General features: G+C 39.2%; 1 protein-coding gene and 1 long non-coding RNA gene across 6 annotated transcripts, besides 5 other annotated features; one reads left to right on the top strand and one right to left on the bottom strand.

Annotated features, from left to right (window-relative positions):
• Positions 8,745 to 9,246: an enhancer, noted in NCBI's record as "H3K27ac hESC enhancer chr10:120044911-120045412 (GRCh37/hg19 assembly coordinates)". NCBI's record gives its function as "activates a minimal SCP1, AML or CMV promoter by ChIP-STARR-seq in primed H9 embryonic stem cells {active_cell/tissue: H9 hESC(primed)}" and the evidence as "EXISTENCE:reporter gene assay evidence [ECO:0000049][PMID:30033119]".
• Positions 9,247 to 9,746: an enhancer, noted in NCBI's record as "H3K27ac hESC enhancer chr10:120045413-120045912 (GRCh37/hg19 assembly coordinates)". NCBI's record gives its function as "activates a minimal SCP1, AML or CMV promoter by ChIP-STARR-seq in primed H9 embryonic stem cells {active_cell/tissue: H9 hESC(primed)}" and the evidence as "EXISTENCE:reporter gene assay evidence [ECO:0000049][PMID:30033119]".
• FAM204A (family with sequence similarity 204 member A) lies at positions 21,271 to 65,670 on the bottom strand. Of its 5 annotated transcripts, none has more exons than XM_005270024.2 (10): positions 65,616 to 65,670; positions 65,073 to 65,273; positions 60,576 to 60,754; positions 59,528 to 59,769; positions 58,900 to 58,987; positions 58,742 to 58,772; positions 58,460 to 58,559; positions 49,500 to 49,589; positions 34,553 to 34,659; positions 21,271 to 34,254 (listed from the first exon to the last, which is right to left on the bottom strand). In XM_005270024.2, exons 3-10 carry the CDS (start codon positions 60,586 to 60,588, stop codon positions 34,203 to 34,205), a joined length of 723 nt encoding a protein of 240 aa, XP_005270081.1. In that variant the 5' UTR covers positions 60,589 to 60,754; positions 65,073 to 65,273; positions 65,616 to 65,670; the 3' UTR covers positions 21,271 to 34,202. The 5 variants fall into 5 exon arrangements, with proteins under 5 accessions (XP_005270081.1, XP_047281575.1, NP_071346.1 ...); XM_047425619.1 differs by having other exon boundaries at positions 60,572 to 60,754; NM_022063.3 differs by lacking the exon at positions 60,576 to 60,754.
• Positions 37,873 to 39,530: an enhancer, noted in NCBI's record as "VISTA enhancer hs672". NCBI's record gives its function as "enhancer in: midbrain (mesencephalon)[4/5] | forebrain[4/5]" and the evidence as "EXISTENCE:transgenic organism evidence [ECO:0001131][PMID:17130149]".
• Positions 65,475 to 65,974: an enhancer, noted in NCBI's record as "H3K27ac hESC enhancer chr10:120101641-120102140 (GRCh37/hg19 assembly coordinates)". NCBI's record gives its function as "activates a minimal SCP1, AML or CMV promoter by ChIP-STARR-seq in naive H9 embryonic stem cells {active_cell/tissue: H9 hESC(naive)}" and the evidence as "EXISTENCE:reporter gene assay evidence [ECO:0000049][PMID:30033119]".
• Positions 65,611 to 65,830: an enhancer, noted in NCBI's record as "active region_4102". NCBI's record gives its function as "activates an Ori minimal core promoter by ATAC-STARR-seq in GM12878 lymphoblastoid cells {active_cell/tissue: GM12878}" and the evidence as "EXISTENCE:reporter gene assay evidence [ECO:0000049][PMID:35858748]".
• On the top strand, positions 80,454 to 82,549 carry LINC00867 (long intergenic non-protein coding RNA 867). Its single transcript, NR_108045.1, has 3 exons — positions 80,454 to 80,504; positions 80,873 to 81,194; positions 82,343 to 82,549. It is a non-coding gene; the product is annotated as a long intergenic non-protein coding RNA 867 (long non-coding RNA).
• The last annotated feature ends 61,630 nt before the right edge of the window (positions 82,550 to 144,179 follow it).

Raw genomic sequence — 144,179 nt, forward strand, 5'->3', positions numbered from 1 at the left:
GGACTTCAAGTGTGTGTGTGTGTGTGTGTGTGTGTGTGTATGTGTGTATGAATTTACAACTGGTCTACCCCAGCCCAGCTCTCCATCTGCCTGCACTCCCTGGAGCAGACAGCAGATAACCATTTAATAGATTGGCTTGAAAAGTTTATTTAAAGGGAAAATGTAATTGCATTCTATTCCAGGGAGGTGTGAAGATGTTCCAGCGGCCTGGTCATGGCATATGCACACTGTCAGAAGTCATCCTGAGGATGTTACTGCACATTGATGGGAGCCAGGGAGCCAGCTGTCATTAGAGGGATGTACAACAAGCGTCATTATGTAGATCATAATCTTACTGGACTCTTACATGTGCTATTCACAGTTGCAAACAAGACCTTGGCTCTCTTCTATCCTTGATATTTCCTTTCCCACCCCCACAAAACAATTGCAAACCAAGCCATGGTGGCAGAGTTTAATATGGCCAAAAGGCAGGATATACAGGGCTTACAAGTGTGGCTTCCAAAGTCAGTCTACCTAAGTTTCAGTCCTGGGTTTTCTATATACTAAGTAAATAATGTTAGGAAACTTACTTAAACTCTTGGTACCTCAGTTTCCTCATATATAAAATGAGGATAGTAATACCTACCTCACAGGGTTGTTGGAAAGATTGAATAAATTAACACATGTAAGCACTTTCAACAGGCACATAGCAAATACAGGATATGTGTTAGCAACTATTGTTTACTCAAAAAATTCTTACACTAGGCAAGTATCTCATACCCTAAGTTTACTAGGCCATTCTTGCATTGCTATAAAGAAAAACCTGAGACTGAGTAATTTATAAAGAAAAGAGGTTTATTGGGGCTCACATTCTGCAGTCTGTACGGGAAGCGTGGTGCTAACATCTGCTTGGCTTCTGGGGAGGCCTCAGGAAGCTTACAATCATGGTGAAAGGTGAAGGGGGAGCAGGCACATCACATGATGGAAGCAGAGCAAGAGAAAGAGAGAGGAGGTGCCACACACTTTTAAATGACTAGATCTCATAAGAACTCACTATCACAAAGACAGCACCAAGCTATGAGGGATTCACCCCCATGATCCAGATACCTCCCACCAGGCCCCATGTCCAGCACTGGGGATTACAATTCAACAAGAGTTTTAACCAGGGACAAATATCCAAACTGTATCACTTAGTAGCCAGCCTCCAATATGGCCCCCAGTGTTTCTCATCTCCTGTCATTCCTGCGCTTGCATAGTTCCTTCCACACTGAATAGGGCTACTATGCAACCAATAGCACATTGAGGAAATGATGGGGTGTGACTTCTGAGGGTAGGTTGCAAAGTCACTGCAGCTTCCACCTTGTGCTCTCTGGGATCACTTACTTTGGTTCACTTGCCAGCTGCCATGCTGTGAGGAGACTCAAGCAGCACTGTGGAGTGGCCCATGTAGGGAGGAACCGAAACTGCCTACAAATAACCAGAGTTAATTTACTATCCATGTGGCTAAGCCACCTTGAAAGTGGATCCTCCAGCCCCAGTCAAGCCTTCAGATGGCTGCAGCCCCAGTCAACATTTTGATTGCAACCTGATGACAGACCCTGAGCCAGAACCATCAAGGTAATAGCAATAGATACATTGGGCTTTGCACATTTAGAGGTGGAGGAGCAGGGCCAGAATCAGCAGGGGTGGCTTTATAAACCAGACACTCATGTGTTCACTGCCACCCACAGGTATGCAGAGAGATGCCCAAGTGTGCATCCCAGTGGGGTTCTGAGGTGTCCCAGTGGGCTGTGGGAGACAGAAAGAAATTCAAGGAAAATCCACGCCAGAGGCTTTCTGTAGTTTTGCACCTCACCCTTCCCATACCTTTTCTCCTCATCTCCCCAGGCATCCACTGTGAACAGACCTTAGGAGGGTCAAGCAGGGAAGATGTATATAAGCACCAAAGGCCAGCACTGTGTCCTAGCGGGCATGGCCTCTTCCAGACTTAGATGAGTTCTTAGGGGGACCAAAAAAGAGAGATCTGCTGAGGTTGCAAAGGCATCTGCTGGGCAATAGCATAATCAGGGATGAGGGTGGAGGGATGGGATTGATCATGAGAAAGGCCTGATCACATTCTCCAAAAGTGGCACTTTTTCAACAATTGTTCAAAGGCTGTATGTTTACTTACTAGTGGTTAGAACAATGCAGGAGGATATGAAAAAAGTGACTCATTAATGTGGAATTGAAACATCAGCAGCCAGACCAGGAGACACATTAAGAAGGTAAGCAAATGCTGGCTGCTTTTCTTGTGCCTCCCTCCTTGCCCCTGCTCCTGATTTTGGAACATGGCTCTTTCTGCAGCTGAGAGCCCCTGGCACATTCTCCTGCTGAATCCTACTGCTATTTTGCAGGCACTCTGAAAGCTTCATCTAAACAGCCATGTGAGAAACCAGCCATGATGAGGACTCCCCAAGGCCACCCAGGGAAACTTCATTCAGAGAAAACAGGAGACATTCCAAGTGTTGGACTGGAACAATAAACCTCTCAATGTCAAAGAAGCCCTGCTTCCCTTTGTACTCTCCATAGGCTTGGGAAAGCCCTCTCTCCCTCCCCAGGGAGGGTTAGTGCGACAGATTGTTAGATAGGTGATGACTGATAGCACCAAGAGAGGAATCATTGCCTTGTACCTGTGGCCAGGTGCTTTTGTCTCTGGCTCACCAGATCTCAACAACGACACTCAGGATAGAGCAAAGACCAAAGCTGTGCTGCATCCCCATCTCCACTCTATGTTTTCTCTCTGCTAGTGATAGGAGCATCCTGTTTCTGGGTGCCATTTTAGTACTAAAAGGGGGCTTTCAGTGTGTTTCTGCTGGGTGCCCAGTCTCTCTTATCATGGCAGACCAGAGGAGGAATTTCACTAGGTACAGGCCTTCCTTCAAAAAGGTCACAACATCCCAGGAACTCACCCACCATAGTAGAACACAGCAGGTACTACTTGACCGACTTGAGCAGGGGGAACAAGGTGCTTTAGGGGTAAAGGGACAGGAGGTATTGATTCTGCTTGGAGATAAGAGAGAAAGGGAAGTGTTTTCAAAACGTAACCTGGATCATACTGTGAACACTGTTGTTTTATCTTACATTTAATTTCTTAATTTTGTAAGCCCATATTCTCTTAAATTTTATTGAAAGTATCAAGCAGAAGCTATCCAAAAACTTTTGTTTCCTTAGATAAACGTTTTTCAAAATATTGATTTTTTTTCTGCATTTCAGTTATGTTCTTCTCTTAAGCTACAGGCCCATCTTTTCTTCTTTTTACTCAATCAATTGCCCATATTCTCTCTCTCTCTCTCTCTCTCTGCTTCACTTCCTTCCCCTCTTCTTCTCTTTTTTTCTCCCTTCCACCTCCTTATTCTCCTTTATCCGTGAATAAAGAAGCACTCTATCCATGTCTAGTGTTTGCCTAGACCATTGGTAAATCCATGCCAATCCATGCATTGGTAATCCATTGGTAGACTTTCCCTGGCCCCTTCATGTAATAGATATCTTGCTTTGTGATAAACCATTTTTTCCAGAGCTTGTGGGAGGTTGGTATCGGTTAGCTTTGCTGTGTAACAAATCACCCAGATCTCAGTGGCTTAAGATATCAATGACTTATTGTTGCTCATATCTTTGGTCTACTGGGATTTGGCTGATGTAGGCTGGGCTCAGCTGAGGGCTCTGCATCAGGTATCTTGGCAGCTGTTTCCCACTGCAGCTCTGATGGTTGGTCAAGGCAACCCTACATCATACAGGTTTCAGCCTTCATTGACCAGTGCACTGACCTTGTCATGTTTTTCATATCATAGTGATTATAGAGGTACTAAATAACAAGTGAAAACATGCGTCTAGGCTCAGAGTAGCTTACTGTCACTTCTACCCATTTATCATTATCCAAAACAAGTCACATGGCCAAGCCCAAATTCAAGAAGCATGAAACTCCATTCTGCCATTCTGCCCATGGAGATACTGGGAGAGCTATAGAACCACTAGGAGAGGATGTATACAGGATAGGATAAGAAATTAAGGACAATAATGCAATCACCCACAGTGGTTCCAAGATAAATAAGAGATCTAGTGACTTGGAGTCTGCCTTCAATGGGTCAAGAGAAAAGATTGAGAAGGGATTCTCCGAGAGAAGGAAGGGTACAAGACCAGGGTGAAATGCAGTTCAGCCTAGCATTGCTTGTTTTTCTCCTTGCTCCAGGCTTCACCGATCTTCCCAGGAACTGCTCAGAGCCTGCTCCTCTCAGACTTTCCTGGGGTAAGCCCAGTTCCAATCTACTGATTCTTGCTTTCTTCTGGAGTCTTGCAAAGAAAACCCCATACAGAATGGATGACTTCCGAGCTAGCCTAATAAGCCAAGTAGACCCCTCAGTTTGCATGTGGATCAGCTCTTACACAACTGAGTGCATTTGTCAACTGTGACTCTCTGGAAGTGTCCATTTTAATTGCAAGTACCTGCTCACCAACCGGTACTCATAAACAATTCCCTAATGGGTCCATCAAGTCAATGAGCACAAATTTTTGTACAGAATAAAAAATAGTCTCCTCAAGGGACAGAGCCCAGCCTCCATTCTGGATTCCAAGGACTTGGTCTCCAGTACCCATTGTCTCAGAAAATGCCACTCACTGTTTGCTTGGGACCCAAAGACTTTCTTTAAAGAAAACCACATTTAATGCAAACAGTGTATTCTACCTGCTTAGGAAGTCATGGAGGTATTGTGATTAAAGGAAAAGTAGAGATTATCTAGTCAAAAGGTTGGCAAACCTTTCTGTAAAGGGCAAAAGAGTAAAAATTGTAGGCTTTGCGGGCCATACAATCTCTGTTGCAGTGACTCAACTCTTGCCGTTATAGCGTAAAAACAGCTCTAGACAATATGTAAACAAATGAGCATGGCTGTGCTCAATACAACTTTGTTTACAAAAATAACTGGCAGGTCAAATTTGATCCACTGGCAGGGCTATAATTGACTAAACTCTGCTCTGATCTAACCTCCCATTTTACAGATTTGGCAACTGAGAACACTGAGGCATCTTGTCCTGCCATTACTGAACCTGGCACACACATGCACCGTGGCAATGGTCTTTTGGTACTGACTGTGCTTCTTTGCAGGGCTCTACCAGGCTGCGAGGCCCCAGGATGAGTGTGCTGAGGGGTCTGTGCCTAGGCCTTGATGGTTGTGAAACAAAATATCACCCTTACTTGTTTATATTCAAGGCTTCCTACAAGACAGATCTTCTTGACCTTGGAGACCTTGAATCATCCATCTTGTAACCCCAGTGACTTCCCAGCTCTGCCTCTGGTGCATAGCAAGGGCCAGTCAAAATGAATAAATGAGGCCCAGAGAGCAGGAGTGACTTGACCAAGGTGCCACCGTCTGATTAGCAGCAGCACAGGGACCAGAATCCAGGACATGACGTTACAGGGTAATCTGTGCTCATGCAGGGTAATCTGCTATTGGTTAGATATAAGATTGGATAAGGGGTTGAATAATTGCAAAAATATCAGTTAATTCATCAACAAATACCTACCAAAAGCACCTGCAGGTTGGGAGGCCCTAAGCCAAATGCTGCAGGCAGGGAAGGGCTAACCTGCAAGGAGGCTGCAGTACCGGAGGAGACACATGCAAATAGCTCTAAGCCTAGTGCTCATTTCTAGCTATAGAATAGACTCTGGAAGACTATGATTAACTTTTATTTTTCTACTTCTCTCTGCCTCGTGCTCCACCATATGTACACAGTAAGTCCTCGCTTCACATTGTCAATAGGTTGTTGGAAACTGCAACTTTAAGGAAAACTATATAGAGTAGATCTTCAAATAACATTGTTTCTTGTTTTTATTGTAATGTTGGTGAGAAAAAAATGGTTTTGTTATATGTTGTTTCACTTGAAGTTTTCATTTTCAAGAATCTATTGATGATGTTAAATGAGTATTTACTGTAATTACACACACACACTGTACCCACCACACACACTGCACCCACCACACACACACTGCACACACACACCACACACACTGCACACACTGCACACACACACCACACACACTGAACACACACACCACACACCACACACACCACACACACCACACACCACACACACTGAACACACACACCACACACCACACACACCACACACACCACACACCACACACACCACACACCAAACACACACCACACACTACACACCACACACACTACACACACCATGCACACACACACCGTACACCACACACACAACCACCCCCCCCACACACCACATATCACACACACCACACACCACACACACTGTATACCACACACCACACCACACATACACCACACACCATACACACTGTACACCACACATACACACACACACCACATACACCACACACCACACCACACACACAGCAGACACACTGTACACCACACACACCCCAAACACACCACACACACACACCACACACCGCGCACACCACACCACACCACACACACACACGCACACACACACACGGAGCAAGATTGTCATTGAAGAGTCTAGCATCCAGTTCAGGGTTCTTGACCTAGAGTTTTGGGAATAACTCCCCAAACTCCAAGGCTTTCTGGTCTTCCTTAAATTGTATATAAGTTTTTGTGCATTTTATTTTTAAAGAGAGACTATACATTTTTTTTTCAGATTCTTAAAGGAATCCCTGATTCCCAAATGCTTGACCATATGCAGTGGGTGACTTGGGACCCACGTCCTTGATCCGTGGTACCAGAACAGCTAGGGACTGTTTTAACCCCAATGTGACAGGCAACAAAACTCACATAAATCATACAAGGGGGGCGACAGGAGGAAAACCCTTTCTTTGACAGTAATTTCTGACCACCAATCAAAGTTTGCTTGTCTTACATCAAATCTTGGGTATTCAAACTCGAATTTGCAGACCTCTAGTCGGCTTCAGTCATCAGGGTTGAAAATTTCTGCAATATGGTGGAGAAAGCATGACCTTGGAATCTGAAGAGTCTGCGGTCTGATCCTAGCACCCCAGCCCCCAACCATGTGCTATTCTGTAACTTAACCTCTGTTGCTCCCCTTCTCCCTGACATCTCAGCCTCTCAGCTCACCTGTCTATAAAACAGGATAAAAATACCTACCTCACAGACTTATTGCAAACACTAAAGCAATTAGATACTTTAAACGTCTAGGCCGGTCACGGTGGCTCATGCCTGTAATCTTAGCACTTTGGGAGGCTGAGGCGGGTAGATCACCTGAGGTCAGGAGTTCAAGACCACCCTGGCCAACACCATGAAACCCCGTCTCTACTAAAAATACAAAATTAGCTGGGCATGGTGGCACATGCCTGTAATCCCAGCTACTTGGGAGGCTGAGGCAGGAGAATCGCCTCAACCAGGAGGCGGAAGTTGCAGTGAGTCGAGATCCTGCCATTGCATTCCAGCCTGGGCGACAGAGTGAGACTCTGTTTCAAAAAAGAAAAAAAGAATGTCTAGAACAGCACTTGGTAGGTGCTTAGACTGCCTTGCACATAGTAGGTATTCAGCAGATATTTGTTCCGGTTTCTCTATCCCCACCCAGTCCCCTTTGTTTTTTCATATATGTGGCACCTAGAGAGAATACTTTGTAATTCATTCCCAAGGTTGTTTTCCTTCCCTTGTTTTTTCTGAAAAAAACAAAAAACAAAAAAACAAAAAAAAACCCACCTCAGGATTGATAAAAGCAAAGAGTTGCTCAATGGCAAATCTGTCACGTACCTCTTTATTTCTCTGGCTTTTGGATAAAGCAAGAAGAGGCAACTACAGAAAAAAATGCAGAATAAAACTGCCCTGGTGTTTCATGCAGGGAAAAAAACCGCCCTGGTGTTTCATGAGTTGTCGTTGTGTGAGGTTTGGCTAATTCAGCAAGACCCCTTTGTTTTTGTTTTTAAACTATCGTATTAAAGCATATTTATTCAAAGGAGCGCAATCGCACTCAGAGACCCAATTAGCTTGGGAGGTTTATTCAATTTTGTGGCTCAACCATCTTACAAGTTTCTCTTTTGGAAGTGGCTTTGAAGCCAGCCTGTGAGTTAAGCACTACCATTAACAGTCACACTTCAAACTCACCTGTGTGCGGACTTGGATGGTGTAGTAATCCCTTCAGTGACACTTTGGACACACATTTACAGAGCACTGCCTTGGCACCCTGCCTCCAACCAGGTGCTGGAGACACAGCCATGAACAAAACAGAGGTGCAGTCCTGCCTTCATGGAGCTTGCAGCCCAGTGGAGGAGACATAGTGCAAGGACTCACAGCAGAACATGCTAAGCTTTGTGATAGAGGAGGTACAGGCCCACGTGGTGCATAGGAGAGGGGCACCCTGTCAGGATAGAGAGAGTCAGGGAAGGCTTCCTGGGGGAAGGGACATCTAATGTGAGGCCTAAAGGTTGAGTTGGAGTTAGCTAAATCCTGTGATTCCTGGACCTCTCATTAAGAAGGAGAGTAAAGAGATGCTCAGCAGGCAATGGGATAGCAGGGTCTGAGCTCAGAAGAGTGAGATCTGGGCTGAAGGCAGTGAGTTGGGCATTGTATTAGTCCATTTTCACATTGCTATAAAAAGCTTCCCAAAACTGGGTAATTTATAAAGGAAAGAGGTTTGACTCACAGTTCTGCATGGCTGGGGAGGCCTCAGGAAACCTACAATCATGGCAGAAGGCAAAGGGGGAGCGAGAACCTTCTTCGCATGGCAGTAGGAGAGGGAAGACTGAGTGTAGGAGGAACTTGCCACATACTTGTAAAACCATCAGATCTCATCAGAACTCACTTACTATCATGAGAACAGCACGGAGGAAACTGCCCCCATGATCCAATCACCTCTCACCAGGATCCTCCCTCAATACCTGGAGATTGTAATTCAAGATGAGATTTGGGTGGGGACACAAAGCCAAACCATATCAGACATCCAAGCACAGAATAGGTAAACTAGGAAAACCTCTCTGGGAAGGAAGCCTTTCCCAAGAGAGACTCACACCCTGGATCTCCCTAACCCACAGGGGCAGCCCTTACGGTCTGGAGGCTGGGGCTGCTCTCTCCAAGGCTGGTGGGCAGACTCTTGACCCAGAAAGCTGCTGTTGTCCCTCAACTGCCTTCCCCCCCATCCAGAGGGGATCTGGTTCTCCCAACCCATTCCATGTAGTGTCCCAGGAAGTGCATCCAAGAGCTTTGAGGCCAGAGGACAGAGCCATTCTAAGTGGCCCACAGCCTTGGCATCGGCCCAGGGAGCCCCAGTGAGAATCAGGGTCACCTGCAGACACCTGCACAGTCATCTTTGCACCATGCTGTACTTTCTGGGGTTTCAGGTCCATGACATGATGCTATCTTCTGGGTCACAGGCAAGCAAACACCATGAAGTCAGAGGTACACACAGCTCTCGGGCCTAAGTGGAGGGAAGTACATGCCCTCGCTGTAACAACACGCACTGAGCAGAGTCAGCTCTGACCAGGTTCTAGAAACCTTTGCAATCTTGAGATCCTATTCCTACTCTTTAACAGGAAGCATGCTTGTAAAGAGCTTTTGTCTTGGGGGGAAAGAGGAACAGCCCTCCACACGCCTCCCGACATTCCAAGGTTGGAGAATTAGCCTCCCACAGCTGCTGTCGCAGGAAGCGGGTCGGCCATATCCATGTGTAAACAAAGGCAGCGAGACCCCTTTCCTTAGGGCAAAGCCGGCTTCAAGAGACACAGAATTGAAGTGAGGGCAGGTGGAAAATACCGGCCCAGCATGGGAAGGGAAAGGAAATGCTTTGCTGAGCCATTTCTAGCAAATATGCTACAATCCTAATAAATATGTATTTTAAAAATCACTCTGTGATCAAAATAGGAGAACTCTTAATGTAATTTATTTTTTAACAAGAGGAGAAGGAGCTCTGCTATTAGACCACACTTCGGGACTTCACTTTTTAAAAGTTAGCCATGAGTGCATGTTGCTAGTAAATCGGGATCCCCCACCAGGGGCACTAAGTCATTTCGCATTAGCACCTATTCAGGAAATCTCCAGCTCCCAAGGCCAGTCTTTGACCAGGGATCACAGCTTTGATTTTGCGCTCCCTTTTGCCTTGGCCCCCTGCTCGAGGCTGTGCACAGCCTGACATGACGTCCTTGTCCATAATAATGACTTCTGAACTGCTTGGCTGGGGCGCTTTTCCAAAATGGAATCAGGGAATCTCTGACCCCACAGCCTGCTGAGCGCTGCTGTCCTCTGCTCAAGAGTTCACCAGATCCTCCCTTCAAAATTGGGCCACCACTTTCCATGTCTATCTAATGAGACGCTGTGCCACAGAGAAGAAATTGCAAGTGTATTGCAAAAGGCACCGGGGAAAGAAAAATGTTTTGGAGCTGTCTCTCTCTATGAGCCACCTATCTTAATTTAAAACTTTTCTAACAAGTATTTGTTTTTCTAGAATATCCAAGTTTATCAGTTAGAAAATCCAGGCAACACTGTCTCCGACAGTTGAGGATTGGTTTGCCTCCTGCAGCAAGAGCTTGCAAAAGGAATTACTGGTGTAGCTGTTTGAGGAGTGCACCAGGGACCCAGATCCTCTGTCTTCCTGCTCCTTGGGTCCTGAGTGTGACAAAACAGCCATCACTGTCACGAGACAGCTACAACAATTTCCGCATCTGGTCCAGACATGCAGGAGGAGAAAGATGGAAGATAAAGAACCAAAATCCTTTTCCACAGGAGCCTTGTTTCCCAACATTTTATTTTGCAAATGTTGTATAGATACAGCAAAGTTGAAAGTATTTTACAGGAAACATATTTTTTACCCAATGCCAAGGTTCTACTATTAGCATTTTACCGTTCTTGCTTTATCGCATATCTATCCATATCTAAGAGTTTGATCAGTCCATGCAGTTGAACAAAACCTATTCTCTCTACCCTACAGGCCGTTACATTGGTAATTATGAATAACATAAGGCAGAAACCAGGCACTGTGCAGTAAGAAATGATAGCCTAAGGGAGAAAGGAAATACTAGTATGTAGGGGGTCATTAGTGAAGGGGTAAAAGCTCTACACACACAACTGCCCATGGACATCCCTATACGATGGCACATATCTATAAATGGTGATTACAGTGATCACTCTGACCTCTTAAAAGGTCTAAATTGGCTGGACGCAGTGGCTCACGCCTGTAATCTCAGCACTTTAGGAGGCCGAGGTGGGTGGATCACGAGGTCAGAAGATCGAGACCATCCTGGCCAACATGGTGAAACGCCGTCTCTACTAATATACAAAAAATTAGCCAGGCGTGGCTACATGCACCTACACTCCCAGATAGTCAGTAGGCTGAGGCAGGGGAATTACTTGAACCTGGGAGGCAGAGGTTGCAGTGAGCTAAGATCGCGCCACTGCACTCCAGCCTGGCAACAGGGCAAGACTCTGTCTCAAAAAAAAAAAGTTCTAAATTATGTTCAGTTAAATCTGGTTAAGAGGGCAGAGGCATTTTTAACTCATTTTAGAAACATTTTCATAAAATAGTTGAATAGTTTAAGTGCTATTACATTTAAGATCCCTGGATAACTCACTTACACGTTTTATTTCATGTCCCAATGATGCAGGGTAAGCCACATTGTGTTGAATGCATCCTATACACAGTATTATAAATGCACTCACTTGTTTACTCATTAAGTAGAGAGCAGAGAGCTTCCTCTATCCAAAGTGCTGTGAGTTCATGAGAGGCACAGAAAAGGTGATGGAGAATTACAGGAGGGATAGACAACCAACTTGAATATCAAGACAGAAATGGCCCTTCTTCCACACCTGCAAAGGCTGCAGCACATCTGATGTGCAGTGATGGGAGGAGGCTCTCCTGGAAGAAATGGGGAATAGGGGTAGGAAAGGGTAGAAGGTACAGGTAGAGGACAGTGGGGTTTGCTATGGACAGAGGAAAGGTGCTAAGGGGTGGGCTATGACTGATGTAGAAAGATAAGTGGATGTTCTTGGCAATAAAGCATTTTGACTTTTACTTGTAGACTATGATACATGATTGAAGGTGTGATAGGATCAGAGCCGTGCCTTTAGAAGTATGTTCTGCAAACAATATGTAGGCTGCATTGGCATAGGGAGAGGTTGGAGACAGTAAGACCCAGGAAGAGGTCAACTGAAATAGTTCAGTTAAGAATTAATGAAAGGTCCCAAGCAAAGACTTGTACATGAACATTCATAACTGCTTTAGTCGCAATGGCCCCAAACTGCAAACAACCAAATGTCCTACAACAGGATAATGGATAAACAAATTGTGTTACATCCACACAGTGGAATACTACTCAGTAATATACAGGAATTAACTACTGGTACATGTAACAACATGTGAGAATCACAAAATCTTTATGCTGAGTGAAAGAATCCAGACTCCCCCCAAAAGAGCATATATTGTATGATTTCATTTACATAAAATTATAGAAAATGCAAACTAACCTACAGTGATAAAAAGCAAATCAGGGGTTGCCTGGGGCATTGGAGGGAGGGATGGACTGCAAACAAGGCAAAAAGAATCTTTTGGGGATGATGGAAATATTTTGTATCTCAATTGTGGTGGAGATTTTATAGGTGTAGACTTCCATCACAACTAATCAAATTGCACATTTTAAATGGATGCAGTTTAATGTACATGCATCACACCCCAGTAACGTTTATTTTAAAAACTAAGAGAGACTTCTGGATGAAGATGATAGATGGAATTTATCTACCTCCATTCCTTCTATCAGATAATAGTAAAAACATTGTTTTTTAAAGGCATGTGTCTCCAAGGGCAGTAAAATGTAAAAGGAGTCATTCGCAGCAAAATTAACAGATGAAGAAAAGAATAGAGCAGATTTGAGATGGCCTAATCCTGACAGAACAGGGAGAAAGTCAAGGCCAACCTACCACTCAGGGCGGATGGAATCAGTGCAGGTGAGGTGAGGGCAGCTAAAATAAGGAAGACTGAAAATCTCCTCCTAAGCACTTAGCATTCTAAGCACTGACATCCTTCCCTACCCCTCTCTGGAGAAGACAAAAGGGAATGTCTATGGACTGAAGGACAATAGTCATGGTTGAGGGAGGGGAAAGTATGCCAAAACCAGAGGTGTCAAGAGATTGTCTACCTGTAAGAAGTTTAGATCCTACCTGTTTATTTATTTAGGTTCCAGAAAGCTGGTAACCAGGCCTCCATCTTCCAAGGGGAGACCAGTAGAGTCTTTGGATAGTTTGATCAGTCTGAAAGGGACAATTTATAATACTGTCATTAATGTTTTCCCAACTCACAGCCTAGTTAGGTCATCTTACGAAAGAGAAAGCCAAGGGCTTCAGTTCCCCTCCTGTTCCCAGAGCTTTACGTTAGCATTTCATCCCTCCACTCTTAAATATGATGAGACAACCAAGCATTATAATATAAAACAGAAAACAAAACAAATGAATATTAAAAAGGAATCTAGTGGAAACATATAGTATGTTAATTAGAAATAAACCTCTAAGAGATAAGATATTACAACCTTGAAACAAGAGCAGATTACTATAAAAAAGGAATATTTTGATTAATAAAAGAGCTCAAAGAATTTAAAATATAGCAGAAATGCAACCCTCAATTGAAAACTTGGAACACGAATGGAGAATATTCCCTAAGAAATAGAGCAAAAAAATTCAAGTTGTTCTAGAAAGAGAGGATAATTTTTTTAAAGAAGGCGGATATAGCAATAAAATATTTGAAGAAAGCTTCCCATAGTTGAAAGGCATTAGATGGTAAATTAAAAGGGCCCACTAAGTACCCAGGACAATGAATGAAAAAGATCTTGTAAAAGTGCATCAACACAAGCTTTCAGAACACAGGAGACAAAGAGAGGAAATTACAAGCTTCCAGAGGAAAAAGAGAAAAAAACCAAGAACACATCATACACAGAGAAACAGGAGTCACAACATCTTCAGATTTCTCAGTAGCAATATGGAACCTAGAAAGCAGCAGAGTAAGACTCCAAATTTAGAAGAAAAATTAATTCCAACCTAGAATTCTAAACTCAAGCTGTCAAACAATTACAGGGTGGATTAAGGCATTTTCAGACGAGATCGGGCACGTTCAGTGTGGTATGGCCATAGATGGATAAGGTATTTTCAATCATGTAAGTGCCAAAAGAACCCCTTCTCCTCTGTATTCTTTCTTGGGAAGCTCTGGAGGAAGTGACTCACCAAAACAAGAGATTGAGTAGGTGGAAGGTGTGGGATACAGGTGATGAGAGCTCAACATGAGAGGGAGGGAAAGGAAATTCCTAGAAGATGATGTAGGGAGACCCCAGAATGATACTTTTGCTCTGCAATTAAGAGTTGTTTTTCCTATTAGGACTTGTAGACACATGGCATCTCTTGTTCATTGAAAGATTTTTTTTACATATAAAAAATAACCTTAACCACTAAGATAGTTTTTAAACATTATTTTGTACAACAGAATTACCTATAGGCTTACTAAAAATACAAATTCTATTGCTTCCCATTCCAAGAGATTCTGTTTCAGGAGGTCTGGGTGAGATCCCAGGAAAATGCATTTTAATCAGTTATCTTGGGTGATCCAGTGCAGGTGGGTCATAGACCATGTCTGCAAAACATTAGTCTAAACAACAGTACCAATAGCTGAGTAATGTAAGCTCAACTGTCATTTTTATAATCTGCCAATATTTACTTTTTAAAATTGAGATATAATTCACATACCATAAAATTCATCATCCTAAAAGTGTGCAGTTCAGTGATCCTCAGTGTATTCACAGAGTTGTCTAACCATCACCACTGTCCAGAAGATTTCCATCCCCACTAAAAAAAATTCCAGAAGATTTCCATCCCCCTAAAAAAAAAAGAAAAAGAAAAAAAGCCCTGTACTCATTAGTAATTAAGTCCCCATGCCTGATTCCTCTTCCTCTGGACATTACTTTCTGTCTGTACGCAATTGCCTACTCTGGACTGTATAAATAGAATCATTACAATATGTGGCCTTTTGTATCAAGCTTATTTAACTTAGCATAATGTTTTCGAGGTTCATCAATGTTGTCACATACATAAGCACTTAGTTTGTTTTTATATCTGAATAGTATTCCATTGTATGAATATACTGCACTTTGTGGATCCACTTATCAGTTGACAGACGTTTAAGTTGTTTCCATCTTTTGTCTGTTGCAAATAACGCTACAATGCATGTTTATGCACAAGCTTTTGGGTGAACACCTGTTTTCAGTTCTTTTGGTATCTACCCAGGAGTGGAATTACTGCGTCATATGGTAACTCTTTAACTTTTTGAGGAACTACCAAACTGTTTTCCACAGTGGCTGCACCATTTTATGGTCCCACTAGCAATATATGAGGGTTCTAGTATCTTCACATCTTCACCAACACCTGTTATTGTCCATTATTATTATTATTACTATTATTATTAATCATAGTCATTAAAGTGAGTGTGACCTGGTGTCTCATTGTGTTTTTGATTTACGTTTCCCTAATGACTTGCCAGGATTTATTCCTGCATATTCCTCATTCCCCCCAACTCCTACTTTTTGTCTGTGCTATATATATATGGTCAGATCATAGAGCTAGTACATATTACAAATGTCCTTTGCTCTTTATTCTCAATTCCACACGTCTCCATGTATAGAGTGCTCACTATCAGTCATGACCATGTCTGACATGGTCTCCATGGGAACAGAGAGATCACATCAATGTCTCTTCAGTCTGAAGTTCATTCTTTACTAGATTCCTTAGGAAGAGTTCATGGAATAATTTTCCCTATATATTTGCATGATAATAATAGTTCATGTATGAATTATTTTTGTATCTGAAGATCAGTTTTGATAAATTAAAATCCTTGGCTCACATTTTCTTGAGTATCTTAAGTATGCCACTCTGTTACTCTATTTTCTTATGACCCAAAGCATTGCCTTGAAATGTCTAACGATAACTAATTTTCTTTCCCCTTTAAGTTACAGGCTCTTTTGTTAGAGATGCCTTTTTTTTTTTTTTTACCAGCAATTTTACTAGTTTACTGCAATTTGTCTTGGTGTTGGACAAGACCCAGTAATTACATTACAGTATGGTTTTGTGTTCATTATTCTGGGTAACATTCTCAGGTACATAGCATGCTTTTTCAACATGTGTTTTCAGATCATTTTCTTTCTGATTTTTGAAAACATTGCTTGAAGCAGAGTTTTTAGTAGTTGTTCTGTTTCCTTGCATTAGATTTCCTCTTCGGTACTTCTGTTATCTATATTTTGTCTTCTTTTTTTTTTTTTGAAATTTTTCTTCTTTTCCTTCCCTATTTCTCTTAAAATATTACTTGCCATTTATTTCCTCTTTGTTCCTTCTGGATTACTCTTCTTCTAAAATTATTTTTCTCTGTAGTTTTTTTCTTGCATTCTGTCGCCTCATTCCTGAGTTTTTCTAATTCTGATTTATGCTGTTCTTTCACAGCCCATGTCATTTTCTAATGTCTTTTAGCCTGTTTTGAAGGGGTGCATTATAATTTCTGTGAGCTTTATATTTTTTTCACTGCCTGTAGGAATGTCATTTGGCTTCTTATTCTCTTTTAACTTTATGTGGCATATTTTTGCTGTTATCTACATGTGACTTTAGTTTTCCTAAACTTGTAGAAGGAAGATTGGCTCAATGAGCTTTTCTAACTTCACAGGGTTCTGAATATTCTCTCTCTCTTTCTCTTTCTCTCTGTGTGTGCGCGTGTGAGTGAATAAATATGTTGGCTTGCTTTCTGTGAATTTCTGGCTGTTTCCCTCTGTAACTGTACCCTGCACCTTCCCTTTCCTTCTTCATCTCTGTTATCCCTAGTCTACTCACTTCATTCTCAGTTTTTAGGAGCTCTGTGGACTCCATTTTGAGAGTTCACAGGGGCCCGGCTGCTCCAGCCCCTAAAGGTTTTATTGCGGGTGTCTTGCACCCACCCTTTCAGTTTTACCTGTTCCCAAATTGTGTTGCTCTGCTTCCCCGTGCATATCTGGTGTCTATTCTGAAGCTATCCTGCTCTCCAGCACATACCTGGTGGCTATTTGGAAGTTTTCTCTGATCTCTCAGATGCCCTGTTGCTTACCTCTGCTTTCTCCTGCAGAGATGCCAATTATAGGCAGGTCTCGAAGTTGTCAAAAAGTTTTCCCCAACCACTTGAATGTTGGAGTTCATGGTTTGGGTGTCTAGTTGCTATGACTTTTTTTTTCTTTAATGTGGAGATTTGGAGAAATCTAAGAACTATGTTGCCGTCATCATCACAATCTTGTGGAGTTCACTAGTTTAATGGGTAAGCAAAGAGCCTAGGGGGAAAAAAGGATAGAATAGGACAGGCACAATTAACAGATTTGTGGATTGTTTATATATGCCAGCAAATTTAAAACAACAGTCCTCTTGAAAAATTTTTAAAGTGAAGAATTAGTGAGGTTTTATTCAAATCTGTATATTTGGTTTCTCCTTAAAACAGAAGACCTGGTAATACTGGGCCTCTGTGCCTGGCCTACAAATCCCTACTCCACACATGTTCTCATTTATGTTATTTATGTTATCTGTCTGTTGCCTGAAGGCTCTGGGGTTAGAACCTCCAGTCTAGAGTAAAAGCCACCATGCCCATGTGATTCAAAGCTCAAGAACTATGAATGAAACACAAATTCTAAACAGACATGTTAGCTCATCATAATTTTAAATTCCTCAATTAATTTTACCAAATATATACATATATAAACTTATTTTCTAATAAAGTGTGATTAGAAAGTAAGGTTGGCTTATCTATGTAAAAAATTAATGAGTGCTACTGTCACACACAACATGAGTATATCTCACAAGCATAAGATGAACAAAAGAAGCTTGACACAAAAGGATCTCAGATTTCAAGATTTCATTGATATGAAGCATAAGAACAGGCAAAACCCTCTAGGATCAGAATGGTGGTTACCTCTGGGTGGAGGTGGTGATTGACTGGGAAGAGATATTAGAAATATCTTGATCCAGGAAGAGGTGGTTTCATGGGAATTACCTATAAATTCATCAAGCTAAGCACTTAAGATTGATTACTTTTGCTGTATATATATTAAAACTCAATAAAAATTTTTGACTGTCATTTTAAAACCATGCTACAAATATGTACTATGTACATCAATTGGAGGTGGCACAAGAAGGCATCAGTAAGGAGCCTCCACATGGCCACCACCACCAACTTGAAAATACGTTAGTCTCAGAGGATTAAATTCCAATTATGTGCCTAAAAGATGGGAGCACAGAAAAGCAAAGTCACTTTAGAGAGGCCCAGAAGACATGAATCTGATGGAATGTATTGACATGGAAAAAGGAGGAAGGTACCCATCAGAATGGTGGTGCTGGTGCCGGGTGGGTCGACGGGCAAGGGGTCTGCTGAAGTTTAGAAAAGGAAGTCATCATGGCTAAAGATAGCTGACTGCGATTTTGGGCCTCTTAAGTCATTTTCTTAATAAGAGGAGACTGCTAATCCATGGATGAAAGAGTCCAGTTCCCTGCGGAGTTTTGTGTCTTCTTGTAAATTAATCAATTAGCATCGTGTTTACATAAATTGGGCTCTTGTAAGTAAAGTCAGCACAAGTCAGCTTCACTGCATGGGAATACCTCTGAAACGCTGGCAAGGCCAGGTGGCTGGGTCTGCACAACTGGGGGCCAGACTCAGACTCAGACTCAGACTCTCAAGTCTAGCCTTGCAAGAAAACCTCTTTGTGGCCAAATAATGGGGAGTCTTCAGGGTGGCCTCAGCCTGCACCATTGTGGCCCCTGGGCCCTGCCCGGGCAGTGGCAGCACTACTGCCCTGCAATGGGGACATGGAACATGTGTGAGCATGCAGTGTGTGTGGCTGGGACTCTCATTGCAAACAGCACATAAGCTGGAGGCTCTTTGTAAAGAAGCACTGACAGCTCTGGTCACTTCCCATCTGGCAGGAACCCCTAAATATTTATTTATTTGAAAACCTCAAATATAATTCTCCTAAAATTCTCCAGATCAAAAACACTTTGTCCTTTCCTAACAAAATAGAATCATTTGAATGGGATTATTACAACAATGCACCAATTTCAAAGTTCTTATAAGCCACAAAATGAGGGGAATTTGTGTTTAGATGTCTTTCAAAGCAATGAATTTTTAATTAAAAATTGAAAGTGGAGGAAAAGCTCAGCTCTAATGGAAGGGCTCTATATCCATGCTCTGGGTAGTTTACTACAGTGACAAAGTTGATACAGTTTTTATATTTGCTAACTAGTATCACATTATTCAAAAATTATTTTGCCGATGGATCTTCAACTGAATCATGCTTATAGTTACTCAGGAATTTTCTGGCATATGTCCTTTTAACTAGTTGATGATAAAAAATGATGATAATAATAGGAGTGATTTTTCACTAAGCTATATCCACGTCCTCCTAAAGTATCGCCTGTCTGCATGGCACCAAAGGCCAATGAACCCTCACCCTTCTACAGAATCCAGCAGGGAGAGTTTGAGGCCAGGGGAGTCTGGTCATTCTGGGAATGAATGAGAAGCACCCTTGTATGGTCAGTGGTCAAGCTGCTGCATTCCTAGGGATGGTTTTCCCACCTGGTGAAGCCTCTTTTAGAACCATGGTTCCCTTTAGAGCAGTGGGGGATCATAGCAGACGTAAAAGCTCTAAGTAGAAGCTCTTCAACAATAGAGGAAAACAGAGGCTGTGACTCAATGATGCTGCTCAGAGTGGGAGACAGGTGTGTAGAAAGGCTGAGGGCCACAAGCAATGCTCCCAATGGAGCAGGTTGCTGTGGGGATCTGGGGCGGGGTGGGCCCACATGCCCGCCCTGCTCCCATTAATTAGCAGCCCTGGGATCCAGGAGCCTGGACACTGTGTGGACTTGACAAATTCTACTGATTGTGCAAGTGCTTTGTTCAAGCTCTAAGTGTACCCTGCCTCCTTCTCCTCAGAGGACCTTTGCAGAGGCTGTTCCCTCTGCACAGAGCCCTCTTACACACTCTCTCGTTCTAGTTCACTTTCTCCCTTTCTAGAGCTGAGCTCCATTCTCCTTTCCTCAAGGGTCTCCCCAATCAACTCACATTCCCCATCTTACTCTCCCTCCTAAAACCACAAACTCCATTACAGCATTTATCCCAGATAGACTTTTTATTTATCTGGGTGATTCTTTGATGACGTCTTTCTTTAGCACTAGACTGTAAGCTACAAGAGGGAAGTGACTGCACAAGAAAAGGCTAATTCTTCTTTTTTTTTTTTTTTTTTTTTGGCTCACCATTCTATCCCCATGACCTAGTACAGTGCCTGGCATGTACTGGCATACAATACTAAGTGTGTCTTAAATGAATAAATAACTGAATACATTTCTTCTCATTTTGCTGAGTCTAGACAACCAAATTCCTCTGGTTCAAACTTTCCTCCTTCTCCTAATTCATTCATCTACCTATTCTCTACCCCGGGCAACCACAGCGCTCAAATGCACATCTCATGTCTCCCATCCCTGTTGGCTGCACCAGAAGGGGCCCCTTGGTTGTGCGGGAGTTCATGTCCTAAGTATGCTGCCGCTGTCAGCTGCCATTCTTTGCGCTGGGTGAGGCCTCCATAATCCTACACCTCACTGGCCTCTCAGAAGATGGGGACTTGAACTTCCATGCAGATGTGTGGTTTGCCCAGGCCTTCTTTCCTCTCATTACCAGATGGCCCACTCGACACGCCAGGGGCCATTGTGTTACTAATGGACTAGCAGAGGTTCGGGCCTTGGGTTTACCATGGGTTTGGTCTTAGGAAAGTTGTGCAACTTCTTTGCATGTAAGCTTCCTCGTGTGCAAGATAAGGATAATAGCATATACTTCACAGAGTTGTAAAATTAAATAAGATAATGCTTAAGAAGTAATTAGCATGGTGTTGGGCACATAGGAAAAAATGGCGGTTCTATCTCAGTACATGTGAGGATCTGCACAGACTGTGAAACTGACACCTGTCACACCGGGCCTCACACCCTGGCAGGTATCACGATAACGAAGTTGGTCCACCCTTGCCTGTAGGGTGTCAATTACTCCACAAGCCAGGTATCTGGCTGGGTACAGCTGAGCCTGGAGTCCCTTCCTGTTAGAGCGCCCTGAGCAACATATATCATACTCTTCTTATCCAGATGAAATTGCACTTAGAGCACCAAAGGCAGCCTGAAAGAACACAAATCTGAAAGGGGCAACCAAAAGCGGTGTTTCTCTAGCTGTACAGGAACAGTATTAGAGGTGTGGGTGGTGATAACAGCAACAATAAAGTAATAATTATACTTAGCTGCAATTGACCATGTTTTATTGCTGAATTGTCACAACAGCCCTGACCAAGTAGTTATTATTGCCCTCCCTTACAGAACAATGACCCAAAAAATTACCCAAGATCAGACTAGTGAGTAGAACCAGTATAGAAACCTAGTTATCTGCGTATTCCATCCTCTGGGCAGCACACTACTGCCATCTCCTTTATCTTAAATGTGTGTGGGAGTGAGAGAGCTAACGTTACGTGTGGCTTTAAATTTTTGAGCCCCAGTCCCTGGAACTAACCCATCTACTTTCCTTGAATCTCTTCCTAGACAGGCCCCCTGAGCCAGACAGGAAATCCACTGGTATTTAAAAAGATAGGTTGTGTGCATGGTACATGACAGGCTAGCAGTAACTCCCTTCATCCTGATTTTCCACCCTCTTTCTGGGTACCTCAGTGTCCTCTTGTTGTAAAAGTCATTAGGTATGTTTAAAATCCGAATGCGATGTGTATCTGAATAAAGACGCTTATTCTCTCCTACCAGTTACTCTTCATTTTTATGTGTCAGAAAGCGTTCCTTGCATAAACAGGTGTTATTTCCATGTACTTTTGCTCAGGTTCTTTGGATACCATGATCTTAGCTATCTGCAAAGCTGACCAGGGCTAGAACTCCATTTTACCACCTCTGACATCCACTCTTTGCCGATAGAGAAACTTGCTTCAGGACAAGATCTAGCTTGGAGCAGGTCGTAGCAGAGGACAGACATTTTACAATGTACAGAGATTATTGTTACGTCCACATTATTATTTTTGGCACTAGGAAACATGAGGACCAGTGATGAAATGTCTGGGGAAGAGGTTTCAGTCAACTGTCACTATCTTCGGCATCCACCCAAGAGTGATCTAACCTTTGCAAAGCCTTCACTGATTCGGGAACCTCAAATGCGTTTTCATTGTTAGGTTGCACCGTTAATTCTCTGTTGCATTACCTATCCTGTTTAAAAAAATAAAACAATCTAAGAAGGCAGATAATGTTTAATGGAAAAGGGCAGCGATGGACTAATGGTTGCCTAGCAACCACTAGACATTGTTTTGCTGCTTCACTCTAGAGAAGCCAAAATGGCGGCTGTAATCCTTCTCTGGCCCCCTGGACAGTGTACGTGTGAGTGACGGTTCCCTCTGGGCCCACATCATTTTCTTGTCTTGGGCAGCAGATCATTCCTTTTTCAGCTTCCAAATGGGGAAAACTGTCTGCCTGATTCTTGAGTATGCTAATGCCTACACTTTCATCTTCTCAGAAAATCTATGGCTGAACTTTTCAGGTTCTTCCTTTGGGCAGTACTGCTTAAGTGTTTTCATACCACTCTCCATTTCCTGCTTTGAGCTGCCCTTCCTGTCAATCAATTACCAACCCTGCTTCTGTATTTTTTTTTGAGGTCAAGCTAGGTACTTGACATGATTTGGTTTTGGAAAACCTCCTCCTTTCTGCTTCCAGAAGGTTTTTTTTTTTTTTTTTTTTTTGAGACAGGGTCAGGCTGGACTGCAGTGGTGCGATCACGGCTCACTGCAGCCTCGACCTCTCGGGTTTAAGTAATCCTCCCACCTTAGCCTCCCGAGTAGCTGGGGGACTACAGGGGTGTACCACCACATATGGCTAATTTTTTATTTTTTGTAGTGATGAAGTCCTGCTGTTGCTCAGGCTAGTCTTGAACTCCTAGGCTCAAGCAGCTCTCCCTCCTCGGCCTCCCAAAGTGCTAGGATTACAGGAGTCGGCGACCACACTTGGCCCAGAAAGGTCTTGAGTGCTCATTCCCTAAGGCCGAGGAAAGCTTGACAATTATTGGACAACTGGGTTTTCTCACAACTAGAGAATGGAAGAGAAGAGAAATATGGTTACAAAAAGTACAAGTGGAATCTTCAGAATTACAAGCATGATCAATAAGACTGCATGAACCTATTTTTACTAACAATTTTTCCATTAGCACGTCTTGAAAACCACAATTCTGCTATCAATAGGAATCTAAAATACTTGAATTGCTTTAATCCTTTGCTATCCCTAAATCACAAGTAGATTGGAAGTGGGTCTTGTGTGGCCTTGATTATAGAGGAACAAAGTAGCAACTGTATTGAGGACCGTCCATGACAGCTTGCTGATTTGGGGGAGATGAGTGGGATGTGATTTCTTGGCCATCTTAATGGGCTGGACACCCTAGAATGGAAGTGTTTAAGCAGGGTCCTCTAGAAGGAAAAGTTCAGGTGGTTTCTGAACCACGGAAATTGTGTGCAAAATGCAGTGCTTATGTTCACATGTCCATCTTTCTAGAGAGAGGGTCTGTAGCCCCCAGCAACTGAAAAACCAGTGGCACAGAGGGAGATGAGGAAATGAGGAGCTTTGGGAAAACTTGGCTTTCAAAAAAATATACTGAGGATGATTTAATGCAGAAATATCTTGAAAGAAAAGATGAAAGGACGTATTACTTCTTTTGTTCACTCAAGCCAATTAAATCAACAAATATTTACTGAACACCTACCATGTATGAGTCATTGAGAAATATCCTAGGAATACAGTCATGAAAATTGAATGGCCCATTAGATCATGGTGGTGTAGCCTAGGGCACTGATTAACATTGGCTGAACACATATTATATGCTAGGACTATTATGCACATTAATAAAATCATCAAAAACCACATAAACTTCAAAGCAGTATATATCATATTAAATCTCTAAGTATATATCCACTGAGAGCTGTCTGACTCTGAAGCCAGTCCTTTAGCCACCCACCTATAGGAGCTTAGCCCTGGGGAATTCTTTGGGCAGAATCCAGGGACATACTGAGTTGGGGTTTGGTGGTTCCAAGGAAAGCAGCTTCCACCTGAAAGGAAGTACAGTACTGGGGCCTTACTTCCCTAAAGACCCAGGGAGGGGAGAGAAAGTGCTCTGCTTGTATCCTAAGCACAAATGCAATACAGCAACATCAGTAATGGTAACTGAGTGCTTACTGCATGCCAGACCCGTGCTAAGCTCTCTCCATGCACTATCTTAATGTTCACAACCTCACACAGTAAGCATTATTAACAACAGCACTTTACAAATAGAAATTTGTTGAGGCTCAGAGTTGCCATAGCTGGTGAGCATCCACAGCCTACATTCAAACCCAAGTTTCATTCCAAAGCTTTGCTTTCCTGCTGCTGTATGTCTTTTGCGTCATCTTCGCATATTTAACCTCCTTGGCTCAACTGGGAACTCTTTGAAGGCTAGGGCCATCAATTACATTTTTGTTTCTTCCAGAAAATTGGCACGTACTGTGGAGTAATAACAACATTAGTACTAACAAACACTTACACACTTTCACAGAATTGTCAAGGACTACGAAGGGTCTGAGATTTCACCCTACTTGCAACTTAGCAAGTCAGTTGGCCAGTTTTACAAATGCTGATAGAAGACACTAGACTCTCAGTTCAGACATTTACTCACAACAGAAATAGCCATCAGCATTTTTGCATTGATTCCTACAGTATGACAGTTAAGAGGGCCAAAAGACACCTGTATACTGCATGACTTTCATTCAAGAACAGGAACTCTGAGTTAGGAAACCGAATCTTTTGTAATGGGAGTAAGCATGTCTGTTCTTTGCTCTAGAGTGAGACACTATCTCAATCTTCCAAGGATGTTATATACAAACATCCTTGCAAAGATAGTTTGGAACAAAAGGGTACTTAGTGCCTTGCTTCCAAGACGTGTAGAAATGCAAGAATTGTCCAGAGAATTGTCTCCCAACAAGTATATTGTTTGCTATATGTGAGAATCTATTCTCAGCACTTTCATATTCATTAGTTCCTTTAATCCTCACATCTCTATAAGATAGCTACTATTATTATCTCCATTTCTCAGGAGAACCCAAGGTACAGAGAGATTAAGTAGCCTGCCGGAGGTTACACAGCTTGTAAGTAGCAGAGCTGGGATTCAAATCTGGCTTGCTTCATAGTCCAGGGTGTAGCAGTTTCACTATTCTAACATTTGCTGGCATCAGCAACACACCTGCCTCCGTCCTTTTTCTCCAAAGTTTATCACCATATGAGAGTCCAGTGGTTCTCACACTTCAACGTCCCATCAGAAGATACAAGGTCTTGCTACCACAGTTGAATTCACGTCTGGCCTGGCGCCTGAGCACTTGCATCTCTATATTTCCTAGGTGATGTTGTGTGACACTGCAGAGTCTGCTTATTATGTCTTTCCCTCTAGGATATGAGCCCCATGAAGATCCAGCCGCTTTGTTCAGCGTGGCATCCTCAGTGCCTGCTGTAGTGCCAGACACATCACAAGCCTTCAATGCATTTATTGAAATAATGAGAAAAGGAAATGCAGGAAGAGGGATCCATTTCTTCCAGATTCTGTTATCTGACCTTAACCTTGGAAAATCCTCTAGTGCCATCCTGGCAGTTAAGGCCCTTGAGCAGCCGTCACTGCCACAGGCTACGGAGGTAAAGGAAGCAGCAAAACAAATCTTGAAAAAGGCAGCTTGCTCCTGATGGAGCTGCATGAGTTACAAGGTTTTTAACTGCAAGAATTGTTGGAGCCACTTCTGGTAATATATGAATTTCATAAAAATGTTTTCCAAGGTGCACAGAAACATCTGAGGACTTTAATTAAGCCCTCCACCATCGGGAATGGAACTTTTATGTACATGGACTTTGGATTTTCTTTTTCTCTTTTTGAGCACTGCTGGCAAGGAAGCAAGTACCAAGCGAGGATTCCAATTGAGTTCTTTGACACGGAACCTTTCTTTTCCTTTTTTGGAAAATGGAAGTAATGTACTAGTACAGGCAGTCTGTTTGGGAATATGAGCGTTTATATTAATGGCATTAAACTCAGTATTTATACCACAAGGCACCTCCTTCCCTATGGTTTGTGATAAGACATGTGCAAGTTGCACTGACTTGCTTTCCTCTTTCCCATCCCAGACTCCCCGTGTAAGAAGCGGGTGCTGCTCCAAGACAATGAGTCTTCTTTGTATGCACTAATTACAGAGGAGCTTTTGAAAATGTGGAATCCCAGGCCCTGCCCCCAGAGAGGGACCCTGGAGTTTACATTTTTAACAAGTGATTCTGCTTGCAGGAGGGCATGGATCCCACTTCAAGAACCACTGGAATGGGGTAGGGAAGAGGCAAAGGCCTGGCCTGCGTTCTAACGTCAGCCCTTTTATGCTAGATGAATGGCTGTAGAGTTCTCTTAAACTTCCCAGCACCTTGATTTCCTCATCTAAAAAACAAGTATAATGTGTCTTTGGCTTTCTTAGAGGAATAGTGCAAGAGCACTGTATGGGAAGAGTAATGAAAGAAGAATTTCAGATTTTCAATCTGCTAGACATTTATACATATGTAGAACCAAGATGTCCCTCCAAGGCAAGGAGCATAAATAACAATGAATCCTCAAAGTGTTTTTAAAAAATTTACAGAACAATAACAGTACTTCTAAGGCTTATATTCTCAGTCATGATTATTTATTAAATAGTTTAACTGGAAGGACCAGGTATGTATCCTCCACCCCTTCCATCCATCCCTCCTTTCATCCCATGTAAAATGCTGGCCTGCAGTGACTGACTGACTGAGACTGATACCGGGTTTAAAAGCCAGCTCCAGCCGGGCGCGGTGGCTCATGCCTGTAATCCCAGCACTTTGGGAGGCTGAGGTGGGCGGATCACAAGGTCAAGAGATTGAGACCACCTTGGCCAACATAGTGAAACCCTGTCTCTACTAAAAATACAAAAATTAGCTGGGCGTGGTGGTGCATGCCTGTAGTTCCACCTACTCGGGAGGCTGAGGCAGGAGAATTGCTTGAACCTGGGAAGCAGAGGTTGAAGTGAGCTGAGATGACACCACTGCACTCTAGCCTGGCGACAGAGCAAGACTCCGTCTCAAAAAGAAAAAAAGAAAAAAAACAGCTCCTTTGCCACAAGCAGAGTTCACAGAGCCCTCTTCCCCCAGCACAAGGCCAAGGCTTTACCCCTTTCAGGCATTCCCCTTCCTCATGGGCTTTGCTCCCTCCCTTACAAATGTTTCCTGAAGTGCATACTTTTACAAATCACCTCCACAAGAGATCTGAGGCACTGTTTCTAGGAAATCCAACCTAAGATTGCAATTGCACCATCTATTGCAATTCTGGTCTGGATGTCTGATTTGGCCAAGATCACCGGTGCCATCTGATGCTAACTCCAACAGCCACCTCTCCACCATTATCTTGCCTGACAGCTCAGCGGCATTTGTTCCTGTTGACATGCCACCTTTCAAGACCTCTTTCATCGACCTATTTCTGCAACCTCCCTCCCTTCTGACCTCCAGGTTGCTACATAGAAGTGTCCATTTGACATTTCCATGGCATTCCACAGGTACCATGACACAACAAGTATAAATATGACCTACTTTACTAAATACTAAATGTCTAACTCTATATTACTAAACTACTAATATAACATTACTCTTTAAAAGCCTGCTCTCTGACTACCTTCTTCATCCCACATCACCATCCATAGACACCCAACTCTTCCCCGCACAAGTCCAATCTCCCCAGCATCTCTCAAAGTTGTGTGTGAGTTGGTTCTGGCCAGCTCTTTTCAACGCCATCTCTTTCTGCTGCTCTACTTCCCTGTTCTCATTCTCTCCCCTGGCCCCTGCTAAAGTCCTTGCTGTACCTCAAATGTGCCACGCCGTTCCTTCTACCTAGGATGCACTCGCTTCTACTCGCCTACCTGGTAAAGTCCCAACAGCCCTTTATGGCATAATAAGCACTGCCTTTGCCTCACTGACTGAGCATGCAATGCTCTTTCAGCAGGTATCACACTGTGACACCACACCCACTACACGGTAATATGAACAGCTACTTTGACTCAGCTCTGTCAACACACCCAAGTAAAAATGACTCCATCAAATCACAAATAGTAGTTTGTGCTACTCAACATCAGCAAAATGTAAAGTTACTACATCGTATGTGATTGAGGCAATGTGGCAGATACTGCAAGCTATTTACTAAAATTTCTTTCCTCCCAGTCTATATTTTCCAGCTTCCCTTGTGGTTAGTGTGATGAAGTAAGGAAGTCTGAGCCAGTGCAAAGTGAGAACTAATGTGTTCCACTTCCAGGCCAGGCCCGTAACTTCCCGCCAGTGCTCTTCCATGCTCTTTTCCCTTCCAGCTGACTGGCATCGAGGGGACATCCAGGATTACTAGGGAAAGAAGGCGGTGAGTCGCTGTCAGCCTGGGTCTCTGAATGACAGCCCGGAACAGAGCCCTCGTTGATAGCAAGCAACATTCTCCTTTGTCTCATGAACAAGAAATAAGCTTGTATTGTGCTTGAGTCATTATATTTTGGGGGGCATATTTGTAGTAGTAGGAAGCATTACCCTAACATGGGAAGGTACTGTGGCCCACCCAAGCTAAAATAAAGGACACGTTAATGCAGTCTAAGAAAACTTTAAGCTTAAAATCACTGAGTAATGTGCAGAACAAACATTTGCATTCATTCCTGAGTCAAACCCCACCAATGCTCCTCATCTCCAGGGGAGACAGTCAGGGCATCAATCCCACCCACTCTGATGTGAGCAAGTATGGATCAGTCACTAAGCTGATAAGCCACTGTAGCTGACTGCCTAGCTAGGAAATTCAGCAACCTGTACAGTAAGTATATACTCAGGTAACTAAAATTTTTAAGTCTACATTACTTCTTATATGTAGATTATGTCTTTGTATTCAGCAAAGAAAAACTCACTGATTTTCTAATAGCCCGCCTGAAAATGGAGTTGTTCAAAACATGGTTTACATATATTTCCTATTAGATTTTGCTTATTCATCCTTGCATCTGCAAGAGTTAGTTTATCTGACATATAGTAGGCATTCAGGAAATGTTCCTTGGGCATTATGTAGGGAGAAATTCAAAGAAACGCAAAGCTTCATTGTTTCACTATTCCTTGTGACATTCATAATTACTTCTAGTATCACCCATCTTACAAATGAAAACACTTTTTATTGTGGGCAGTCATAATTGTATGCTATCCATCAAACAATAAAACCTTTATAGCTGAGACACATTCAGCCTGAAGATGAAGTGATATATTGACTTCTTGATCAAATGCCAGAACTTACAGATGAATATGAAACAGACATCAATAATTACAGCTTGCACTGTAGCTGTTGGTTCCTAAGGCTTTAAATTCAATGAACAAGTAAAAACTGGACAGACACACCCTTCAGAAATTAGAGGTGGAAAAGGATTACCTCATTCCATACCTGTCACATAGCAGGCCCCCTGCAGCTATTCAGCGAGAGGCAGCCCAGGGTCCAGGAGGGGGTGTGGGCTGGAGCTGCCAGGATGGTGCCAGTGGGCAGGCACGGGGGAAACCTGGCAGGGGAGCACTTAGGAGCCGAGGTTTCTCTTGGGCACTACCCTCCCTTCCCCTTTCATTCCCTTGTATTCTGCTTCCTTGAGAAACCTGGTCCGGATATAAAAGCACATACTTAAATTCAATTTCTTAAAAATGTCATCTCACCTGGAAAACAAACTTTACTTGAATCTAAAAATGAGTTACTACTACTACTAATAAAAAGATATTCCTCAGCTAATTCTTGATTTACATGCACATCTAAAAACATAGCATTCTGCATGGCATTTAATAAACTATCTCCCAGAAGCCTATAGCTGTGTTCCAGGGATTAAGATCATGAAAGCCAATGTGGCAGGAAGCTACTCTGAAGCATCTCTGTATTTGAAGAAATTCCGGAAAGGGAACAGACACCTCCAGAATACTCACTATTGAGTAGGAGATAATAAAGAGACAACACACCTCATTTTAACAGTAGCACAAAATGGTTCAATGCCTTTCCAGGTTTCCTCGTGGCAATCTCCATTGGCCACATGCTGTCATGTCCTTTACTGAAGGCAAGAATCCCTTCCCAGGAAGTCTATGCTGATTACAGCAGTTAACACTAGAAAATGTGTGTAGGTATTTTTTTCTTTTAAAGCAAGCAGTGTGGAGGGAGGATGAAATAATAAAGATTAAAGAATGCAGTTCTGCACATTTTATCAAAATCTACAGAGCTCCCCAACCTCAAAAATGAAAAATGGACCTTATTGTCTCAGTATCCTACAAAGGCCAAGAATATATATTGATAAATTTATTCTAACACATATTCTACTTTCTAGCATAAAGTCACCCACTAATTTAAATTTGAAAACCTAGATACTCTGATTACCTCATAATAAAAATCACTTGAGATGCACTGCCGTGGGTTTACACAGCCTTCAACTTTTCAAAGTATTTTTCGACCCGTCACCATGCTAGAAGGCACTGATGTCACAAATACCAGTCTACATTTGGTTCTGGAAAAAGATTTTCATGTACATATTTTGTCCAAATATTACTATTTGTTTCATGAAAGTCAGAGCTAAGACTTTAGTAGAGTGTAAATTTTAAGCCAATGAATAAACAGTTGGCAGGAAAAAATATTGAACTGACATGCAAAGCATTTGTTGCTCTGCCAGATACTAAAAATAAAAGCAACTTCTGCCAAAATGGAAAACTTGGATTCAGTTGGTTCTGGATTAGACTAGGTTTCACTAACTTCAAAATGAGATCTGACATAACATCGGCTTGCCTCCTCAAACTTTATCATCTCTTAAAAAATAATGTACAACTCTCATTTTGTTTAAACAACAACCTCATACAATATGTTTTATATTTAGCAAGACACACATTTCTTAAAAAGTAATGTCTTAACAAAAATTTGGACATTTTATAAATTATATCTTCATTTTTTGTGAATTAAATTCAAACTTGTCTTATTAAAGTTATTAATAAGCTAAAAGATAATATTTTAGACAAAAGGTATAAAGAAAATCAGAAGATTTTAATGTGAGTTCTAAGTTGTGACTTAAAAGTTCAGATAACATTTTATTCCTATCCTTAGCCTGCTGCTCCCTTATCTGTCATCCTAAAAAAATAAGTGTTTAAAATATGCAGTTTGAGATTTATGATCAGTTGCAGAAACCTGTTTACGTACTGATTTACAGTCTTGGCTGAGGTATTTAACTCTGTCATCAGAACTAATTATAGCAAACCTAAGATTATATATTCAATCTCTCCTTTCGGTGAAAGACATAGAATGTTCTGCTGAAAATCAGAAACATCCTGAGGGCTCCCAAACAAGAATGCACTGCCAACTTCCCTTTCTCAGAACCAGTGCTGTAAAGCTCAAAATTACTGTTCTTTAGTAAGATGTTTTAGCCTAAAGTACTTAAATAGTAAATCATAGTTACATTAATGCCATACCAACGGCCTGAAACATATTAATCTCAGTTAACAATAACTGACGTTTACATTACTGATCTAACTCAGGCATTCTGGTGGTAGTAAATGCACATATTGAAGTTTTAGGAACCAAAGTTATTACTGATCCAAAAAGAATCCTTATTTTGCTGTGACTAGAATGGAGTGGACAAATGACTACATCCTTTGAGCAGCATGCGTACTCAAGGAATAATGTTTCTAGGAGTAAAATACCTAATTCCTATTAGAAAGGATAAAATAAAACTGCTCTCAAATGACATGTCAGCAGGGCCAATCCAAGACAACCTGTCCCCACAAATCTTCCCTCCAACCCCTTCTTCTGCTACACATAACGTTTTAGAGCTTTCCACAACCCATGCCCAGAAAGGAGTGACGACTTGGGAGAAGTGGCTTCCTTTATTAGATGAGCCCCCGCTATACTTAATTCTGCTGAAATGCCTGCCTTCCGCGTAGTTAAAATGTTCCCATCTACATGAGAACCCCGAGGGGATGCTGAGGGGGCAACTGCGGGCACTGGAGCAGGCTGAAGAAGGGCTTCCTTGGCTGGACAGGATCCCAAGTCAGACCCTACAGGAGGCCACTCTGGCAAGGCTTCAGTATGGGAAGTGCAACATGCCTGCAGGGGTCACTAAATGCTCTAAGGAGTAGAAACAGAAAAAAAAAAAAAAATGAGACTGAAGTCAAAGGGAAATGCCCATATCGGGGCCCCAAGTGTGAGAATATCTATACCACTCGCCTGCTCAAAAATAACATTTTTAGGATTTCAGACAAAACCACTGGATTGTATAGTGAATATTTCCCCCATAATGGATTTTTAGAGGAAAGGTTTCTATACTAAAAGTCTGTATTTACCTAATTTAGCAGTTTGAAATGAATATTGTAGGTAAGTTTTACATGATCATATCTGTAAAATGGAACAAGGGATATTAAATCATAAAATAAGACTTTCCAACATTTGGTCTGGATACTGAATTAGTATGACACATAATATTCTAAAACTTTGCTTTCTCTATGCTGGCTTTTCTCAACTAAATGAAAGCAAGATATGATTTTTGGATGCTTAAATAGTAGCTAGGTATTCTCTTATTCCAGAACACAGAAAAAAAAAGCCATTAAATGTGCCACCATAAATAAAATTTTGTTACTATTTTAAGTCTAAAAATAACAGTAATATAATCATGATTCATTTTACATGTTTCTGAATTTATATTATCAACCCAGAGAAAGTTTATATCAGACAGGTAGGAAACCTCTGACAACGACAGAAGAGGTGAACTGACAAAAACCATGCTGAGTGGTTCTTTACCTCCGCTGGGCACTGAGCAGGGAGGTGCCGACACACCTGGTCTTGTTCACCTGCTTGTTTTATGATTTTCTGGAGCCCCTTTCCTGTCAGAACCAGGAAATGTACATCTAATGAAAACGATTTCCCATGTTACCAATCCTCTCTTTCTGCTCATTAATTCATTCAATCTTTTAAGGAGGAATGGGGAATGGGAGGAAAACCAAACAAATCAGTTCTTAGAAGGTTCAAAGTTATATTATCTTGAGTTATAATTGTCTGTTTAATACAATTACACCATTTTCTCTTCTAAGAACCATCTCATAATTTAAAGAATGACATGGCTGAGAAAAATACTTAGGAAGACATTTTTAGGCGTTGCTGAATTTAAATCATCTTCCAAATACTACATTCTGCTCCTTTCTTTATTGTAATAGTTTATCTGAAAGTACACAAAAATTAACAAATTGCTTTTACTATGCAACTCTGAAATATCAAGTCTGCCTCCAATTAAAAAAAAACAGTAACTACTTTTATAACATTAAGGTCAAGTCATTTGTAAAGATAATATCAACTGAGACTTTTTGGTACTTACGACTAATCCATTATAAACAACTGTCAGTCTTAAAAACACAGTTCCAGTAAACGTGTAGTTACACTGGGTACAGATAAGAAAATACAAGGGCAGCATGGTAGCTCATGTCTGTACTCCCAGAACTTTGGGAGGCAGAGGCAGGTGAATCATATGAGGCCAGGAGTTCAAGACCAGCCTGACCAACACAGCAAAACTCTGTCTCTACTAAAAATACAAAAAAAAAAAAAAAATTAGCCGGGTGTGGTGGCATTTGTCCATAATCCCAGCTACTCAGGAGGCTGAGGCATGAGAATCACTTGAACCCAGGAAGCAGTGGTTGCAGTGAGCCAAGATCGTGCTACTGCACTCTAGCCTGGGTGACAGAGCAAGCGAGGCTCTGTCTCAAAAAAAAAAAAAAAAAGAAAGAAAGTACGAGAAGCTCACTGGCTGTGCTAAACCAAATGAATGGAAAGCGCCAAAAGTGATTTTATACCAAGGGTCCATCCATACAAATAAACAAAATCCTATCCTCTTCTTTCTATATTTTTTTTCTTACATTTCTTATACAAATAACAGAATGCTTCATTTTATTCACTTCAATAGGACAAAGTCCTTAAAGAAAGACTGAAAAGAGCTGATAATCAAAATCCCAAATTTTATGCTTATTTTTGTTTTAGTGCTATCAATTTTCTGACATATTAACATAGGCAGGAAAACATTCTCAGTAAATTGAGCATTTGAGTCTACAAATGTCTTGAAGCACTCTGGCAAGTTACATGTATCCCATGTTGCTTTTGGTTTCCCATCTCTTCTTTGCTTCAAACCTAAAAGGAAGAACATACAAATCTCAATTTATTTCTTAAAAAAAAAAATACTTTGCTGAACATGTTTACTTAGAGACCAAAGCAAAACAAACAAAAATTTTTCACATACTCCAATGATTACAAAATAAACATTAAACAGGATGAAGAAATGCCTCTATATTTATAATCTGATAAACATTCAACGAAGAAAAAAATGTAAAATGAGTTAACAGTTATACACGAACTAGATCACAAAATATATTAGCAGAATTTCTATGAAGTCAGGAGATTTACTACCAAAAATCTTAAGTAAACTCACCCCCATGCAAGTTTCTTCTTTTTTCGGGCAGCCTGTGAATTTTCAACCTCCTTTTTGGCTTTTACAAAGTTGTGGCAGGCAACTGCTTTGGCAATTTTTACACCAAGCTAAGAATTACAAAGGAGAAAAAAAAAGTGAAAATAAATATTCCAGCTAATACAGTAATTACACTTATACAAATAATTGAGAACTTGTGGGTAAGAAAGCCATGTCTAGAAATTAGAAATTCTATGTTCATTCCTTCTCAAAGTATAATGAATACAAAGACAGGACCCATATCTCCCGTGACTCCCAATAGACCCTTTACCCTAGTTATACCAGTCTCCTGGATGGAAATCCTTCTCAAACTGAGGCCCCTCGAGGGTCCACAAAGGTAGTAATGAGGATCTTCAAGCTATTTCAGCATTGCAGTAGGCTGAACAGGAATTTACCCCTGATAAGGCTGCAGACACTGACAGAGACATCAAGTTTCTTTGCTCTGGGCTAGAATTACAGCAACTCAGTATGGTCACACCAGTTATCTCATGCTGATCAGAAGCTCTGATTGGCAGTCACAGATGTGATTAATAAAACATGGGAAAGCTAATTACTACTTCATAAATGCACTCTGTATGATCGGTAACAGCTTTTAATTCACTGAGAGAAAAAAGAATATCAGGGGTGCTAAGGTGAAAAGGCTGAGCACCAGGACCACAGTACTTAAGTGTCCCCTGTGCAGGGCCCTCTATGTGTGCCCCCCTTACACCCACCTGCCAGTCCTACAAGATCCATTCACCGTGAAATCCCCCCATCCCAGAAGTCTTCTTTAACTCAACCTAAAACAGTCCCTGTTTCTCCAGCCCTCCAGCTTTCAGTTTTACACTCTGCCCTGCACGGCGCTCTGGCTGCAGAGCTGTTCCCCAGCAAGCATCTCCAGGATAAGCATTGTGATGGTATCTTCTACTTTTAGTGTGCTCTTAGTTTTAAAATGCCCACCAATGCGGACAGCTCAAGAGTACCCATTAAGAACCCAGATTAAACAATAAAAACGAAGTACCTCTTTGGTGTTTCTTGCCTTTTCTATCCCTTGTACTCACCTGATGCATATTAGTAGACAGGCAGACTTGTAAAAAAGAAGAAATGACCTAGAAGCCACTCTAAAGTCAACAGGTTAAAGCCTAAGTTCTAGGGATCTGCTTGCCAATAGTAAGGCATGGCAGGAGGTTAAGAGCACACGTGTAAGGAAAGAAGCAAACTTAGGAGAGCAAGGTTTGGCACGCTTGACATGTCTTTCAGCTTAATCTTGGAGAACAGTTTCCTTTAGGATGAAATCGACAAGTAGTAATCAAGCACTGTCTGTAGTTTATAAATGAGGGCAAAAATAGATTTGATTTTTCAGTACAGTTAAGAACATATATATAAAGAACGTAGACAAATGGAAGGAAGCTGACAATTGAACTACGGTGCCGAATTGGTCAACATCAACAGGAAAGGCGCCGAAGAAAGGATGATCCATTGTAAAGCAGACCAACCTCGGTGTGTTCCCAAAACTCAAACCCGTATTTAGCAGTGCTACTGTCGTCCTCCTCTTTTTCAAAGGAATAACATTCATTCAACAAATTTTACAAAGGCATAAATGCATAATTTTGCCAGGCACTGTTCTAGGTGCTGGAGGTAGAGCATTGAGTGAAACGGGTTGTTTTCAAACTGTGGGGCTGGGGAGGAGTTGGCAGTTACATTTGACTGCTTTAGTATTGGCTTTGTTCTTTTGGTTCTCTTTTCAAAATTTCCAGTTCTTTATTGTAGAAAAGTTCACGTAAGTCAACCAAATAAAAAAAGGTTAAGAATCAAAAGCCTGTATTATCATCATCCCAGGAGAAAATGAAACTCTGGAAGGAGGCTGTGGCATAATTTATCATTAAGATGAAGTTCCTATCCACTGAAAAACTATCCATTTGTCATACATGTAAAAAAAAAAAAATCAAGTTAACACCTATCAACTAGTTAGGCTAGTCAACCTTGCAGTATCCAACAAATATCCAAATCTCACTAGCTAACTTCTATTTCTTGTCTCATTTTAAGTCCCTGTGGATGGGCAGGACTCTCCTCTAACCTGTGATGCCGGCATCTCAACATGTGGCTTTCAGGACTATTATGGCAGAACAAGAGCGGGAGGGCCTCACAATGGCTCTTCGATGCTTTAGTTCGGCAGTGACACAAATCATTTCTGCTCAGAGCCCACTGGTCAGAACTACTCACGTGGCTCCGAAACAAGGGGGCTTGGAAATGTGGAGGTACAGCAGGCTATGAAGGGAGCAGTAAATATACCTAATAAACTCTCTTCTGCTGTAAATCATAGCTGGCTACTTGTGTTTAAGATGCATATAGGTCTCTCCACATTCAAGTGGACAATTCAGTCTCTTTCCTCTTCCCCATCGCCAAAACGTAAAACAGAAAAATCTATATTTTTTCCATTAACTCCATTCCTATCAAATGCAAATTCAGTTTTGCCAAAACCACCCACCAAAAATGACCCACTCAGCTAGCTTCTCTTATATTTCAACTGAGACTATACTGTAAGAAACAAAAATGATCTGAACCATATTTGCCATGTAACATTAACAATGTGAGAAAATTATTTTTTAAAACTGTTGTCAATTAAGACATAACTTATATTTTTCTCATTGGAATTTCCCAACATGGCTGTCCTGGTTAGGACAGCCAAACCAAGCCAAAGAGCAGCTCCCTATGTCTGGGCATGCAGTCATCTGACTTCAATAGACTCTTCACCTCGACATGTCATGTACTCTAAGAATGTAAAAGCTTTTAGTGCTCCAGCAATGCTAAGGCCAAATCCAGCACAACTAGCATCACAGTAAATACTTAACAGCATATGTTCCTTAATACAGTATATGCTTGTTAAAAATAATTCATTAGAACGTATTAATAAGCAGCCATTCACATGAGAGGGCTCCATCATTTTGTGAGCTTAATAAATATAATAAACAACTAGGTACATAAGCAACACTTTCAAACAGACCTGATCCTATAAAAGGTATATTTTCTAACTGTATTTTACCTTGGCTTAGGTTAAATAAAATGTTCTTCAGCTGATAAAACACTAAGCAAACCTGGTCTATGTATTTTCTACAGAAAGAAATCTTTTAGCTTGTAATGATGAAAACTCATAGCCTTTTTGTGTCCTTCGTATAATTAAAATGAACGTGTCTCACTTATTTCTGTGGAGAAAGAAAAAATATCTGAAAATATAAAAGGCTAATAAGACCTTCTATGAAAGAGGCAGTTGAGAAGAAACGCAGTTTCCCAGTCAAGATGACTAACCTGGGTTCCAGAATATAAAAGAATATCGTGCTGTGCTGCAGTATTACAAACAAATAAAATAGGCCGAAAAGAATCCCCCTTCCACTTCCATAAAAAGAAAAATGCATCTTCATGCTCAATGTAAACATCACAAAAGCTTGGTCAATGGTTTAATATTTAAAAAATGGTTTTGGGTCATCAGATAACTATAGCAACACAACGTGGAAAGAAATTTTTTTAAATGAATAAAATATATACAAAATTTCTTGTATGTGTAGCCAAAGTATCAGCATTTTCCATATAGAACATCCAATATTTTGCTGCATTTTAATTAAGGTGTCTAAACATTATCACAAAGAACTGCAAATTGGTCAGAGCATGCAGTAAGGAAAATTAAGCTCTAAAGGCTTTTTATCACCATATTTCAGGAACCAAGGGTGTAAAATGTTCTAATTTGGGATATATTAAAAGCCATAAAAGGTCTTTCAAAAAGATTAATGGTACTTTGCTTGGATTTAAGATAAGGGCTTTAGCTGGTTGGAAAAGCAGGGCCCTGGCTGGACCCTTGAGGCATTCATCTTTACAGCCACTTGGAAGATTTGTAAAAGCGTCTGCATAACCTCAAGCAAATGCACGGCGACATTTTTTTAATTCCTTTCAATTTTACAGGTTTAGCGTGTGTAAATCATATTGGGTTGTAAAATAGATATAATGGCACATCCTTGCAACACAGTACAGATTTTTAAAAGACAAACTTCAAAATAAAGTTAGTTTTTCTTGCAAAATCTTGTCATTATAAAGTTTGCTGATAATCATTTGAAGTATCTGATTCAAACCGCTTAATCTAGCATAACTGTAAATTTCTTATCCGTTTCAGAGTAAATTTTACTCATCTCAAAATTACTAGCTTGTAACAGATTTATAAAGTTTTCCTCCCTTTTGAACACTTTCAAGGCACTTATTTAAAAATACCAATTATCATACTTTAACTTTTTATGGAATAATAGGTCTCTATGAAAAATATTTATGCCATTCTCTTTTGTTCTTTAATTAAATGAAAACAGATGTTTTCTGAAGTAAAGCGGAACCATTACTGGAGTACTTAAAGTGTTAAGGTCTTTAATTTTTATATCAGTTTGGTCGACAATTCTTGATTGTCTTTACTCAAGCTCAACATTAATGTCAAGCAAGTTACCTAGGAGACGAAAGAGATCAAAGAGACAAAAACCCCTCCAATGTCTGATTAATCAAGCCTGCAAACAGCTTATTTCTTTTAGCCTGCATGCAAGTATGAAAATGAGATTCTGGGAGCCGAACATGGTGCAGATTTGTTCATTCTTATCAGAACAAAGCCAGCGGCAGCTTATTTCATGGATCATTGGCACTGTCATCAGTGCTACACAGAACGGGTGACAGCTCCTCATTTTGAGGCTTGAACAAAATTAGCAAAAAGTCGGCACAAATTAGCCTCTCATCTTTTTAGTAATATGACATTATTCATTTACTTTTTATCCAATTTTTAATTTTTTCCTTGTCAGCTATCCCTTTCTAGTGTCTCTTGCATGGCATCATAAAATGCCTTCCAAAAAACAAGCAAAGAAATAGCCAAAGTTGAAATAACATACAAAGTTCAAGAAGCAAATAAGAAAAAGTACTTCCAATGACTGGTAACACTGTGTTTTTAAAAAATAACTTTCGAAACTCTGCATTAATATTGATTTTTAAAAAACAGCTCACAATGCCTTGCAGTGAAGGAGTTTTAAGAAACTGGTGGTATATTTCAACAAAGAATATAATGTGACCAATGTGTTTCACTCAAACCACAATTTAATATATTATGTGCTCTAGTAAATTCAAGACATCTACATTTGAACTGGTACCTTTCCCTCCATGGTCACACCTGAGATGCCAAAGCCCTGGTGAAGCAAATAAGCTAGGCCATATCCAGTCACTTAACTCCTTCTTTAAATCAAATCATTTTCTGTCCTAAGAAATATAACCTAACTTCACTGTCATCTTAAAATGTGCATGCACAGGTTTGCATATGTTTGCACGTTTGTATACTACATGTATCTATATATATGTACGATCGTTTACACAGCTATCATTTATTTTTATACCTACAACTCCTATCACTTTATTTCAAAGCATAACCCAACAAATCCTGTTTTTAAAACACATCAAATAGATATATATACAAATATCTTTTATATGTGTATATCCACATATCATTCATATATGTGTGTATATGTGCATATATGATTCATATACTCTGATTTCATAGTGAAATCATTTACATAACACCTGTTTTAATGATGACTATTAAGGCTTCAAATTATATGTGGATTACAGTATTCCAAAGGAGGGAGAAGATGATGTTCTACTGTTGAAATTACTCCTGGATACAGACGTTTATATTCAAGCAACTTATGCCATTCATAAGGGGAAAAAAGCATTAAAAAATTAACCATAAGCTGTTAGATGCTTTACACAGCCCCCATAAGAAAGACAGTTTTTTAAAGAACTGTAGTACTGTTTTCAGCAATTTCTTTATCTCTGTTCTTCTAAGTAAGAAAGCCTATTAACAAGCTTTGAACTTAAAATCACATTTACAATAATGTGCCATCAACAGTTTTATAAGCTAATTAGAAAAAGATTAATTAATGACTGGCTGCTAATAAAATGGCAATCATGAAGAAAGAAACCAAGGGTGCTAAGCTTCAACTACCACCAATTAAGAGCTAATTACAAACAAATTATATATGTGTTTTGCTGTGGGCTTTAATTTACTAAAATGGTTTTAATTAAAAGAGAAAACATGCTGATTAATTGAACTGCAGAAAAATTCTACAGTATAAACTGTGCTTTGTCTGTCTCTTTAATTAGACTTGTAACATCTGAAATCTTTTTTTAAGGTTAGTTAAAAGCACAGATAAACATAATTAAAAGAGAGCATAAGGAACACCATTTGAGGTGATCACCCAATCATACCCCAAAGGTTAAAAGAAAATATCCTCAATGTAATGAGATTTGAATAAGCACACCTAAAAACCTGAGAGAAAAAAAACCATCACTGAACACCAGCCTTATTTTTCTGATATTAAAATGCTGCAGTGTCACGGCTGTGCACAATTTTGTATGGGAACAAACATATCTTTAAACTAGATGTAAAGAAATTCATCCAGGCCCTCTCTTACTTGGGAAGTCACAGCTTATTTTCCATACATTGTGCCAATTGTTGATCTACATGTAATAACTGAATTACCTGTAAGAACTAAGGAGAACAAGGCTTCAAAGAATTAAAATAGCCCTTTAAAAGCCCCCCAGATAATGTGCGGAATACAAAATGATACACAGAGTAACTTTTAAATTAAAAAGCACTGAAAGATGACCAAAGTTAATGAATGAGAGCGAGTTCTAGATGATCCTCAACAGACACACATATCCTTCCCAGAGGCAGAGTTCCCACATTCCCTAGGTGGTGAATTAGCTCCTGATCAACACAAGCCTATTTGGTGAAAGGTTTTTTCCCTCCCCAGTGTCCTATATTCTTTCTCATTGCTGATTAGTGAAATACACCAAAAAGAAAATGGTCTCCTATATTCTTTCTCATTGCTGATCAGTGAAATATACCAAAAAGAAAATGGTCTCCTAAACTCTACTGCTTTACTGGAAAGAGTAATAATAAACAAGCAAACAAAAGAAAAAGTAAGGGACAGAAGGCACAGTAATAAAATTTGAAAGAGAGACATAAAATATATTTTGCCAGAGTGCAGACATTAGATGACTCTGTATGAAATAATCATTTAAACAAAAAACAACCATTTGCTTTTACAGCAAAACCTACATTATATTCGTCATACACATCCCTGATACTAGCAATGAAGTAACTTCCTTTCCATAAAAATAAAATATTCAAATGGAGATATTAAATTTAAACCCTTAAAATACATATAAATAATACTTAATGCATTTTTTACTATGTTTACCCAATCTTCAGTGGCTAGAAATCACAATTAAGACAACAGAAAAGATCTGCAACCTTTCCGCAGGGTCACAGGTTCCAGTGGTAAATTGTTAGAACAGCTAATTGGAATACACCGCTCAGCTTTGTATCTGAGCAAACCGTTTTACCTCAGAAACGTGGCTGTCAAGACATTTCTACACAAAGTATTCACAAAAACAGAAAACGATTTTGTTTTCTGGATTACAGAATAAAGATCTGCTTCACTATAATATTGTCTTTCAATTCAGTTTTTTTCAGTTATTTTTTTGATGCAAACATAATGGCCCTGACTAGAAGTAACTTTAAACTTAGGTTTGAGAACATCTCTAGTTCAAAATTTAAGCAAATGTTTTGAACTCCAGACACAATAACACTCCAGGTACTCTGATCAAAATTGTATTATTTGGGAAGGGCTTTTTTTTTTTTTCCCAGGGGGAGGGGACTTCAAGCTCCTTTTCCATCAAGATAACAGCACTTACATCTACATAAAACTAATAACTGAAATGAAAAGGAAGAATTGTAGTCAAACCCTTTCTCAAGGAAACCAAAAGCTAACAATAAACTGACTGGAAAAGTCCTGAATACTAGAGCAAGTGCTACAGCATCCACAGCACTTTTGAGAAAGGACTACTTCTCAGATGTTAATATAAAACGAAAAATCTGTCTCCTCAAATGTACATATAAAGTCCTCTTCTAGGAGAATGCCTTTAGATGTTCTCCACAATTGCTTTACAGAGCTTAGGCTACAAATTAACAGTCTGCTCAAATTTAGAAAGCATTTAATTCACTTAGTTATAAATTACAACTCAATCAATTCAAACTTTATTTTTTTAATGGCCATTCCTACCTTCTTGAAATATTGACAAACTATTACTACTTCAACATTATTAACTTTACCTGTATTTTGAAATCCAAAAATCTAAGCAGTCTACTTCATTTATAATAAAATTAAAATTCAATTTCTGGCACAATTCATTCTGCCAATACAACACTTACATCTATAAAGAGGGTACCATTAAAATGAGATATATTTATCATTTCTACTTTTGATACACCGTGGTTATATTCTCAATAATATTAAGCTCAACAGCACTAAGGGCTGAAGTCATTGCCTTAGTTCCTTTTTTATAAGTTCAAAAAATGAGCTTTCATATATGAAAAATTTTATCGTATCATGACTCTAAATCAAAGGGTTTTAGATTCAGCAAAGATGGCAGCGCATTATAACCACAGGATCTGAGATGTAAATATTATATTAAATGCCTTGCAAATCATCAAAAACCAATATGATTACTCTTTGTAGCTTGTGCAAAACTGTTATAATGTTACAACATGAAGTTCTGGTGTTTTCAAGGAGTCAGGTTTACTCTGCCTTCAAAGACCATCCTGTTTCAGCTACTTACAGAAAAAGGATAATCTTTAAGGGCATAAAAAAGCCAAAATGAAATTCATAGGCAACCTCTCTTTCCCCATTCATTTCTGCCATCACACTATATAGGTATAACTGAAATCAACCTAAGCAATAGGTATGATGCTTTGGATGGCAGAAACTCACGGTTCTGCTGCCAAACCAAGTTGGTTTTTATCTATAGCAGGCTAACATGAAGATGCCTAGAGAGAAATCCCCTTTTATGTGAGGTTCAATCTAAGTAATCGGTAGTAAGCAGTTACTACTTTAACATTATTAACTTACCTGTATTTTAAAATCCAAAAATTTAAGCACTCTATTTATAATAAAAAATTAATTTATTAAATAAAATAAAAACTTTATTTATTAAATAAAATAAATTTATTTTTATTAAATTTTTAGTTAAATCTGCTTCCTTTGTTAAATCTAGACTTTAGCACTTAATCTTAAAATATTTGTTTCTATCGTTTTCTATAAATTGGTATGATTTAAACAAACATAATGTATAAGAAAAGAAAGTACCAAAGCGTGGCATTTTCAATGATCATTATCAATGAATGGAATGTACATCAAACCAAGTCTGAGTTTAACAAGCCACAAATACACTCAAATACTTGAATGTGTATTTTATACACATACACACACACACACATATTTCAAATTAGAACAGTTTCATCAGTATGACACAAACCTAAGTATATGTTTCTACTTCATCTCTCCCCCAAGACTTTTAACAAAGTATTTAATCAACAGGAGGGACAGTCTCAATCACATTACATGACAAAACCAAAGACGACAGCATAATCTAGGCTTCAAACATGTGAAGTGACTGAGACATCCCCCAAACCAGATTCTACACATCTTAATGCCATCATTAATTTAAGGGAGTATGATTCCGGAAAACTATGTTCTTGCTGTATCACAACAGGAGCACACTAACAGTCTTATTTTGGAATACCGTTTTGTGTGTGTGTGTGTGTGTGGTTTTTTTTTTTTAAGAACTGTTTTCAAGGCCTATTCTCAGACATGGTTCTACTTTTGGCTTCATTTTTCTCAATACTGATGCTGCCCCATTGGTTTCATAGGTTTATAAATGTTAAACATCAAAAATTAGTTTCACTTATTATGGTTGGAAAAGGCTTTAAGAACTCTGGGATCTGTGCCTCTGAGCAAAGGCTTTATCAGCAGGTCCCAGTCACTGCTGCTTGAAAAAAGAAAACGGTACTGATGAAAAACCAATATACCTGATTTCCAAAAGGACACCTATCATGCACATATACATTTAATTCATAAAGGGCTTCTGCCCCCAAACTCACACTTAGTTCTCAAAATCCCATCTCTCATATCCATGGTTATTGGTACCAAGGAGATAAATATGTAAAATTAAATCTCAAACCAAACTATTCATTCAAAAATTCCATCTTGATTATTCTTCACGGGTACTTAATGAAAGTAACATCAGTATCTTTCCAATTTGGCCTGTGTCTGAACGGCAAACATTTTCCAGATGTTTTTCCACTTACACAGGGCAAAGAACAGGGCCTAAATTATTTTTCTTTTAATCAGAATGCTATAATCCCACATTAAACACATTTATTTTACCAGAAAAAAACATTGTATTTGTATGAATATAAAAAGTACAATGAGAAAAACATTTACTATTCTTACAAGGGCTGAAAATCTCATGTATTTCTGAAGCAATCTCATTTGTCAAAAAGTGTGACAGGAAATAGCCCTTAAAAAATGGAAAACATCTAGTCAGTATCATACAATTCCCATTTCTAAAACTGCAGTATGACAAAGCAAAAAAAAAAAAAAAAAAAAGAATCCTAATATCCTCAAAGGAAACTCACATTTCTGAAACCTCTAAGGCGCTAGTTCTGTATGTTTTGACAAACAGCTTCAAACTGCACATAGAAAGGAAAGCTTGTAGTGAATAGTAGCGAGGTAGACAAGGACAGAGTTCATATGCAACCGCTGGTGGGCAGAATGTCACATGGTGACCCTACACCAGGCCAGTGCATCATTTAGGAAAACTTTATCCAAGTCCCAATTGTCCAGATTTACTGAGAAATTTAGCAAAGGCACACAAAAGATTCTATAATCCAACAGCTCACTTAAGCCAAGTTTTAGATTTAGTTTGCTGGGTGATGATTAAAAGTACAATGAGATCATATTTTAAAGATCAAAAGTCATTTGGCAGTCACCATAATAAAAACTGTCACAAGCAAGAAAATCAGCAGTGGACACTAAAACAAACAGGGAAAACATGAGAAAGAGAACATTTACACAGTCTCAGATTATCTCCTAACTCCCCACAAGACACTTATTTATTCCAAAGAAAGAAACAATAACATCACAGTGGAGAAATCTGGAGACACTACCTGAAGTAGTTAATCGAAGTAACACCATCAGGAAAGGGACAAAGAGACAGCACGAGTCTCTGGATCGCTGACACTGAGAAACACACAACATTACTCCCATGATTTTCCTGCCAAAAATGCATAACCTAAAACTAATCATGAGGAAACAGCAGACAAATCAAAATTATAAGGGACATGCTACAAAGTAACTGGCCTCTTCAGAAATATTAAGGTCCTGAGAAACAAAGAAAAACTGAGGAACCATTCCAGATTAAAAAAACTAAAGAAACATGACGACAAAATGCAAAGTCATTGACTAGGAAAAAGAAGTTTCTTTTGCTATAAAGGGAATTAGTGGGACAACTGGTAAATTTAAATAAAGTATGTCAAATTAGAAAACATGAAGGCAAATGTTGTAAAATGTTAGCATTTCTGGTATCTGAGGGAAAGGTAAATAGGAAATCTTTTTCCAAATTTCTCAACTTTTTGAAAGTCTGAAATAATTGCAAAATATAAAGGGTGTTGTTGTTTTTTTAAGTAAAATGTGTTCAACTCAAAACTTCAGCATTACTAACTCTACTAAAAGGAACATAGAACCTGCAGTAAAATAAATGCTTCTCTGTGAATTCCCCTTGTTTCAGATGGGGGTACTAATAAGCAGAAAAAGATAAAAAGATGGACAGTTGTGCACGGATCACATGGAGTCCACATTTTAACCCTGAAGACTAGGCTTTCCCTTACCTTTTCTTCCTTTAGCAAAGCAAAATCTGAGGAAACTGACTGACTTGGGGGATTCTGTTGGTCAGTCACTTGCTACTTGGAAGAGATCACAAAATACGCAACTCTGGGATCTTCCAAAAGGAAGACTGGACAAGCAACAGCAATAGGACACCAGCTTGTTGAGTCCTGTGATCCTAAAGAGACCAGCGAAGAGAAAAAATCCATACCATTTCTAAGAACAATAGGGCAGCCATACTCTATGTCCCTGCTGGTTTTTCTTATGTGCCTGTCTTACGCTTTACTCGGAACTATCTCACAGACTCCAGAGCAGCTAGCATCTAACAGCAACTGGTAACACATTTCCAGAATTGTTAAAGGGATTCAAGAGACACTTGTTCAACATACAGCAGGACATGGAATGCTTTATCATCACTAGTAATGCACTTAAGTATCAGTTATCTAGAAGGTTCTGTTTCTGATCCAAATGAGGTAGATATTCAGACCAGACTGCCACCACCTTCTGCATCCCTAAGGACTGGTTACTGCTGCCTTGTGTGCTTTTCAGTCCCTGAAAGCTCCCTTAAATCTTGAGCCACTCCTCACTATACTCCCCCATCCTTAGAGCCATGAAAGGTTATCTACGCACTGGAGTCTCTCCCAACCTCACAGGTACTGCCCCTCTCTACCATTTCCTGACATTTTCATGGTCAAGTCTCCAAAATTTGGAGATCAGATATTCTACTGGTATAATTTTGCTATACTTTCAAGTACAATTACTTGAAAGTATATACTATACTTGAAAGTAACTATACTTCCAAGCTGGATAAGAAATGAAGCTACTATTTCTAAAAGACTTTCTATGGAAATAAAAGTTCCAAGTGCCAAAAGAGTCTACTTACTAACAAACAAAAGATATTACGTTTGTTGAATAGAATTTTAAAGATGATTTTCGGCACAGAGCTCTTCATAGGGAGAAGAACTCCTAGTTTATTCATATAGAAGAAGCCACTGTAATAACAACTAACACTGAAATCCTACTGAGTTTATGGCACCATTCAACACACTTTCAAATTCACTTTATTAAAATGAGATACCTGTACCTTTCTATTCCAAAATAGATTAATAAAATGCTGTTATACACAATGAAAGCTATACTCAGTGAATCAAAATAAGGCTACCTTAGAGATGAAACAGAGTAATAGTCAAACTGCAAGCACAAGAACTTATAAGATGGGAAGGGGAGAACTGTATCTTACAAGAAAAAAAACAAACAGTAAAAATACTTTGTGATCTATCTAGCACTTTCACTTCCGGGTACATACCCAAAAGAACTGAAAGCAGGCATTCAAACAGATATTTGTACACCAATATTCATAGCAGCATTATTCGTAATGGTCAGAAGGTAGAAGTAACCCAAGTGTCCACTGAAAGATGACTACATAAGCAAAATGCAATACAAACCCAGAATGTAACAAGTACATACAATGGAGTATTATTCAGCCTTAAAAAGGAAAGGAATTCTGACACATGCTGCAGCAACATGGAGTAAATTTGAGGACACTATGTTAAGTGAAATATGCCAGATGCAAATGGACAAATATTAAATAATTCCCCTTATATGAGATACCCATAGCAGTCAAATTCATGGAGACAGAAGAGTGGCTGTCCAAGGCTGGGTGGAGGGGAGAATGGGTACAGAGGTTAATGGGTACAGAGTTTCAGTTCTGCAAGACAAAAAGTTTTGGAGGAGGGTAGTGATGGTTGGACAGCAATGTAAATGCACTTAATTCTACCGAACTGCACAGCTAAAAATGATTAAGACAGTAAATTTTATGTTATGTACATTTTACAATTTAAAAACCTTATATAAAATGTCAGCTTATTTTCTGAAAGGCCATATAACTGCCATTTATGTTATTTCTTGGCTATTTCCCTAAATGAAGTCCATGGCTTTATAATTTCCTTTATATTAGTCATTAATATATATTCTCTCTCACACACACACACAAACACATACACACACATTAAACACAGAAGTATTTAATGTGACAAATGATTTTAAAAGGTTTAAAGAAAAAAATATAATTTCTGAATCCCCTTTCTCAACTTGTTTTTTCCCTACGCCAAAATAAAAAATTCACAAGATACTTAAAGCCTGCAGCCAAAAAGAAAAAGACAAAACGAAAAACGCAAAAATCACAACAAACATCCATCCACAGTAGATATTTTTACATCAGATATAATGATGGAAGAGTGCAACAGTATTTCCATAGAAGAATTTGCTGAAATCACAGTTATCTCTGGTCTCAGTTTAGGATAAAAAGTCCACCTGCAAGTCAGAATAGTGAGTGTGGCCAGTAATTTACCCAGATAACCCATGATGCTCTCTACGTAACGAAACACTATGGAGTAGTTAAAGTCTGAGGTGAAGGAGGGAAGGATCAAGGCACTAAAAAAAAAGACTATGGTGGAGATTTTTTCCTAGAAAGGAAAAAAAGGAATTACAAAGCAACAACAATAATAACAAAACACATGCCAATATGAGCTCTTTAATCTATATTGACATTAATTCTCAACTGGGGGAATTTGCCCACACCCCACCTCCAGGAGTATAATTCAGAATCTTCTTGTGGCCTTCTGTACTTGGCAAAAGAATACCCAATATATCTATTAGTTTTATACTATAGAAAAAAAGAAAAAAGACCCAAAATTCTTTAGGGCTGAGGGGGATGTGCTGAGCAAACAGTAAGAAAGCATTTTACCAAGGGTTAAGAAAAGGTTCAGGGATGTGGCCTTAGAATACACAGTTGCCCTCAGAGTTCAAATGAGTTAAAGATGCAAACGGAAAAGAAAGCTAGCATTTTAATCATACCTGAAACAAACCTCTCTGATCCAGGTAAAATCTAAGGTTCAGTATCAATCATGGATTATTTCTAGCAAGTTTTAGACCAGAATGATTTAAAAACATTAAAGACAAAATAAAACCTAGCATTTCAAAATAAATGACAGAATAAAAGAGAAGAAAATGGACAAAAAGGAAAACCTCAGATGAAATATTTTAATACTGAACTTATTAATGATCATAAAAAGAATACAAATTTATTCTAGAAAATTTGAAAATACAGAAAATGTGTAACCCTTTTGACTCACCTCTCGAGTAGCTAGCTGGTTGCTGAGTTCCTCAGCCTTCTCAATATTCCACTCCTCCACAGCCTGGTCTATCCTCTTTTCAAGGCCTGACTAGAAAAAAAAGAAACCTAAAATTAAGGGCTGGAAGGAAAGCAAACATTTGCTAGCCAAGACCATGTCACAGAATTATACTGAATGTGTTACACAAGTAGACCATTAATTCTCACAATAACACCAGAAGGTAGCTGCTACCATTCCCATTAGTACCAGAAGGCTGAGACAGTAAATGGCTTACCTGAGGTCATGTAACTTCTTGAACTAATAAAAATAAGACGCAAATCCAGATTTTTGTGAATCAAAGCCTATGCTTTCCCTTAATAACAACAATAATGTTAATGATAACAATAGCTAAAAATTATGGAGTGTTTATTACGTGGCAGATTCTGGGCTTAATACTGTAAAAAAGCTCATTTAATTCTTATAACAACTCCATGAATAATAATGCTATCCTGTTTTAAAGATGAGGAAACAGAGCCCAAGACTCCTGAACTTGGCCAAAGCCAGCGTCTGTAAGTAGTAAAGCCATCACATGAATTCAGGTTTGCTCAGAGCCTGCATTCTCAACCACAAGTTTCTTCTGTCCCTTTTCTTACTGCCCATTCCTATAGCTCAGGACTTTCAGTCAATAGCCTCCACAGCCTTTGACTATGACCATTAGGCTGAATATTAAACAGCAGAGGAAAATTATACATAAGAATGATTTTATTTTCTTATGTATATGTTTTTATTTACTAAAGATACTTCAGGAAATCATAATTAATATTTTCATGGGATTACCAAACAGACTAGGGTACAATGCGTTACACATTTATAAAAAGATGCTTAGACTTAAATAACTGGAGTTCTAGTTTGTGAAAATAGTTGCTACAGATAATAAAAAATTTAAAAGATGGTCTAATATATGCTTCTTAGAAGCAAATTTTATCCCAACAATGGCTTATCTAGTCCTTTAACTTCCACATTCACAGTTAATACTCTACCTCTTACAGACTTCTCCTCCTTATTTCATAACAGAAGTCCTAAGAATGTCTCTTCCATCAGTCTATTGTTTGAACATGCCAATCAACTGAGAGAATTTTGTTCCTGTGTAGCCTTTGTTGAGATGAGATGTAAAAAATAACAACATAATTTGCCTAAAAAGGTTACAGAAATAAAGACCAGTGACGCTGTCACTGATGTCTGTTGCTAAGAGAAGACGATTCCTTCTCACAGACCCCACCTAAGTACTTAATACCTGCAAGGCCAACAGACTTTTCTGCTTGCTTTCCTGTGTAGCTGGAGACCATTCAACAGCGCTTCATAGTCTTTGACCTGAGGCCATACGGATCTAATGCTCACCACTCATTCTTGTCCTGTGATCATCTACCAGTCTCCAGAAACATCCCTTTCTTCCATTTCTGCAGAACTCTTCTCCTGATGGTCCAAACAACACCCTGGGACCTCTAACTTGATGCACTTCAGAAATCTATACTCTAGGCCAGTGCTGCTTCAGTCATGGCCTGTGTACCAGGTCTGGTCTGTACACAGTGCCAATCCATGAACTGTTTATTTTGGTCCACGTAAAGATAAGGAGCTTGTGCCAGAATACAAATCAGCTTCATGACTAAACACAGTTTTGTACTGGCCGGCATGTTGACACACACCTTTAGTCCCAGAGCTACTAGGGATGCTGAGACAAGAGGATTGTTTGAGCCCAGGAGTTTGAGGCTGAAGTGGGCTATAATCACACCACTGCGGTTTAACCTGGGTGACAGAGCAAGACCCTGTCTCTTAAAAACAACAACAAAACAGTTTTGTCCAGATGGCTTTTGCTGGGGGTAGTCGGGGACAAGAATTTCTCCATAAGGAAAGTAGTACACTGAGTTACATTCAGGCACACACTCCTTATCTCTTTGTATATCAATGCACTTGGAGTAAGACTGCTGTATGTCATGTTATAGACATTGCCTGAAAGTTCCGCCTCCACAACTTCATAATCTAGAATTCTACTCCCTGATACAATTCTTCCACTCACCCCAAGTCTTTCTACCTAATTCATCTGCTTTGCCTTTACTGGAACCTCATTCCCTGGCACGGTCCTTCAGTCCCTTCTTAGATACTCCTTCTCCCTCTCTAACTTGCAACCCACAATTACCATTATCAACTAAACTCTAAGCCAGTGGTTCTCAAAGTTTAAGTGCTGGACTAGCAGTATCAACATTACCTGGAAACTTGCTGGAAATGCAAATTCTGTGGAAAAACTCTAGGCTGGCGGCCCAGCAATCCATATGATTCTGATGCATGCTGAAATATATGTCAACTGTTTTTTTTTTTTTTTTGGTGACACGGTCTTACTCTGTCGCCAGGCTGGAGTGCAGTGGCGCAATCTCAGCTCACTGCAACCTCCACCTCCTGGGTTCAAGCGATTCCCCTGCCTCAGCCTCCCAAGTAGCTGGGACTACAGGCGTGTGCCACCATGCCCAGCTAATTTTTTGTATTTTAGTATAGACATGGTTTCACCATGCTGGCCAGGATGGTCTCAATCTCCTGACCTCGTGATCTGCCTGCCTCGGCCTCCCAAAGTGCTGGGATTACAGGCATGAGCCACCACACCTGGCCATGTCCTCATTCTTAAAACTACCCACTATCTCCTCTGGTTGTCCCTTAATCACAGTGTTCCTCAAGTTTCTGACTAGCATATTTTTCGTCTTACTTTTTACCCTCCCCAGTAATCTACTCTGTCCTGGAGCTTCAATTACTTTCTATGAGCTGGTTTAGCTCTCTAAATAATTAGAAACACCTGACTTCTCCCCTGTACCAATACCTACATCTCCAGCTACTTGCTAATCATCTTCACACTGAAGGCCTACAAAGGCAAGGTCTTCAATTTCATGATGTCTGTAACAAGCCCAACACTTGCTGCCCTGCTTCTCCTCCTCCTCAGTCACCCTTGATAGAATCCTCAGTTATCTTCAATGCTTCCAACCCCTTGCTCCTATCTGAACTCTATTTTGGCAAAAGTCTCTCATTTCTTCCTTCTGTGCTTCTTCAGGGACACGTGATCCCTTATTTGGAATATTATAACCATCTCCAAACTAGTCTTCTCTTTCTGAAACAGGCATCATGTCATTACCCAGCTTAAAGCATTACTTCATATTCCCTCTGAATAACATCCCACTCCCTTCACAATGGGGTCCCCAGATGCTTTCTCAACCCCATCTTCAGCAATTAAAAAGCTATGCTTTTTAATCTCTGGTCACATTTACCATTTTCCTAATGTTCCCTGTGCCTCTGATGTGCTTCTCTTTGAAAAATATTAATCATCCCTTTAGGCTCACGTCGAATGTTACCTTCTCTATCTACGCAGAGCTCCTCAGCCCTACATTCCTATGACCCCATCACCCTCCCCAAACCCCACACCAGGCTCTCCACTCTGTGCTGTTGCTGTACCTTGTGTCCCTTCAGCACCTAACTTGTCTGACACACTACAGTGAGTTGTGTATTCTCCCCTCTTGAGTCCTATACTCAGTGAGAGCAGGCTGTGTGTCACCGGCTTGGTGTGTCCCAGAATCCAGCCCAGTTCCTTCTACATAGAAGACATTTGTTCAGTCTGTGCTACTGAGCTGATATTCACACTGCCGTCATCCATGTTTGCATTCATAGTGAAAGGACCCCACTCAAACTGGGAACATTTATTACATACCAACTACTCTGAGAAGCTTCCAGAGAATTCACAACTGTAATATTGAAGTAATAATGCCCCTATGGTTAAAAAAAGGTACACGTATTGTACTCATTTATATATACATCTATCCTGGTACTAGAATATATACATTCCTCAAGGGCATGGAGAGTATCTTCTCCATCTTGGGCTCCCAGAGCTTAAAATAGTACCTGCACCTAGAACTTTATTTAATTTTTACTGAAAATAGTTATTTTCTTTAAAAAATGTAAATACAACAGCCTCATTTTCCTGTGCAGAATATTAACCATCGCCTCAAATGTCACTGACACATATTTGTATGTGTCAAAATCTATTTGTATAAAACATTAATATCAAACTACAAGTTTCCTTGCACTACAAATTCTTGCATAGCCTGATACCTCAACTCAGAACTTATCCAATCTCACGCAGGGAAGCAATCAAACTAGACCTGCTCCAACCATTCATCTCAACAACCTGCTCACTAACAGCTTCCATTCTTTTGCCTGTCCATTCCCCCAGCCATTAAGATCATAATCTAAAGGTAATAGCATATTACAGTGGAAAGAGCACAGGACTAGAAGACAGGAGATGTGGTCAAAGCTCTGGGTAAATGACATACTTGACTCATAAGCCTCTGTTTCCTCAAAGATAATAAGAAGACTGGCTTGAATGAGTAACCCTCCTAGAAATAAAAATTCTAGGTTTCTATCACATTTTCAGCTTTGTTTTTAGCCCTTTTCTCTTTCTGACAATTTATTTAAATAAAATGTACTACCTTCTTTTAGCTCTGAAAAACTCCTGGTTCCATGTACACCCAAACTTTGTTTCCATAAGAACTTATTAATATTCCAAATACACTCAAAACACTTAGTAAAACATTCCCATCTCCTTAAAGACTGTAAGTTCACAGCAGCTCACAAAGAGCACAGCTGGCAGGATCAGACCTAGGTTCAGACTAGCTCCTCCACTTATGAACTAAGCAACCCTGAGTGAGTTTCTAAACCTCTGTGGGTTGCAGTTATCTTACACATGCAATAAAATGAGAATAAAACCACATTCTCTGCAAGATTATGATGAGTCAAAGAACATATATATAGAATACCTAGCCACGTTTTTAGAATATAGTAGTCATTCAATAAATAATAAGGTGCTCCTATTATTAAACCTAAATATCAGGATACCATTATTGCAAAAGAGAAGGCTTATCTCTATAAGGCTACAGACTGCATTATACTTCTTCAAGCTCAGACCCAAGTACAAGACCCAAGCATTCCACTTTGTCAGTAAGCAATCTCATGAAATAGAGTCTGAGTATTAAGGCTTTTTGAAAAGTTTTAAGCTGGACTCAAGAGTAGCCTTTATTTGACTTATCTAGAATGTCTTCCATACTATAGGAGTGGCAGGAGGCACAGAGGAGCTACTGATAGCCTGCAGCACCTTGGTGTGCTTCTAAGTTGCCTTTTGGCTAGAATCAAAACATAATTTATGATATATCTCAACACAGACAAACCTAGGAATGGCAATTTGGCCACAGGTGAAAAATTTATCTAAACGAAGTATCTAACCCACGAGGCAACAATTGCCAATTAATTAAGTTTTAATATAGATGTCAAGAAGACAGGACTACAAATATCTAAGAAATGTATGGGTACTTGGTTTAACATTGTGGGCTAACATCTATATGTGCATATGTAGAATATCTTTTATATGTGGTTAAAGCTTTTAAAGTCAAACTATACCACAATATATTTATATGAAAATTCTGCTATTAAATATTTATTCTGTTAATATATTCAATTTTTAAAGCTTAACACAAATGAATTATCCATTGAAGTTTGCATTACTGAACCTAAATATCTAGGAAAAAATGAGGCAATCTCTTCATAAAGAAAGGCAGTGGAGGGGCGGAAGAGGTACTTTCATACATAAATGTAAATCATATATTTATTCATAATTTTGTTACCTTTATATATATATATATATATATAATCATACCCACTTAAAATCAATTGAGTCGGCTGGGTGTGATGGCTCATGCCTATAATTCCAGCACTTTGGGAGGCCAAGGCAGGCGGATCACAAGGTCAGGAGTTTGAGACCAGCCTGGCCAATATGGTGAATCCCCATCTCTACTAAAAATACAAAAATTAGCTGGGCATGATGGCGCACACCTCTAGTCCCAGCTACAGGAAGCTGAGGTAGAAGAATGGTTTGCACCTGGGAAGTGGAGGATGCAGTGAGCTGAGATTGCACCACTGCATTCCAGCCTGGGCAACAGAGCAAGACTCTGTTTCAGAAAAAAAAAAAAAAAATCATATGAGTCAGGTAAATAAAAACCAGGTTCAGAAAAAATCTAGATTTGGGACCAAATGACTTGGGTTTAAAGTCTCATTTCACTTCTCACCTGGTTTGTTTTCTTAGGCAAATTATGCTGAGCTTCAGTTTCTTTATCTGTATTCTGAGAATAACACTGGACCTATCAACCTACCCCACGGAAATCACACAGGAACCAAGAGGCAATGGTTTACAACTGATACCAGGGGATCTTCATGGTACCACTACAACACTCCCCATACCTCTCTCACCACACCCCTAAACCTCCCTCTCCTATACCTCCTCCCTCCACATCCCTATGCCCCTCCCTCCACATCCTAATGCCCCTCCCTCCACATCCCTATGCCCCTCCCTCCACCCACTCAAGGAAGCCAGCCTTTTAACTGATCTATGTATTGGAGAACCATGTAAGAGTCTGTTTGGAAAAAGCACTCTGCTAAAAACAAACAAACAAACAAACAAAAAAAACCAAGTTCGAAAAAGCTACACTATACAATAGCAGTTTCCTCTCATAAAAAACTTGAAAAATTCATCAAAGACATTGTACAATTACTCTAACATTTAATAAAGTACCTCTGGTTTTTCATGCCAAAAAGTATCCATTAGGTATACATAAAACTACTTCAATAATGACTGCTGACTAATCAAACTGATTCAACTAAAGAATACTTGAGACATTTATAGTGAAATTAATGAGTGAAATTTATTCTAAAGAAATTCCCACAGATTCAAAATAATTATGTTATGATTACAGAATTACTAGTAAGTCCCAGAACTGCTGCCAGAAACACAATTATAGCTGTATTTAATACAAAGAACACTTTAAAACAGCTTTGGATATTAGGAAGATTATGTTTAAAAAATACAAGCCTCTGCATTGTCTGAGAGGCAGGTGACAGCAGTGCTGTAAACAGACATTCTTGGTTGAGCAAGTTTCAGCTTGGCAGTGTTCCAAAAAAGAAAAAGGGGAGGAAAAAAAAGACTGCACGATAGACACATATTAAGAAGTTTGTTTTGTTTTACCATCCTAGAGGGTTGAGTGAATACAAAATAAAAAGGTTCTCTCAGATATGGTAACAGATTAGCCTCTGCTCCAGAGAAACAAAATAGTGGATGGAAATTCATGCTAGTTTTGTTCTAACTGCATCACAGATTTTCAAAATCATCTCTAGATTTCATGAGCAGTCGCTACTATGTGCTGGACTTACATTTATTTAGTTTTTATCTCAGCATCTCCAATGTGGACATTCTTTAAAGTTTATTTACTCTGTTGGATTTGCAGTAGAAACTTTAGGAGGACAGCCAAAGGAGTACCATTTAAACCAACGATCCCAAACCAAAGAATGAGTAGGAACCTGCTGGCATGCAATTATACTGAACTACCAAGAGAACAGGAAACATGCAAGAATCGGGCTTCACTAAGTCCTTCCTTTCCTCTTATGCTTGTGTTTATTTGTAGAATATTAAATGCAGGAAAAATCCTAGACAGATAGAAGCCTAGCCAGCTCAGGCTCCTTGTTTAGAAAACTGCCATAACTTCCTTAGCCAGATGTAATTTATATGGATGAATATAAATTACATGCAAAATTCTGTTTTGACAGTTCCTTAATGTATGCACCCTCAATAACACAGTACCATGCAATGATGGATTTAAAATCAGAGATACTTTAGAAGAAATACAGATGGATCAGAAAATGACAAAGGTCTCTAGGTACACACATAGTCTACAGCAATGATCCATGAAAGAGGCATCTGTCTATTACACACAGGATACAATATACTTGGGCTTCAACTAGCCCCCTGAGCCTCCAGCTCTACCACTCGGCACTTGATTTTCATGCTCCAACATTTCCCTGTATGAATAAGTGAGTTACTAATTCACACAAGCGTCTTCTAAGTATTAGTATGTCTAGAGACTGACAACTACAAATGTGCATCTCAAGGTCATTATACTAACCAACAACTCTGCTCCTGCTTTCCAATAACACTCAAGTCCCAAACTGAACTTTGGCTAGGTCCCACTCTCAATCCTTTCCCTTCCCCAAATTTCTCTTCGTAACATCACTATCCACACCACTGCTTAAGCCAAAGCTTTGAATGATTCTCTCCCCTTCCATACGCCCCAAACCCTCCCTATCACCTCGCAAGCAATCCAGAGGCAAGTATCATCAATTTTACTTCTACAATACGCCTCAAATCCATCCACTTTTTTCCTTCTTCAGCAGAACCATTCTGGTTCAATTCATCATCATCTTATGCCTAGAAGTCTCTTAACTGTTCTGTTCTCATCTATTTTTGCTGCCTCACAATCAGTTCACCAGGTAACAGTCATACGAATCTTTTTAACATAGGTCATGTCATTCCCTTGACTTAAAAGCCTTTATGACTCTCAACTGCATTGTGAATAAAACCCATTTCTTTACTAAGCCTTTTGAGGTCCTACACAATTTGGTCACTGACTGCCTGCCTCTGTAATCATATAGTGGGCTACCCTCCTCCTCGCTGACCCCATTCCAGCCAGGCTGGCCTTCCTACAGTTACTGGAATGTCCCAGGACGACTCTTCCCTAGGATCTTTATCCATGCCTCTGCGCTAGCATTCTTTATATAGACAGTTTTTTCCATCCTTCAGGTCTCAGTGACGTGGCACCTTCTATGAAAGGCTTTCCCTGACCATCCATGCTAAAGTGAAGCCCCCATTTTAATATTTTCACAACAACCTGTTCTTTCTCTTAACAGTTTTTTAATAATTTGTAACTATATATTTACTTATCTAGCACCCTTTTTGGTATGCAGTAGGCATCTTTTTAACTGAATGAATTAATGAGGACAAGTACTTTAGGCGAGGCTAATCACAAACATATCCTACTAGCTGGTATAAGATGCAATAACAAAGATATTACCTTCTCAACTTTTTTCCTTTTAACAGGCGGGTCAAATCTATCATTGACTCCAAAATACTGAGTAAGCTCTTTCCACTGGGTTTCATTTGAGGACGGTTCACTAAAAGAAGATAGTAAGTTTTGTTTTATACAATATATACTGTCTTTACTTTTACTGTTTTTAATCGGTTACTACAATTATACTACAATTACTAGTTCATATGTTTGATTACTATCAGAAACAATTAGTTCAACAATTTCTACAATGGCCTAAAATAGATAACTATTTTAAATTCTACCTACCTATGTAATTCTTTTTCATTCTTCAATTTATCTGAAAAGAATTCACAAAGTGTCAATACCTAACTTCAGTAATTTCAAAACCATATTTTAAAAAAATGGTTAAACTCAGTCACAACTTAGCATTAGCACGACGAACAACCTGAGTTAAAACAAAACACCTTTTCTGGAGCGTTTTCTTCTTTTCCCTCTGAATCTTGAGGTTGTGCTTTTCTGTTCAGAATGTTTTTTATGCAATTCTTGAAATTTCTATGTAAAAGAAAAAAAAATTGAGAAGCAAATATACTTTCCAGAAAAACATGCATTTAAAAAATAATGAAGTAATAAAACAATTATATTTCAGCGTGTATAAAGATACCAATTTAATGATGGTAGTCAGTTCTTGAGATGCTCTATTCTCTGAGACTCACAACCTGAGTTTTGATATTCACTTGTTTTGAAATAAGTCATTTGATAATTTGAGAGTGAAGCTCATGTAGGTAACAAAAAAGATAAATAAAAGGTTAAATAAAGACAGAAACTACTCATGTACCACGCTAGGCAAACAGCTAATACTACATAGTGGTTTGGGTTTTTTTTTTTTCCCCCTCCGTCTTTCTATGAAAAACAAAACAAAATAAACGCAAGTATCTAAGTGGCCGATGCCTCAGAGAACAGTAAAAGCATTCTGAGTCCATCTCCCTCCCTGTTAAGTCCCAAGAATACATGCACATTCTGACCAGGGCAGAGACACACAGAGGCATGTGCACACACACAGGCTGTAGCAAGAGCATTTCAGAGAAAACCTACATTCCACATATCTATGGGAATTCCAGAAGGACACTCTTCATAGGCATTTACATTTGACTCTGTTTCAGTTTTTGGTTCATCTGTTGAGAAATCTATGATTTCTGTTTTTCTGATGCTCTCATCCTCTTTATCTTCCTGTAAGTTAAGTCCAGAGTTCTCCAACGTAGCTTCATCTTCCGAGTTTGACTCAGCGTCACTTTCATTTAGGCCAGGAGGTAGCAGCCCACTCCACATCTTTTCTTCTATGAGGAAAAAGATTAATTTACACATGTAGAATAACCATAGAAATAATTTTAAGACCATTAGAAGACATTCCAGGTGCCTAATAATTATAACAATGGTTTGGGAACAGTCCATCTAAACTTTTTTTTTTTAATCTAAAATGGCATAGAATGAACCTGTTATAAAATAATTAAAATCTTCACTTGTGTAAGTAAAAAAAAAGTTTAGAAGTTTAAAAGCTGTTTAAACAAGTTTGTTACAACATACACCTACAGGTAAAGAAAATAGAGCCTTGATTCTCTAATATATGAGTAGTTTTGTCTAAAAAAAACATGAAATTCAGTAAAGCATTGCTCAAGAATGTTAAAAACCTAACAACATACTTTGCAAGCAATTTAGGATTAAAATACCATATTTGAAGCTATACCAATTAGAGAATAAAACTGCATGTTTCACCTATATTTAATGGACAAAGCTTTCAGAGGGCGTCTTGTCTAAGGAGCAGGAAAATAACTAAAGGAAAATTTTTAAGCTACATAAGTAGTTGGAGGAAGGTATCGTAGTAAAAAGGATATCCTACTTTTTAGTTTAATACTGTTTGCTAAAATAATATTAAATGAAATATAATCCTAACAATTTAACAAAAATGTACAGCTTTTTAAAGTAACAATACTATATTTGGGAAACTAATGGTCAAGTTCAAGATAATATTTAGCATTAGCTATACAGTCCATTAGTAGAGAGAACCATTAAGTTTAATAAAATGACTTAAAATAGCAGAATTGTTATCATTTGCTAAAAGTATAATACTCAAGTACATACTCACTATTGATCTTCATGGCACAGTCTATTTTAGCACATATATTGAGCCAAAACCAGTTCCTTCAAAAGATGCTTAAAATAGAGAAGCCGGTTGTACTGCTCATGATTTACTATCAATATGAAGGAATAAAATGGAAGGACGGAAATTTGTTTTGCAGTTTTCTGTCCCATATTGTGATTAACCTAGTTAAAAAACAAACAAACAAACAAAAGAAACCACCATTCTCTCTGAGACAAACACATCAGGGATTTTGTGATAACAGATTTCTCTTATCTTTTAAAGACCTCCTTCCAGGTCCAAAGAATCAGATCTTACTTTTTGTGGCTTTGGTCCAGCCTCATCAGTTGCTGGCTCTCTGAAATATCCTCACCAAATATTCTGTTGGCTTTTTATGAGGAAGGACTCTGGCATCTAACTGCTCCAACTAGAATCTTAACTCTGACACTACTAGTAGTATGAGGAAATCATTTGACATCTCTGACCCTCAATTTCTTTATCTGTAATGCAGGGATAATTATACTGCTTATAGGGCTATTCTGAGGATTAAATGAGATAAGCCCCTCAACACAGTGTTTAGGAGGTCCTAGGGGCTCAATAAATGTTAAGTTCTCTTTGCTATTATTATTTCTGTGGCCATGTATTACATTTTTATCATTTCTATTATGAGTGACAGGGTTCATAAGATAGTTTTGAAGTTTCTAATAATTGTGGTGCACTCACTTAGCAACTGATGCAATCATTTGCTTCCTTGATAGTCACAATCTGATGTGAAGTGTCTATAACAAATGTTAGTGTTTGGTTTTCTGAATGGAGGAATAAAATGAGGGCAAATTACTAGGAAGATAATGGTAACCTTAAGCTCCAAGATTCCTCATCTGCACAGGTCCTTCCAAAGCACTGTACCTAGTTTTCTATTCAGAATTTACATTTCTTTGTTTAAAGGAAGAAACCCGAAGTTATATAAGCTCCAGGCCCCATAAAACCCAGATCTATCCCTAAACCTGTCTGTGGATTTTTAAAGTTGGGACAGCAGTACTCTTGAAATACTCCAATAGCACAAAAGACATCATGTAAAATATGCCAATATTGAAAAACAGGTGTCATGCTATTAATAAAAAAGATTTCTCCTGTTCTGAGAGCAAGGGGAAGGAAGCAGTAATAAGTTCCAGTATGACTTGGCCACCGCCATATAATATACCTTTAGGCTCATTATCATTTAAGGACTTAAAACAGTAACAAATTTCAGGTTTGGATTTCTTAGCATCACTGGAGTCTATGTTAGAAATAACTCTTTCCCTTCCTGTCCATAAAATATTTTACATGCCCACTTATGTGCCAGACACTCTTCAAGACCCTGGGGACAGAAGTATATAAAACAGGCAAAAATCCCTAGCCTCACGAAATGACAGCTATACACATAGCAAGTTTCTGCTCAGTTTTTGAGCCAAGTATTCCTTGACCTGGACTTTAGATGTGACTGCTCATGAAACGTGTATGCCTCTCCAATGGGCAGTGGCACAGGTCTCCTACTAAACCACTGTTTTAGCATCTCTGCAGGGTGATAGTCTATGCTCTGGGCACCCAAACATGCTTCCCTCTGGGAAGCAGTCTCAGTTGCCCCGAAGAAGGCATGCTTTTTGCTGTTGTTGTTGCTAATCAGCCTTCAAGTAGTTAGGCATTTTTTATGGCTTTTTAAATTTTCTCAAAATTATATATTTTTAGCTCCTGCTCATGTGGCATTAAAAACTGTCCTCAGTGTGGCATCTGCCTGGTATGATAATTTCTTGAGTGTACCCAAAGGAAAAAAAATTAAAATAGTTTGAAAAAGGTGGAATCCACCTCTAAATCCAGGCAAAATTCAAATCAGGTAGGTTTTGAATTCCACTCTTTAGAACCTTTAGTCATGTGCCATTTTCCTGTGACTCTCAAAAAAACAAATACAAGGGAGACTGAGCAGTCACTGATAAACACGGATAACTGCTGCCACTTACTGTGCAGCCTGCAAAATGGAGTTGCCCGTGTAAGCAGCAGCCCAGTTACAGATCAGCCAATATGGAGTGGCTGCTTAGTGACTTTTGCTTTGGACTCATGTTTCAAAACAGTCTTTCTATTCATAGCATATACTTGTCATTCACAAAGTTTCCAACTGGCACCATGTTAGGCCTCCTGTTATTCTTGTTTTGGCTGCTGTGGAGAATGATTCTCTATAAGTGTCTCTTACTTATGCCTTTCAGAGCGTATTTCTTTATTTTAAGGCAGATAATCCCAAGTTACCCTTTAACTGTGAAAATTCACTCAGCCTGTCTCCAGAAACGTGGAATATCAGAGAAACAGAAACTTAAATTTGTTTAGCATAGATTATAGCCAAGTCCATATAACAGCCAATGTATTAATTCATAAGCTTTCATTTTTTTTACCCTGCAACCCAAATAATTTTCAATTTAATCATTTTAGCCCCAAGGAAAATGTAAATGACTCAGAATCCTTTTTCTCTCTATGGTTTTGAATATCACTTTCTTCATTTTACACACCCTCCACCTCTAGAGTTAAGATTTATTCCATCCCACAATTATCCTCAAGACATTCTGTGTGTACTATGCAGAACACATCTTTAGTCCTGGGCTAACACAATTTGCCATGAACTGAAAATATTTATATACTGTCCTAGTCTGAATAACTAGGGTTTCTTGTTTGTTTGTTTGTTTGCCCTTGAAAACCACCCATCGTTATTATTTAGCATACTTGGTCAGATAACAATGAATCAAAAACAGGGTACAGTTCAGTGGTTCCTAATCTAAGTATGAATATAGTAACAGGAGTCTCTAAGCTAATTTCAAAAAGCCCAAACTATTTTATTTTTCCCCTCAGTAAGACTGTACCATTCATCATTACAGGAAAAGACCAATTTAGTGAAGCACTATTTTTCACATGTTAATCAGAGGTTCACTGGTAGTTATAGGTCTGATTTTTATCAGAAAAAAACATTCATAAATAAGGTTGAGTAGACACAATCTTTCAAAATAAAGCAGCCAGGGAGAAATCAAATTATAATAAAAACCGTTCTAGATTGTGCACTGGTTACAGGGGGAAAAAGTCTTCAAAGTTGGAAAATGGTTTCTAGTCCTGAGCAACATAATTAGGAGAAAGCCACTGCATTTGTCTGGGCCTCCATTCTTAAGCTATAAAATAAAGGTTTGATCAAATGATCTCTGAGATGTCTTACAGCTCTAAAATGCCTCTTTATGATTTTGATATTATAAGTGCCCTAAATGCCCAGAGTCACCTCACTCCTGGATGTATCACTCCATTCTCTCTAGCACTGCAATCCTGATTAGAGCCCAGTATCCAGTAGATAAGGTTTCTCTCCTCTACCTAGCAACTCAGCCAAGAGGATGTTTTCAGAGAAACTCTGTACACTTCAGGACACTGAGAAGGGGAAGGAACCCTAGTTACAACAGGAAACACTAGAACCAGAAAGGGGAAACAAAGCAAGTCACTGCTGCACATGGCATACAAACAGTGTGGCAGGCCTTGGTTTTCCACTAATCTTCACAACAACCCTTCCACTAGGAATTACTATCTATATCAGCCCCTCCCCTACCCGCCCCGCCCCCAATTTACAGATGGGATAACTGACTTGCCTAATGCATTCTGATCCATTTGTTTTACAAAAATAGCCCCATGGCTTTAGATTATGAATTTTACAGAGCAGAGTTGTAAGCGGGGACAAGGATTTGCGACTGGGGCTGAGAATGATCTTAGCCTATAATTACAGACTTGTTAAATTTGGTTAAGAATTTTTTTCTGTACTTTTTGAGTACAGAAAGCTATGCAAGATGCTATACTAAGTTGCATACATCAAAGTCAAAGTCACAGTCAGAGGTTTGAGTAATAATGTCATATTTTCTGGACAACCAGACAGCTGCTTATAATCAAAACCCAAAAGATATATTTGAGCAGCTCGATGGGTAAATGTTTTCCATCTCTATTCCAGAATTTAAATTCCATTTTCATCGTATAAGGCTGTCTTATTTCCTATATTTTGTATTTGATTAGAAATAATTCCAGAAGCCTGAACTTCGTCTGATCTAAAATTAATTTCACTTGTATACTAATTATAAGCCACAATTATTTAACAATCTGAAGATTGTAATTTACATCATAATCAGAGTCTGTGACTTAAAAATAGTTACTATTTTCAAGCATGTTAACATCAACATTAACGTAAATATCCTATTTACTTTTATGAAATGAATGTGTTCCTTTTCTCAAAAAAGGTACAGAAAGGACAACTGAATTACAGGCCTGAGAGCGAATCCAGAAAAACTACTTATTTAGCAAGATTTTGCATGTATTCAACTGTTTTAATTAAAGAGAGTGTTCGTTTACTTGAGGCCTGGAAAACATTTTCCCAGACCCAAGATCCTGCATGGAAAGACAATAAACCAAGTTAACAGTTCAAGGCTCATTTTAAGTCGATTCCGCTGTGAGAATACTTACAGGGTCCAAGATTGCAAGAGGATGGGTCTAGAAAGGTACACCGTTCCTGCTTGGCTGCACAACCCGGAATTCTGCAGGCTTTCTGGCGGCAATGCCACACTCCAATCCCAAAAGAGAGAGAAGCCCCTCCCGGGCACAGAACTAAGCGCTGCACATTCCGGCGAAGGATGTCTAGCCTGCTGGCAGTCCCATTAACTGGAGCTGTTTTCCGGAATACAGCAACTGTAAACGTGAGCCTGTTTTCCCTATCGACAGCCTCCTCAATCCCCTCTCACTTTGACCTGGGTGGGACGGAGAACCCCCTCCACATAACAGGCTGGGGAGGCCGCTGCGACGCCCCTTTCGAGGAAGGCTGAGGGCGGCCCCGCCGTCGCTTCCGCGGCCCCGGGCCGGGGGCTTTTCTAGCCTGCTCCGGGAGGCTCGGCCGAGGAGCTATGAGGCCGCCCATGCCGCCTCCCTCGGCTGCCCACAAGAGGCCCTCCCAGACTCATCATGCCGGAGCCCGAACCGGCGGGTAACCAACCCTCCATAAGCCGTACTCACCTGTCAGGAAGTGGTCGCCCAGCAGCCATCTTAGGACCCCGTCAACATCGCGCCTTCTCATTGGCTCCTGCGTCTCAACCAATGGGCTGGGGCCGTTCTGGCCCTAGGGTCGCCTTAGCAACCGGCCTCCTGGGGCTTCCCTTTTTAGTCCGCCCGAAGGAGGTGGTTCCTTTCTTTCTTTTTTTTCTCTCTTTTATCTTGCCGTTTTCTCTTTCTTCTGAACATTTTTAAAGACTTTGTTCTTTCTTCATTCCCTGCTGTAGGCCAATGCGTCTGGGCAAGGAAAGGGCTGACATAGACCTTGAACTGAGAGTTGATGCCACCAGGAGGGAGAATCTTGCAGAGTGCTTTCTTTCTAGGCCCCTCTGCAAACGTCTTCATTCATTCATCCTTTCCCCTCACTCTCTTCCTTTTTTTTAATTTTTTTTCTTTCTTCACCTATTTATTGGGCGCCTACTTTGTACCAGGCATCGTGCTAATCTCTGGTTAGCAGAAAACATGCTGACTCTTGCTCTCTTGGCGCCTACCGTCTGGTGATGGGGTCCAAGGTGCTTCACTGACTGGACCAAAAGTTTACCGAACTTCTTTTTTTCTTATTTGTGGCAGGCACTGTGTTATGCCCAGAAGGGGGTGCTTGGGGAACATAGAAAATAAGGGGAAAAAAAAGAGAGAGAAAAGCACTGCGAAGAGGATAAAATACCCTATGGATAGGGATGGGAATAGGGCTATTTTAGAAATATTTGCATTTTCCGAAATACTGTTTTATAATAAGAATAACATTAAGTGTACCTATTTGCTAATTTTGTGATGATTATATAAGAAAAGCCTGGGCAACAGAACCAGACCCTATTTCAAAAAAAGAAAAGAAAAGAAAATACAGTAGGCTTCCCTCATCTGTGGCTTCTCTTAGCCTGATTTCAGTTACCTGGGGTCAACCAAGGTCCAAACACATTAAGTAAAAAATTCCAGAAATAAGCAATTCAAATGTTTCATTGCAAGCCCATTCTGGATATCCTGATGAAATCTGCAGTGTGAATCATCGCTTTGTCCATGCATGCTGTTAGGCTACCAGGTTCTTAGTCACTTAGTAGCCATCTTGGTTATCAGATTGAAAAACTATATGTGGGGTTCGCCATTATTCCAGGATTCAGGCATCTACCGGGGAGTCTTGGAAGGTATTCCCTGCGGATAAGGGAGGCTACTGTACACATAAAGACTTTAACATGTTACCTAGCCCACGCTAATTTTCAATCTCAGCTGTTTTTTGCTGTTAACATTACCAATAATGTCTTTCTTCAAAGCAAGCTAAATGTGTATAAAATTTTGCATTGCACTCAGTAATATATCTCAATTTCACATCAACAGATGGTTAAGCCTATTAACTATCCACTAAACCACCTCACCTCCAACATCTTCCAGAAGATGCGCCAAGTTTAGAGAGCAGTTTTCTATAACCCCAGAATCATAGTAAAACCTGAATCAGCAAGTTTGGATCGCCGAGGTCCCTCTTCCTGTTCACATTCTCTGATTCTAGAGTAGAAGCAAGGCTGAATGAGTTAAGGATCTGTGTAAAACTATTTTGGCCAAATCTGTTCAGCTTCTCAGTAGGATTTTCCTTGAATCCAAATCTTTAAAAAGTTAAACAGGTAACAAGAAGGTGTGCCTGAGAGTGCTGTTGTAACTGCATTAGGCTTCTTAATTGCTCTTCATCTGGGGATAGCAAAATACTACAGACAAGGTAGCTTAGGCAACAGGAATTTATTTCTCACAGTTCTAGATGCTGGGAAGTCCAAGATCAAGATGCCAGCAAAGTAGGTTTTTTTTTTTTTTTTTTTTGAGGCCTCTTCTCTTGCGTGGTAGGCAGCCACCCTTGCCCTGTCGTGCTCCCATCACCTTTTCTTTATATGCACAGTTTGGGGAGCTCTCCAGTGTCTCTTCTCTGTACTTAAAAGGACACTAATCCTGTTGGATCAGGGTTCTACCCTTCTGACCTTATTTAACCTTAATTACTGCCTTAGAGGCCACATCTCCAAACACAGCCACACTGTGGGTTATGGCTTTAAGATAGGAATTTTAGGGGTGCACAAACATTCAGCTCATAACAATTGCTGATGGTGGAAATGTTACCAGAATGGGGAAAGAGATAGCAGAGGGGGAAGAACTGAGGCATGGGGTAGGAAGGAATTAATGTTTGTATGTTTAAGAATGATCTGGGGCTGGGCATGGTGGATCACGCCTGTAATCCCAGCACTTTGGGAGGCCGAGGCAGGTGGATCACTTGAGGTCAAGAGTTCGAGACCAGCCTGACCAACATGCTGAAACCCGCTCCCCCCTACTAAAAATACAAAAATTAGCCGGGCATGGTGGCATGTGCCTGTAATCCCAGCTACTCGGGAGGCTGAGGCACGAGAATCACTTGAACCCGGGAGGCAGAGGTTGCAGTGAGCTGAGATTGCGCCACTGCACTCCAGCCTGGGTGACAGGAGTGAAATTCCATCTCAGAAAAAAAAAAAAATCTCGATTGTTTCTATATGGATCCCATCAAAGAATGCTCATTATTTAGTGCATATATTAATAAATGCAAGGGATAGAGGTGGCATATAATTATAACTACTACAAAGATTTACAAACACCAGATTTCATAGCAAAGGTTTTTGGAAAATCTTGCTTCAAAAATATCTAACATTTTAAAATTAAGTTTCTCAATACTGATTTGAGAATTCTTAATTACCTAATTGTTTATCACATTACTGGATGCCTATAATAAATGTAAATAATAGCTCAGACTTTTCTTCTCGCTCTGGTTGTAAGAACTTCAGTTTCTGAATATTATTGTTTTGTCAATTTTCTAGGGAAAATGTCAGTCCTTTGATTTATGTTAATCAATAAATTTACCTTTCTTCCAGCAAATTCCTGCCCTGGAAGCCTGCCAAGCCATGAGTTTTGTGAATGAAATACTTGTATTTGTGAGATTTCTATGAAATGTAGAATTGTTGGATACCTTTTACTAAATCATAGTGAAATATCTGATGCAGCTAGTGAATTGTGCTTGAATTGTGTTGCATCTGGCACTAATTTCAAGCATGTAGCTTTCATTTAAATTCTCAACCGTATCTTTAAAAACACAAAGCAGTTTTTCTTTGCCAAGAAATATTATAGTTTATGAACAGTTTTTCCTTACATTTAACAATTTTTTATTGTAGAGATTATAAGTCACACCTATGTTATGAAAGATTAATTGTGGAGTTCTTTTTGGTGGCTGCTAAATCCTGGATTGATGAATAATTTCTCAAAATATAATGAAACCCCTTAAATATTTTTAAGTTGGAAAAGTGAATACAACTTTGTTGAACATATAATAAATGTGCTTCTTGCTGAAACTGAGAAAGAGAATATTAATTTCTTTCTATACAAACACCTCTTTTTTGGCATTCAGAGGAAAAAGGGATTTAGTGACTTAAGCAAAAGAATTGAAACCAGGGAGCTCTGAATTTCAGGATTCATGTTGATATCCTTCATGATTAAGGAATGACAATTTATCTGTTGTTGTTGTTGTTGTTGTTGTTGTTGTCGTTGTTTGACGGAGTCTGGCTCTTTCGCCCAGGCTGGAGTGCAGTGGCGCGATCTTGGCTCACTGCAAGCTCCGCCTCCCAGGTTCATGCCATTCTCCTGCTTCAGCCTCCCAAGCACCTGGGATTACAGGAGCCCGCCACCACGCGTGGCTAATTTTTTTGTATTTTTTTTGTAGAGACAGAGTTTCACCGTGTTAGCCAGGATGGTCTCGATCTCCTAACCTTTCTATCCGCCCGCCTTGGCCTCCCAAAGTGCTGGGATTACAGGTGTGAGCCACCGTGCCTGGCCCTCTATCTGGATATTTTTAGGTTTGCAGACTGAAGCATCTATAAACAATGTTAGTCTTCCAAGAATATGTTGAATAACTAACACTACGATATCAACAGGACTTGACATTTGAGAAAACAAAATTTCTGTAATATAGAATGTTGCCAAAGAAAAGCACTTTTTATTTATTGGTCATGCCTAGTACTTCCAAATTTTTCAGTTCCAATAGGTTGTACATAGGGAGAAAGCAGAACAGGAGAGGGAGGCTTATTGAGCGTTTTTGTATGCTGGGAAATTTGTATCTAATATCTTATGTAATCTTATGAGGTAGCTGTTATTGTATCCATTTTATAGCTAAGAAAATTTAAAACTTCAAGAGCTTAAGAAACTTGCCTAATGTCACATGCTTAGTAACATGCAGAACCAGGGTGGGGAAGTTTCACTGGACTCAAAAGATCCTGCTGTCTCCACTATCCACATACTGCCTCTTTTAAGAAGAGGTTCCTGATGAGTGTCATCACAATGCAATCAATAAAGTATGGGTATCATTACTGCCCAGTGGCATGGTATACCCCCTGGGAACTCACAAAAAAGAGGCTTCGGGGACAAAATATCTTCTCTCTCTCCTTCCCCCTCAGGACCTAGTGAGTGATCAGATCCCATTCGAGGCATCCTCTTCAATTATTCCTTATTCGTTATATTAAAATCTATGTTAATTTCCTTTTTCTTAATACCTTCATCTTCCAAAAACATCCCGCTGTCTGATTAATGTCTCTGAATGAAGGAATACATGTAAAGCTTTAACATAGAGCCTGTCATGTAGTCAGTGGCTAACAAATATTAGCTTCCTTCCTTCCTTCACGTGTAAAAACTAAGAAACTCATAAATGTTGGTAGAGTATTAGATTCATCTGTCAATATCTTCATCGTTGTTACTATGTGCCCAATGCTCAGCACTATGCTAAGGGTTGAAGATTCAAAAGAACTGTATAGAAACTGGCCTCAAGAAGTTTGTAGTCTGAGACATAATAATATTTAAACCATAAGTACTAAAATTGTGAGGTTCATGATGTCAATATGAACTATGGAAGTCCTAAGAATGGAAAAGTAAGCCAAGTGGAATTTAGTATATACTATTTCCTTTGCCTGAAATAACTTTCTCTTTTATACCTGGTAAATATCTTTTCATCCTTCAAAACCAGATCCTTCAAAAAACCAATATAAACGTTGGCTTTTTATCTATATCTTGTTGTCTTTTTTTTTTTTTTTTTGAGATGGAGTCTCGCTGTGTCTCCCAGGCTGGAGTGCAATGGCGCGATCTCAGCTCACTGCAAGTTCCGCCTCCCAGGTTCACGCCATTCTCCTGCCTCAGCCTCCCGAATAGCTGGGACTACAGGCACCGCCACCACGCCCGGCTAATTTTTTGTATTTTTAGTAGAGATGGGGTTTCACCGTGTTAGCCAGGATGGTCTCGATCTCCTGACCTCGTGATCCACCCGCCTCGGCCTCCCAAAGTGCTGGGATTACAGGCATAAGCCACCGCGCCCAGCCCTTATTTTTTAATGGTCACTCTAGGGATTACAGTACTCATCCTTTCTACAGATTACTTAAAGTTAACATTTTAATAATTTGTGGGAAATGTAGAAACATTGGAACTGCATGGGTCCTTTCAAAGCTCTTGGCCCGCTCTTAATGTTGTCATACACACTGCATCTACACACATTGTAAATCTCACATTATTTTTATTTCCTTGAAACTATTATGTATTTTAAAGAAATACAGAGGAAAAAATAGAGTTTTACATTTACCCGCATATGTACTGTTTCCGAGGCTCTTCACTCCATCCTGTAAATCTGAATTTACATCTGCTTTCATTTACCTTCATTCTAAAGAATTTCTTTTAGCATGGCTTGTAGTGTAGATTTACCAGCAATGGATTTTCTTAGTTTTCTTTTATCTGAAAATATCTTTATTTTACCTTCAATCTTTTTTAAAGTGAGGTTTATTGAGGAATAATTTTATAGTTTACATACAATATAAATTCACACCTTATGTGTACACTATGATTTTTGATAAATGCATATAGTGATGTAAACACTACCATAATCAGTATACAGAATATATCCAAGTTGGCATCATGCCCATATATAGTCAACCACTTCTCCCTCCCCAGCCCCTATAAACTACTGAGATGTTCTCTGTCCTCCTAGTTTTGCCATGTCTGGAATGGAGTCATATAAATAAAATCAAGTAGTCTAGTCTTTCGAGTCTGACCTAGTTCAAGGAGCTTAATGCATATGAGGATCATGCATGTTGCTGCGTGTATTGGCAGATTGTTCCTTTTTATTGCTAAGTAGTATTCCATTGTGTAGCTATAGTTTGTCTATTCACCAGTTAAAGGATATTCGAATTGTTTTCAGTTTTTAGCAATTATTAATTATAAATAAAGATGCTAAAATGCTCACATAAAGGTTTTTGTGTAAAAAAAAGTTTTCATGGCCGGGTCCGGTGGCTTATGCCTGTAATCCCAGCACTTTGGGAGGCCAAGGTGGGCAGATCACGAGGTCAGGACATCGAGACCATCCTGGCTAACACAATGAAACCCCGTCTCTACTAAAAATACAAAAAATTAGCCGGGTGTGGTGGCGGGTGCCTGTGGTCCCAGCTACTCGGGAGGCTGAGGCAGGAGAATGGCTTGAACCCGGGAGGCAGAGCTTGCAGTGAGCCGAGATCGCACCACTGCACTCCAGCCTGGGTGACAAAGCGAGACTCCATCTCAAAAAAAAAAAAAAGTTTTCATTTCTCTTAGGTAAATACCTAGGCACGGGATTGCTGGATTATATAAGTTTTTATTTAACTACATAAGAAACTACCAAAGTGTTTTCAAAAGTGGCTGTACCATTACACATTTTCATCAGTAATGTATGAAAATTCCTGTTGCTCCCCATTCTTCGGTATGGACATAAAAAATAAGTGGGTTCAAATAAATGTGTAGTGGTATCTCACTGTGTATCAATTTTAATTTATCTAATAACTTATGATGTCTCTGTATTGTCTTTTGACTTAACAGTGTGTTTCAAAGAGCAAAAGTTTTCCATTTTGATAAAGTTTAACATCAATATTTTCTTTCATAGTTTATGCTTCATGTGTTATGTCTAGGAAATTCTAAGAAATCCTTGCCTTGTCCAAGGTCACAAACACTTTTTTTGCTTTTTATTATAACTTTTTTTTTTTTTTTTTTAGAGACAGGATCTTACTTTGTCACCCAGGCTGGAGTGCAGTGACATAACCACAGCTCAAGGCAACCACAGCCCACTGCAACCTCAAACTTGTGGGCTCAAACCATCCTCCCGCCTCAGCCTCCTGAGCCTCCATTAACCACGACTGGCTAAATGGTCACAAAGATTATTTTCGGTTTTATTATTTTTGTTTTATTCTACACATTTTTGTAATTTTAGATTACAGGTTTATGATCCATTTTGCATCAACTATATATACAATACAAAGTATGTGTCAAGGTTTATTTTTTGGTACCTGGATGTCCAGTTGTTCCAGCATGATTTATTGAAACTCCTTCTTCCAGTGAATTGCCTTTGCACCTGTGATAAAAAACAAATTGACTATATATATTCTAGACTCAATTCTGTTCCTTTGGTCTATGCATATATTCTTTCTCCAATATACACTGTCTTACAGTGGCTTTCTGATGTGTTTTGAAATCAAGTAATGTCAGTCTTCCAACCACATTCTTTTTTAAAAATTGTTTTTACTATACTGGCTTGTTTGCTTATTCATATAAATTTTAGAATTAGCTTGTCAGTTTCTACAAAAATATACTGCTAATATTTTGATTGGGGCTGCATTAAACCTATAGATCAATTTGGAGAGAACTGATATCTTAACATTATTGAGTCTTCTAATCCATGAAGTTTACCTCTAGATTTATTTAGGTCTTCTTTAATTTCTCTCATGAATATTTTGGGGTTTCAAGCATATAATCATGCACATATTTTATATTTAAAACTATTTCTTGGCTTTTATGCTATAAATTGTTATAAACTGTGTTGGAACTGTTTTTAATTTCAATTTCCAACTTTTCATTGCTATTATATACAAATAATTTTTAAATTTTTATTATGCATTTTTTGTTGTTGCATGGATTGTTCTGCAAACCTGAGTTAGTGCAAGTTGCTGGTGCTGTTCAGGTTTAGTATTTCCTTATTGATCTTCTGCCAACTTGTTCAATTGATTACTGAGACAGGAATGTTGAATTATCAAACTGTTATTATGGGTATGTCTATTTCTTCTCTCATTTATATCAGGTTTGCTTCTGGTATTTGAAGCTATGTTTTTAGGTGCCCATATATATAGGGGTTTTATGACATCTTTGTGAATTGACCTTTTTGTTACTATGTAATAGTCATCTTTATTCTTGGTAATATTCCTTATTCTGAAGTCTATTTTGTTTTATATCTAGATAGCCACTCTAGGTTTTAAAAAAATTGTATTTGCATGGCATATCTGTATCCATTATTTTATTCTTAATGTATATATGATATACATTTAAAGTGTACTTCTTGGCCAGGCATGGTGGCTCATGCCTGTAATCCCAACACTTTGGGAAGCTGAAGCAGGTGTAATGCTTGAGCTCAGCAGTTCGAGACCAGCCTGGGCAACACAGTGAGACCCTGTTTCTTTAAAAAAAAAAAAAAAAAAGTGCAAAAATTAGCCAGACCCAGCTACTTGGGAGGCTGAGGTGGGACTATCACTTGACCCCAGGAGGTTGAGGCTGCAGTGAGCCAAGATCCATGCCTCTGCACTCACATCTGGGCAACAGAGCAAGACTCTCTTTCAAAAAAAAAAAAACTGTATTTCTTATGGATAATACATACTTGGGTCTTGCTTTTTTGTCCTGTCAATCTCTTTAAATTGTTGTAGCTGGAGCATTTATATTTGATGTAATTATTGGTGTAGTCATTTAAATCTACCACCTTTCTAGATATTTTCTATTTATTCCATTTCTTCTTTGTTCCTTCTTCCTGTGCTTTTCCCAGGTGAGTCAGTGCTCCCATATCATTGCTCCCTGAAGGAGCTTGTCATTTCTTAGATTTATAGCTATTTGTTTGCCCTGTGAACTTAGTGTTCTGGGTTCAAGGAAAGTTATACTTTTGTCATTTATATGACACTTTCTTATTTTTAGGAAGGTATTAATGCTGTTTGTAGCTTTCTATGTCTTTGGTAGAAGTGGAACTCATCTTTATTCTTGAAGGCTATTTTTCTGGATATAGAATTCTGGGTAGATAGGTTTTTCATTTATTATTTTAAAACTGTTGTTCCATTGTCTTTTAGCCTCTGTTATTTCTGATGCAACCTTTGAGGTCCTTCAAATTATTATTCCCGGATATGGAATGTGTCATTTTTCTCTGGCTGCTTGGAAGACTGTCTTTTTATCTTTAGTTTTCAACAGTTTGACTGTAGTTTTTCTAAATATGCTGTTTATGTTTTAAATATTTTGCTTGAAATTCACTGAACTTCTTAAACTACAAAATTTATATCTTTAGCTAAAATTGAGGAATTTTCAGCCATTATTTCTTCTAGTCCATTCTCTCATTACTTTTCTCCAATATTAGATATTTTAGTATTTGTTTACAGGACTCTGAGGCTCTGATCATTTTTTAAAATAGGCCAGGCATGGTGGCTCATACCTGTAATCTCAGCGCTTTGAGAGGCCAACGCAGGAGGGTCACTTGAGCCCAGGAGTCTGCAACCAGCCTGGGCAACATAGTGAGACCCCATCTCTATTTAGAAAAAAACTATGTGTTAAAAAAGTTTTCCCTCTGTTCTTCAGAGTATATTATTTTTATTGGTCTATCTTCAAGTTCTCTGATTCTTTCTTTTATCATATCCATTCTGCATCTAAGCCATCCAGTGAATTTTTTATTTTACATATTTTATTTTTCTGTTTTAGAATTTCTATTAATTTCCTTTTTATAGTTTATGTCTCCCAACTAAGGTTTTCTATCTTTTCATTATTATATTTTCATTTCAGTCCTGAAGCATAATTATTTTTTAAATTCTTATCTTTTGATTACAACCTTGGTGTCATCTCAGAATTAGCCTCTGTTGATTTTCTTTTTCTTTAAAGCTGCTTCATGTTTATTTGTATCTTTATATGACAAGTAATTCTGGACTTTATGCTAGAAATTGTGATGGATATGTTGTAGAAACTCTGGATTCTATTATGCTTCTTCAAAGGAATATACATTATATATAAATAAATGTATAATGTATATAAAAATGTATATATTTTATATTATATATATATATATATATATTTTTAAGCAGAGACAGCTAACTAGGTTAAGCCCAAAGTGCAAGATGTGTCTCCCTGGCAATAGGTGGCAGCTCAATAGGTGGCAGTTATTTTAGCCTTAGCTGGGCTTCTTAGAGTCTGCCCTTCACTTGCATAATTCAACGGTCATCCAGAGATTAGTACATAGAAACATAGCTTATATGTAGAACTTAGGCTCACCCTTTCTGCCGCTCTTCTTTTCAAGATTCCAGTTCAGTTTCTAGCAGCTGTTATTGACCCAAACTCTTTCCCCAAGTAAGATTTCTATTCAGTTTCTAACCTTCCTACCCAGCTTTGGCTATGACTTGGTCTCAGGATAAAAGCATGAAAAAAAAAAAAAAAGTTAAACTAATCCCTTGCCTTCTGCTTCTTCTGAGTATCTAACCTCTCCAGTATTTGCCTGCTTTCGTTTCTTCTCCAATGCCTTCAAACAGTTATTTTGCTTCTTTCTAGAGTCTACAGTTATTATGTATGGAAAGGTTGGTAAGACAGAAGCTTATTTGGGAAGTGTGTTTGTAATTCAAACAGGTACATATCTCCTTAAACATCACTTGTGTTTTTCATGGAGTCTTTTCATCCTCGTTGTTGTTGTCGTTGTTAGGGTTTATTCATTTTAGTTTATATTATTTAAGATCAAGGACTGTTACTTTTTATGTTCAGTACCACTTTGACAATTGTATTATCTATCTATAGTGGAAGATGCTGGGAACTTGGTAAATATTTAAATGATGAATAATGAGTAAACTTGGCATAGGTTTTTCTTAGCTATACAGAACATATCCTTGTTGAGAAAAAGTATTCTGTGTAAGAAGACTTAATTAATAATTGCTATTTTTCATTAAAAATTGCCATTAGAACAGAAAAAAACACACTCAGATTTCTTAAAAAACAGAACCTCGCTTCTCTTTTAAAATAAAATTATAATTCCATGTATTTAACATTGACTTAAAATCTACTGGTGTCAAAGCACTTTGGAAAACACTATTTTTGTGTGAAAGGGGAGGATAATTAAAAAAGACAGAAATTCTAAGAACCCTTTTCTGAAAACAAAATTTGTTTAAAAAGACAGATAAGACATGCTCCCTGCCATCCAAGAATCTAAAATCAAGTTGGGGATACAGACAGAAGTAAATAACTTTAATATAAAGCAAAAAAATGTTAAGTGCTATATTGAGAATACAACAAACTATTATGTGAGAAGACATGGACACATAGAGGGAGGAACACACACTGGGGTCTATTGGAGGGTGGAGGGTGGGAGGAGGGAGAGGTTCAGGAAAAATAACTAATGGATACTAGGCTTAATGCCTGGGTGATGAAATAATGTGTACAACAAACCCCCATGGCACAAGTTTATCTATGTAACAAACCTGCACATGTACCCCTGAACTTAAAATAAATGTTAGAATAAAACTATCAACATCACAGTAAATAGAAAGCAATGCAATCAGTTCAGGATTCCAAAGAGTTTTTTGGTAAAGGTAGGATAGATACTGGCCTTAGGAAGAAGTAAAGAGCTTAATAGGTATATATGATAGGAAAATTCATCTTAGAAAAATTTGGAAAATTTTAGGCCATGTTTAGGAAAGAGTAGCATGGTTTAATGATAAGACCTAGGACTTTGAAATCACAAAAATATGTATGGCTATGTTCAACAATCTAAACTTCCCCAAACCTCAGTTTCATCATCAGAAAAATGGGAAAGTTGAGTAGAGTTCAAATTGTGGAGACTCTGAAAAGGCGGGTTAATAGAGGCCCATAGACTGTAGTCAGGGAAGCCTGCTAGTTGGCTATAGCAATAATAAAGTAAAAAGTATTGGCAATAGGACTGAATCCAAAAACAAAAGACTGTGTTTTCTGTTCCAAGCATAGACTGGAAAAAGATGAAAAAGCAGGAAAAAATATAAAGGATTTGGCCATTGATTCTATGGAGAAAGGAAAGAATGAAACTCAGGAAGTTTAATGGAAACAGCTAGAACCGATTTAATGAAACAACTCTGAAACTATTGTAAAGTAGATTATATACTATTATTTTATATGGTATATACACAGGATTCATTTTTTCTGATAGAAAGAGAATTATTTAAAATATATTTTGAAATAATCATAAACCATTTTAACTAGTAATAGGACTTGAAAGATGCTGCAAAAAGAAACAATTTTCAATGTTTGCTAATTTTTTCAATTAAAACTCAAAGACCTTTCTCCATAATTTTGCTTAACAGAATTTTTATATATATATATTTTTTTTTACTTTTCTTGTTCACTGAGGTCTTATTAACATATACTTCATGTTTTCCCATATATTACGTCTGTTTTATAGCAACAATCCACTCATTAACACCTCCTTAGTACTTCATTAAAATGTTTTATCCAAATATACTATTGGATTTTTTAATTTGTTTGTTTTGGATAGTGGGGAAATAGTCACAGAAAGGAAATGATACCTACGGTTCATAAGCCTGGAAACTCTTACTAAATGCAAACAAGCTGACATTCATAGTTAAGTGACTACAAGAAGCAATAGCTTAAAAATCGTGCTGTTGGACTTCAATATATTTATCTTTTGCATTTATTAGCATGAATAATAATTCACTAATGTGTGTCTGCTAGGTACAAAACACCATGCTAAGCATAACATACACATTATCTCACTTAATTTTCATGACAACCATGTGTGATACTCTGATTATCCCTAAATTAAACTAAAGGAAATTAAACTTCAGAAAAGGTTATGTGCTCATGATTGCATAGCTAGCGAATGGCAGAATTTAGATCTGAGTCTAGGATCACCTAACTCCCAAGCCCATATGCTTTCTCCTATACCTCATTGCCTCCCCTAGGAAAGAAGAGAAGGGCGAGGATGGAAGAATATCTAAAAACGAACTGAGTCCTTCCTAACTGCCAAACTATTCCAAGTGCTTTTGCATACACTGGCTAATTGAATTCTCACAACAGTCATAGGAGGGAGGTTTCTTATTATCCCCATCTTGAGTCATAGGAGGGAGGTTTCTTATTATCCCCATCTTGTATATGAGTAAACCAGAAAAGGTACCCAGATCTTCCATATGGCATTCAACAGTTCTACAACCAAGATGTGCATAACAATTGAGAACTTTGAGCCAAATAACATCATTTGATGGTCACCAGGAACGTCTTCCTGGTCCCTAAATATCTTCTCCAAGGTTTTCCCCTATCGAAACAAAAATAATCCTGGGGGCGAGAACACAATAAACTTCATTATCCAACTGCACTGCAGTGAAACTGAATGACCTTCTGGGTTCAGGGGAGGTGGTTTTAATGAAAGGAGAAGTAGCAGGCCAAAGGCACCCAAGAAGAAAGGGCTGGGGCACACTGGGAGGAGGAAGAAAGGAGTTACTGAGGATGGTTGAGATGCAGAAAGCCACCCTCGCCCACTTCACGTTTTTCTGGGCTTGGTCTTGCTGCAACCAAACTCACATTTGCCATTCACAAATGGAGATAAGACAATTAGGTGAACACACTGTGTTCCAGAGAAGATGCTGAATTCAAGTATTTTGTTTTTATTATTCTTTATTTATGAAGAACATAAAGCACTTTGCGTGAGATTAGATGTTAAGAGCTATCCATCTGGCTCTGCCAAATATTAACTCAGGTTAATTGTAGGCTGCTCAATCTATCATCCATGTGATGGCTTCACATTTTCAAACAATGTACTAAATGTTCCTCTAAGTTGATATTATTCCCATACTATATATCACATGGGATTTGCCATCTTAACTGCATGAGTGTGTAATGCTGTAAGTGACCCTGTGGCAAAAAGACAAGCGCAGAGTGGGAATGACTCAGCTTGGGCCCTGATCATACTACATCCAGGTGTGATAATGAATTAAGTTAATCTGTGAGTATTTTCTTAACCATAGACTGGAAAACTCTTATTCCCAAGAAGTTATTTTGACTTTTAAGCAGGGAATCCTGTAAAAGGTAGACTATTATAAACTCTCCTCAAGCAAAATATTTGCTTTATGTAAATAGACTTCTCAAGGTAATAAATAATTAAGGAACCTCAAAATAAAATAATGTATGAAGCTCTGAATCCCTAACCAAAAAGATTTCCAAAGATTTACCTTTGGAAATAATCCATCTCTAAGGAGAAATACTGAAAACATACCAACTGCCCTAAGTTCCAAAATCATAAGCAACAATTAAGAGCAATAATTAAAATGGAGAGTCCTGTGTTGAGGAATTGCAAAGACCTGGGTACTAATTCTTTTCTCCCAGGCAAGTTACTTAACCTCCCAGAGTTTAGATGTTCATCTGCAAAACAGGAATAACAGCACCTGCTCTGCCAGCTTGCACAGCAGTTGTGAGGATCAAATGCAGAGGCGGCAATAAAAGGGCAGCACCACCTGTACCTCCGAGACAATCCAGGTATACAAGGTACAATGAGGTCTGGCCCCAGGGCTGACCTCAGACTGTGCCTTAACACTCTGTGTCTTACTGCATCATTTCTGGAAGGTTATTTCAGAAGGTGGTAATTACAGAGAGTAAATTAGGGCTAAAGCAGGATGAGAACTTGCTTGGATGTTCTGTTGAGGAAAGAGAGGTGGAAGGAGCAAAGGGCTCAGCACCCAAAACTCTGGGAATCACTCAACTTTAGAGAAAGAAAGCAAAAGCACTTTTAAAATGAGTTAAGTGGAAGACGAACAGACAAATGAGGTAAGCACCCTGTCCTAGAACCTCTGGTTGGAGTGGGTTGAAGAGGGACCTGATAAGACTAGTGATTTTGTTGTCATCTTAAGAGAGTATCTAAGTAGAAAACTAGTCTGTAAAAATAGATACCAGAAACGAGTTGTGCCTGTCACTGGGTGGTGGGACCACTGGTGGGAATGTGTGATTTTTATTCTTTTTGTTTATCTATATTTTCTACTATGAGAATTTCACGATGAGAATGTATTATTTCCATAATGAAATTGCTACTTCTGCAAAAAGTAAAAAAAAAAAAAAAAAGATTTTAAATTATATATTATATGTAAAAAAAATAGATTTTTTTTTTTTTTTTAGTTACTGGGCGCTTTATTTTACAGGTAACTTCTATAAAGATGGAGGTTGCTTCTGGCTCATCAGCCATCGTTGATGGTAACCAGTCCTACAATTCTCATTAGGCAGTTCTGTTACCCCACTATTTCCTTGGGGTCTGTTGTGCTAAGGACAGGATTGGTTGGGTAAAGGGGTGTGGCACAAATAACCCTCAGGAATACAGGCCACAGAGCTAATGAAGGGCCCCAAGGAAAGAAAGACCTGCCCATCAGCGATGAATTCTCTCCCCCAGTGCCACAGACCTGAGGGCACGTGACCCAGGAATGTGCATCCAAAGATAATACTACCTTCAGAGAACTCTACTTATAGGTAAGTAACTCTCCTTTATAGGAGGTATCTTTGTGTGGCAGACTGTTTATGCGAGCAATTTGAATTGAACTTTAAATGAAAAAGCATATCTCTGTAAGTGGTAATAATTTTAGTCATCTCACTGTGGCTAGGGGTTGTGGAATTCATTAGCACAGATTAACATATAAAGTGGGTGAGATATCTAATAGCAAACGGAGAGGTTTAGGGGCCTTAATTCATCACTGAATGAACAGCGTGTACAGTATTAGGGACTATGAAATTTTTAATTTACACAAAGTGTCCAAGAATATAGGGAATAAATTTAAACCCAAAACAGATAATGGAGCTATGCCCTACCTGGCTGGCAAGTTGAATTGTTTTTACACTGAGTGAAGAAAGCTAATTATCCCAAGCACAAGGAGACTGCTAAAAATAATAAGATTATAAGGAATAATTTGCTGATATAATTACAACAAAATTGGGTACACACAATCGTCAGATACATGTATTGCTTGACCTGGGTGAGAAAGTGAAATAAATCCTTCTTCTATAGCCTTCGTAAATTTGTTTTTATCATCTCCAAGTGGTGTTTGCACAGGCAGCACAATTTGCATGTGTAATGTGGCTGTACAAATTGACAACAAGTAAATTATTCAAGGAAATAGGCTGGTCGCGGGTCTGAACTATCTCGCAAAGCCTATTCATTTTGAAGAATCACTGAGACGTGAAGCTCATACATCAACCGTTTTCTGACAATCCTCAGACTTATTGTCTCCTAAAATGTCATTATGGCTATTATTTATGAAGCTAATTCATTTATTAATATATATTTAACTCTGACTTGTCATGCACCTTAGCAGACATTCTGTGCACTGCATATTTTTGAATAGATGAAAGGCTTTTGCATGCTTTAATGATTACTGTAAGCTGCTATAGATTTATAGAATGCAGCTTTATTATCTACTTGCATTAATACCTTTTTATAAGTTTTTTTTCTTAAGGCCATCAAATATAAATGGCAAATGACATATTCAAAAGATTGTGTGGAATAAGATTTTCCTAGAGTTTGTTGAATTTTAGAACAAAGTGGGTTATCTGTCAGTTAAGGCCTAATTCACCTAAAAAGATGGGTATATACCAATTATGTTGAATTTTCCTCCAAAATATAGGCTGTGGTTTTTCAAGAAAAAGGAAAAGATTCATAATTCATTGAGCTCTTTCCTTGTGAGAAGAAAGGCCACTCTTTTGTGTGCTGAAGTTGGACAACAGTTCCCAAGGAAGCTGAATTCTAGCTGTTTATTGTTATTGGGTTTTGCACTATGCCCTTTATGTTGTCATTAATCAATAAATACGTGTGGAACAAATGATTAACTAGATGAATGATCTCCAGGTTTTCTGATAATGCCATGAGTAAAATCAGTAGAATCAAACATCTACTTAGAATACCATTTTATATAGTTTTGCTTTCTGCTTTAGCACTTCTAACCTCTAGAGAATGTTCTGTAACTCCCACCACGATTTAAAAATAAGCCATATGTGTATGTAATCAAAATATACAACACACGTTATTTTTACAGTCTGCATAATAATATATCAATACTAGACATGTATTGCTACTTCTTGTTGTCACTGGATAAATTCTGCTCACTAAATGTGACCTTGACTACTGTGTGTGTGTGTGTGTGTGTGTGTGTGTGTGTGTGAATGTGAGTGTGTGAGTATGTATGTGTCTGTGTGTGTGTGAGTGTTTATGTATTGGGAGGCAGGGAGAAGAAACTGAAGAATAAAAAGGAAGGACGATACAGTTGCCTCAGCTATTCTGTTGTGAGTATGTTTCATGCTAACCATTCAAATATTCACCATATTTCTAACTTAACATTTCTGCATTTTTGTAGGTGCAAATGTAAAGCTCTTAAAGTACCAACCAAGCAGAAAGGCAGCACAGGCAAACCTAACATTCCTGCCATTTAACTATGGATTTGAAATTGTGACAAACCAGATGCTTCATTTTAAAGATAAAAATTGTACAAAGATGAAAAATGTCATTATATACCTGAATATTATGTTGAATATATTAGTTTTAATAAGGTCATGAAATCACCAAAACTTTGAGACAATTAAGATGTGTTGCTAAAATGTTGCTTAATCTATGAAGATAGAAAGTAGAATTAGCTGGGTGTGGTGGTGTGCACCTGTAGTCCCAGCTACTAGGGAGGCTGAGGCAGGAGGATAGCTTGAACCCAGGAGGCAGAGGTTGCAGTGAGCTGAGATCATGCCACTGCACTCCATGCTGGGCAACAGAGCAAGACTCTGTCTCAAAAAAAATATGTAGATTAGTGGTTGCTTAGGGCTGATGAGAAGTGACTGCTAATGGGCATGGGAGTTCTTTTGGGGGTGACAAAAATGTTTTAAAATTAGATGGTTGTGATGATTACACAACCCTGTGAATAGACTAAAAACCACTGACTGAATCGTGCTCATTAAATGTGTGAACTATAATGGTATGCCAGTTATATCTCAATATGGCTATTTAAAAAGTACTGCTTGATCTATGCCAAAATTAGTGTAGTATATATAACCAATGCCATATACTATGAATAGTAGCATAAGAAATAATTTAAGAAACTAGCTTATGAAGGAAACCAAATTTAAGTATAAGATAAATGATCTATCCACAAAAGCATAGGAAGGAGGGCTGCTTTCCAGAAATTCAATCTTCAACAAGAATTGTATTCATGTTGCATGATCTGATGAGAGAGACAAAATTCTTATGTCTCAAACACTGATATAAGCTACCAAATGTAGTCAGGCAAAATCTTAAGTAAATGTACAGGAAGATACAATTTTTCTTTGGAATTATTGAATAAGAACAACAAAGCATCGAGAATCTATTTTTAAAAGTAATTTTGTTACATTAAGTTGTCTCTCAAAATGTCATATTAGATATGGAAAGCAAACCACACACGTACATACAAAATGTCTTTCTAACTGCATCCCCCTGGCAGGGAAGGCTGATGACATTTTTATTAGTAATATTAATCACATGCTTAAAGGGGAAATATCTCACTTTTTCAAGGACCATAATATTTACCTATTTACACCTTTTAAAATTTCAATAAGTCTAACTTAGAACCCTTAACCCCCATAACCTTCAAAAAACAAGTAAAATGAAAATTAATAAATGTTCCTTAGTGTGCTATGAACCGTTAATTGTACAGAATGAACAGCTTTAGCCTAATAAGAAACATGCCTTCAGCAGAAATGTGAAAGTCACCTGATGCTTATGATTTAATGATAAAAATGTGTAGTCAATTTGCAATGAAGTTAAGACCTACAACCCTGGAATATTTTAACTACAAATTCTTGCAGATACCTGAGGAGCTTTGAAAGGTGAACAACCCGAAGTACTGAAATGTTCTCAGCATGAATTAAGTAATTCATCTCTAAAGTGGTCTGAAGATAGAGGCAATAGACTTTCCAGTAATAACAAATGATCGAGATGGATTTGGCCTGACACTCCAAGAAAGTACAGGTGTTGCATTAATTTGGCAACAAAATAATTGTATCAGTAATTTTTTAGAGAAGAGATATTATAATATTGGAAGTAAAGACATGTTAATAGCATCATTAATCATAAACCTCACATAAATTTTTAAAATCAGCTCTAGGTTTAGCAATAAAAGTCCTAAGTATAATTCATTCATTCAAATAAATAAATACTTATGTAATTCTTACTATGAATGAAGACTGGTGTAGACAGTCTGGCACTAAAGTGGGCAGATTCCAGGGGATATAAAGATGAATTAAACACAGTCTTGTCTTTGAGGAACTTGAAATGAGAGGAGTGTGATGTTTTTACCAAAATTTCACCATTATTGTTTGAGTCATTTCCATTGAGCAGTGTTTTACCTTTATAATCAGAACCAATAGTGTTGATTTTTTTAAAAAGGGATTTAAGTGCCATTGAGTGAGATGCAAAGTTTTATAAGAGTTCAGAAGAGAAACCCCTGTCAAAGAAAATTTTCAAGGAAGAGTGAGCGTGTGAGCTAGGCATGGAAAGATGGCCAGCTTAATGACAGACTGAGTGGGGGAAGGCAATCCAGGTGGAAGGTATCATATCAGCTAAAGCTGAAACATGAAATTAATGGAAAACAATGCAGTATGGCTGCAGGTTAGGATGCATATAGAGCAGAAAAAGCTAGCATGTAATATTAGGGCTCAATGATAGGAGGCCTACACTATCACACTCAGGAATTCATATTCGGTTTGCCAGGTCATGTATGTAAGGTACTTAGCAAACAGTGCCCTGGGCATCAAGATATATGAGCCATTATCATTAGTGTTCAATGTCTCATAAGAAGATGGAGCAGAGCAAAGGCTATAGATAATCCTGGGCAGCCAGTTCAGTGTCTTTCCGTCTATCCCATAGGTAGGCTCTAGATGAGAGTGCCCCAGCAAGTAGGTCTGTACTGGGGTGTGACTCACTTTCAGATTGTCCCTGACTCACCATCCCCCCCAGCACTCATCATATTCCTCAGCAGCAAGCATTGACACTCTGAAAGTTCCTTCAGTGCAAAGACTATGTCCTCTTCTATATCTTTGTTTCCATGGCCTTAGCACATATTAGGTGTTCAAGAAATGCTTGTTGAACCAACTCCACATTAGGTATGAATACTCCCAGACAAATAAATACATTGATACTCTGACCAATGTGTCAGAACAGATGGCCTATTCATTTAGTAATTGAGTTTGTCACCACTGGACATACTAATGATAGCTAGTTTCTGGATCTGCCAGGTTCCCAAATGAGGCATTGTCCAGAGAGGACCTTGCTTGCAATCCTCTGGATATTGACATCCTCTCGGTTCTCCTCCTTTACCCCTAAACTACCACACCTACCTCCATAGGGATATTGTGGGTGAAATAAGGGTTTTCACATGCCTTGCATTGTGCCTGATGCATACTAAAATTCACTAAGCATGCTCGTTCCCCTAAACAGAATTTCTGACTTGTCCACCCATTGGCTACAGCATGGTAGACCATTTAGTGTACTGTTTTGGAGATGAAAGAAGTAAGAGAAGGCTCTTTCACAATTTTCATCTGCATGTCTCCTTTAGACGGACGGAGCCACCCTTGTGGACATTGACATACTCTTCCCTTTTCTACGATGGTACACAACTCCTTGTGGCTGAGCTCAGTTCTTGAAAATTCAGAATTATAAAGTTCAGAGCTGCAGTATAGGTCAAGTTCCTCTTCCCACTGAGATCTAAGGGATTGAAGTTCACAGTGAAGAACTAAAGGAGGGATTGAGGCCCAGAGTGGTCCAGTGACTTGCCTCTGCTGAGCACTGTTATGAAGTGGGAGAGAAGAAGAGTGTTCAGTTTTAATCAGAATCTTTGCCATCATGGAGACAGTGAAGCCAAGTGGATAAGAGCAGGGGCCAAACTGACACACAAATCCCAGCCCCCCACCTATTTTTACAAATAAAGTTTTACCAGAACAGCGTCATGCCCCTTAATTTATGCATAATCTATGACTGCATTTGCACTACAGCAGCAGCAGAGATGAGTGGGTGCAACAGAGATCATAAGTCCTACAAGTCCTGAAATATTTGCTATCTGGCCTTTTGCAAAAAATGTGCGCTGACCTTCTGTTAAGAATAATGACTTTGTTAAGCAGAACTGAGTTTAAATCCTAGTTCCAACTTGGGTGAGTTAACCTCTTTACACCTCAGTTTTTCATCTGTAAAGTGGGAGTAATAAGAGCATCTACTTTGAGGGATTATCATGAGGATTAAATACCCCAAAGTACCTAGCACAATGCTTGGACCATAGTAAACTTATTGAATGTGAGCAATGACAATGATGATGGTGTACATATATGTAAAATTTGTCATACTGAGGACACTGTACCTCCAAAAGGCTTTAACAGTGTGTTTTAAAATGTACCTGGAATTTGTTTTAATCAAGTATGCTGAGATACATGGACACAAGAATAACTGTCATGAAGGAGGAAGTTTTATTCACGTATCTCTAGAAACAGGAGGCAGGGTACACCAGGAGGCAGGGTACACCTTCGGGCAGAAGGCAAAGGAAGTGAGGGGGAAACGTGGGCAGGAGCCTTTATTGAAGTTTCTGCAAGAAAGACAAGCAGGGTAGGCAGTTAGGATGGGCTAGTTCGGATAATTTCCCCAGGTTCTGAGGTACAGGAACCACCCCAAGTCTCCTGATACCTGGCCCTAGGGTAAGTGGGGCAGGGGGATAGTGTCCCTCAGAGGAGGAGCTTGATAAAGGAGGTGGTTGAGGGTATGGGCGCTGGATTGGTTGGTTTGTATATGAAAGGTTCACTCCAGGGGAGGTGTTTACTATCTCTAGGTATTGACTACCTCTGGAAGGGGCAGGCTGTCCATGATCAGCAAGTCTCCAAAATGTCAAAGCATGAGAAAATAAGAAAATAATTAACATGAAACGGCTTGTTGAAGGCCTATAATAGATACACCCATACATACATATATACATGTAATACATGAAAAAGATATATGTATTAATGCGAGTAAAATACATACACATATATATTACATATAACATATATGAAACATACAAGTATTAAGGCAAGTAGAATACACACACACACACACACACACACACACACACACAAATAATCTGTGCCCCCACAAAAAATACTTTCTCAGTTTCTAGGAACAATACTACCAGAGTGATGAAACTACTCTACCTGATTGTATGATCCTTGCACTAAAAGTAAAATAGAGGTCACATGGGAGTGGAAAGTAGGCTGAATTTAGGAATACATCTACTGTGGTTTTTCCTTTGCCCTCTGTCCCTTTAGGATTCCTCTTTAGCTCCTTCCATTTTTTCCCCCATCCAGTGGTGAAATTGAATCACTGAAGCAGCTGAGGCAGAGAGCTTTTCCTTCAGGATTCACGGCCTATTTCTCAGTTCTGGGAAGACAACTCTAACAACTCAACAGAGTGAAGAGAGATAAAGATGTTGGGAATGACTGATTTCAAACAATCAAAACTGCTTTGGGGATGAGGATGAAGTTGGGACATTACTGCCTTGTATACCACATACTATAATATTTATTATGTCTATTGTTTATTGTGTGTGTCCTTCTTTAGAATTTTAACTCCCCAAGGGCAAAGATCCCTGACTGTTTTGCTTATCAATGTATCCAAAAGGCCTAAAACAGAGCCTTGTACCCTATACACACTCTGCAAATATTTGCTGAATTGAATAAAAGGCTGCCGATCTATAAACTATGCTGCTTTCAAATAAAACTAAGACAAGGACATTGATAGCATATCCTCATCCCCTGTCTGGCCCCTTGGATTTGATTTGAGCCTCTGTGATTAGAATGATGAAGTCTGTTGGGGCTGTTTTCAGGAGAGGTTGTGAGACTCTAGGCACCAGAAGAGCTGCCCTGGGACACAGAGAGGAAAAAGTAATAAATAATGGAGAAGAAAAAAAAAAAAACCATGGGAAACAAACAAACTCAAACTAGAAATGAAATAAGCTATGGCTTCTGTAATCCTCCTGCACATAACAACTATGGGTTTTGGACAAAATACAAAAAGCAGCTATCCAGAGGCACTGAAGAGAAGCCAAGCAGGCAGACAATGGAGGGGAATCTGCATATGGAAGAAGGAGATGACAGTGGGAAAGTTCCCATTATTACAGCTCTTTGCTGGAAAGCCGGTCCCAATCCATGCCAAATAAAGGTTACTAAAACATGAATAGAAAATCTGTAGTCTTACTGGCATGAAGAGCCAGGAGACAGGGTTCATGGTGATTATAGCAACCAGAAAGTGAGAAGGGGGAAATCTTGGAAAAATGAGAGCCAAAGAGGGGGAAGTAACATGTTCTATGTATAAACTCTGCACAAGTCATTGGCTGACTCATGAACCATGTGTGCAAATAGCCCAGCTAAGGCTAGAAGAACCAAACAGAGATTTCTGTTGCTGTGCACTGGAGACAGTTTACAGTTTGAAGTAGTTAAATTAGCTGCCTGCTTAAAACAAATCATCACTCTTCAGAGGAATATAACAGAACCCAGAGGCTCTGCAACATATCATTCACAGTTTTCTGGATAATATCTAAAATACTAGGCATATGAAGAAAAAAAGAAAATGTAAGCCAAAAACAATCAATGCAGACTGACACTCAGATAAATAATTAGCAGACAAAAATTTTAAATCAGCTATTTTAACTATGCTCATGAATGTAAAGGAAAATAGGTTTGTAAAGAATTAACAAATACAAAATCTCAGAGAACTAGAAACTATTAAAATGATCAAATAAAAATTCTAAGACCAAAAACTGTAATAAAATATTTGAAATAAATGTTGCCATATGGGCCTGACAGTAAATGGAAATGACTGAAGAAAAACCGAGAGAATTTGAAGACAGATCAATATAACTAATTCTATCTAAAGAATATAGAGGAAAAATACTGGGAAAAATGAGCAGAGCTTCAGGGACTTGTGGGACAATACTGAAAGATCTAGCATACATATAACTAAGTTTCAGAAAGAAAAGAGACAGAGAATGGAATAGAAAAAATATTGAGGAAGATGTAATATACATGATAAATGTATATTAGCAGAAGTGAGTCTACTTTAAAATGTAATTTTAGATTTCAGATATATATGTGGTAGAAATAAAAAATTCAAAGATAATTGATATAGAAGATAATAACAAGGATATCCAAATTGTGTGAAAAATGTTCTGGAGATCGAACAAATAGCAAAAGTACAAAAAGATCAAATCACACCAGAGTAACACTCTTCAGAACTGAAAAAAAGTAATATCATAAACCAAGAAATATCCTTAGACACTTATAACTGAGACATGAGAGTTTTCAACTTTTTTTTTTTTTTTTTTGAGACGGAGTCTCGCTCTGTCACCCAGGCTGGAGTGCAGTGGTGCAATCTCAGCTCACTGCAAGCTCCGCCTCCTGGGTTCACGCCATTCTCCTGCCTCAGCCTCCCAAGTAGCTGGGACTACAGGCGCCCGCCACCATGCCTGGCTAATTTTGTGTATTTTTAGTAGAGACGGGATTTCACTGTGTTAGCCAGGATGGTCTTGATCTCCTGACTTCATGATCTGCCTGCCTCGGCCTCCCAAAGTGTTGGGATTACAGGCGTGAGCCACCACGCCTGGCGAGAGTTTTCAACTTTTAAAGAGAAAAACTTTAGATTCCTTTTTAAATTTTATGTTTGAATCATTTTAAGTTTATTTCTAAATATTTCATATATCATGAACAATCTAAAAATAATATGTCAAACACTTGTGTATGCTCCACCTGGTTTAAGAAATAAAGCAAGCTGGGTGTGGTGGCACACACCTGTAATCCCAGCTACTTGGGAGGCTGAGGTGGGAAGATGTCTTGAGCCAGGAGTTTGAGGCTGGCTATGATCAAGGCAGAGAATAGCCACTGAACTCCAGCCTGGGCAACACAGTGAGACCATGGAAAGAGAAAAGAAAGAAGGAAAGAAGGAGAGAAGGACAGAAGGAGAGAAGGAAAGAAAAAGAAAGAAAGAAAGAGAAAGAAAAAGAAAGAAAGAGAAAAAGAAAGAGAGAGAGGGAGGGAGGGAAGGAAAGAAAGAAAGAAGGAAGGAAGGAAAGAAAGAAAAAGAAAGAGGAAGGAAGGAAGGAGAAAGAAAGAGAGAAAGAGAGAAAGGAAGGGAAAGGAGGGAAGCAAGGTAAGTGGTGGGGAGGAGGAAGGAAGGAAGGGAGGGAGGGAGGGAGGCAGGGAGGAAGAGAGGGAGGGACGAAGGAAGGGAGGGAACATTACCAAATACTGTTGGACACTCAGCCGTTTACCCTTCTCTGATTTTACTTTTCTCTACACACCCCCACATTGTAACCACTATATTGACTTTTTTTTTTTTTTTTTTTTTTTGGGACGGAGTCTTGCTCTGTCGCCCAGGCTGGAGTGTAGTGGTACGATCTCGGCTCACTGCAAGCTCCACCTCCTGGGTTCATGCCATTCTGCTGTCTCAGCCTCCCAAGTAGCTGGGACTACAGGCGCCCGACACCACGCCCAGCTAATTTTTTGTATTTGTAGTAGAGACGTGGTTTCACCGTGTTAGCCAGGATGGTCTTGATCTCCTGACTTCATGATCCGCCTGCCTCGGCCTCCCAAAGTGCTGGGATTACAGGCGTGAGCCACCGCGCCCGGCCCCTTGACTCTAATGAGATCGATCACCTTTCTGTTTGTTAGTCATCCATATTTTTTCTGTGACATGTCTGTTCCTGTCTTTTGTCCATTTTTCTATTGAATTGTCTTTTTTCTGACTGAGTTCTTTATTCATCCTTGTCAGTTAGATGTTTTGGGAATACCTTCTCCTAGTCTCTGGTTTTTTGTTTTTGTTTTTGTTTTTTACTTTTAAATGGTGTTTTTTGGTCAACGAAAGTCTTTAATTTTAATGTGTCATATTGATTATTTTTCTGTGTGCTTTGTGATTTTTTTCATCTGACTTAAGCAATCCTTTCCTACCATAAGGTAATAAAGATGTTCTACTTTATTTTATTCTAAAAGTCTTAACATTTTCCTCTCATATTTAGATCTTGAATCTACATTGACTTTATTATGTACAGTGTGAAATATGAATTTTTTTCCATAGGGATAAATGATTGTCCCAGTTACAGTGAATACGTAGATTTTAGGAAAGAGAATCAACACCTTTATAGTACTGAGTCTCCCTGTTCCTATTCATGATTGTGCAATTTGTCCATTTATTTAGGTCATTTTAAATGTATTTCAATAAGATTTAATAATCTTTGGTAAACTTATTCCTAGATATCTTATATTTTTAGTTGCTTTATAAATAGTACCTTTTAAAAATAAGTTTATATTTTCCAAGTGTTTGTTTCTGGAGTTTAAAAAAAAAAACAATTTTTATATGATGGTCTTCTAGCCACCAACCTTACTTAACATCAAAATGGTAAAAACCAGACCACATTTATCATATTCTGCTATAGCAATCATTACAAGATGCTGGACTCACATCTCTGGAAAGCTTAGGAAAATAGTGGGAGACCTTGGGATACCCCACTTAGGGAAGCTGTCATTCACACATAAATGCAAAAGAAAGGAGACTCACAAATCCATAAAGTCTCAGACTGTCTTTTTCACAGCTTACTCGAGGCCCCATACCAAAATATTAGGAAATGAATTAGAATTTTTAAATAATGGAGATGTTACTGCTAAGACGAATCTGAGGTAACCCCTTGTCAAAACAGAAGTAAGTAAACAAGAGCTCAAACTAGAAGGCCGCTGCTGCTGTCTGGTTTAAGTGACCTTAAAAATGGTAGTACACAAAACAGAAAAATATCCTGGGATCAAATGGGGGTGAGGAGGACATTCAGAACTTTAGATTCAAGAAATGAGGATGGAAAAAGTGGAACCAGCATGAAAAATCTCTTGTTTTTCACCCAGAAAAGCAACAAGCCTCTAGTTTTTACCGGATACATTTAAAGTGTGAAATGCTGTTTTATGTGACGGTTTGAGTGAAAAACATACATGTCTACAATCCAAATGGTTTTAAAACATCAAAGGAGACAATACTGTACATGTGCTAAAAGGTACATAAAGGACAACAAAGTATTAAAATGGGAAAATATACATAACGATTATAATGAATATAGTTATATAAATTCCCCATCGGCTCCTACCGAATAAAAAACTTTAATAATATTTTGCTTACCAGAATTTTTTCAACCAAAGCACTACAAACATGATTAAAAATAGAATGATGGTTATTCCATATACAAAAAGCCTACTGAAGAGAAGAGAGTTGTATTTGGGAAAAAGCTTCTGAAGATTTTTGCTTTGTATGACAGAATACAGAAAGATATGTTTAATGTCGACTACAAAAAAGTTTCTAAATCTCATTTATTTTGTTTGTTTAGCAAATACTTATATAGTGCTTACCATGTGCCAGCTATTATTCTAAGTGCTTTACAAAGAGAAACTCATTCTATTAGTCCAGATCCTGGCAGGAAACAGATGGCACGCTCAAATTGGATAAATTGAAGCGAATTGAATACAAGGAATATTTACAAAGGTGTGAGTGGGATTTAGAAAATGCAATAGGGGATTGTGCAACACCCTGGCTCACAGCAGCAGGGAGCCTATACCACCCCAGGGCCTGCCTGAAGGGCCTCGGAGAGGGAGTGGTTGGAGGTACCTAGAGAGAGCCTCTTCCTAGAGGCTGCTTGGCAGGAGCACTGGGTGGCAGACAACCCATGGCAACCTAACAGGCAGGGAACAAGGGGAATAATCACCCTGACCTCACTGTCCTCCTCCCCCTGGCTCTCCTGCCCATACTGTCATTAGCCAAACCCAACAGAAAGCCGGAGAGCAGAAAGCTCATTGATGCCTCTTGTACAGGTCGGCCTCCCAGGGTACAGAAGCAGGTTGGAGAAAGGTTGGAAGTGGAACTAAAGGAGCAAAGAGAAGATACTCCACATACTTATAATAACCCTATTTAGTAGGTACTATTGTTGCATGCATTTTATAGAATCTGACGCACAGAGAGGCGTCAGTTGCCCAAGAACTTGCCCAAGATCACAGAGCTCATAAGTGATGGATCCAGGATTTTAATCCAGGCATTTAGCTATCTCTCTTACAATATTATCATACAGAAAACCTATGTAATCATCCTCTATATTTAAAAACATTTCTTAATGCTGCCCGATATACTGAAATTTAAATGGATAAAAAAAGACCATTTTAAGAGTCATTTCTGACTTCTTTCTACCACCTGTTTAAGGGCTGGGAGGAGTTTTTATGTTATTGGAGGCACTTAACTACCAAGATTTCCATTATGATTCAGAGATCATTATGAAAATTGAGCAATTTTCATGATAGGCATACTTCCCAGCAGCTTCTTAGTAGAGTTGGGAGGATTATAGCTAGGGGAAACGCAGGAGGTGAAAATGTGGTCTCATTGGAAAGTGTTCAGTTGTGAATGTGGATGGTGGTTTTATTAAATTTGTACACTTGAAGTCTTTTAATTTTCCAATAGAATTGTAGGAATCTGGCACTTCCTAACAATCAGGGCACAAATCCTTTCTAGTTTTTTTTTAGTAAGTATTTTCCAATATTAAAACTAAGCCATGAGTTCAGTATAAATGAGTGTGATACAGCAAATAAACTGTAAAGCATGTTTCTAGAGAGAAAGATATATTTTCTTGCTGATTTCTATTATTTGGTTAGTATCCCTTGAATAAACTACTTACTAGAAGCTTCAGAATTGGGAATAAGTACAAGGCTAGAATGGTTGCCAAGTCCAATATTGTTTTCCTGGACACGTTTGCATTTTAAGAGCTTTTTTCTTCCCCAGAACTTTTCCGCTTTACATCTACCCTTCCATGTTGTACCCCTGCCCTTGTTTCTGCTTGTTGGTCAAACACATGCCCAGGCATGTGTTTCCCCTCCCTCTTCCCCAGAGAACGCATTTCATACCTTTGTGCCTTTTCATTTGCTTTTCCCTTGGCCTTCCATGCCCCTCTCTTATACTTGGTCACTCCTGTTCTTCATTTAGGAATCTAAAGACTGTCTTTTGTGAGAATGTTTCCCCATCTCCCCTAGAAAGAGCCTATCACTCCCTTCCATGAGCATCTAGAGTTTTGTGTACATACCTTGTTTGCAGCCCTCTACCATATTGTATTAACCTTATTTGCTGGCATATTTATTTATTACACTGAACTGTGACTTCTTGGAGGCCAAGATCCTAGTCTACTGAAGAGTTTTACAAAAGTCGTTGGATGAACAACTATTCCTGAACCAACTAAAAATAGTTGTAAAATTCTTGGCCATCACACAGGGACCAGAAACCCCTTCAAAGTCTGTTTATATTTTTTTGTGTCTGCCACTTGCAGGAAGAGATTCAGAAAATAGCCCAAGAGCATGAAACATCATATGTATCCTGATTTGCATTTTACTAATATTAGGGTCAGTGAGTTAAATATAAGTTTGGTGTAATTCTTCAGTAGGTAGATCTAAAATTTCAGAATTCCCAAATTATTAATAGCTTCCTTAGCTATTTTTATAATGATGCTTTCAGTAAATTCACTTCATTGGAAGTATACTAAAAATTAGATATATGCTCAAAATAGTAAACGATTATTTCCAATAGCATTCTTCTGAACAAGTATTAAAACCAGAATACGAGTTAGGTTCATATTATCACAAATGGGGAAGAAATTTTGGTTTAGAAAAATACTCTTCAGTCCCCTGAATGACATTATAATTACTCTTCAGTCCCCTGAATGACATAACGAGCACAATATCTTTGTGTTTAATTTGAGTATAAGGGCTGGTCTTTTTAAAAGAGTGAGCGAGCCTCTCTCTGGATCTCCTTTTGGGTTTCAGATGCCTCCCTCAGTAGGTGTCATTTCAAACTGCTCCATCATGAGTGTTCCAGTTTCCATCTACCTGGTCTACCTGCCCACTCACCCAGTTTTCCCAGGCGCTCACTACCCACACGGCTTACTTTCAATTCCGTTTATGGTGAACCACTAATTTTCTTTTATCACTTCCACCACTGGCTCCTGACCATGCCTCCCTCTACTTGGGAGCGAGACAGAGTGACTCCAAGGCCATGCATTGTTTAGTGTCTATAGGTGGCACTGGGGCTGGGGAGGCAAGAACAAAGTAGCAGCTGTTTCCATGACCCATTTCTCCCCAAGTGCTAATAGTAAACTCTCAGTGGTGTCATAGAACCTTATTCTACTTGAGATTTAGTTTAGGGAAGATCATTCACTAAGATAGCCTCTTCAGTTCTCTTTCTCCATGGCCAGACATATCCCCAGCATCATTTATCAATGAAGACACCACGTGCAGAAGTGTATGATCAACCATGAAACAGTAGTAGAGGGAAAAACATTATCTTTACCTAAACTGTGAAAGAACAAGGAAATTTGTAGATGTTTTCGAAACTAGAAATCTGTGTGGTATAAAAAAAAGTGTTCTGTCAAGAGACCTCAATATGTAGCATGAGGACTTAAAACTCAGTAATATTTTTCTTGGTTTCTAGAACTACATTCCGGTTTACTGAAAGTTTGTGGCTTAAGAAGTGTTATCTGAATCCTCAAGTTGGCTAATGATTTGGAATCTTTCTCTGAGTTGTTAGTATGATTTTCCAGTATTTTTTCTCCCTTAATCTGCCATATGGCATATATTTATTCTTAACATTACTGTAAATTAAAATTAATTTTGTTTTAGGAATTTGAAAGAATTCCATAAAATCTCTTGAAGTAGATGGAAATGTCCTGCAGTTGAAACAAACTAGGGTTGGGAGACACTAATCTAGATTAATGTTAATAAGCAACATGTTGGGATTAATCATGTGTTTTTGCACTTTCTGTCTTGAGACAGAGGGCCACAAAGTGGTGGAGTTTGCAAATAATAGTTAATCCCAATGTACTGAAAATAACATTTCGTTCTTTAATATATCTTGGAATGCAACCATCACTCATTTTCTTCTTTTGGTTTATAGCCCTTATTTGGATGTTAATAGTAAATGAATTATAGCTCACTATGAATTACAGCAGAAATCTACCTCATGGTTTACGCAAATGAACAGTCATAAGATTTTAACCAAGTAGTTTATGACGAATAATTTATAACAAGATCAGTTTTACCATTAAAGAAAAGCACAATAAATTGAAAAGGATAAGATGAATGAGAAGTGCTTGGCACTTTGCTTTGTTCTTAGCACGTTGGCAATTCCTGCCATTAATAACACTTGGCTTTAATGTGGCAAATTTCATTTTGGATGTTTAAAGCACTTCAGAAACATTTGTTTGTTATTCTTCCCAGCATCCCAAGTCCATGGGTGCACTACCTCAGAAGAACATTTGTTTTCATTAGGAGTTAAAAGTAGGGTTAGAACCAAATAAAAGTCAACAAGCCTTTTAGAGGGGGAAATAAGGATTACATCAAATTCCCAGTGGCTTCTTCTTTACTAGCTCATGGGGAAATATTTTTTCTGCAGCCTCGAGGCGAAGGAGGCAAAAGTGACCCCTTCCTTACAGCTTCGGAATGAGATGAATTATTCCACCCTATGTGAACCCACAAAACACTTCTGTCCATGAGTCTAGGATGGGTCAGTAATGTGAACTGAGTTGGAAATTGTTGCTCCATGAGTCATATGCTCAAAGTGCTCCATTCTTTTGATTCCTCCAATTCTTCCTCGTAGTTTTTTATTTTTTTATTTTTTTTTCCCCATTGCTGATAGCTTGTGTTCTCTAAGCAGTAATTTTCTGTTGAGAAAACTATGAGACATCCATCACCTCTGTTTGGGTGAGAGCTTCTTGAGTGCTGGGATTTTACTTTTTTATCCCTATATAATCAAGATTTAGCACAGAGCCTGGGATGGACAGTCCACACACACACACACACACACACACACACACACACACGTTATTAACTGATTGACTAAATGGTAAATATCATCAGTAAGTCATAGAGAAATTTAGCCCCTCAAGCTCTATAAATGCCATTTAGTGTGCAAAATGCAGCAATACATCATAAAATCAGGGCAGACACCCCTGCTTAGTACAATCATTAACAATGGCATTGCTTATCATCTCCAACAGCCACCCCAGTTTTCTCTTACATCTATTTGAACCTTTGCAGGTTAGTGGTCCTTGTAATTTAAGCCACAGTCACAATAAGCACATCCTTTAGAGTCTATAGTTTGGGTTCAGCAAACAATGATTACTCATACTTTCTTAGTCTCCTTCAGTAGTCAACAGGTCTAGCAATTTTGTGGCTTTTCAACAGCCTAGGCAGACACTGACAAAATGCTTTAGAAGGACTTAGTCTTATTTTTCCTCTTAGGGCTAGAGATGATCTTCTCATTGCTAATAACAGCTTCTGAAAATTTCAGGAATGTTGAAGACAAAAAATACAGGTGGGAGTGAAGGGAATGTTGGAGCTGATTCCACAATTTTGCAGGTGGATTAGATACTGAAGTTAGATGTTTTCAGATTATATTGTACTTCGTAGGCATCAAACTAGCCAAACAAAATAAAAAGAACCTGCCTCGCTCTTGCCTGTATAATGTATTCCTGTTTAGTTAATAGAAACACTGCTCCTCCAAATTTCCAGGTTAATCTCCAATTTTGTAATTACATTAGAAATTAGTATAAATTAACATAATTAATTGAGAATTAATTAACACACTTGAGAACTATTTATCCAGGAACTTTGAATATTATGGTATGCTATATAAGTCAGCTTAAGATATTAACTGGACCTGCAGTATCACAAATTTTAGAAACCATTCACCTTAAATATATGAAATCTTTTTAAATTTCCTTTAGAAGGGACAAATTGTGGGAGGTTATTTCCAAGCATTATTTTGTCATTCTAAATCTATGTTTGTTTCCTAGATTGCAAGATGACTAGTAGTGATTACAATTGCAGCTAAAAGTATTCTCATTAAACATACCTAGAAATAGGCAGGGTGAGGTGGTCCATGTTTATAATTTTAGCACCTTGAAAGGCCGGGGTGGGAGCCTGAGCTCAACTCACTTGAGCCCAGGAGTTTGAGACTGACCTGAGCAACATAGGGAGACCCCTTCTCTACAAATACTTTAAAAATTAACCCAGTGTGCACCAGCAGTCCCAGTTACTCAAGAGGCTGTGGCTGGAGGATCCCCTGAGCCCCAGAGGTCAAGACCATGGTGAGCTGCAATCACACCACTGCACTCTAGCCTGGTTGACAGAATGAGACCTGGTCTCAAAAAAACAAACAAAAAAAACATAGAAATAGTAAATATTGTCTTCATCATCTCAAAGAAATAAGGTTAAAGATGGCTGCTCTTTTCTCGGGCATAACTCTGTGTCATAATTTCATGTCTGGGGCATAACTCATATGTTTAGATTTAGGGTGGAAATAAGCATGCAGGATAAGAATCACATTAATGACAACCCAGTAACTATTTGATCTTACCTATTCAGGCCCTCCATGCCCCCAGTCAAATATAATTTACTTAGTCACTTTCTTCACTTCGGCTATGAAAACCATAGTTTGCTAATATGATTCTTATATAATATTTCAGCATACTGTAGAATTGCATTTGGCAAACTTGAAACCTAGACTAATAATTTATTACCCTTTTTAGTTCACTTAAAAAAGTAGATGGGATATTGGAGGTGCTGAATACTCAGACTGATTTTTCTCTGGCTGGGAAAATGAGGAGGTCTCTAACTGACTTTTCCAAGAAAAATATGTTACCATTCTGGAGAATAATGTTGGAAACAGAAACCATGCAGGGAGGATTATAGAGAAAAACAAAAATAAGACATAGCAGTGAAAGCCTTGCCATTCATCACAAAAGACCAGTCAGGTGGGCGAGGAAAACAAGCATGTCTGGGAAGTCCCAGTTAGGTGCTCTTCCTCCCCTCACCTACCTTTAAGTAGAAGAAAATAAATTAGGAAGGATTTAAAGCCAGGCAAGTTGAAGCAAACAATGCAGGGATATACAGACTAGACTTGTAGTTCCTCCAGATCCACACAAAGCCAGTCCAAAGAGCTGAAGGAAACCAGAGCTTTCAATCCAGTACGTCAACCAGAATGGAGTGGCAAGAGGAAGAGTTAAGGGAAAGATGTGGTTCAGGCTTATTACAGTTATTTATATTGAAGACAATGACTTGGGTATGGGACATGGGTTTGGATTCCAGTTCTACCACACATTCACCATGTGATTTAATCTCCTTAAATTTGAGTTTCATCATCTGGTAAATGGGGATAATAATTGTATTTAAGTCTTTTTTTTTTTTTAAGATAATCTCACTCTATTGCCCAGGCTGGAGTGCAGAAGCATGATCTTGGCTCACTGCAACCTCCAACTCCCAGGTTCAAGTGATCTTCCCACTTCAGCCTCCCAAGTAGCTGGGATTACAGGCACACACCACCACGCCTGGCTAATTTTTGTATTTTTAGTAGAGATAGGGCTTCACCATGCTGGCCAGACTGGTCTCAAACTCCTGGCCTCAAGTGATCCACCTGCCTCAGCCTCCTAAAGTGCTGGGATTACAGGGGTGAGCCACCGTGTCTGGCAAGTAGTTAACTCTTAGAGTTATTCTCAGAGTAAAAATAACAATAGCTGATATTTACAGAACATTTATTGTGTGTCTGGCATTGTACTGATCAGGTATTTGTTATCTGTCTTAATACTATTTTTAGTCTCATTGTACATATGAGGAAACCAAGGTTTGGACAGATTAAGTGTTTTGTCCCAAGTCACTCATCTAAGAGGTGGCAAGGCCTTGACTAAGTGAAAGAAATCCATATTGTATACAATATGGTGCAAGCATCACTGAATACTGAAGAAATGGCAGCTGTTATGATTTCCCATGTATCTGTCTAGACGTGTTGTGCCATCAGATAATATGGCAGAAGTAGAGAGAAGCACCAGCCTCCCATCAACTCTTGGAGTTGACCAGCTGGCAACTTTCAGTGGATAAGGTGACACTAGCATTTTGCATGGTGCCGTAGAAAATCAGCCCATTTGCCTTCTTAGCCTCTATCTCAGGTTTCCATCTTCTGTTCTAATAAATAAAGCATTCAACTGGGATTGAGGAAAATTGCGTTCTAGCCCCATAGTTGCATACACCTTGATTGTATCCCAGGCATACATTAGCCATGTGACATCTTAGGAGATCAACAATCAAGAGCATGTTGCTACCTGATTAATTCTGTCTCTCAGGGGTTGGCATTGCAGGAAACTGGAGAACCTGCACTCTGGGGCACCCAGGTGGGTGTAGGACAGGACAGATGTCATCTGGCTGTTCCCTCAGCTAAGACATTATTGAAACTGCTACTGACACAAAGGGCAAAACCAAGGATATCGGTCTTACTTTGAAGTTATCTTCATTTCTTAATTAGATTGAGATTTGACAGAAACACCTGGTAAAACAAAGAGAGTTTTTATAAATTAAACATTTTTTAATTTCTATTTTTTTTCTCACTCTGTCTCATGGTGCTGATAAACTTGCTTTAAACCAATAAATTATAGAATGCTACATTTCCCAGTATTATTTTTGCCATGATTTTTGCTTCAGTGGCTGACCCCAGAAATTAGCAAGGGAAAAGTATTCCCATGAAGCTGGCTCATCTCAGATGTTAAACAAAATTACTGTAACCATTCTTTAGTTCATAGGTAAGTCTTCCATCGATGTCAAAGGAAATTCAGGATACCGAGAAGGTGATATTTTCTTACAGAATCCAGCAAGACGATGTGTAAAGGTTTTAGACGTGTAGCTCCTATCAGAGTTAACACGAGCTGTGCTGTTAAAATCCCCTCCTGACACTTTGCATTCTATCCTGGGAAATCTGAAGAAGTTGCAGAAGGGTCATCAAAACATCAGCATCACTTTGATAAACTTGTCAACAGATAAAATAAATTACATATATGTTTGCTTCTTTTCCTCTGAAATCTAAAGTAATCATGACTATATAAAAACCTTTTACCATAACTAATTAACTAGAAGCTCCTCATAAACTATGTGTCGACAGCACCGAATGTCTAATTATCCTTTTTCACTTTGGAATTGTGATGTTGAATAATGAAGAAAACATTACCTGATGAAGTCTTTTATTTTATGATGATACCTCAGGAGACAAAGGAGACACAAAGGCTCAAATGCCATCTTCAGTTACATCTTGGCCTTGGCAATCTTTTAGCTGGTTTTGATTTGCATGGAAACCAGTTATATTTTTTAAAGCGTATAGAAAGATGGAAGGAAGGAAGGAGGGAAGGAAGGAAGAAAGGAAGGAAGGAAGGAAAGAAGGAAGGCAGGCAGGCAGGCAGGAAGGAGTTGTAAGATATTCTGTATAGCTGTTTAATTGCACTGTTGATTCTAGGCATGAGGAACCCTTTTCACATGAAGAAAGCCATGGCATAGCTGTTAACTGCTATGCTAACTGCTAGCCTATTCTGCTGGACATTGTGGCTTGGGTTTTGCCAATTCCATTAAAATGTCTATTCTCTCCCTGCCACATAATGATCTACTTTAATTCAAACCAGGCAAGCATGAACTCATGTGACAGATATGACAGAAACAGGGAGGTGAGTGGCTTTTTTTTTTTTTTTTACTTTTGAAAGCAATGGATCAAATCCATACCTGCAGGCACTTATGTGTAGACCCAGACCTGCTAGAGAGGGCATTTTCAATCCTTGCCTACTCCCAAACATGTGCCCACCTTCTAAATATTTCTACATTTCTGTCAAAACTCGAGAATATATTTCAACATAGTTGGCCATTAAGTGGCACTTTCCTTGCTTTCACAGCCACCCCTGTCCTTGGATGCTCTATGCAAGGTCCATTAAAGTACAGGAGATCTGGCAGAGGGAGAGACTTGGGGAGTACACAGCTACGACTGGGGCACCCCAAGGGCCTGAGTTTCTTTTCCTCAGGGTTTCTGTTTGATGCTTTCTATCTTGCACAGATGGGCTGGGGTCTTCTGACATAGTGCTTCCTACACTGACATGCACATGAGCCACTTACGAGTCTTGTTAAAATGCAGACTGTTTTTTATTTTCTTTCTTTCTTTCTCTTTCTTTCTTTCTTTTTTTCTTTCTTTCTTTTCCTTCCTTCCTTCCTTCTTTCTCTCTCTTTCTCTTGCTCTTTCTTTCTTTTCTTTTCTTTTCTTTCTTTTTTTTGAGACAGGGTCTTTCTCTGTCACCTAGGCTGGAGTGCAGTGGCATGATCATGGCTCTCTGCATCCTCAAACTCTTGGGCTCAAGCAGTCCTTCCACCTCAGCCTCCCAAGTTGTGAGACTATAGGCATACGCCACTGTGCCTGGCTAATTTTTTTGTAATTTTGTAAAGAGAGTGTGTCACTATATTGCCCAGGCTGGTCTTGAACTCCTGGGCTCAAGTGACTCTCCTGCCTCAGCCTCGCAAGTTTCTGGGATTACAGATGTGAGCCATCATGCCCGGCCAAAATGCAGATTCTAATTTAGTCGGTCTGAGATGGGGCCTGGGGGTCTGCATTTTTTATAAATTTCCAAGGGATGCTGGCATTGCTGGCCCAAGGACCACACTTTGAGTGTTGACACTCCCACTCCACTGAGCCAATTCAGGACTTTCTCTCCCCAAATCAGTTTTTTGGGTTTTTGTTTTGTTTTGTTTTGTTTTCCGATACTCTGTCACGTGCAGGCTGGAGTGCAATGGCGTGATCTTGGCTCACTGCAACCTCTGCCTCCCGGTTCAAGGGATTCTTCTGCCTCAGCCTCCTGAGTAGCTGGGACTACAGGTGCATGCCATCACACCCGTCTAATTTTTGTATTTTTCGTAGAGACGGGGTTTCACCATATTGGCCAGGCTGGTCTCCAACTCCTGATCTCATGATCCACCTCAGCCTCCCAAGTGCTGGGATTACAGGAGTGAGCCACCACACCCAGCCCCCAAATCCTTTCTTTTCCTCCTCAGTCCTTGCTCTGAATTTTGGGAGCGCCAATGGACAATACTTAGTACTAATCTTGGTACTTCTCAGCCTCTGTCTCCTGGGTATGAAGCTTAATGTTAAGCTGCATAAGTAAATGTTTCCTGGGTGTGAGGTTTATCTTTGTAAGTAGATTCTAAGCTCTGCCACCTCCCTTTACCTCCAGACAGCAGCAACAATGATGACACAGCACAGAAGGCCATGGTAATTATCGTTGAATTGAATTGAGTTGGATTGGATTGAACTGACCAGGCTTTCTTACACTACGTTGAGAATACGTTTCTTCCCAAACTGGATTCAATGACTGATATGGGAGACCTTTAAGGCAGGTTTGATGTGTTTAGATGTTTGCAGCAGTGATGCTCAAATAAGCAATTGAATTCCAGCATTGGATCTCATGCCTTGTCTCCCTGGTCCCACCAACCTTTCCTCAAACACACAAGCCAAAACAAAAAAGTAAACACAACCAGCAACTGAGTCTATTTCTACTTCCCCAAAGAAATTTCCTCAGGTCCCCATCCTTCCTACCCCATCTCTCTGACCCCAACCAAGTGTCTTGCAACTTTCAGAAAAATGAAAGAAGTATCTCCTCCTCATAAAAAGAAGAGAGAGAGAAACGTATTAATTTGGTAACTTAAATGTATAACAAAGCCCTACTTACTATCTTTTTCTCTGAATCAACTTCCAGCCAAGTGGGTTTAATGTATATGCCCCTCCTCCAAGTTAAATAAAACCATGGTGATTTGTTGTTTCCTGCCATTATTTCGTCGGCTTGTAATACCCCACCTCTTTGTTGCCTATCCCCTTGCTACACGTCCCTGTGGCTCCAACGCAAATCCAGCCTGTCACAACCAGTTTTTCCCCCATGCTTCCCCAGCCTGAGGGAACTCCACTCTTCTTGGAAATTGCAGAGCTGTAGTTTAGAGTATATTCAGCCATTAATTGTGCAGTATCCAGTGCCATATTTTTCTATGTTGTCTCAGCCTGCTTTTTAAAGATTTTATTGTTAGCTAACTTTAGACATATTTATGCCTTATTAAAAGAGGGTAGATTAAAATTTGCTCAAGAAATCCATGACCTATACCTGTGTTCCCTTTGGGTCTGGCGTTCATTCACCATTCAACAATTAATATCTGAGCACCCTAACAGTGGAGTGATTGATGAATAACCAAAATAAAGTGAATATATGTACATAATTGAACTTAAAACCTGATATTTCACAATCCAAGTACTTTCACATATAACATCTCGTTGTCCTTGTGACATCCTTCTGAAGCAAATGGGAAAAGGTAATATGTCATGCAAAGCATTTAATTAGTAAATTCACTTTGACAGTGTTTCAAGCCAGCATGTGGGGGAAAAAAAGTTATTAAGTGAAATAATATAAAAGTTAATTGTGACATGTCAAACAAACTCTTAGAGAAGATTCACAAAAATACCAAAGAAGAACAGTGCTCCAAAACCTAAACAACGGTGGATCGATTTATGGCTTATTTAACCAAATCAACAATCTGGAAAAGGTACCTCTTAAATTTGAACTGAAAGCTTGACAGAGAGTAAGACAGCCTGACCTCCATGGTTAATAAATTCCATAAGTAGAGAGCAAACATTAAAAATGCCCTGTAGCTCAATGTCTTCAGCCAAAAAGAACTAATCCAATTGAGTGAGACCAAAGAAAACGACTGGGGATGTATGGTTCCAGAATGTCTCTGAGGTATTCAAACCCAAGTCAATTTAAGGACTTGTAAGTTAATAACTAGGACTTTACACATAATCCTGTACTTTACAGGTAGCCAGTGAAGGTTTTATACAACCAGGGTAATGTGATTTTCATGCTTGGTGTCAGTCAAAATGTCAGTAACTGAGTTCCAGACCAAGAGAAGTTCCTCAATCAGTCCATTGTAGAGTCCCCCGGAACAGCGACAGGCGGAGGCAGCAGGGGTCCCAGGAAGACAGGAGACACAAACACATATAAAGAGGAGAGAGCAGTGGACAGCAGCCATGGAGAGGGCTGGTTCACCGGGGCTTTTAATGGTGGATCTGGTAAAGAATTAAATAGGAAGCCTTAAAGATACGTCAGGATCAAAGATTAAGTACAAATTCATAATAGAAATCTTAACGAGCGAACAGCCTTCAAAGCTGTAGTTCTGGGCAATTTACGGATTTGCAGTAATGGTGAGAACCCAGAAGCAATGAGAGTTTCTTCTTAGCGTGATTCATCATCAGCTTTTAACAGTCAGGCTGAGAACATCTGGAGTTTAGGTGGTCAGAGAGTGAATTTAAGTTTCAAAGGGGTGAGATGACTACTTATTAACATAATACGTAATATTAAATGGATATTTTAAATGCATTGATTGGATTCCTTTTTTACAAACATCATTTAAGAGCTCTCTGTGTGTATGCATGTGTTTTAATTTCCCAGTGGAAATATTATAATGTCAGATGATAAAATCTTTCCAGATTGGATATTGACTTATGTTTAAAAAAATAAAATGGGAAAAGCAACCAGACGATTAACTGAGCACCTAATCTGTTCCAATTACAAGACCAGGTACTTTATACACATTCTTTTATTCTTATTTTAATATTGCAAGGTAGATGGGATTAGCTCCAAATATAAACTAGGAAATGAAAGCTCAGAGGAATATGTCGCTCTGGCTCCTGACCACTCAAAATTTGCAGACCTGCACCATTAGCATCACTTGGGATGGGGTTAAAACGCAGAATTTCAGGCCCTACCCTAGACTGACTGACCAGAATCTACCTTACTCAGTAGCTGTAGCATTCTGAAAGGTCCCTTCTATATATCACTTGAGTAAGTTCTCACAGAAAACCTGGGGCAGGAGGCAGACCAGTGACCAATGACCAGCTACCAGTAACCAAGCTCAGGGCTTGCCAGCCACCTCTGCCATGCAAATGAGCTTCAGCCCCTGGGGCTCCTCACCGAGGAAATGCATGTATAGAAGATCCCTGGGGAAGTACCTGTGGTGCAAAAGGAAGAAATGAGGCATCTTTGGGCTGGCTTTGGCAGAGAGTGCAGGAGCCCATGGACTCTCAGGAAGAGTCATTCCACACAAATTTACTGAGCAGCAACCATGTATTACCAAAATAGAGGTTAAGGCAGTAGGTTCTGGAGCCAGACTGTATTTCAGATCTGCTGAGTGCTGGCTTTGGGCCTTGCGCAACTTGTTTAATCTCTTTATCCCTCCGTTTCCTTATTTGAAAAATGGGGATACTGATGGAGTCATGGTAAGGCATACAGAAAGAGCTCATTGGACATTTGCTTTCATTATTTTCCATGTTGTGCTATGGGGACTATGTCCGGTGTGGAATAAGACTGCTGTGGCCCCTGCCTTAGGTTTTAGAGGAGGAGGCAGACATTACTAGGTACAGTTGTGACAGGTGCTATGCCAGAAGAGCTGGGAACTATGGAAACAGGTAAGAGAGAAGCTAGACTTAGAAAGCAATTAAGGAATACTTCTTATGTAATTGACCTTTGCTTGTGATCTGAAGCTTGAGTAGGGAGAAAGACCAGCATTAAACAATCAAATGAGGAACTGAACCTTGGAGGAGATGCAAGAGGGCCTGTAGGATGAGGACAGAGAGCGAGGGGGTTCTGGAGAGGCAGAGGAGTAGGCAGCCAGCAAACAGCCCTGCCCAAACTCCTGGAAATGACAAATATCCTCTTTGCTACATAGTAGAATCCTAAAAAATGGGAAACCCTTAGTTGCTAGAATTGATGAAAGAACTGAGTAAAGCAGTGAGCTACACCCTGGCTGCCTTGAAGGAGTTATTGATCTCAGTAACCTCAAGGCTTAGCTAGGAGATGATGAGGCTCTGGGCTGTAGGTAAGAAGTTGTAGCTGAATCCCCTTCCCGAAGCTGAGACATTTAAAGGGTGGATCAGAAAAACTCATTGAACAGCACAGGGACAGAATGAGGAAATAGTCTGCCTTCTTGGGTGGAGAGAAAGACAGAGGTCATTAGATTCATATTTCAAAAATACCATGCCAGCTGCAGGTTGGAGGAGGGCAAAAGTGGTATGGGCATGTGAAGCAGGAAGTTCAACATTCATGGGAGTCTTTCTCATGGCTCTGACTAGGACAGGGGCAGTGCAACCAGTTCACACAACTGGTAGCATGATTGATTCCAGGTCCAAAATTGTCACCACAAGTGAACGATGGAGCTTAACAGGGAGCTTATGAAATGATGCAGAAACATGAAATGGATCAATATCAAGGGTCAAGCTTCCAGAGACTGGAAACATAGAGGTCCATAGGATCCGAGTTGTGGGAGATTTTGGCATAGTCAGTGCAAGACAGTCCAGGACAGGGGAACAATTGCTAATTCACTAGGGTTAGACAGGAGGGAAACTTCACATCCCGGAGGGTAATGGAAGATAACCACCTGCCACAGAGCTGCAGAGTAGCCCCGAGCAAGGTGGGGGATGGTCTTTGGGCTCACAGCTGGAGCTGAGACTTGGAAGAAAATTCTGGAGGTGGGGAAGGAGCAGTGTCATTGACTCAAAATTGTTTCAGTCTAGGAGATTGAGTATTATAGCATTTCATACACCTTGTGCAGCTGAAAGAAATGAGATGTGTAAAACCTAGTCTGCTACTCAATGTTTGTGGCCTGTAGACCAGCAATACCAGCCTCACCACGGGGCAGGTTAGGAATGCAGAATTTTGGCCCCACCCTGGGGCCTCCTGAGCAAGAATCTGTATTTTAACCTAGGGATTCCTACATGCATGACCATTTACCATGTGTGGCCGTAAAAGATCATGTCACTTGCGCCATCTGTGACTGAGGGCATGGGAGGTGTGACCCAGGATAAAAGACACTCCTTAATGGAGTATGTGAAGATAGTTTTGAAATATTTCTGACTCATGTCAGGCAAACCAAAAATTGGAGAGATTTGGCCACATCTAGGCAAAGAAAACCAGAAATATTGGAACCCTCCTACAAGTCAGTCTGGGTAAGCACAATGACAGGACAAAACCAATCTAAAAAAAAGTGAGGTGGAATGAGATGGAAAGAAAGATGCAACCTTGAGAAGTAGTTAAGATTGTAATTTCTAATTTCTTTCCACTCCCTTCAAATTACATGAGTAGCCAGTTCACATCAGCCTCAAACTTACCATGCAACTTTAAAATGCTTACAGGTGTAATTATTTTGGATTCAAATTCACAGCCATAGCAACTTTGCACTGAAGCTACATTTTTTTCAATAATACATTAAAATCCTCCTATATTACTCCGATGTGAAATCTTTTGCCCTAATGCAGTTAGAATGATTCTATAACATCGCTAAAGCCAACTTGAGTTGTATTACTATTCATTCATTCAGCAAATTCAATTGAGCACCTACCACGCACCTGTGCTAGACACTGGAGATGCAACAGTGAACATGATGTTCACTTAATGTAGTCACTGCTTTGAGTCTGTGAGATTAAATATAATCATTATAGTTCTAGCGACTTTCCTAAGTGTTATTAACATTTGAACTGATTTCATTATTCTAATGCTTTGTGGTAGCCCAAGAAACCTTTATATTTGCATGTCTGTTGTTTTACTATATACCTACATGACGTTTGCATCAGAAACCTCTTCTGTGCTCTATTTTCAGCAATATCTTCTTTCAGCTTCAATATACTCCTTTCCTGTAGTGAAAAAGTCCTGAGCTTCCTAAGGAATGGCAATTAAACACATAAGGATGTAATATTCTCATTGAATTAATAGACCTGCTTTGGGTTTTTTTTTTTTTTTTTTTTTTTTTTGCTCGTTAGAATATATAAATCTGGCAACTTCTCTAAAACTCTATCGTTTCAGTCTCTTGGGGGAAAATGTGAGAATCGAGGAGTATAGCGTAAGCGTCAGAGTCTTTGTGTCTCTAGATAGCTCTGCCGATTCTCCATGGGCTGTGGAAGATAATTTGTCAGCTTAACTTCAGCGGCAGCCATTATGGAAGAAGACTATGATTTCTCTTCCAGCAATAGATGTGCAGAAGTAGCATCTGAAACCAGAGAATGTAGGCAGGTGGGAATTTAATCCTCCCCCCGTATCCCTACCCTATCCTGGCCTTACATTTCTTCCTTCTCTATTAGTAATCACATGTCCTGATAGGTGCCTGTGTCTTTAGATATATTTAGGTTATAGTCTATATGTAAAGAGACCAACAAAACCTGGGTTCCTTGGCAAAAGGCAGGTAGCATTTTACACTTTGTGCTTGGAGAGATAAGACAATAAAATTAGGTAAGAATATCCGTTGTCTTTGATTTAATTTTGATAAAATATAGAAAAATATATCCTTTGTATCTTACCTTTGTCTTTTCCCCTTCCTCTGTCCCCATTGATTATGCGTTAACTTAATCATTGTCTCCATAGAAGGGAGACAGTCTGTAGAGGGGTTTGTATTCTCAGACATCTAGTACCCAAGAGCCAATTATAATAAGCTCAGTTTTGTTGGTGACACTCATATTCATCTGGTTGGGAGATGAGAACACATTCTTGGGTATGTTATGATAATGAGAAGTCTTCTTCAAATACCTCGTTACTGCCAGCAGCAGCACAGCGCTCTTGTCTTCCCAGGGTAGACTTTTTCTGTCCTTCACTGTCTTTTTCCAGCTATCACTTTGCACTGTCATTACTTCCTTTATACTGTATTTGTATTCACCCCGTTCCTCTCCATGCACATAACTACATCCCCAGTCTAGACTCTAGTTTTCTCTTCCTTGCATTATTGTATTAGCTGATCTTTGGGGTCCACTCTGTCTCCACACCTATCCGTCCCACCAGGATGATCTTAGGTAAAGGTCACTTTTGTTCTATTACTTCTTGGCTTCAACATTCTAGATGAAAGATAGTTCTGTACCGTTCAACTTAGGTCTTATGTGTCTAAGAAATATAGACCATAGAATCAGAAGGACCTGGGTTTGAATCCCATTTCCACCAGTTACTTATTTGCAAGTTCTCTCATCTCCCTAATCTGTACGTTTTTTATTTCTCTGTTTTGTTGCTGCAAAATATAGATAACATAAAAAATTTGCTGTTTTAATTATTTAAAGCATATAATTCAGGGACTTTATTTACATTCACAATGTTGTGCAACCATCACGTGTGTGTGTGTGTGTGTGTGTGTGTATGTGTGTGTGAAAGAGAGAGAGAATATGATCTATCATTCAATTTAGCAATGGGTTGGTCCCAAATTTAGCTGAATAAAAATTTATAATGGATAATTTACTATTTTTCCCTCTCTTTAGGCAATTCTTACATACAAACTTTTTACAATTTTTTTATTTTGGTAAAATATATATAACATAAAATTTGCCATTTGAACAATTTTTAAGTGTATATTCAGTAGTATTAATTACATACACAGTGTTGTGCAACCATCACCGTTATCTTTTTCCAGAACTTTTTATAACCCCAAACAGAAATTCTGTATCCATTAAGCAATAACTCCCCATTTCCCGTCCTCACCGTCCGCCCCTAGTAACCTCTAATCCACATTCTTTCTCGATGAATTTACCTAATTCTAGATATTTCATTTGAGTAGAATCATACATTTGTCCTTTTGTGTCTAGCTTATTTCACTTGGCACAATGGTTTCAAGATTCATCCACGTTGAACGTTGTGTCAGAACTTTATTCATTTTGATGGCTGAATAATATTCTGTTGTATGTATATACCACCTTTTGCTTATTCATTTCTTGATGGACACTTGAGTTGTTTCCATCTTTTGACTATTGTGAATAATGCTGCAATGAATACTGGTATACAAGCATCTACTGAATCTTTTTTCTTTTTTTTTTTTTTTTTTGGCAGAGTCTCACTCTGTCACCCAGGCTGGAGTGCAGTGGCATGATCTCCACTCAGCTGTGACCTCCCGGGCTCAAGGAATCCTCTCACCTCAGCCTCCCGAGTAGCTGGGACTATAGGTGTGTTCCACTATGCCCAGCTAATTTTTAAATTTTTTTTTTAGAGACTGGGTTTCACTCCTGAACTCAAGTGATATGTCTGCTTCAGCCTCCTAAAATGCTGGGATTACAGGCATGAGCCACTGGGCCCACCCAGAATCATTGTTTTCAATTCTCTCGTGTATATACCTACAAGTAGAACTATTGGGTCATATGGTGCTAGGGACCGAATTGTGCCACACCAAAATCCATATGTTGAAGCCCTAACACCCAATGTGATGGCATTTGGAGATGAGGCCTTTAGAAGGTAATTAGATTTAATAAGCTTGTGAGGGTGGGGCCCTAATAGTGGGATTAGTGCCCTTATAAGAAGAAGAAGACACACCAGAGCTCTCTCTCCACCTTGTGAGGACACAGGAGGAAGGTGGCCATCTGCAAGCCAGGCAGAGAGGTCTTACTGGGAATTGAATCAACTAGCACCTTGATCTTGGATTTCCCAGCCTCCAGAACTGTGAGAAATAAATTTATCTTGTTTAAGCTACCCAGTCTGTGGTATTTTGCATGGTAGCCCAAGAAGACGAATACATATGGTAACTCTTTGTTTAGCTTCTGAGGAACCACCAAGTTATTTTCCACAGCAGCTACACTTCACCATTTTACATTTCCTCAAGCAATGCACAAGGAAGGGTTCCAATTTCTCTACATCCTGAACCTTTGTCATTTTCTGTTTTTGTTTTGTTTAGCAATTCTAGTTGAGGTGTATTGATATCTTGTGGGTTTGATTTGCATTTCCCTAATGACTAATAATGTTGAACATCTTTTCATGTGCTTATTGGTCCTTTGTATATCCTTTTTGGGAAAATGCCCATTTTTTAAATTGTGTTGTTTGTGATGCTGCTGCATTTTAGCAGTTATTCCTATATTCCAGATATTAAATCTTTGTCACCTGCATGTTTGACAAATACTTCCCATTCCGTAGGTTGTTTCTCTTTCTTGATGGTGTACTTTGATGAATAAAAGTTTTAAATTTAAGTACAACATGTTATTTTTCTTGTTTTGTTTGTGTTTTTAGGTCATATCTAAGAATACATTCTGAAATTTAAGGTTAAGAAGATTTACCCCTATGTTTTCTTCTAAGACTTTTTTGGCTTTGGTTTTAATATTTAGGTCACTGATCCATTTTGAATTAACTTTTGTGTATGGTGTGAGGTAGGCATCCAACTTCATTCTTTTACATGTAGAAATCCAGCTGTCCCAAGACCATTTGTTGAAGAAACTGTTCTTTTCCCATTGAATGAAGTTGAAATCCTTATCAAGAGCCAGTGGGCCACAGATGTTTGTGTTTATTTCTGGACTCTTTATCCCATTAATTTATCCTATGACATTACCAAACTGTTTTGATTAATGTACCTTTGTAGTACATTTTGAAATTAGGAGGTGTGATTCCTCCAACTCTGTTCTTTTTCAAGATTGTTTTGGTTATTTGGTGCTCTTTGTAACTCTATATGAATTTGAGAGTTTGCAAAAACAAAAAAGAGGCTCTAGGGAATTTGATAAAGATTACATTGAATCTGTAGATCACTTTAGAAAGCATTGCCATCTTAATAGTATTGTCTTCAAACCCATGAACATTGGGTGTGCTTTCATTTATTTAGATCTTTTGACTTTCTTTCAGTCATGTTTCATAGTTTTTATTGTACAAGTCATTCATCTCCTGGGTTAAATTTATTCCTAAGTATTTTAATCTTTTAGATGCTATCGTAAATGGAATTGCTTTCTTCATTTCCTTTTCAGATTGTTTATTGTTGGTGTATAGTAACATAGGTGAGTTTTGTGTGTTTATCCTGTGCTCTGCAACTTTGTTGAATCTGTTTGTTAGCTTTAGTTTTCATGTGAATTCTTTGGGATTTTCCTTATATAGGATCATGTTCTCTGTGAATAGAGATAGTTTTACTTCTTCCTTTCCAATTTGGATGCTTTTTATTTCATTTTCCTCTCTAATTATTCTGTCTAGAAAGAATTTCCAGTACAACGTTGACTAGTCGTGGTAAAAGTAAACACCCTTGACTTGTTTCTGATGAACAATTTACTTTTAAAATACACATTAAATAGAAAAATTGTTTAGAGCAGTTTTACTAAAGCTAATAGTCATTGAATTCAAAAGTATCTTTTAAATTAACTTCTCATCTATTTGAAGATGAATTTGCCCATTTGGAAAGGACAACATTAAGATGAATTATCACTAAGTGAACGTGCCCATGTCACCACAACCAGCTAAAAAAATTAACATCACCAGCTCCCTAGAAACCCCCTTGGGCCCCTCCCAATGATTACCTTCTTCCTTCTCCCCAAATGGAATCATTATCCTGACTTTTAAAATCATCAGTTACCTTTGTTATTTTTTGAGCTTTGTGTAAATGAGATCTCACAACATGCACTCCTCTTGGCTCTTCTTTGGCTTCTTGTGCCCAGCTTTTCCTATTTTTAACATCTTACATTTGTATGGTACATTTGCTACAGCTAAAGAACCATCACGGATATGTTATTATTAACTGAAGTCCATAGTTTCTGTTTCCTTAGTTTTTACCTTAATGTGCTTTTTCTCTTCCAGGATCTCAACCAGGACACCTTATTACAATTAGTCGTCTTATCTCCTCAGGTCCTCTTGGCTGTTTCTCTGATTCTTCTAGTTTTCAATGACCTTGACTGTTTTGAGAAATAGCGGTCAGGCATTTTGTGGCATGTTCCTCAACTGGGATTTATTTGATATTTTACCACATGATTAGACTGGGAATATGGACTTTGGAAAGAAAAACCCACAGAGGTAAAGTGCTGTCCTCATCATATTAAGGGCACATGCTATCAACAGAACTTATTACTGTACATGTTAACTTGGGTCACCTGGCTGAGGTCGTGGTTGTCAGGCTTCACCCCTGTAAAGTTCATCTTTTTTCCCATTTTCATACTGTGCTCTTTGGCAGGAAGTCACTATGCACAACCCATACTTAAGGAATGAGAAATTATGCTCCACCGTCTTGAGGGGAGAGTATCTACAGAAATTATTTGAAATTCTATTGCATGTGAGATTTCTCCCCCACTTATTCATTTACATAGTCATTTACATCAGTATAGATATTTATTTATACTGTGGGTTATAATTCAACTAATTTGTTTTGTTGCTTAAATTATTTCAGCTTTGCAGAAGTCTTTTTCAGTTTATTCCTGTGTCTCTTTGACATATCGCTCTTATTGTGAGCTTTTTTTTTTCTTAATTGCTTCCTTACTGGCATGGACTGAATGTCTGTGTCCCCCACAAACTCACATGCTGAAACCTTAATCTCCAATATGATGGTATTTGGAGATAGGACCTTTAGGAAGTAATTGGGTTACAAAGATGGAGCGCTCATGATGGAATTAGTGCCCTAATAAGAAGAGACAAGAGAGAGCTTGCTTCCCCGCCTCTCCCATTGTGAGGACATAATGAGAAGTCATCTCTACAAGGCAGGAAGAAGGCCTTTGCCAGAACCCTACCATGCCAACATTGTGATCTTGGACTTCCCAGACTCTAGAACTGTGAAAAAAAATTATCTATTGTTTAATCCACACAGCTTATGGTATTTTTGTTATAACAGCCTGAACTCAGTAAGACACTTACTTTTGGGCACTACAAGATGCTCCAGAATCACTTTGTCTGTTTCTTGCCCCAGTTCTAAAATGTGCCATTTCTCTAAGGAGACCTGGTTCGTTTTGTTAGAGAATGGTATTGGAAACCAAGATCTAGGCACTTGGTGAGCTCACTGCTACTGAGATGTCATTGCTTCTAGAACCTCTCAGTTGCTGGAAAAATGAAATATGTGTGTACACTAGCACACATGTATGTGTATGTGTTGTGTATGTATAAATATTTCTATGTTGCTATTTATCTCACAATGACCTGCAGATGTCAAGTTAGCCTGACTGCTGGTTTTGGTAGCATGATGGAGGTGGAAACCAGGTTATAGAGTACTGAAGTGGCACTTGATAGATGCATAAGAGATAGATTATTTCTGTCCTGATAAGTTTAGTGCTGAAGGAAAGCTTGCAAGTGGGAATTATAGTGTGAAGAGGCAGTATAGCCAAGGAAATGGTTTTTAAGATCAGTAAAACTAGTTCAATTTTTGGAGAAGAAAAAGAACAAGCTGAACTGGAGAATGAAAGAAGATCAGCCAATAATTGGGTGGGTTTGGGAAAGGCAAGGACTCACCCCATTAGGGAACAGAGCCCTGAAGGGGGCAATTGGTTCATTTGTAATAGCCCCTTTCCTCCCTAAAGCTCATGAGGAGGTACATTGCATCCCCATTTTACAGATGAGAACGTTGAGGCTCAAAAGTGAGGTAAACTTGTGTGAGCCCTCGCTGCTAATAAGCATCAGAGTTAGGATTCAGCTGGTGCCCACCCTCTGCTGGTCCTTAGCTCTTGAAGGCCTGTTAGCCTTTGCAACGTCCAAATGCAAATACGTCCAAAAGGTCAAATGACTCCTCTGCATTCCTGAATACCAAGAGTCAGTGGTTTCCTCTAGGAAGAAGCCAGAGGCAACGCTTGTTCTGCAGACCCCAGAGAAAGAACCAGACCCCACACCCAAGCAATAAATCCAAGGGGCCTTTTCTTGCTTTTGGCGCTGACTCTTTGGCAAGTTACTTCTCTCCTTGCAGTGTGACCTAACCTTCCACCCTTCCCTGGCTCCACTTAGGAGCTCTCACTAAGACATCTGTTGAGGACAGCCCCCGAATGAGTTTCAGATTTGGTAGTTAAGCTCTTGGATGTCATGCTCTCATTCCCGGCTCTATCCACAAGGGAAGTGAGCAACAGGCCTCTCCGTCTTAAAATTTGAGATGAAAATAATAGTCTGTTGGGCAGAGCCTGTGAGAGCCTATAGAAATACTTCCCCACCGCCTTGATTATAAACAAGTAAATGTCCACTGGCATTCTGTACATTGACAGCACGTCCATATCCAGAAAATATGTATGACGGAGAGAAGATTTCAATTCTGAGGCCCAGAGCCCATTGTAAAACGCATACATACAAATTTTCTTTCAATCATTTTTCTCTCTACTTGCTGGGAACTATTTACAACTGTGAAATGTGAGAGTTATTAGGTACGAATTTTAAAATTCTTCATTTCACACATGAGGAAACGGAGGTAGACAACTGCCTTGCTATATTGTGTATACATTATGTAAAGATTTAATTAACATTCTATTTATGTAAGAGAGAAAACCTTATTGTGGCTTAGAAGAATTACTTAGTCTTTTAAACTTTAGCTTTTAATAAAACTTTATTACAAAACCTTTGCATTAAATGGGATCTAGAGCAATCTGCAGATATTTCTAGGCTGTTAGGCAAGGAAACAAGGATATTTGTATCCTTTCCCTGTATCTATGTTTAATTATTGACTTTAAATCACAAGGGATGGAAAACGGAAGCTTTATGACATACTCAGGTCATTCTAAGAAAAGATTACACATAGAAATCCAAACTTTCGAAGCAGATACATTAAGGAATTATTCTGTACAGTACAAGTAAATTACCTGCCTTATAAAATTAATCATTTTATTTAGCATATGTAAAAATTATTAACATCAAAAATATCTATGTAGGCTATATGACTAAATTTAGAAGGGAGGTACACCAGCACCCAGTTATAAATATAAACATTAAGAACTTTATTAATCCTAATATGATACAGAGTCTTATCTTCTAATTTATTTGTTTTCTTAAAGTTCAATTATTATTTTTTTAAATCCTTGAAGTTTTTGTTCAGTAAATCATACCTGTAATCCTGTTTGGTCTTAGAAAAGAAAGACATAAAACTACTGTTTCAACAAAGTGTATTCCTGAGCCGCAGGCTAAGCTGAAATCCATATTTTACTGTCAACAGAGTTAAGGAGATGCATGATCTTTATGGCATAGAAACTCTTTCCTCATATCCTTGTCATCAAACTGTCATGAAAACTATTTCATGCTATTGTGGGTCAAGATAATTATTATATGCTTTTTCTCAACTTGGAAGAACTAATCATATTATAGACCTATCAAATTGCACATATATTATGAGGAGCATTTCTCAAATGTTTCATACTTAAAAGAAACTTCTAGAAGTCCAGAGGTTGTTTGCAGAAGTTCAGTCCTCCGCTAGACCTCTCATTTCCCTATCCTCCCTCATTAGAGCCTGCAAAGGGAGCCCTACTCTCCTAAGATTATGAATAAACAAATGATGGGTAACAGACTGATCCCAGATGAGAGCATTTCCTTCAGGCTCTCGTGTTAAGATGATAAATGGGTGGACCACTTGGCCTTAAACAAATGACAGAGATATATTACAACTGATTATGGGGTATTTTCAGTTTTGTTATATGTGTCCACTCTTGACCCTCTAGATACATGAATAAAAGAAAATTTATATTATCTCTGACATTTCAAGACAAAAGCTCTAAGGAAGCTTCCTCTATTGGACTTCCTGCTTTCAGCAGTAGTAAAACAGGGTGTGGTTTTATTAAAACAACAAAAGCCTGCATGGCAGAACTTTCTGCCCTCCTTTTGTATTACAAACAATAGATAAAACCAGATTCTAATTCAGTCTTTGCCAGTGATTATTTCCCATGCCTTCTTAGCAGACGCCAGGTATTCATATTTTTGTTTCTGTTCTTACTCGATTGCATGGTCATGTTTGGAGCAGGAAGGGGGATATTTTAAACACATTTAACCAGGTCTTCAGTTTGGGGTCAGAAACGTGCTGCAACTCCCACACCAGTCTGCAAACATCTGGCGTCCCAGATGGGAGCAATAACAACTCCGCTCTTATTTTCATAACTGCATTGCAGAAGATGTTCACTGGTTTCCTCCTCGGTGAGTTTAATTCACACCAAAATTTTAAGGAAGATTAGAAAAAGAGAAAAAAAAAGAAATGAAAGAAAACATTTCTGACAGCACAGAGAGTTGGGTTTTCATGCTCCCATTGTACAAAAGATTCTAAGATAATTATAACATATAACAGATCTCTTAGGCTTATTTTGTGAATCAACTCAGCTATATATTATTTTCTATGCCAAAGTTTTATACGCACCACAAAAATGCTATATTTTTCGCCCAGATTTAGGTATTATGTTTTTCTTTTAAAATGATTTTTACCAGTTAAATGGCTTTGTTGTTGTTGTTGTTGTTTTGTAAAAACCAGTTGCAAATCAAGCCACATAGTAGAGTTGCTTTCATTCAGCCTCACTGGAAATATTGACATTAAAAGGTGCCCTGTCTATTGCATCACCAACACTTTTCAACAGCTGCACTAAGGAGGAATAGTGTTATCTTATTTCTTGCTTCTTCCCTGAGATAATTTTCAACAGTATTGTCCAGATTTGCTGTAGTCGTTTTGCTGCCGAGAGGTTGTAAACAAATCAGGGACCCACAGGGAGACTGGCAGCTCCTGGCTGAGAGGAGTCCTCAAGGGGCAGACCACAGGATCACAGATCCAAAGCTGGACAAGGCCTGGAGTCACCAGCACAGTGATCTTCATTTGCAGAGGATAAACTAGGGGCAGAGTCATGTCTGAACTCAGGACTAGCAGCCTAGCATTCCTGAAAAGTAGACCACTAAATGCAAGGGCTGCGAGAACTGGGGTTTTCGTCCCTTTGGTTGACCGACGGGTCCTAAGCAGTGCTTAGGAAGAGTGCTTGGCACATCGTGGGCACTCAATAAATATTTATTGAATGGATGAATATAACACCCAGCTTCTCAATCAAGTTCACAAACCGCTGGGCGTCAGACTTGACTTTCTTGTGTAATCCTACATAACCGGCGTTGGCAGCATGAGTGAGTGAGAGGAGTACCCAGATCCAATTCATCACTCAGCCACTCACCTATGTGACCTCAGCCAAGTAATTTGGGACTGTATTTCAAAGAGCAAGTGACTCACAGCCTTAGCTTTCTCATTTGTAAGCTGAAGTAATACTGGACCTACCTATTTCATAGGAATGGATGCACATCAAATTAGCTAGCTCACAACAAACTCTACAGTGCTCTAAGCATATTGTTACTATTGGCAAATGGACTCTGAGATGTAGTCATTTTATTAACAGAGGTGTTGGCTGCAGCTAAGCTTGCGCAGGAACTCTCCAATGTGATGAAAGTCTTGACCAAAGGACATGCTAGGAGCCACGATGTGGGCTGCTGGTGAGCCGGAACCAGCTCCAGCAGAAGCCAGGCAATGAACGCACCCCATGATGAGTGCAAGGTTGGGTGGAGGAGCTGATGGGAGCAGTCACAAAGAGGGTAGGACTAGGCAGAGGTTCAAGTTAATTATCCCAAATATAAGATATAGAGCACTTTAGGCGGCCGAAGCAGGTGGATCACTTGAGGCCAGGAATTCGAGACCAGCCTGACCAACATAGAGAAACTCTGTCTCTATTAAAAATAAAAAAATTAGCCAGGCCTGGTGGCACATGCCTGTAATCCCAGCTACTCGGGAGGCTGAGGCAGGAGAATTGCTTGAACCCGGGAGGCAGAGGTTGCATTGAGCCGAGATGGCGCCATTGCACTCCAGCCTGGGCAACAAGAGCGAAACTCTGTCTCAAAAAAAAAAAAAAAGAAAGAAAAGAAAAAATGTAGAGGATACAATTACAGTAAGCAGTCCAGGTAGCAGGCTAAAATGCAGTGTTGAGAATTCTGGGTGGATGTAGTTGTCAATATCCAGAGACATTTAGATCGTTGATAGACAAATCTATTCTCAGGACTAGGTAAAGGCATCTGGAAACCACGGCTAACTATAAGGGAAGGAAGCTGGCAGATTCTAGGAGACAGAAATGGAATTTGGGCTCTCTTGGGTGCCGGGAGTACACCAGGTAGCAGAGGCTGAGGGGCAGGCTTGTCTTGCACTGGGGTAGAGGAAGGAGTTCAAGACTCACGTGATGCCCAGGGCTTTGTCCACTCCAGTGCCTAGACATTAGAGGTTGGGTTTCAAGCCTCACTGATTCCTGGGGAGGGTTTCCTAATGCACCAGCAGACCTAGGCAGGGCTAAGCCCACAGAGGTTCAGGTGGAAAGGTCTGGGTTCTCTGATGCTTAGAACTGGTGCTGACGGGAAGAAAGCAATTTTAAAAAAAAAACTTCAAAGGATGTTGTCTTTGCTGTGGGGTGATGGGAAACAACAGTTGTGGACAAACTACAGATGCTACTTTGTGACATCTTAAAGCACGGTATTATAAAGCAAAATCCTGAATGCATACTCACCAGTTTTCAAGCGTTTATTCTGAAGGAAAAACATCAGGAAGTCAGCACCATCACTGATGCAGCAGACCAAAGAGCAATGCTTGTTTGTAGACATTGTTTACTGAGCCCTGTAACTGGAAGTCATTCCACCTTGTTCATTGGCCATCTAGTTGACAGGCATTAAGGGAGGCCAGGGTTCGTGGCTGTTACCCAAAACTTCCTCATCATTCTCATCCATTCCAGGTCTACCAGGATTCTGACAGGTGCCCTCCAAGAATGGTGGGTGTCTCGGCCTCTGGCTCCATCCACTCCTGGACATCTAGCTGGGTAGTGCTTTGCTTAAGCTCTGACCCTCCCGTCACACATAGCCTGCATCGGCCTGATCAGCACCCAGATGGGCTCACTCCAGCCACCGTAAAGGTGCAACATTGCAAACAACCTGCCTCAGCCTCTCTACTGGGGTTCCTCCAACCACTTCCATGAGAGACCTTGGACAGGAACCCAAAGCTTTTTGCAGGCACTGCCTATCAGATGTGGAAGAAAACAGCAAGGCAAGAAGAGGCAGTGACCCAGGAAAGGCCCACCAGCTCCAGAAGTTGCCTACTCCACAATACGGAGATTGCTCATTTCTTTTAAGGACCATTCATTTGAATTATGCAAATAATTCATTGAAAGTTGGGAAATTTTAAATTCCTAGTGGAAATACACACACACAACTATCTAGGATACTAATGTTCCTTTTTTGAGTTTTTTAAAGTTAGCTCTGGTTAAGAGCGATTTCTAAACTTCTTGAAGGTTGGGCTGGTAGACTTCACAAAATGAGGGCAAGACATGGAGGGTGGAGAGAGAGAGAAAGAATTAAAAAGTACAGGACACCCAGTTAAATTTGAATCTCAGACCATGCTATGCTCATTATTTTTTACTCCACAATGCTTAAAAAACAGATTTGTATGTAGTAGTTTTCCCCAAAGTTATTTGTTAAACTGAATTGGACATCATTTCAACGTATTTGCCTATTTATTAATGTAGCGCATACATAGCACTAACTAGGGGCTAAGCACTCTTCTAAGTGCTTTACAAAATTATTTATTACAAATTTATTTACAAATTTATACAACTTATTTAATTTAGGCAACTGAATCACGAATATAGAAAATCACAGATAATAGTTTCTCTCTCTTTAGAATTTTAGATCTCTGGTATCTTTCTTCATAGGATGAACACAATTTGAATCTGCTTGCCATCACTGTAAAGTTTTGTATATGTAATTTTTCTTTGATTATGAAAGTAGTACATGTTCCAGTAAAAAATTAGGAAAATACAGAAAAGTGCAAAGGAGATAATGAAATCACTCTTCACAGAGATAATCCACATTAGAATTTTTCATTAGACATACATTTTTGAATAGCTATGAAATAACTAGCTGCAATTTCTGCACATCTATCCAAATAACATCCCAGGCCCAGTCATTCTCCATCCTATCATCCTATTTTATTGCAGTCATTACAGTTATCACTATCTGGAATTACCTCATTTCAGAGAGTGAAAACTAAATAGTTTTCATTTCTGCTGTCTCCTGCTACTAGAATCAAACCCCACTTTATGTCCCCAGTTCCAAGTACATAGTCGATGCTCAATGAATATTTCTTTTTTTTTCTTTTTTTTTTCCAGACAGAGTCTCGCTCTGTCGCCCAGGCTGGAGTGCAGTGACACTATCTTGGCTCACTGCAAGCTCTGCCTCCTGGGTTCACGCCATTCTCCTGCCTCAGCCTCCTGAGTAGCTGGGACTACAAGCACCCGCCACCACGCCCGGCTAATTTTTTTTTTGTATTTTTGGTAGAGGCGGGGTTTCACCGTGTTAGTCAGGATGGTCTCGATCTCCTGACCTCGTGATCTGCCCACCTCGGCCTCCCAAAGTGCTGGAATTACAGGCGTGAGCCACCGCGCCCAGCCTAAATGTTTCTTAAATGAATGAATATTCTCCATCTGTTGTGCATCAGGTCATTGTGATCAATTCAGTGTGATAACATCACATTGTGCCTCTGGTGTAGGCACATCTGAAATCATTCTCCTCAAGATTTCTTAGGCTCATGATTGAGAAAAGTTAGAATTTTGGCTAAAATTTAGAGTTCACCATATCTGAAAAAATTCTATACACACTGAAGTGTGTGAAAGCATTTGCAAAAATACTTTCAAAATGCCAGGGAGGTCTTGTTCATTTTGGAATGTTATGGATTAATCCTTTCCTTCCTGAGACTCTCATGGGCAGAAACTGGACAATACAAATTTCAAGTGAGAACATATTTAACAAGGTCAACAGAAAATGTCATCTTCCTGTGTTCTATGAAGCCAAAATTTTGCTATTTCCCTAAAATCTTATTTGACAGAACAGCATTGTTAGGTATGAAAAATTCAATACACCAAAGGAATTCAGAACACTAAGGGAAAATCTAAATAGGGGCATTCATTTAACAATAATTGGTGTCTGAAAAGGTGCCTTATCATGGCCCTAGGACACACTGGGATGCAAAGAAGAGGGCCTGATTTACTTACGGACCTTTCCATCATTAAAGAAAATTAAATTTGATCACATGTATTATCACAACATTTCCATGAAGAAGATGATAAAGACGCTATCATTGTTCCCATACTGCAGGGTTGTAAACTAACAAGTACTTATTAAGCATTCATTGCTTGTCCAGTTCTGTGTTAAGTAAAATGTGCCTAAGAAAAAGTTTGGTTTAAAGCAGTTTTAGATATAAAGCAATTGGAAAAAAGAGCAAAACTGAGTGGCACTCATTTATCACACAAGTTTCAGGGTAGGAGAAGTAGGCCTGGGCAACATGGAGAAGTAGCATTTCCAGAGATGAGAGGGAAGCAGAGAAGGGAGCTGTCGCAAGGACAACTATAATAGAGCCTCACATGGATCGAGAGCTCACCATCTGCCAAGTACTATCCTAAGTGCTTTGCACAAACTCATGCAGTCCTCACAAGAACTCATTGAAATTGATCCTTTTCTGATCCCCACAGATGAGGAAACTGCAGAATAAAAAAAAAAAAAAAAAAAAGTTGAGCTGGGCGCCGTGGCTCATGCCTGTAATCCCAGCACTTTGGGAGGCCAAGGCAGATGGATCCCTTGAGCACAGGAGTTCGAGACCAGTCTAGACAACATGGCAAAACCTCATCGCTACAAAAAATACAAAAAATTAGCCCCGCGTGATGCACTGTGCCTGTAGTCTCAGCGACTTGGGAGGATCACTCGAGCCCAGGAGGTTGAGGCCGCAGTGAGCGGTGATGGCGCCACTGCACTTCAGCCTGGGTGATGAAGTTGAGATAATAATATCCCAGTTATGCAGAACTTTGAGTCCTAGTTTGGGTTCAGTCTTATGAGGCAGCAGCTCTTAAAGTTTTTGGCTTCAGGACCCTTCATGCTCCCAGCGATTATTGAGAACCCCAAAGAGCTTCTGTTTACATAGGTTTTACCTATCAGTGTCTACTACATACAAGTTAAAACCAAAGCAAATTTTAAACATCAACATTTTTGATAGTAAAATATTAAATGACAGTGATAAACCCATTACATGATAAAAATAACACTTTCCTGAAGAATAATTATATTTTCCAAAACAAACAAAAATTCTGAGAATATTATTTCTATATATTTGCAGATTTCTTTCATGTCTAGCTTAATAGAAGGCAGCTGGATTCTCAAATCTTCTGCATTTAGTATGTTTAGCATGGTTGAAGCATATGAAGAAAGTCTACTCTAACACAGATACATAGTTGGAAAAAAGGAGTATTTTAATAGCCTTTTCAGGTAATTGTGGATCATCTTCTTATGCATACTACACCAAAACTTGAAAATTTCTAGTGTCTTTTTTCTTTTTTGTTAAACTATTATTTATACATGAAAAAATTTACCAGTTTTAAATGTACAGTATGATGAAATTTAGTGCTGGTCTCAAAGTACGAAACCGTTTCCTAATCCTCAAAAATACCTTCATGCCACTTGGCACTCACTTTCCTCCCCTCACCACTAGTTCCAGGCTACCAGTGATCTGCTTTCTGTCACTATAGTTTTATCTTTTCTAGAATTTCATGTAAATGGGATCATTCGTAGTCTTTTATGTTTGTCTTCCTTCATTTCCCGTGATTATTTTGAGGTTTGTCCATGTTGTATATATTAATATTTGTTCTTTTTTATACCTAAGTAGTATTCTATTGTATGGATATACCACAATTTCTTTATTATATTCACCAACTGTTAGACACTTGGGCTGCTTCCAGTTCTTGGTTATAAACAATAATGGTGCTATCAACATTTACCTACACATTTTTTTGTGTGTGTGGATGTGTATTTTCATTTCTCCTAGGTAAATACTTGTGAGTAGAATTGCTGGAACATATCGTAAACATGTTTAATTTTATAAGGCGCTGACATAGCAGTTTTCAAAAGTACCTTCACCATTTAGCATTCCAGTCTGCAGTGCATGAGAGCTCCATTTGCTCCACACCCTTCTCAACACTTAGTATTGCCAGTATATTCCCTTTTCTAGTGGGTGTGTAGTGGTTTTTCATTGTAGTTTTAATCTGCATTTCTTTTATGACTAGTGATGTTGAACATGTTTTCATGTGCTTATTGGCTATCTTCTTTTGTGAAAATTTCTGTTCAATTGCCCATTTTTAAATTGAGTTGTTTGTCTTATTATTAACTTGTAAGAGTTTTTTAGATATTCTGGGTACAGGCCATCTGTTGGATTTATGTCTTGCAAAATTTTCCCCCTGTCTGTGACTCTCCTTTTTGTTATCTTAATTATATCATTTAAAGAACAGAAGTTTTTAATCTTGATGAAACTCATTTTATCAGTTTATTCCTTTTTGAAAACATTTTTATTTGAGTTAATTTTTGTATATGGTGTGAGGTAATGGTTAAGGTTCTTTTTTATATAAATACAGATATCCCACTTTTCCAGCACCATTTGTTGCAAAAACTATCTTTTCCCCATTAAATTACCTTGGCATCTTTGATCAAATCAAATGACCTTATAATTGTGCATCTGTTTCTAGACTCTCTATTCTGTTCCTTGATCTATTTTTACACTAGTGCATCGTTGTCTTGATATATAGATTTATGGTGAGTCACCAGATGGGGTACTATAAGTCCTCTAATTCCGTTCTTTTTCTAAATTGTTTCAGCTACTCTAAGTCCTTTGCTTTGATGTATACATTTTCAAATTAACTTTCTTATTTCTTCAAAAATGCTTGTTAGGATTTTGGTTGGTATTGCACTGAATCCATGGATCAATTTGGGAGGATCACCATCTTATTGCCGTCTTAGCAATATTGAATCTTCTAATCCAGGGATCAACAAACTACAGTCTGCAGGCCAAATCTAGCCTATTTCTATATGCCTGTGAGCTAAGAATAACTTTTACATTTTGAAAGAGTGGTAAAAACAAAACAAAGAAGAATATTCCACAGAGACTATGTGGCCCAAAAAGCCAAAAACATTTACTACGCGGCCCTTTATAGAAAAAGTTTGCCAATATCTCTGGTAATGTTTGACTATGGCGCATCTCTCCATTCATTTAGTGCTTTGCAATGTTTTTTAGTTTTCAATGTACAGGTCTTGCACATCTTTCACTAAAGGTATGCCTAAGCATTATTGTGGACCATACTTTGAGAACCATTGCAGAAAGCGGTGGGGGCAGGGGACATTAATAGATTTTTTAAAGTCAAATTACATGGTAAAAATACCGAAGTATTATTTTAATAATGCTATGGAAAGACCCACAGAGGCTAGAAGCAGGGCAAATGGGAAATCTACAATATTTCCATTGACAGGTGCTAGAGACATGGGTTAGGGTAGTGGGAGAAAAGAAGGAGTAAATGTTAAAAACATTTCAAAGGCAGGAAAAGCAAGACTGGTAATGGATTGGATAAAGGGGACGAAATAGAGGGAAGAGTCAAAGACAACTTCAAGGTTTCTAGCCTGTGATGTTAAATGGCTCGTCCATGGTGATTTTTATTTGGTTTCCTTTTATCATCTGGAGGCACAAATAGGATTTTCCCACATCTAGCTATTGTAGTTCCCTATATTCAGATTTACCATTGAAATTGCCTTCTATCTCTTCACACCCTGTTAGTGAACAGGTAGTATTTTGATGGATGTTACATGATCAGAGAAATCCCGGGTCTTGGCAGCATGAGGAACGTAGCTTTCTTTAAATCTTTGTCTTAATTAATCATTTTTTAGTATTTTGAAAGCTTTTTGGTGTTGTAGCAACCTAATAGAACATTATTTTTACAACCTTGTTTGTTCAGAAATCATTAGCCCTTTAAGACATTTATGTTATTGATGACATTTATTATTTTTTTCTTTTTCCATCCTTTGGCTTCCTTTTGAAGTCACACTATTAAACCGCCTTAAAAATATTTATGTGTGTTTAGTTAACAAAAGCTCCTGTAAGTTGAATCCATGCTGGGAAAAGGTTCAGGTAAGCTCTCTATATAAGCTTACAGACAATTGTGTAAATCTTCAGCCATTAAAGAGAAAGGAGAAAAAAGCCACCCTCATTACACTGCTGTCATTTACTCTTCATCTCCTGTCCTCTTTAGCAGCATTAAGATGGGATGTAAATTTGCCAGTTAATGCTGTTAGAAAATGGATGGTTCAAGAAGGGCAGGAATTAGAGATCAGTATTAGGTGCAGATAAGCTCCTTTGCCTCCGCAGTGGCGGCTGTTTAACATTCATGGGAAAATCATCATCAAACAGCGTTATCACAGCTCTGTTGATGGCTGAGGAACTTCATCACTATGATAATTTTTTTTATAGCTGTGAGCCAAAAAGCTCCCTTTTATTTCTGCTGTCTAGAGCTGTGATAGAGGTTTGTTTGTATGGGTAGGAGACAGCAAACCCTGGGCTCCTCAGCCGGGTTTGATTTCGCCCCCACCCCCCGTCTCTGTTCTTCCCTTGTGCATGTTGCACTAAACAGTCCTACTGATAAATATATATATATATATATAAATGGAAGTCCTCCAACAATCCTTCAAAGCATAACAGATATTTTTATGATCAGTAATTCAAAGTTTGACAAGTGATGCCATTCTGTAATGAAACTGTCATCCATTTTATTGTGAGCAAAATGCTAACTTGATAAATGGAAGGTGGAGGGGTGGGAGCCAGCCCAAAGCAGGGTAAATAAATGCCTGAGTCTGAATACCTGGAAAGCAAACTATTCAAAACAGTCCAAGTATCCCTCAATGGCGTATTTCTCATCAATAGGCTAAGTCGTCAAAGCTCCTTGCCTGTAATTATTCCTTTCTGAGTCAAGCAGAGTAAACCGGAGCCCGGCTCCTCTGTAGTCTCTTTTTGGTTCTATTCTATGTTTATTTTTAGAGTGTTTGGGGACAACATTGGTTATGTTATTCTAAACCAACCAAATTTGCTTTAGAACACACAATCTTTGCACATGATATTTCCCTGACATGTTTAGACATCTTCAAGTATATTAGAGATAAAAGTCACAGGCGTTGCTTGCAGCACATATGGGGCAAAGACGTCCGGTATTCTTCGTAGATAGATATGGAAACGATTCAAAGAAAATTTACATTTATTAAGGTGCTCACGCTTGTGCTTCTTTGCAGCTTTGACCTCATTTTTGGAGGCTTAACTGCTCTAAATGACTTTTTCCCCTTTTTGGAATGCAGCTAAAAAGCATAGCACTGAAAAGCAGTTTTGTAGTCTGGACAGAAAGGTACTATCATTTAAATAGTTGGGATTTGAATTCAGGATTGATTTAACTACTTCAGTAATTTACTTTCAACCCCAGCTCATTCCCTTTCTTTCCCCGAGAGCAGACTTCCAGTCCTGCCATGATGGGCTGAAATATGCTTGGAGTTTGGAGATAAGGACTTTTGTCTATGAGGCTCAGCTTAGACGACCAAACTCATTTCCCAGAAGACTAGAGTTTGAATCCAGTTAGGATCCTGGAGGTGAAAGGCTAGCGCCTTATCATTTAAGTATAGCTATTTAAACATAAGTTTAAAAGAGATACTGCAGGATGGAGGGACAGCGTTTCTCCTCGAAGGATAATCTTGGGGACAAGCTGGCTGGCTGTTCCCTAAAGATCAGATAGCCCTCTCCATCCCCAAATAGCTTTGGCCACCTCTGACTTCTCAAGATCAAAAGCCAAGAATGCTTCCTCATTCCAAGATTTTCTGTTCCATGCTTGTTTTAAAAAAAAAAAAAATCTAAGGAGGTGTTTAATTTTTGTTCACACACTCCATCATAAACTGACGATGGGTTTAAGTCTTAACTCCATGCCTGAAAGGAATTCCCAGCATTTCCTCTCTCAGCTGAGGAAACTGCACGGTGCTTACCATCATCCTTCACTTGCTTGTTGCCTAGATCTCTCTAGTGTCATGTAAGTTCAATGAGGGAAGACTTCTTTCTCTCTCTTTTTCCTGCAGTATTTCCAGTGCCTAGAACAGAGAGCCTGACATGTGGTAAATATTTAAGAGATATTGAGGAACAAATGAGTTCTTGTCTGAAGCTGAAGCCTGGGAAAACTTCATGGTATTGTAGCAAGAGGTTCCAGGAGCTAAACCTGGCTGATAGCCAGAGACATCTCAAGAGCAGCAGGGCCATTCCACAACACGAGAAGTGAGAAGCAGGAAAGCCCCTTTGGCTTCCCAGGTCTGTGAAGGAAGGAGGGCAGTTGGCTCAGTTCTGAAGCTGAGTCTAAAGGAAGCAGATTCTGAGGAAGGTGTGTTTCAGATGTCTATTGCAGTGGCATGGTGCGGAAAAGGAAACTGAAGTGGGGGACTAGTGGGACTCCTTTTTACCAACAACGTCAAAAAATAATGTTTATTGCCATTGGCCCCCTCTAGCCCTTTCTTTCTGTGGAAATACACATCAGGGATTCCCCTCCTTAATGATAAAGACTGTGTAATGATAAGTCTTGCATCATAAAGTGGCCTTTTTCCAGAGTAGATGAAGAAGAAAGGGGACCCAGGGAGCAAGCGGGAGGGAGCGGTGGCATTAGAGAGCCCACCAGCATGTGCCAGCCCCAGAAGGAGTCAAGGCCATCATTGCATCAGCCCACAGAGGCTTATGAGCAGCAGTATGAGCCACACAAAGTAGGCCAGGCTGCATTTAGCCACCACCGAAATCACACATTCTCTAATTTAGTTCATTTTACACTAACAACTACAAGAAACAGCTTTGAGGTCACAAGAACAAAAGACAACGATGATAATTTCCTCTGGCTCTTTTGCCAAGCCATCAGCAATTTTCTAGCTTTCTTTCCCCCACTTAAATCCACCCATCTATCTCACTATCTTGAATTCACCTTATTTTTTCTTGGAAATAAAAAAATTAATCAACCTTTTAGTAACTAGAACCCATTATAGAGATATCTTGTATTCACAGTATGTAGGCTATGACTCCGTTATTAATTAATGCATCTTTTACCTAATTTTGACTTCGGAGCTAAGCATAGTTAATCTCATAAAAATTGTATTTTAACTTTACTAGACATACCTGTCTAGTAAAATCCATGTACACCCATGTATTTGACAGATTTATAGTACAGGTCAGTTTTGCTGCAAACCCAAGTTTATATAAATCTTTGTATTTTCAGATTCCCTGTGGATATCAGGACTTCCTCTGGAAAATGTAAAGATAATCTTACAACATCTGAGTTTATGTCAATTAACAAATGAGGATAACAAGCTGGTTGTTTTCATTGATACTATCTGATATGGCATTGGGGATTCTTATCTAAATCTGTTTATCAACACTTTCAATCAAATCAAAAGGAAGAGATGCTTTGTAATGCAGAAACCATTCTTTTGTCTCAGGGATATGAGGAAACAGTTCATTCTGACAGAAGTGGCTATTGGTGAGGAATGCTTGGTAGCATTTTGGGTGGAAGCCAGATTTCCAGAATGTTATTCTAAGTGGCCTATTTTTTCACCTGGTTCCCTTACTGTACATTCTTTAGGAAGAACATTGGCACTAAGAAATCACAAATAGTCATGCGTGGGTCTTCAATCATAGGATCTTGAACCAACCTTTTGTTTTGTTACCCAATATAATGGGGGGGTTCTGCAATTCCCCTGAACTTACATAAGAACTGAGTATCTGCCCTTCCCCATATACACATAACAGAGATGCTGCTGAATACCTCATCCCAGTCAGTTTCCTTCATGGAATGGATAGACTTGTTCTGGTCCATTTATATCCTCTTGCCCCTCTGGACCCAGCGCACACCTCTGAGTCAGCTGACCGACTTCTGGAGGCACGGGAGATCATGGCATGGTGATAAGCCAATTGGCCCATTTAGGGTCAATCTCTGAATGTTGGAGCTAAGTCGACTAGCCACAAACTCCAGGGAACACACGGCTGCATCTGAAAGCATACAGGTTCATCTGCATTGCAGCACTGCCCATTGCCACACCTGCTACCCACTGCAGCCAGTGAGAGGTGCTCTTTGAAGTTCTGCCCTTCACACGGTGCCTCATTAGTCATAGACCAACCAGGCCATGAGAAAACATCAGAATACATCTGTCACCTCTAACAATTCATGGAGCAGATTCTCCATTTCCTTTGTTATGCTATGAATAATTCTGCAGCTTCTCCGATTTTATTAAGAAGCCTTTCCCTTGGTTTCTCTCTGTTCTTCTCATCTAATCTCTTAATGGAAGTTGCTAATTAAATTCCTATAGCCATTTTTTTAACAGTGTTTTGAATAGCAAAGTCTGTCAACTGCAGAAAGTGTATATTCTTATCAACACGCCTGTTGCCTGGAGGAGCGAAGGCCTCGCTGACAGATGGCTGCCGAGGAAGGCCCAGCAGGCCTCGCATCTGCAGCACCTGGTGGTGGGGGCACGGGAACAAGCGCAGGGCTGGAGACGAGGGCCTGTTTGGGCTCAATCATTAGAATCCAGGTTGCTGGAGAGGTTCTGTGAATCTCAAGTGGAACTTGGCAAATTTCAGCAAAGTATTCTGGGCATGTAGTTGTTTCTAAGCATCTTTGGATGCTGTCCCATTAACAGTCTCGTATCCCTTTAAATCTAAGTGATAGCAAGTCTCTAAAGGGAAATTTTAAAAGCCAAGTGCCTGACATACTGTATACCAACACGTCCTTTTATGGGACATGAGACATCAAATTGAGTTCCATTAAATGTACTTGTTGCTGTCTGGTAGGAGGTTTCGAGGCCCTCATGAATAACAAGGAATCATCCTTTAGCCTGAATTTATATGGAAATTAAGAATGCAAATATGTTCCTTTAAAGCAACTTCGTTTTTACCCCCACATAGGTAGTCAGCAACACAATATCTTGTAGTTGTGAGTGGTTAATTGAAGGATAATCCAGTAACACAAGAATCCGTACTAAATCAGTCCCTTTAAGGGATCATTGGTCCTTGATCAAATGTTGGTACCTGCCTAAAACAAAAATTCATTTATTCTCTCAACAAATACTTTCTTCTTGCCTAATAGTTGTCGTATAATGATGCTGGGTACTAGACATACAGAGGTTGTGACAACCTGGCTCAAGAGAGCAGGCAGAGCCCACAGGTCTGCTGGCTCCTACATCCACATTTCACAAATCATCAGAACAGAGATGTGAGTGTGTGAGTGACTGTGTGATTGAGTGAGTGAGAGAGAGAGAGAGAGAGTGTGTGTGTGTGTGTGTGCACGCGCATCCTCATAACAGTGCTGGAAACTACGAGAGACTGACCAGGGCTTTAGGAAATTTCTGAACAATAGAAGGGATCAAATCTATGGAAAAGTACGCTAAGAGTCCAGCAGAAAGTACCGCTCAAGAAAAAAGAGGGGGAAACGCCCCTGAGAGAGAAGCCATTTGGGGTTCAGCTCCAAGGTCAGAGGCAAAGGATGGAGGGAGGCAGGGAGGTTCCCTGTGGAAATTGTCTGAGTGGTTAAAAATTAACTCAGCAATTATATCTGTCTGAAAGAAATACTTACATTTGTGCAGTCTGTGTATGAAAGACGGTGAGCCTTGCTGCGTGACTCGTAATATGAAAACAACCTGATCGTCCATCTCTCAGTGAGTGAGTTACTATGAAATTATGTAGATCATCATGTGTCAACATGAAAAGATCTCCAAGTCCTGATGTTAAAGGAAAAAAGCAGTTTGTAGAAAACACACAGTAAAGGGAAAGAAAGAGAGAGAAATGATGATAGATGATAGATAGATAGATAGATAGATAGATAGATAGATAGATAGATAGATTAATATAAATGATAGATGGATGAATGGATGGAAGGATGGATAGAGTGTATGTACACATGTTTGTGAATGGAAAACTACAGGTCTGGAAGGAGACTTACCAAATAGTTATTAAAGACTTTACCTTTTAGACACTGAATGAGGGTGTAGTAGGGTGGGGCAGACATTCACTTTTTATTATCATGTTTATGTAATGCCTGAAATCGTATGAGGCCATATTAACGTAATACATATGATTACAGGTATATAAAGTGCAAAAAAAAGAAAAAAAACAGACATACTGCCCCTTCCCAAGGAGCTTACATAGGAGATAAAGGCAGGTAGGGAAAAATTATTGGCAATTCAGTGCAACAGGTGCACTGATAAAGTAACATCAAGGTGGCTTAGCTCCTCAAAAAGGTGCATGACCCGATCTAGATCACAAAGGGCTCCCCTGAAGCAGTGACAGCTAAGCTGAACTCTGAAGTTCCCACGAAGAAGTGGGGACAAGAAGCAGGGGGCCAGTCAGCAAAGTTGAGGTGCTCAGTTCAAAGTGCATATCAAAGATGAGCCTGGACAGGGATCAGGAGGAACCTGAGAGGTCGTGAAGGTCCTTGTAAGCTGTCTTGAGCCATCTCACCTCCCTCCTGAGCCTCTCACTGGGGCACATGGTGTGTCGGAGCCCCAGATGTGAGGGTGAGAACTATACCGGGGAAGCAGCGTCTTCATCTCCAGTGAGCTCATCTCACTGTCTCCCTTCTCCAACAAGACACCGACTGCTCAGAGACACACAGAATTGCGTGGAAGTGACTGAGACAGCCTCTCTGGAGGTTGGGTCATCAGTTGGAATTCTTCTCTCCAGTTGGGCCTTTGGGCCACCCCCATGACATCTTCATTCTTTCTTTCCTGCTGGCCCAAGCTGCTCTCTGCTGGTGGTCAAGATGATTCAGGTAAGGATGACAGAGCAGGCACCTCTTTCTTCATCCCTTTTCTCTGCCTTCTGCTAAGATCAGCCAACTACTAATAAACTCCTGCCCAGAAAATTTTACTTCCTGAAAGCTTTCAGAAAACTTACAAGTGGACCAGTCACTCCTTCAAGAAGCATGGACTTGAGGTCAAGTGCACGGACTTTCCATGATACCAAGAGGGTTTAGGGGTAGGGGAGTTACACAGTCAAGGCAGGAGAGGAGAGCTGCTTTTTCCTGAAGTAGCAGCTCATACATTCCCCACAGCACTGCCGCTTTCCAGAAGGTTTCATGCTTGGTCTTTCCCGAGTCCAAGCTGGCATCGGAGAAGAACAGGAATGGCTCTCAGTGCTTGGCATAGCCCCGTGCAAACTCCAGTGAGTGTGTGCTTGAAGGACAGGTGCCACATCAGCACTGGATCGGCTTCCTAGGGCTGCAGCAGCAAAATGCCACAAACCAGATGGCTTAAACTGACAGAAAGTTATACTCTTGCAGTTCTGGAGTCTAGAAGTCTAAAATGAAGGGGCCAGCAGGGCCGTGCCCCCACTGAAGGCCATAGGGGAGAATTCTTCCTTCAGTCTTCTGGCTCTGGTTGCCTCCAGGCCTTCCTTGGCTTGTGACTGCATCACTCCAATCTCTGCCTCTGTCTTTACTTTGCTTTCCTTCTGTGTCTGTGTCTTCTCTTTTTCTGTCTCCTGCAAGAACACTTGTCATGAGATTTAGGGTCCGCCCATGTAATACAAGATGATCTCATCTTAATATCTTTACCTTAACTATATCTGCAAAGATCCTTTTTCCAAATAAGCTCACATTCATAGGTTCCTGGGGTCAGGATGTGGACCTATCTTTTGGAGGGGCATAATTCAACCCTCCATAGGTGCCTAGTAATCTTGTTGCTATTCTTGAGGCCTTTGTTCTCATTTTCTTCACCAGGTTCAGAGTCGGTTTTAGCCCTCACACTTGGTTTAACATCTATCTAGGATGCTATTTTGCATAAAAGGAGAACAGCAGATAAAATGATGTGGCTTTAGAGATGAGATTCAGTACCCTCTTTAGTTAGATGCAAAAATAAGCCAGAAAAATCTACTTGCTTGCCCAAAGTCACAGTTTAGACACAGAGCGGAGACTCAAATTCAGGAGACCTTTCCACCACCCCATGTTTTGGAGGTACAAGGTTCTAAGTACTTATGTTTGACCTCGGTTTCAGGCTGGGTATTAGGCAGACGACAGTTATTTTGAGGAGAAAATATTAAAAATAAATAGTACGTTCATCTTGCAACTTCTTATCCTATAGCAGGGCCTTGAAAATTCCACTCCTGTTGGGCAGAACAGAACTAGGATCACTCAGATTGTTGAATACTTTCTTGGTTATTTCTCACCTCGTCCCAGTAAAGGAATCTGTCTCTTGATTTTCAGAAAGTTTTGGTGTACTAAACTGTGCTTTGATCCAATTAGAGAAAAAACTACGCCAAATGCTATGAAAACAAAACATTTTAGTTCATGAACTTGAAGAAGTGTTATCAAGGCCTTTAGCTCAGTCTGGTAAACCAAGGAGTAGGATAGCACACTTCAAAGACTGGGCAGTATTTTTCTTGGGACCTGAATTAGGAAAGAATGGGGCTGGGGAGGAGTGGGGTAGGTGGGGGCGGGTGTCCTTTGGACTCGCTTACAAGGCTTGGCTTGATAGGAGCACTGGGTGCCTGTGAATATCTGTTATGTAATGCATACCCCAAGCAGTTGTAAAGTCATTCAGACAATGGTCACACTTGGGAAGTTTCCAACTCATGAATACTGCAGATAGCCCATTTTCTTCACCTTCAGTTGAATCTGATACTTTTGAATAGACTGTGAGGTGTTCGGGACTTTATCTGAGCCAGAGCCGCTAAGCTGAAAGGAGACGTGAATGGAGGAGGGAGTCATTCAAAAAACGCTTTCATTTGGTTTCAGAAACACTTTCTTTGTTTTGACGTGCTCAGAACATCATCTATTTGAAGTCTGGCTCCACTAGAGTTTTTATCTCCAAAGCAAGAAAAATATGGTAATTTTAAATAAATAAGCCACCACAACAAAATGTATTTGGGGGAAAAAAAAACTGTTTCCGAGGAGATTTGTGCATTTTGAACATGGGTAATGCCTGTATAAAAGTCTAAATGAGTGACTCTAAGCTATAGTCTGTCTTTCTCTTTGTTCTTTAAGAAAATATTCACATCTCTCCAACTAAATTAACATATATTATCACAAATGTGTCATTCTCAAATTTCCTGAGCTTGGCTTATCACTCACCGTTCTTTTTTTTTTTTTTTTTTGCTCATGACTGTCTTTCTGAAAACAAAACAACATTATTCACACCAATAAGTGTAACAGGCACAATGGGAGAAAGTGCTGGAAGCGACTTCTTTGTACTTATCGGGGTGACCTCTCACTCTTGGCGTTTCCTTTCTTCGCCTCTCTGGAGTCACGTCTCTGAGAAGGAACTGTGGAACTCTATGTTCCATTAATGTCCCCACACCCATTTGTCCTCTACACGCCCTTTGTGCTCTGGGAGAATTCAGCATCCAGGCAAAATCTAACTCCTGACTTTATTCTGCAGCTGACAACAGTGTATCTTGTTTAAAGAGAAATACTCGATTCCTTTCATTGTCTTAATTCATAGGTGGTTTAAATGGCTAGAGAAAAAGCCTAAGTCTCCTGAGCTTGAATAAAAAATAAAATGAACCATTTACTTAATGCCCCATTTGAAGCCACGGGCCCTTTGGAGAGTTTGGCCAGACCATTTGTAAGATTGGAGATGGTATTTGCATACATTCCCACACCTGGGAGTGAATCTGTGTAATAGACACTTGGATATATACCAGTGAGAAATACAAGTTGGGAGTGTCTACCAGGGAGGAGATCTCAGCCCATACTAAATTCTAATTCAGGTCAGGAAAACAGAGTTCCCTAGCAAGATTCCTTTTATATCCAAATTTAAGATTCAGAACCAAAACAGCAGAGAAAGAGAATTCAGAATTTTCTGTCTAATGCCAGTGGGATACTAAGAGTATTACTTTCAGATTCACCATTTAAAGCAACTTACCACTAAAAATATCTTCTGATGAAATGGAAACTGAACCCCCTACCAGGATATTAGAAATTATGCAGAAACAGGTTATAGTTTTCTGACTTTATTAAGATAGATTTCTTTGTGTGACCTGAGAGGCAAATACCATTGACACAAGTTGCTAAATGCTTACGGATTAGGATAATGACACGAAATAGCTTGAGCTCTGCTATTTTTGCAATAGACAAATTTAGGTATAAAGCATATTACTTATCTTTGCCTGATGTTTATATTTCTCATAAACTTTTCAGTCAATCTAATTTTTTAAATCAAAATATAACCAAAGCCCTAGAGGTTGCTCAGGTTAAAAATATATTTTAACTATGACTATCATAGGAACACTAGTGACCAAAAATGTATTTTACCAATGACTCCCAGAAATCTAAGCTTTCAGAATTTTCAGAACCACCAGAATAGAAACAGACTTTGGTGGACCCCGGATTTTTATTTTTGTTTTTGTTTTAACAAACCCCACCTCTTTCTCCAGCATCTTATCAGTACATGCAGGCCATTTATGATTTTTCCTACATATTCATTCCTTTCTCGGAGAAATTTAAGACTTTATTACCAATTTTGGTGGATATTCTGTCTAACTTTTATGTTGGACAGGACTTAAGAGACCCTGAGCCAAATGGGGCCCCTGTTTCTGTTGCTTCCAGACAGTGAAGGACCTGAAGGCTGAACTGGGGTGTGTGTGTGTGTGTGTGTGTGTGTGTCTATGTGTGTGTGTCTGTGTACATGTGTGTGTGTTGGGGTGGGGGCAGTTGCTCTGTCTTTTCCTTAAATTTTCTTATAAGTCACCTCTAATGAGCAGAAGTTGTATGCAAACTCCCTAAAGAGAGGGCAGGTAAATTGTTTCTTAATTCTGCTCAGCCACCACGGATCAACATTTATTCCTCTGGCTCAAAAATTACAAAGTTGGTTCATGCCTGGATGCTTAAGCCTGTGGGGACTCGAGAACTCTAAACCGTACTGGGCCTTGACAGGCAGAATGTCTGTAAAATTACTCTGAAAACATTAAATCTTCATGGCTGGGAGATTAAGACTCTCTTCCTCAGTGTAGGTATTTTTTAGTACAGAGTGTTAAAATCGACTTGCCTTTGTTAAAGCTTCCATGTTCCTACGGTTTCCACCTAAGCCAGTAAGGAGACATAGGGATGTATTTTTTGGTGCTAGAACACTGTAAAGACCGTGCCCGTATCAGGGGCACACACAGAGCTTTTCTTGAAATAGACTTTTGGTGTAAGCCTTTTTCTGAAATAAGGCTTTGGGGAAAACAAAAAGAAAGAAAAAAAGCTACCTGCTCTGATTAGGCTCACAAAGAGACTACAGTACTCCACATTATCTTAAGAAAAACAAAAGCCCGAAAGCACAGCCCACAGCCTTTCCATCAAGTAGCAGGCATTAAAGTACATTAGCTCTATCATTTGTATGTCTATAAATATCAATAAAGTATGTGATTTGGCTTCACTTTCACACAAAGAAGGAGGACTATCCTTTTCAGGAAATTTCGCAGAGACACTCACCAACAAAAGTTCAGTAACTTAATCTTTGGAAAGCTCAATAATGCTGAGTTCAAAATTGCAGGTTTTAAACTAATGTACCTGATAAGTGCTGATGGCAGAACTAAAGCGAGCCATTATTAGGTAATCCAATATTCCCAATCCCGGTTATCTGTAACAGAGAAGAGCCTCCCTAAAACAGCAGTAATGTGTTCACATCTACATTCATCTCTGAAGTCAAAAAGAGGCATTCTTCATGGGCTTTATCTGTTTCCAAATGTCTGCCTCCACAAGGAGTGATTTCGCACTGCTGAGGCAACTATGCAGATGACTCCAATATCTTTGTCCAATGGGTGCTATTTCTTATGGCTCTCCGGGACTCTGTCCTACAGGCTGGACTTTCACAGCTGTCTGGCTTTTATGTTGAACAGAACTTAGAGACCCTGAGCCAAATGGGGCCTCTGCTTCTGTTGCTTATAAGGGGTGGGGGAAGTTGGTCAGGGTTTTTTTCTCTTCTATGTGTCATACTGCTTCCAACTTTTCTCCAGCACAAGTTTTCCCTTGCAAGGTGTCATGGTGCCTATGGAGAGGGTTTGTAGAGCATCCCTCATGCAAATTTATTTGCACAGGGCCGCTTATCACTGCTGTTGGTTTGAAACATCTATCTTGTTTCTCCTGAGTGGCAGATCCTACTTCCAGAGCTGAAATAAACATGGTCCTCAAACTATTCGTTATTCAGTAACACTTTAAGAGATAAGGTGAAAAAAGGTAAAACTTATTCAAGGTGCCGCATTTGTCCTGCCTCCCTCCTATGGCAACATGGACAGCGACTCTTTTATTACATTTGTGTGTTGCACAGTTTTACATGTTCTAACTTGGAATTAAATTTATTTTTTAAAGATATTTTTAAACCAGAATCTAAGCCTGAATTAAGATAATCCCAATAAGATCCAGAGTGTAGGATGGCAGGTGGATAACTTAGAATGGGGCTACCACTTCTTTTCTCCACAGTCTCGAAGGGTTCTTGCCTGGAAACACACATTTTCATAAACAAATATATTGACATATGTGAATTTGCATGTTTCATCTTACGAGTCCAACAGAATTAAGTTAATAAGTACAATCTTTGGGAAATGCATGCAAGGGCAGGGGCAGTGACAGGAGCCTGCTGAGTAGAACATTAGTGTTCTTTCACTAGCCTCCCACCCTGGACTAGTTCACAGGAGACATCTTAGGACGGAAAAGAAGGATCAAAACAAGGACTCTCCCTCAAAAATAGGCACTCTGATAATTTTGTTATGAGCCACTTATGATCCTACAATCTCTTTTCAGAAGTTGTGTGTGTGAAGCAGGAATTCTCTAAGAATCAGTAAGTTTTTCTATTTTATAATGACCATCTGAAGAAGGCACGTGGCTTTCTATTAAAAGTTTGGCAAGCTCCAGAGTGAAAAGAAGTAGACAGCAATCTCCCATTTACTCAGAATGGTTTAAGAACATTCAACTATTTCATACTATTAAGAGTTATCATCCATATCAAATACAGATTACCAATTTTTAAATAACCTTATCAAGCTAAACTACACCAAATTCTAAAACTATATTGAATACACTTCACCTAAAGTCAGGAACTTGCACCGCTGCCGAGGCAATGCTGAGGCCATCGGTTAACATCCTATAATCCTATAGCTATAGAAAATGTATGAGATTGAGCTGAGCACATGTTGAATTTATTAGGATACACCTGGGGGAACTGGCATTTTAAACAAGCCTGAGACTTCAGCTTCTTATTGTCAACTGTTTCTTGCTAATAAAAGTAGAGCACAGAATGTGAAAAAATTCAATTAAGGTGTTGGAGATGTAGTAGTGTGGAGGTTATGAGCTCAAATGGACACCATAAGTAACGTAAGTTACATCTAGAGCAGAGATCCTCCAACATGCATGTACAACAGAATTATGGAGCCTTTGTTGAAACAGGGTCTCAGCTCCACCTCAGGGATTCTGATTTAGTAGATTTCTTCTGAGAATTTACATTTCTAGCAAGTTCCCCAGGTGATGCTGATGTTGTTTGGTCTGGGAACCATATTCTGAGAACTGTTGCTCTAGAGTCAAATGAAAGTTTGTTTATTCATTTGATTGCTTATTTCCCATTAACTTGATTAGGTCAATGCCAACTCAAATAAGTCTGTCCATAAAATTCCCTTTTCTCCCCTCAGAATTATAGGTTGGCCAGACTGATTAAAAAAAAAACCAACAAATATTTATTTTTCTTTTGTACCACCTTGATAAGGAGTCATAAAATTGTCACCCTATAACCACAAAGAGCATTTAAGCATTTCAATATGTCCATGCAGCAGTTAAGCTAGATAGACTTGGATTCATAGTTACTATGTCCTTTCCAGCTGTATGACCTTGGGCAAGCCATTTACTAGCTCTAAACCTCAATCTTTATGAAATAGGACTAATAATTTAAACTCCAATGGATTGTTGCGAAGATTATAAAGTCTTTATGTAATGCACCTAGCATAGCTGGAGCATAATATTATCTACTTGTTTCAAAAGATTCAATCCAGTAACATTCTAATAACTGTAGAGAACTGTAATAACTCAGATAACTATGGATTACTCAGAGATGAATAACTCAGAGAGTTATAGATTACTTAGAGAAAGCCATGGAGTGTTCTGTAAAGATGCAACTCCTCAATATATAATATTACAACATTCCATTAAATATCAATTAGTTAGAATACGGGAATTGACTTAATTTTCTGATTAGCAGAAGTTTTAAGAAACTTCTTGCTTCAACCTTGGCTGAAATTCTTTTTAACTCCCCTGCCTTGTGATATAATACGCATATCCAGGTAGTCTTTCATTGCTGAATTAGGGTCACTCATTGCCTCAGAGTCATCACTGTAGACCAAATTGTCATTATAATCATAGAAAGTAGTGGAAAGTATATTGAATAAGTTGTAATTCTAAAATATAATTTATTTTTAAAATAAATTAGTTTTTTTTGTGTGTGTGTGTGTGGTGCTTTCCTCACCATGGACAATCTAGAGAACAGAAAAATTCTAGTAAATAAATGATGTAGCTAGTTAGGGCTTAGCAAATTGATAATACAGTGAGATTTCGTAGGGCACTGGAGGACTACAAAAGATACAATTCAACTGGGACATATGAGTGTTCAAACAACATGTGGCTCTGCTGATTGGGTGGGAAATGGTGTTTTGGGGACCTCTTCCTCCAAATTCATCAACTCAGTATGTTTCATTGTCTGATACCTTCCGATGCACCTCTCCACTCTACACTTCAAATTCCATGGATCCCTCCATAGTTGGCATTATTTGGTCCCATTATGTACAATCCAAATGTCAAGGCAAGAAGCCCCAGCTCACTCCACATCTGCACTCCAGAGGTTCCCAAATGAAGAAGGTTTGCGTTAAAAGAAGAGTTTCTCCACACGGGCCCTACTGGCATTTGGAGCCAGACCATTCTTTCTTGCAGGGGCTGTCCTGTGCATCAAAGGAAGTTTAGCCACAGCCCTGGGTTTTACCCTCAAGATATCAGTAACACTCCCCTTCCCAAGTTAAGATAATAAAAAATGTCTCCAGACATTGCCAAATATCCCATGAGGGGCAAAATTGACCTCACTTCCCCCAGTTATGAACCACCACCCTAAAGACCAGTCCTCAATTAGAATACTGAGGGGACCATTTTCTCCCTGCCAGCCCCTCTGATGTTAATCATGTGGAAATGACCAATTCTGGGAATCTGCCCATTTCTCTCCTCCTACTAATTATTTTGATTAGGCCAGCAAAGCAGAGAGATTTCTTCATTCCAACAGAGTCTTATGGAACAGACAGTTTATGTCAGATAAAAGCACACTTATGGTATGGATTTCAGAGCCTGTCACTCAGGATGTATGTATATCTTTGACAACAGATTCCTGAAGGATTTGCATTTTACAAAGTACAGTCTAGGCAAGCCTGACCTTACTGGTTCCTTGAATCCCTTGATTAACTGAAAGTCAACAAAAATGCCTTACCAAAAACCTAGATGTGAAGCATCTTCATAAAATTCTTCTTATGCTGATAATTATGAAAAAATTATTTATGAGTGGCACACTGAAAGTGACTCAAGGTCCCTGTTCTGATTATGAATTTTCATTGTAATTTAGTGGCATAAGAAGTTGAGCTGGCTATGACTACCTTGAAAATTCTTCCTTCCTGTGTCTGGGTATGTGTGTTTTAAAATGAAATTCTCAATATGGGCTTTTGAAATGATTTTCATCCTATTCCTTTAAGTATAATACAAAAAAGAATATGGCATATTTTATGTTTCAGGTACTGTGTAGCATATCAAAGCAGGAAAGAGCCTGCTACCCTCAGGCTTATTCCCTATCCATGTGGGCGGATAACACCAATACCCATGAAAGAAGGAGAGGAACGTACTGCTCTGGAACAGAACAGTGCATGCTCTGTATGATGCAGAGTACAAGGTATTCAGAGAATGGGACTCTGTGAAGGTTGGGGTCCTCAGGAAAGGCTTCGCAAAGGATATCAACCTGAACCAACGTACATGGCCACATGGTGCTGCTTTCCCCTGCAGACAACCCAGACTTGGAGGTTGAGAAGTGGCAGAGCAGTTGGACAGAATCCAACTCATTTATGATCATGACCAAGAGGGTATTTATAAACAGCCAAATAAGACAGAATAGTAAGGATGTTAAAATATGCCATGTTCTGGTTAATTATTATTTCCTTGTAATAATAAGATCAGAAAGGAATTCAGGGACTAAAATATTGACATAAGTCATAAATAACCTGAAGTTTGAGTTATTTATTTCTATGCTACCATTGCTGTAAGGTAATTAAGAAGTGCTACTATTCACAATAGCAAAGAATTGGAACCAACCCAAATGTCAATAATAGACTGGATTAAGAAAATGTGGCACATATACACCATGGAATACTATGCAGCCATAAAAAAGGATGAGTTCATGTCCTTTGTAGGGACATGGATGAAGCTGGAAACCATCATTCTGAGCAAACTATCGCAAGGACAGAAAACCAAATGCCACATGTTCTCACTCATAGGTGGGAATTGAACAATGAGGACACTTGGACACAGGGCGGGGAATATCACACACCAGGGCCTGTAGTAGGGTGGGGGAAGGAGACAGGGATAGCATTAGGAGAAATACCTAATGTAAATGACGAGTTAATGGGTGCAGCACACCAACATGACACATGTATACATATGTAACAAACCTGCATGTTGTGCACAAGTACCCTAGAATGTAAAATATAATAAAACAAATTAATTAAATTAAATTAAAAAGGTAAGTGAGAAGTGCTAAACGAACAAGGAGCCTCTCCTATTCCTTTGGTAGTTCACTTATGTTATCTATTCGGTTTGGTGGCAGGATCTAGATTCTCTCTATATTAATAGAACACCAACTGAATAACAACCATCTAATGCACCAGGCATGGGACTGTGGCACCTATTATTATTCCAGGAGCTGGAGACACAGGGGCAAACTGAACAGACGAAGCCTCTGT

The sequence above is a fragment of the Homo sapiens genome, chromosome 10 (assembly GCF_000001405.40).
Source record: "Homo sapiens chromosome 10, GRCh38.p14 Primary Assembly".
Classification (NCBI taxonomy): domain Eukaryota; kingdom Metazoa; phylum Chordata; class Mammalia; order Primates; family Hominidae; genus Homo; species Homo sapiens.

What these genes read in the sequence shown, in the direction of transcription:
- FAM204A (XM_005270024.2), bottom strand. An exon ending in AAGAAAACGCTCCAGAAAAG is followed by an intron (nt 58,773 to 58,899) that starts GTGTTTTGTTTT and finishes AATTCTTTTCAG; the next exon opens with ATAAATTGAAGAATGAAAAA. An exon ending in AATGAAAAAGAATTACATAG is followed by an intron (nt 58,560 to 58,741) that starts GTAGGTAGAATT and finishes ATCTTCTTTTAG; the next exon opens with TGAACCGTCCTCAAATGAAA.